General features: G+C 36.5%; 6 protein-coding genes across 10 annotated transcripts in view; 4 read left to right on the top strand and 2 right to left on the bottom strand.

Moving 5' to 3' along the window:
* Positions 1–16219, bottom strand: part of LOC121411642 — a 16675-nt gene extending 456 nt beyond the window's left edge. Inside the window, exons 1-5 of the mRNA XM_041604458.1 lie at positions 16146–16219; positions 8402–8504; positions 7073–7202; positions 5830–5904; positions 1–93 (exon numbers count right to left, since the gene is read on the bottom strand). The exon at positions 1–93 is cut by the window's left edge and continues 456 nt beyond it. Of these exons, the coding sequence (XP_041460392.1) occupies positions 1–93; positions 5830–5904; positions 7073–7202; positions 8402–8489 (386 nt within the window). The 5' untranslated portion in view covers positions 8490–8504; positions 16146–16219. The remainder of the gene's footprint in view (positions 94–5829; positions 5905–7072; positions 7203–8401; positions 8505–16145) is intronic.
* A 9219-nt stretch (positions 16220–25438) lies between these two features.
* Positions 25439–35939, top strand: LOC121411641 (transcription initiation factor IIA subunit 2-like). Its single transcript, XM_041604457.1, has 3 exons — positions 25439–25559; positions 33425–33529; positions 34751–35939. Exons 1-3 carry the CDS (start codon positions 25488–25490, stop codon positions 34898–34900), a joined length of 327 nt encoding a protein of 108 aa, XP_041460391.1. The 5' UTR covers positions 25439–25487; the 3' UTR covers positions 34901–35939.
* A 5812-nt stretch (positions 35940–41751) lies between these two features.
* On the bottom strand, positions 41752–54824 carry LOC121411640. The gene is made up of 3 exons (XM_041604456.1): positions 54684–54824; positions 42837–42917; positions 41752–42208 (listed from the first exon to the last, which is right to left on the bottom strand). The coding sequence occupies exons 1-3, from the start codon at positions 54771–54773 to the stop codon at positions 41933–41935; spliced, it is 447 nt and encodes a 148-aa protein (XP_041460390.1). The 5' UTR covers positions 54774–54824; the 3' UTR covers positions 41752–41932.
* Positions 54825–56879: 2055 nt separating this feature from the next.
* Positions 56880–76394, top strand: LOC121411639 (INO80 complex subunit D-like). Of its 2 annotated transcripts, none has more exons than XM_041604455.1 (10): positions 56880–57134; positions 63865–64102; positions 65960–66795; positions 67366–67456; positions 68577–68810; positions 69502–69605; positions 70851–70984; positions 72026–72152; positions 73062–73322; positions 73934–76394. In XM_041604455.1, the coding sequence occupies exons 2-10, from the start codon at positions 63885–63887 to the stop codon at positions 75004–75006; spliced, it is 3078 nt and encodes a 1025-aa protein (XP_041460389.1). In that variant the 5' UTR covers positions 56880–57134; positions 63865–63884; the 3' UTR covers positions 75007–76394. The 2 variants fall into 2 exon arrangements, with proteins under 2 accessions (XP_041460389.1, XP_041460388.1); XM_041604454.1 differs by lacking the exon at positions 56880–57134 and adding an exon at positions 57325–57546.
* A 6815-nt stretch (positions 76395–83209) lies between these two features.
* Positions 83210–88869, top strand: LOC121411638 (LDLR chaperone boca-like). The gene is made up of 3 exons (XM_041604453.1): positions 83210–83717; positions 86119–86351; positions 87927–88869. Exons 1-3 carry the CDS (start codon positions 83550–83552, stop codon positions 88183–88185), a joined length of 660 nt encoding a protein of 219 aa, XP_041460387.1. The 5' UTR covers positions 83210–83549; the 3' UTR covers positions 88186–88869.
* Positions 88870–95661: 6792 nt separating this feature from the next.
* On the top strand, positions 95662–140757 carry LOC121411637 (paired amphipathic helix protein Sin3a-like). 4 transcript variants are annotated; one of them, XM_041604449.1, is made up of 25 exons: positions 95662–95768; positions 109384–109628; positions 110560–110695; positions 112099–112301; positions 113063–113228; positions 114162–114341; positions 114679–114933; positions 115444–115689; positions 116446–116565; positions 117047–117133; positions 117718–117836; positions 120692–120810; positions 121149–121363; positions 121812–121969; positions 123042–123122; positions 123514–123646; positions 124115–124298; positions 125116–125226; positions 125920–126029; positions 126527–126713; positions 127633–127799; positions 128344–128526; positions 129170–129342; positions 131438–131912; positions 136857–140757. In XM_041604449.1, exons 2-25 carry the CDS (start codon positions 109438–109440, stop codon positions 137097–137099), a joined length of 4242 nt encoding a protein of 1413 aa, XP_041460383.1. In that variant the 5' UTR covers positions 95662–95768; positions 109384–109437; the 3' UTR covers positions 137100–140757. The 4 variants fall into 4 exon arrangements, with proteins under 4 accessions (XP_041460383.1, XP_041460386.1, XP_041460385.1 ...); XM_041604452.1 differs by lacking the exon at positions 95662–95768 and adding an exon at positions 95786–96002; XM_041604451.1 differs by lacking the exon at positions 95662–95768 and adding an exon at positions 95786–96078.
* The last annotated feature ends 3422 nt before the right edge of the window (positions 140758–144179 follow it).

Genomic DNA, 144179 nt, shown 5'->3' with positions numbered 1-144179 from the left:
CCTTCATTATCGTTGTCATTGGGTGACTCATATTTACTACAAATCTTACATGGAAAACAACTTAAGATTATCTCTCCACAGCAACTCAAGCTACTACAGATATAAATAAAAGACAAAAAAGAAAGAAAATACAGTAAATACCAGGGGGGGGGGATGATGGCATATCAACAAAGCATATTAGGTAATTATTAGCTCGATATTATTTAATTATCTAATGGATGAGTCATAGCTCTGTCTGTAGATTTTGTTCTTTTATTGTTGATATGATTTATGGAGACCTATACATGAAATACTTTGCATTTATTCTTAACATTTTTATAGAAGTTGAAAACCAAAACATATTACGCATCGACGGAAAGAGCAGATTTTCTATCACTTTCAAATTTAAGAAACAGAATTGGAGGAATGAAAAAATACTTTAAATCAATGATAATTGCACAAAATAAGTTGGAAAATATATTTTGATTGGGCACCCAATCATATAACTTTTTGTGTGAAATCACAATCCTGTATAACACATTTGAATGTCATATGATCCACATCGTTACTGTTATATGGCATAAATATTCATATAATCTCATAAGAAATTGGAATGGTGATAGATGCAATCGGGGGGGGGGGGGGTATCAAAGTTAAAGACAGGCTATGTGCAGGGTAATCATAATTATACACTCTAAAATGGGAAAAATCATTTTATTTGAAATTCGCAATCATGATACCAATATTGAATTTTTTCCAAATTATTTTTCCAGCATATAGGCCTACAACATGAACAAATAGCCACTATACACCTTCAAATACAATCAAAGACCCTTAGATAAAAAAGTTATGATATTTTAAAGTTTCACTTAATTTCACAAAACAATTATATACACATCCTCATCTGTATGCAAATGAGACTGAAGACATCATCCACTTTTTCTTTTGTATTTTATTATATGAAATATTCTAATTTTCTCCTCATTGTCAAGTGAAATGGTGATTACTTCCTCCCTGAACATTGTTTAACCCTAAGAAGACTGGGAGGGGGCTGATTCAGCCCTCCCTCAAAATTTTTCGCGATAAATCCGCTGCTCGAATTTTTTGACCGCGTCACTCGCTGACTTTTACTTTCAAGTCTCGCGCAACTTTTGAGACCAAAATTGTGACCCCGGGTATGCCGTATCGAAATTACGCAACATTTCGTAAGTGCATGCAGACACAAAATTACTCAACAAGTGGAATGCCTCTGGCCGTCTCACCTGCATCACGCGGTTCAATATAGCAGCAGTGCTGACTTTGAATACTACTCTAACTCACACAAGATGTTCAGTGATACATGGTTACTCTTATGTCCACTTTTTATGAACTAGACCAATAAACTTACAGAGATATGGTTATTCAACAAAAAACCCCAACATGGCCAAAGTTCATTGACCTTACATGACCTTTGACCTTGATCATGTGACCTGAAACTCGAACAGGATGTTCAGTGATACTTGATTACTCTTATGTACAAGTTTCACGAATCAGATCCATAAACTTTCAAAGTTATGATGGTAATTCAACAGATACACCCAATTTGGCCAAAGTTCATTGACCTTTGACCTTGGTCATGTGACCTGAAACGCGCACAGGATGTTCAGTGATACTTGATTACTCTAATGTCCAAGTTTAATGAACTAGACCAATAAACTTTCAAAGTTATGATGGTAATTCAACAGATACCCCCGCTTCGGCCAAAGTTCATTGACCCTAAATGACCTTTGACCTTAATCATGAGACCTGAAACTTGCACAAAATTTTCAGTGATGCTTGATTACTATTATGTCAAAGTTTCATGAATCAGATCCATAAACTTTCAAAGTTATGATGGGAATTCAACAGATATCCCAATTCGGCCAAAGTTCATTGACCCTAAATGACCTTTGACCTTGGTCATGTGACGTGAAACTCATGCAGGATGTTCAGTGATACTTGATTAACCTTATGTCCAAGTTTCATGAACTAGGTCCATATATTTTCTAAGTTATGATGACATTTCAAAAACTTAACCTCAGGTTAAGATTTCGATGTTGATTCCTCCAACATGGTCTAAGTTCATTGACCCTAAATGACCTTTGACCTTGGTCATGTGACATGAAACTCTAATAGGATGTTCAGTAATACTTGATTAACCTTATGTCCATGTTTCATGAACTAGGTCTATATATTTTCTAAGTTATGATGACATTTCAAAAACTTAACCTCAGGTTAAGATTTCGATGTTGATTCCTCCAACATGGTCTAAGTTCATTGACCCTAAATGACCTTTGACCTTGGTCATGTGACATGAAACTCTAATAGGATGTTCAGTAATACTTGATTAACCTTATGTCCAAGTTTCATGAACTAGGTCCATATATTTTCTAAGTTATGATGACATTTCAAAAACTTAACCTCAGGTTAAGATTTCGATGTTGATTCCTCCAACATGGTCTAAGTTCATTGACCCTAAAAGGCCTAAAGGACCTTTGACCTTGGTCATGTGACGTGAAACTCATGCAGGATGTTCAGTGATACTTGATTAACCTTATGTCCAAGTTTCATGAACTAGGTCCATATATTTTCTAAGTTATGATGACATTTCAAAAACTTAACCTCAGGTTAAGATTTCGATGTTGATTCCTCCAACATGGTCTAAGTTCATTGACCCTAAATGACCTTTGACCTTGGTCATGTGACATGAAACTCTAATAGGATGTTTAGTAATACTTGATTAACCTTATGTCCAAGTTTCATGAACTAGGTCCATATATTTTCTAAGTTATGATGACATTTCAAAAACTTAACCTCAGGTTAAGATTTTGATGTTGATTCCTCCAACATGGTCTAAGTTCATTGACCCTAAATGACCTTTGACCTTGGTCATGTGACATGAAACTCTAATAGGATGTTCAGTAATACTTGATTAACCTTATGGCCAAGTTTTATTAACTAAGGTCCATATACTTTCTAAGTTATGACGTCATTTCAAAAACTTAACCTCAGGCCCGGGGGGGCCACTTCCATTCACGAGTGGATACCATGCGCGACCATGGGGTCTCGAAAAGCACCTTAACACGTAATTTCCATATTCTGAAAATGCACCCCTTAACAAGTATTGGGTTGTCAAACCCTACCCTTAACAAGTATTGGAAACAAAACGATAATCTTGGAAAATATTCCCTGAAATGAACCCCTAAACAAGTACAGGAATGTTTTATTGTTACGGGTCCTTCGGTCGTGCGCTTTACCTTGTTTGGTTTAGTACGACCCCACCTTCTACACCTCTCGCAAATCGGACTCTAAACACGAAGTGTTGGGGAAAAATGGACATCCTTTATAAAACATTTTAATTTTGTTTCATCATCCCGAAAATTCGACCCTAAACACGTAATTGTCCTAGCGAAATAGATACCCTTTTTTCATTATTTTTGTGTTTTTGACACCCTTATCACGTTACGTACGTAACGTGCCCTATCGTGAAAAAGACATCCTTTTTACGTGTTTTTTTGGTCGCGCATGGTATCCACTCATCAATGTAAGTGGCCCCCCCCTGGGACCTCAGGTTAAGATTTGATGTTGACGCCGCCGCCGTCGGAAAAGCGGCGCCTATAGTCTCACTCTGCTTCGCAGGTGAGACAAAAACGTGAATTTGTGTACAAATCCAATGCAAATAGTGTTTTTAGCCAAAATCATAAATGTATCATTATTTTCCTTTTACTGCTTAAAATCAATTTATTTTATCTTGTTTAAGGTTAAAACAAATTCCCTGACAATTTCCATTGAAAAAACAATAGAAAAAAAAATCAAAAAAAGAAATACATAAGAAATTTAGAAAATAGAAAAATAAGAAAATAAATGTGATGTTGAAATTTTTGAAAAATAAATTTGATCAGATGCCTATGTAGAGTATGTGAAACAAAAATTAGCATTTTATATGCATTATCTTATTAATTAGAGCAAACAAATGATTTTACGCATAAATTAGCATAATTAATGAGCCATGAGATTTTTCGCAGAATTTGATATTACAGTTTTGTAGATAATGCCATGGGTAACGCGTGTGCCAATTTTCGTCGCGATCGACGGCTGAGATCATAAAGGGGGGCTGAATCAGCCCCACCCCCGTCTTCTTAGGCATCGAAATAGCCCAGTATATTTAGGGTTAATACATCTGTAAACAAGAATGTTGCTAGGAGAGCACATAATATGCCTGCCTGCTACACAGAAAATGGGAGTTACTGGTCAAGCAAGAAAAGTGGAAGTTGGCGACTTCACCTTTGACCTTCTGACCTCAAAATCAATAGAATTCCTTGTATCTATGCTACTATCATACACACCAAATTAAAGTTATCACGTTAACAAGGACTTCAGAAGGGCAAAATGAAAACACGTCACTGTGACCTTGACCTTTGACCTCAAATAAATAGGTTTAATGGGATCCATGCTAGTATCATACACACCAAATTATATGAGCCTAGGTTAAGTTAAACTGAAGTTATCGCGTTTACAAGAAAAAGTTATCGAACAGAAGGACAGACAGACACCGAGCGGTGATACCATAATACGTCCCATCGGACGGCGTATAAAATGAAATATGATATCATTCAAACAATAAAAAACAAAAGAAATAGTGAGTGAGAGACATCATTGACTGTCTCATTTTGCATTTCCTGAGATTTTAAGATGTCATGACTTTCTTATTTTACATCCGATAGCGATGATGAAATTTTCAGCATTATACTAGTTTGATTTTTCTCTATTTATTCAAATCAACAATTCCCTGGGGTGGACTTGACCTTTAATTTATCTAAACAGTTATCTGCACATCTTAGTCATTATGCAAATGAGGGGACTGATGACTCACCCTATCACTATATCTTTCGTATTTTATTATATGAAATATTCTAATTTTCCCCTCATTGTCCTGTGAAACAAAAGTTTTATTCCTCCCTGAACATGCGGTATTACCATTATTCTAACATTTGATGGTTCATTGAAGTTGCTCCTTACTGTCAAATCTGTAAAAACTGAAATATTGTATACCTTAAGCGATAGAAGTAGTCAGAGGGACATCATCAACTCTCTCATTTACATGTCACTGAGGCATGCAAGTATTTCATCTGATTTTTATGAAATTTAAATTCTTTATTTTTTTCAATTGCGTAGACTATTTCTTAATCTTACTCAAAGAAGACTTTCAATCTAGCATATTTTACATCAACAAGTAAAAAAAGTCGATGATAGATTTATTTGAACATTCATTGCTGCATTTCCTTCAACATCTTTTATCTTTCTTTTTTTCTTCATATTTTGCATGGTCTTTCAGCGCGTATTGAATTTGCATGCAGAGATGATGCGAAATATACCTTTGTATTTTCCATGATCCTGCATCCAGGCATCTGAGGGCGCACGGAAAGAGATGTGCGTCATATAGATTTGCGTAGTAACAATGAACATCACGAGGTTAACAGCGCTGGAGAAGTGTCCCTGGGGACCTTATAATTACGTCACAATAGTAATGCTCAGAGGTAAACTAAACATAAGCATAGCATAGGTTACATAAACATTGCGCATCTGAATCATATATATCCTTAAAAGGTAAAATATCTGTTTTCATGATTTTGCTGTAGATGTCTGATTTGGATTAATATAAAAATACCAAGTGGCTCTTCTTTCAGGGAACATCAAATTCATTGCCCTTATAAGTAATAAGAACCATATTACCCTCGTCTTAAAACTCCGGCCAATGTGATTCTGTTGCGGGCAATATATTTTAAATTCCCCTCAAGGCCAGCCAATATTATATAAATAGCCCCTACAAACCTTGAGATAGAATCCAAAAGCCATAAGATATTTTTGCCACAGGACGTTCTCTCCAACCAACTCCGAATAATATTCCTAAAGATGATAAAAATAAAGAAAATATTTGTAATACTCAGATGATGGATTATAAATAAAGCATTTTCATGCAGTCAGACGGCAGGTCCCAAGAAAGTGGCTTCTTTCATCCAAGTGATATTCATGACTTGAGATGTTTTGCATATTTAATGAGCTTGATGCGGACCAAAACACCTCTTTTCATTTGGCCATTGCTGCTCTAATTGTGCATCGAATTTCATGAATTTGGTACCATTGCAAAGAAGAAGAATCATTCTTTCATGTCATGTGTTTGGATTTATTCAAAGATTTTGTAATATAGGTTAAAATTTTGATCTAAAATATGCTACAAAAAAATATTTTCACCTGACAAAAGCTGCTATTTTCACACTTTATTTTTGATTGAGCCCAAATGATTTTTATATCATGATAAAGCTGAATATGTATTGTTTGAAATGATACATGTAGGTTTCAAAATAAGAATTGGTTTAATCGGATCAAGATCACACTTTTCATTTGCCAAGTACATAAAGCAGTTTGAAAACAAAAATACTGCCCTCTGATTGGTCAAAGAGACCACACAATGGCAAATTTCAACGGTTCCAGTGCCTGGGTTCGTGGGAAAGATTTACAGAGTTATACTTGCAGAATTATCTTTCAAATTCAAAATCCTAACCTTGGTTAGGCTATTCTAATATTAATACCCAAATATGGTCAAAGCTCATTGAACTAAAATGACCTCTAACTCATGTCAGATGATCAGTGATACTTGATTACCCTTTAGTATATGTCTAAGATTTAAGAAATAGGCCTTTATACTTTGAAATTTATGACATTTCAAAAACTAAACCTCAGTTATGAATATGATTTTAATCTTGACGCCACTGCCATCTCAACACCATCAACTTGCACTTAAATGTCAAGTCCACCCCAGAAATATGTTGATTTGAATCATTGAAGAAGAATCACACATGCATAATGCTGAAAATTTCATCTAAATCAGATATAAATCAAGAAAGTTATGACATTTCAAGTTTTGCTTAATTTTCACAAATTTTCAGTTTTATACTTGTTTGATTTTTCTTGTTCTTAAAACAATATTTTTGGGTGGACTTGTCCTTTGAAATTGTAACTTTTGTATCATTATTATTTACAAATGTTTATAATGTTTACAATACAAAGTACTTACCTATAGTACACAATAATAAAAGCAATCAGAGCTATACATCCACTCGCAAATATACTTCCAAAAAACCATCCAAAATTAAACCCTTCTGATATAGGTGGAGGTGGAGGAGTTGGTCCTACTTTCCAAGAGACTGATATACAGAATTTGAGAAATTTACGAATAAAAATGAAAAAGGATTATAGAATTTCATCATAATCTTGTTAAAAAGTTCGTTCAAGTTGTAATCAAATTAAATCTGATTCAATGCAATTCAATTCAATGAAATTAAATTTGATTTGATTCAATTCAGTTTAATTCAATTCATTTCATCCAATCATCAATGTAAATGTGAATGTGTTGGATCTGTGATGATGAGCAGTAGTATGTCATAATATACCTTCCAGATAGGAAGAAGTCAACATGGAACTTATCACAATTTAAGGTTTTCAACATATCGCAAGCCTAAACATAATTATTTTTTTATATTATAAGTTTGGACCTGGGAGCAACATGTAATTAAACCACTATAAACATACATGTATACACAACAAAAAAAAGTAAGTCCCCCCTAAATCAAATTGCTGTAACTTTTGAACCGAATTAGTTTGATATATGATATTTCATAGGTAGTTTTCTGCACTCATTAAGCAACTCCTGGAGAAAAATGAGATCGATCGGTTGAGTCATGCATGAATAATTAAAGATTGAATTAAAAATGACTATTTTTAAAAGTCACAAGAGTTGTTTTTCAGTTTGTTCAAATACAAAGTTGGGCAAAAGTTGTTTTCAGGTGAATTTTATGGTGTTATGCTGTTTTACTATCCATCATTCAACCACTTCAGACCAGATTTTGATATCGTATGTTCATGGTTGAGTGAGCACAATGTATTGCAGGGGCTGCGGAAGCGAGGGGGGGGGGTGGGCTTCAGCCCCCCAAAAATGACCAAACGATTTTGATTTTTTTGCATGATCAGCCCCCCCCCCCTCACTTTTGGCTCAGTCCCCCCCCCCACTTTGAAAACCGTTCCGCGGCCCCTGAATTGTGACGTATCATCATAGGGGTTTATGGTAGTATCCTCTACATCTTGTTAGATCATGTTAAAATTTGAAAATGTTGGTGGCTCCCCCGAATATAGGCCCCCCCCCCATTTTAAAATTCTGGATCCACCACTGATTTGTCCATACATTCAACTGATCCAGAGAAATTGTTAGGAAAAGAGTACATTTATGCAGTATAAAGAGTATTCATTCCTAAGTTTTCCATTGTGCTCAACTTTTGAGCATTTTGGGGGCAAAATCACCCGCAGCCCACAAGTAATTTTAGAGTTGAATTTGGAAGGCCATACTTACGTTTTGGGGGAAGAGTTGCAAAGTCACTGAGAGGTCTGCTGCATTCACAGTCAAAATGTTGATTTTGGTTGAAGCAAACTTCTCCCATACTTTCTGAATGGTACTAGTCATCAACACATTGAACAAAAACAAATTTTAGACATAAGGCTTGCAACATCAACAAAACAAAGGTACCTGTATGTAATATCAGAATGTCATCAACAGACAACAGTGATCAACCATTATCAAACTTAATCCATCTTTACTTGATTCACCTCCATCTTCATCTTGATTTAAAAGTCTAATTAATACAACAAGTTTTTTTTTATAACAGCTGCCAAACTGAAAAGGAACATTTCAGTATTTTTGAAGCTGAAAATCAGTATTTCGGTGAGGAACTCAGTATTTTCAAAAAATACCATAGGACCACACATACAACTGAAACTTTAGAAATCAGTATTTTACATGAAAGTGTCAGTATTCTTCTCACTTTTCAGCACTAAATACTGAAAATCAGTACTACTTGGCAGCTCTGTTACAATATTTAGCTTATGAACAGCCTGTAACTCCCTCCTCCATATGGTGCATGATATAGGCTTAATTTAATCCCCTAATTTCAATTTTCTCAAATTAAAAAGGACTTTATTTGAACTGTGGATATCACCATACACATCCACTCAGGGTTCATTTCATACCCCCGCAGACAGAAAAATCAAGCCGAAGTAGTGGTGTGTTGTGGACGCCAGAAGTGCGCGTGACACACTAGTTAGAAATCCACTGCTAAAACAGTTCTTGGTGCAAGGCTAGTATACCAATATACCTCGCACTCTAAAAAATATAAAAATTTTAAAAACTCCTCAAAACAGACAGCTGTCTAGGCCCGGCCCTGCATGGCAGTGATTGGTCTAGTGAATTGCGGAGCGGATACCCAGGGCCAGAGCCCAGTGGCCTGTTGCACGACAAGATGAGCGATATGTAGGAACGTCCTACATGTAGGACCATTCTTTCGAGATAGGAAGATTGGCGACAAATCAGCCGCTATCAGCGCTTTCTGTTTCGTGAAGGCAATTTTGACTTCCAAGTTCGGAACATTGTTTGATATCGATAGTATCGGAAAAATATTAAGTCTTCATCGCCACCTGAACCTTTCGGAATGACGACTTTTCATAAAATCATATATTTCAATAAATGGAGATCAACTAATGTTTTACTTATTACTGATTGAAGAATTGATGTATGGAGCTCACTTTGTAAAAAGAGAAAAAAAGAAGATTCACAAACATAACTGGATAAAATCAAAATTTTCATTATTTCCCTTATTTAGAACACAGTGTCCTTTTAGAGACACCTTTCATTGATATTTTAACTAAAGAGACCCTTGTCCGACATAAAAATAGAATTTAGTAATTTCGACGTTGTATTAGTTCAAAATTCTGATTTTTTATAGAATACTTATTAATGATAATTTTGCAAATTATGCGTTAAATGTTACTTGTCGAGGTAAAAATAGGGTTTGAATGGAGAAAACAAAATCGTGTCTGATTATACGAGACTAGCAAGCTAATTTATTTTATTTGTCAGACATAACGCAAGAAATACAAATGTGAGTGTTCAGAGTGAAAACATACCTTTGCATGACGAGTAACCAAAGACGAGCAAAATTGCTACAAACAAGTACAAGTGCTTTGCAATAGAAAAATGTGTAAATTCAATCCACAATGGAAAAAATATTATTTACAGAGACAATGCTAAACGAGTGCGTCGCGTAACGTTGGCGAAGAAAAATAGGAAACAAGATGGCGGTGTAAACATTGGGCAAGTCTCTTCCGTCTTGTCATGATATTTTTCTCTTTTTGGGGGGATGAATTCTTGTTTAAAAATAAAATCGATGGCGCAGAAATGTCGGAAATGAAATTGCATCCCATATACATGATTTAGGGCTAGAGCCTAGATCTAGAGGATATCTTTTAGAAGGAAAGTAGAAATCTCGGGGGCGAAAGTTTCAAGTTTTGGCAGCCTACAGGCACATGCATGGATAAGAATACCTGGCTCCATTGAGAGTAAGCCTACGTCAGTAAATGAATTTTTACTCTCAAAAAGCCGCCTGGCTACGTTGGGAGCACTCACACATTGTACGAGGTTAGTATGTACTAACCTCGTACAATAGACCGTGTTTGACCCTGGATTTCGAAGTAGTCGGCAAACATCGCTTCATTGCTGAAGTAATATTTGACGAAACTCGCTACGCATCGGGGCTCTTGCCGGTAAGTAGCAATGGGGGCAACAAATAGGAAATTATTTTGAAATCATAATTAAAAAAAAGCAAATTTCGCTTACCTCGGCCCCGAAAGTGACTTCGCTTGTCTCTTCCACGGAAATACAAGGAAGCCCGATGGTGGCGCTAATAATTTCACAACCTTGATTCAGCTCCTCGGTAATTTTATAACTGTATCTAAATTCTTTGAATGCGCAATCCTTATAATTAATTTACTAATTATGGGCATCAATGAATGAAATACCTTCAAAAACATAATTAAAGATTATTATTGGTGATGATAACACTTATTTGCAATGAATTTAAAAAGATGACTAATAAAAAAAATGAAAATAATCTCCTGGAAAGAACCAGCAGTACAAGCTTTAACGAACGTCAATAATACGTATACGGTATCCCAAAGTCTATACAATGAAAAGATTGGACACTTCACGGACTTCGCGTAATGCCTTGCGTCGATTTGCGTGTAGAAGTAGTGTAGGTGCCTAGTCTTTCCCTTGTCATGTCTTTGATATGAATATAAATCGCGCGCCCTCTTTAGGCGAAAATTGATATCCGCGCTGAGCAGATTTCATCTCTGTGAAATCTTCACTAAAGATCAAGAAAATATACATGTTTTTTAAAAGAAACTTCAAGGAGAAGTCACGGAAGGATCTAAATGATTCGGTAAGTGTCATAGCAGAATGTGATATATAAAATTTTAAGTAATATTTTATGTGGGCAAAAGCCCAGCAAACTTTAACTGTGTCGTGTGTGTCGCGTGCATACGACTGATATTCCTTCGCACGCGAGATGCTTTGATTTTGAATTGAACCCATGGGTGGGTTGGGAGACCAATTTTCTTTGTTTACATTTGCTTCAAAAGGATTACCTAGCTATATTACATGATTTTTTTTTTAAATACAGACAAATTATACATCACTTGAAAGGTTTTTTCAAGACAAATTCAATGGTGTAGACCAAATTACAATTGGAGCACCATAACTGAAGATATGGCCTCTTAAAGGGACGCTATACGCGGAACTTTTCTGCCACCCAAGACAAGTACCCATTGGGTGGCAGATCTACAGGTACTTGTAGATCTAAGAAACTTCCATACTTTTTTTTCATGTAGGTTACTAAGTTAATTTGACTAAAATGCAACACAAGAGGTGATCTTGTAGAGCATGGCTGTGTTACCTTTAGCAATTTAAGCAAAATATAGTTGTATGAATTCATATTTTTCTTATTCAAACAGCTTCTATTTGTGAAAATATAGTATACAAGAAGAAAGATAACAAATTAGAATAAGACAAGAGAAGTGCATGGGACGCTTTGCGTTGTTAAAAAAAAATTAATCAACTCTTGGGGGTCTCATTCCTCAACAGACTTTAATCAGAAAATAAAAATGAATGTCCCACTATACTTCCCGGTATCTGTAAGATTTATATCATTCAAAAGTAGAAAATTAAGTTTTGCAAGTAATTTTTTTTTTCTGTTTGTCCATGTTCACTCTGTATTCTGTATAATTACCATGATGTCTCAAACTTGTTTGCAGATCCGAGAATGCGAGATCAGACAGCTGGAGCTGCAACAGTAGCTAGAAATGTACTCCACTGCTTAGAATTATAGAATATATTAACATTAAATATATTGGAATATATAAAGTTAAAAAGCAAGTCTCTGACATTATCTGAATTTCTACTACATTTAAAATCACATTTACAAAATAATCTCCCTCCTAGTAAACATAATAAAACAGGGACCCATTATTGTGTACATCATGTGAATTGATGAGACAGCTTATTGATATGATGACACAAAACAACAGAATATAGATATAGTCACTGTATCTATTCATTTTAATACCAGTACCAGGCAGCAGCCAATGCATGGTCTGCGCCTGTACACCATGAAAAAAAATGAGACTGGAATTAAACATGCTTTAATTCCCGCCTGTTTTTTTTTTCTTGAAATATTAAGTTGAAATTATCATTAATTTATCATCAATACACATAATTCATGCAGAAATCAAATGCACAACTTATCACCTACAACTAATTTCAATGGGTTTAACAATAACATACATGCATCAAGTACCACACCCACGGCCACCACGCCTACTCACTCCTTTCGCTCAGCCATGCCCATGGCACCAAAATCACACTTTAGGCGGCACAACATGGGCTTGCATTCGCCTCTTGCGCAGCTATGTGACACATTCTTATATCAAAATTAGATTTTCTGATACAAATACACTTCAAAGAATTAATTTATATCTGATATTTGACTGTTCCCTGGGAAATTTTCTGTTTATACGGCTTTGAAGTAAGAAAATAGAAACATGATTTACCTTAAGTGTCCAAAAAACTCCTTTTTGTAACGAAAAACATTGCCGACATTGAACTGAAATCGTCACTAACTTGTAGAAGAAAGTCTGCCGATTTTAATGATACATAACACATGGTTATTTGATGTAATGTTGTAACCCGCAAGTGAAAACCCGAACCGTACCGTCCCGTATAATCCAATAATTTGCAAGCAGGACCCGCTGACCTGTCAGGTTTTAACCCGCAAGTGAATTTATCTTTGAAAAATGAAAAACATTATTTCTGCCTACTACCTAGCCTAGACTGAATTTACTTACAATTTGCAAATTCGCCTTTTATTCCGGAGAGAAAATGTTTTTGGGTGACTTTGTACCACGAAATGGGTCCGCTCTGATCTGGAAATTGAAAGCATTACGCAATTAACGCCTCGGATCGGAGCTAGCGAGCCACAGCTCAGCTCAGCGCGCTAGCTAGCCCAGGCTGCCCAGCAAGGATCGGCAGACGGCAATGTTGTTTTTCGGTCCAGGTCGGTCGACACGGCGACTCACAACAATCATAACTACAATATTCAATTCTATGGGACCTCGTCTATAAAGTAATACAAAATTGCAATAAATACCTGGATAATGATACAGTCAATTTTTTCTTCTCGACGTTTATCTCTGTATTATTTCCCCGGATTATTTCCTTCTGTTTTAGTATTTCATTCGATAATATGGCCGCTAAAACTCAATGTTCAGTTTCCCGTCGCCTGCCCGCATTATGAAATTTGGCCCGCGTTTGAAAATCAAATTCTGAAAATAAACTATTTGGATATCTAGATTCAAAACTGATTTAAAACATTAATATAAGCTTTTAAGTAACACAATTACTTGTATATCTTGTAAATACCTGTAAATCTTTTCTTTCTTTCTTTTTTTGTGAATGGAATGACGCTGCATGCTCAACCATACCTCGAGGGATGTTCGTGCAGGCTCCACTCAACAACCGTAGAAGTGGTGGAGCCTGCACGAACATCGCTCGAGCTCAAGGTATGGTTGAGCTACCTCAATAAATCCCAAAGCCTAGTAACCTCGCGTTGGTGAGTTATCATACAGCCTAGTAACATCCAAAATAACTTATCTTATTTGCTAATTATAACTTTTGAGAAATCATTTGTTTCATTTTTCCAGGGGATGAGGTAAATATCAGACAAAAAAAATCATCAAAGCTCAATCTGTTACAAGGCCGACGGGAGGCTCACCCACGTACGAATTGGCGCTTGTGCTAGCTAGTCTGAGCTCTGTCTCTGCCAGAGCTCTGGGGGACAATTCGCTCTGTAAAGGCCTCAATGATGGTGATTTTCTGCTTCAGACAGAGTTTATATTTCGGGTATATTTTTCAAAACTGCCAATGAAGTTTGATGATTTCTTCATTGTCATGTATATTTAAGTTATTAATGAGTTCATTCTCACCAAATTTAGACTCCCCCATAGAGAAATACAATTTTCGTGGAGATCTGCGTTTTCAAAGAACTTCAGGAAAAGTAAGGGTATGTGGGCCTTTATTACATGGCCAAGTACTGGAATTAGATGGAGTAAAAATTAGATATTAAATTAATTTATATCAAGTCCAACTCACAGTCTTACCCACACAAACACACCCACATCCAAGATTCTAAGCATGATAAAACTTTAAAAATCATACAATATTAAACAACAAGTAATAATTAATTTAATAAGTGAACAGGTATTCCTCAAAATACAAAAACGTAGCATTTGAAAAGAGCCCCTGAAATATTACCAAAAAAATGAAAATGGAGCCCCCGAAAAAAAATGATTAATTTTTCCCTGGCTTCAAGTTCCACAGAATAAAGTGCGTTAAAAGGTTACAAAAGGTCAAACTTTCATCTTCTGAAAAATAATGAATAATGAAATTGGTTCCTCATTATGAGCTGGAAAAAATGGGACGGGAAACTCAACATCGAGTTTCATTGGCCCATGCAGTTGCTTTTGACTGCGCTGCATGCACTGGCCTAGCCTTTGAAAGAGCAACTCGATGTATTTATCATGTTGAACTGTCTCAGACTCAGTCCTGTTCACTATTCACAAGACAAAAATACGCCGGCATTTTTTAAAAGGAAATATCTACGTCTCTAAAAGAATCTGCCGCGTAAGAAGCACATGATCTTAACTCAATTTTCACTGTGAATGTTTTATTATGCATCGTTTATTCTCTCTTTTTTTCGCATGACGGTCTGCGGGTTTGAGAATGATCTCGGCCCGGCCCGCAACCCGCGATGGGAGGCATACCGGCAGGTTAACCCGTACCGCAACGGGTGCGGGTTACAACATTAATTTGATGCCCCTAGAGGGCGTCAACAAGTAAAAGTAACTTGCAAGATTAACCCGGTTCTGGAGTCATATTTTCCAAAATGGCGACTTCCATCGTGTGACGACGGACAGGTGGTGCTCTTGAAAACGGCCTTAAAAACAACATTTTGGCGATGCAAATGTGAGTAAATTAACTAGAAATAAGAAGTTTAGATATAATAGAAAAAGATCGTAACATTTTATGGAAAAAGGATTTGAAATGTTGATACACTGGCTCAATGAATTTTGCCCATTTTGTGTGTTGGCAGAATAGGAAATGTGTTAAACGCGAACCCGTTGCGATCGCTAGATTACCTTGGCGGCAAATAAAAATGTGATAAGCAGATGAAAAATTACCCCTTTTCACTGTCTAACCAAGGACGTGACCCTCTCACGTCATCGGACCCTGGTCTAACAAGTTAGGGCCTAGAATCTAGGCCTACTTTTGTTTTTTTATAAGGATTTTTGTTGTCATCCACTCACAGAATTCTAACCTCAGTGGGACAAAAGTTTGGGTGAAAAAAAATCATGCTTTTGTTGGGTTTTTTTTTTTTGCACAGTAAGTCTACAACATGGGAGATTGTTTCCCTTATTGCCTACTGTAATGGCGGTGTTGAGAAACGGGCCCCAGGGAGCTCCGCCTCCGGTCCGGGAAGCTGGCCGTGGGCGTGGTCGTAGCTCCCTGGGGCCGGGGCTGAGCTGAATGAAGGCTCAGCGGAGCATACCCCTGTCAGAAGCAGACTTATTAATTGCCTATCGGTATGCCGTAAAGTATACCACTGATTAGCTATGACTTGAAAAATTAATGAAAGCTTTATTAATATACGTACAACGGCAGCCCGTACAACTTCGGTGTCAGGCGAGAACTTCGGTCGATTTCGAAATTTTTGTGTTCTTTCTTTGACTTCAAGTTCAACCTTTGGTCCGTGCCCCGTGCTGGACTTTCGTCGTCTGCGAGCTAGCTGCGCGTGCGGCGCGGCGGATCAAAGTTAGGATTACGCATGCGCGTGGCGGTCTTAAAGCAAGCTAGCTAGCTTGCTTGCTAGGCATGCAGGGAATTGAGGTAGTCTACAAATGTAGACCCACATCTGCAGTGTGTGTACTTTAGCTGATTCAACGAGTCTGCATAGCAGACTAGGTCTACTGAGGCTGCAGCTACGCTCGCCCTTTCTCATGAGCCATTCAGAGACTGCATCCCAGGACCAAAATCCAGTTGAAACCAATTAGAGCAAAACCAATTGAAACCAGTTGGCCAACTGGTTTCAATAGGGAAATTGGAACAACTGGTTCCAATTGAAAACCAGTTGCCAACTGGTTCCAGTTAAAACCAATTGGGCAACTGGAACCAGTTGGCTATATTGGTTTCAGTTGGTTTTCAATTGGTTCCAGTTGTTCCAATTTCCCTATTAAAACCAGTTGAATCCAATTGGAGGCAACTGGTTTCAATTGGTTCCAGTTGAAACCAATTGGAGTCAACTGGTTTTCAACTGGAACCAGTTGAAACCAATTGGTTTCCAACTGGATCCAATTGGAACTTCCAGTTGGAATGAACTTAATTAGTTACAAACTAATTAGCATTTGCACTAAGTATTGCTCATGCCAACACAGAAGCAATGTTATTTGTCTATTAATACCAATGTAAAGGGCATTGATAAAATACAGACTTTCATATGTATATATATTCATATTGGAGTTCTTCAAATATATGTATTTTTATTTGATGTACTTTGGTAACAGTTAGTGGTGTACTAATTATCTTTGAATCTGTTTTAATTATAATCTATAACATTTATAAACATGGTTTTCACTGCTAAGTATTGGAAACACTTATCTGAAAAAAGTGTGGAACTTCAAATTGAAAAAAATTAAATAGATACATTGTAAATTATGATGAATCTCATAAAACATTAATCTGTGCACACTGGCAGAAAATATGCAAATTAACTGGTTTCAATTGGATCCAGTTGGGTAACTGGAAAATTTCCAATTGGAAACCAATTGAAAATCATTTCCAGTTACCCAACTGGATCCAGTTAGGATTTCCAGTTACCCAACTGGTTCCAGTTTTATTTCCAGTTACCCAACTGGTTCCAATTAGAATTCAGTTACCCATCTTTCCAATTAGAAGTCATTTCCAGTTACCCAATTGGTTCCATTTAGGATTTCCAGTTACCCAACTGGTTCCAGTTAGAAATCATTTCCAGTTGGAAGTCATTTCCAGTTACCCAACTGGTTCCAGTTAGGATTTCCAGTTGCCCAACTGGTTCCAGTTAGGATTTCCAGTTACCCAACTGGTTCCAGTTAGAAATCATTTCCAGTTGGAAGTCGTATACATTTACCCAACTGGTTCCAGTTAGGATTTCCAGTTGCCCAACTGGTTTCAATTGGTTTCAACTGGAAATTGTTAAATTCCAGTTAAAACCAATTGAAACCAGTTGAAACCAATTGAAACCAGTTGGAAATCCAACTGGTTTCAATTGGATTTTGGTCCTGGGATAGCAGACTAGAATTGAGGCGGGGTAAGTCGTGACACTTTTCGCTTTAAAGAAAATGCATGTTAATTAGAATGATTAATAATCTTGTAGAAATAAGTACCTTGCCTTAAAATTGAATTCTTCTGACATACTTTTCACCTATATATAACTTCCTACCCAAACACTGAAAGTCACGTCGACCTTTGAAAAAAGAGATGTCAAATGGCTCAACTTGCTCCATCTGTCAATGAGCCATAAAAAATATGTACTGGATAAATCTATGAATCCTAACATCCTCTAAAAGGAAACGAACTGTCATATGTAAATTTGCTCCTTTCTGCCTGTCGATGTTTTCCTTTATATACATTACCATCAGAATTACTATATGTATGGCTCTATACTTACCCCTTGTTACTGGCTCAACTTACCCCAGTTCGTACCGGGGTCCGTATTTAATCAACACATTTCTTATGCATCCATTATGTAAAATACAATGACAATAATGAAGATCCATACCTATGGACGTTGCTCTAATATATTATATTTAAAGACGTGTGTGTATAAGCTCTTATCTATTTTAAAACTTTTTTCAAATGCTTTTTTGGCTGAAATTGTATATTCTCTCTAAAAAAGTACTTTTTGTTTCAAGTTAAAAACAATGTGGTGGGGTTACAATGGGTCATTAACACATTACATCACCACAACAACAACGTCTGACTTGGCCTGGGGTGGTGGCTCAACTTGCCCCTATATGCCCAACTATATACCCCGCCTGTTGCCTCAAATATTTCTGATATTATACATTACTGATAGATGTGATAAAAGTAGTCTATATATAATATAAAAGTAATGGCAAACAGGTAAAGTTGTTCACATTTGACATCACGCATATACGGAATCCGGGGGACCGGAAAATCTTCAAAAAATTCCAGTATATTCGGGGACTAATTACAATTATAAACTACAACTCAACGTATAGCAACTTTCAATAGTCAGATATTTTAGGAATTAATTGTTTATCAATGCCTCAATTTCATTTCTGCTCGCGCTCAGCGCCTACGCATTTAATAATTTTGTTGCTATTTTTAAAAAGTGCATTTAACAAAAAATGTTAAATTCTTTAATTTTGGTCACTTAATTGACCCAAGATTAGACTTGCTTTATTTTGTTCGATTTCTGTTAAAAAATTATAGAAATTATAGTTCCAGGAAATATGAATTTCAGGTAATATTAATAAAGTTTCGTACGTGACGTATATAGAAATATACGTTTGTACGCCGGCTTGTTTGCTGATGTAATTGTAACCCAAAATGTGCACAGTGCATACAAAGACCCTTTATAGAAAAAGAATTCCTCAATGCTGGGGCTGTTACACTCATTGATGTACATATAGTTTAGGACCGGGGGGCAGTTAAATGTATTGCTGTACACATGCGTGTCCAAATTATTTCCAAACACCCCCTAAATGAGTTTTTCTCTCGTGTGCAAAATAACCACCTATAATAAAAGAAGTTTTCGTGGGCTTCACCAAAATCGACCCCTGAACAAATTTTTGTCTATATAAATTATATACTTGCTGACAATAAGTCATGGGCATTGCATGCCACCCCCTCCCCCATAGTAAAAGGGTTAGCAGAATCGGGAATGACCCGAACACTTTTCAGAAACGAGGAAAAAGGCCCCTGGGATTTTTCCCACTAGGGCTTGGGGAAAAACATCTTCTAAACACTTTTGGCTAGTCCGTCTTAAAAAATAAAACTTTGGGAAAACATGACCTAAATACGTTTGACCCCATGATTGACCATAATTGACCAGGCACCATTTTTTTCAGTTGAAACCGTGTTTTGATCCCTATAGTGCACGCGCGGCCCACGTCCAAAAATGAAAAAAAAACATGCACCCCTTTCAACGCGATTTTTTTTTGGGGGGGGGTCTCACGTGTGTACAGCAATTTTGACTGCCCCAGGAGTTTAGGGGTGAAAGTAATTAGGGAATAGGCATACCGTTTTGTATACACAACAGAAAAGTAAAACCCCCCTAAATCAAATTACTGTAACTTTTGAACGGAATTATTTTGAGATATGATATTTCGTAGGTGGTTTTTTACACTCATTAAGCCACTCCTGGTGAAAAATGAGATTGATCGATTGAATCATGCATGAGTAATTAAAGATTAAATGAAAAATGACCATTTTGAAAGTCACAAAAGTCGTTTTTCAGATTGTGCCAATACAAAGTTGGGTAAAAGTTGTTTTTAGGTGAATTTTATGGTGTTATGCTGTTTTACTATCCATCATTTAGCCACTCCACACACAATTTTGATATCGTATGTTCATGGTTGAGTGAGCACAATGTATTGCAGGAGCCGCGGAAGTGGGGGGGGGGGGGGCTGGGGGTCTTCAGCCCCGACTTTTTTCCAAAAGCATGTACAAAAATGTAAAAATGACCATACGATTGGGATTTTTTGCATGGTCAGCCCCCCCCCCCCCCTCTTTGAAAACCGTTCCGTTGCCCCTGTATTGTGACGTATCATAGGGGTTTATGGTATATACAACTTGTTAGATCTTTGTTAGAATTTGAAAATATTGGTGTCTCCCCCGATTATAGGCCTCCCCCATTTTACAATTCTGGATCCACCACTGATTTTCTAATGTGCTCGCTCAACCATGAGAATGTTTAAAGTTCGGATATTGTGTGGTGATAGAAAATATGGATAAAACACAGCAATTAAAGTCAGATTTGCAACCAAATTTGCCCCCAACATTCACTTTATTACCTTTAAAATGAGTCTGTGACATTGAAAATACAAATTTTCCCATTTTGATGCATGCTCACTCATCAATAAATGAATTGATCGATTTCATTTTTATACAAAATTCTGCCCATGAGTTTAAAAACATCCTGCCAAATGACATTGCTAAAGGCAGCCTTGAAAAAAGTTCCATGCACCATATACGGCTGCCGTAATGCGAGTCGAAAACAACCGTTTTAACGTTTGTTTGTACCAGCTACATAATTATAGGTGGTTTTATAGTAAGAATGAATAAAACGGCTGTTTTCTTTCGACTCGCCGTACGACCGCCGTAGACCAAATGTGACCATAGTATTCTTAAACATACTATGCACCCATAATGTACACAAGTCTATGAGAGAGGAAGTCAAAATTTCAACAAATATGAAATGAGGGTTTGTTTCATGGACGGTTTTTGTTATTTCTGCCAACAGTTATTTCATGAAACTTCGCACATGGCTTCAGAGGTACTATCAAAAAGGCTCGCACACCAAACCAAAATAATCATTCGCTACGGCACGTGGGGCCAAGGCCTTGAACTTTCGTCTCAGTCATTTTCGAATATTGTGTGCTCCTTTATGCATTAAACATCGGGATTTTCATAGAAATCAAATGAACTATGCATGGAGGGTTGTGACAGATATCCATAGTTACAAATTGCATTTTTTCCAATAACGTATAAAAACCAGCTAGTCACATTCCACATGTTCATTCAAGCGTGAATGTTTAATTAAACGCCTTTGAATCATTGAAGCATATGTTAGTTGGTCATAGACAAAACGAAAAAAAAGTGAGAAAAGATCCTTTTCAGTTACCAAAATAAAACAATACATGCCTATGATGTTTGAAAATCGATGTTTTTTGTATTCAATAAATGTTTGTTCAACCGTGAAATGATGAATATTGCTGAAGATACTCTTCCCAAAAATAACCGTCATCATATCCTATCATTTTTATTTATAGAAATGTGTAAAATATCCAATTATAGCAAATTTGGACTTTTGTTTATTCAACCGTGAAATTTAGCCAAAAAAGTTGTATCGTCTTTTAGAAAGTATACCTTTTACAAGCCTCCTGAATATTTTTCATGAGAATGTGGAATTATAGTTCCAATGAAATGGAATCAAAGTAAAGATATTTGGCCTGTGACTTTTGAAAAGTGACATTTTTGCCTTCTGACGGTGCTCACTGAAGCATGACGTAAAATATTTCCATAACATTTACTCAGAGGATAGCTTATAAAATTTCCTAAACGCTCATGTAAATATATGTTAAAAACTCGCATTGGTTCGGAAATTATTGATGTTTGTTTTAGGGGGACTTAATTTTTTTGTGTGTGTATATAATGCTTGTAAGGAGTAGGAGGTTTCGCACGCCAATACTTGTTCATAAAGGGATGGTCCGGGATGAAAGTATTTACAGCTTAATAAATAAAGTAGAATTCACTGAGCTAAATGCCGAAAATTTCATCAAAATCGGATAACAAATAACAAAGTTATTGAATTTTAAAGTTTAGCAATATTTTGTGAAACCAGTCGTCATGAATATTTATTAGGTGGGCTGATGATGTCACATCCCCACTTGTTCTTTTGTGTTTTATTAATATGTAATTAGGTTTATTTAAATTTTTTCCTCAAAGAACTAGAAAAAATTGATTGACAACTGATTTCAGTGGCGTACCGTGGGTCACGGCATTGGGGGGGGGCACCAGCAAAAATTTTGAGTCACTTAGTGAGCGCGCTTCGCGCGCTCAGTTGTCAGGTATACTGACATAATAGAGACATTTTAAGGAAGCACTTGTAGTCATTGGATTCATGAATAAAAATATGCATCTCAGCAATCAAATAATGCGAGCGCGAAGCGCGAGCTGAAAATTTTTGATATTCAGACCTAAAAAGGGACATTACAATCGATTTTGAATTCATGATACGTGACTGTGTCGCTAAACAATGCGAGCGCGAAGCGCGAGCCGAAAATTTTGTACATTGACCCCAAACAGGGATATCTTAATTTTAGGAATCCCTTAATAGTGTACATATCTCACCATAGTCATCTAATGCGAATGCCAAGCGCTTGCTGATTTTGTTAGAATTACATCTGAACACATGAAGCACTTTTGTCATTTTAATCATACGCACCTCACTAATCAAATTTTGCGAGCGCGAAGCGCGAGCTGAAAATTTAGATAATTCTGACCTGAAGCGGGGCATTCTAAGGCTTACTTGTAGTTGTAGGAATTCACTGTTAAGACCATACGTATTTCACTAACCAACTGATGCGAGGGCGAAGCGCGAGCCGAAAGTTTCTGATATTCAGATCAGAAAATAGGACATTTTAAGGACTGATTTTAGGAATTCACGGAGAGCAGACTTATCTCACCACTCCACTGATGCGAACGTAATCACGGAAGGAAATGTTTTATATTAAAACCTTAACATGGGGCAATCATTTTATGTAGTCATGAAAAAAGGAGCATATGTCACTACATAAAACAATGATATATTTGGTGTATATTGACTTGAAACGGGAGTTTTTCGTACAACAAGTTTATATATCTCTTTAAACAGACAATGCACACACCAGGAGCAATGAAAATATAGGCCCTGAGCAAATTATGTTTCATAAAATTATTATAAAATTGTTTCCTGTGTAATATAACATAACGTGATTATAATGTAATATACCATTATAATGAATAATAACTTCTTCTTTCCCACTACGTACGTTCCTCTTCCTTTCTCCCTCTTTTTCGCCTTTTCCCCGTTTTCTTTTTTTTTTTGGTCAGCCGATTGGGGGGGGGGCACATGCCCCCCATGCCCCCCCCCCGTAGTTACGCCATTGACTGATTTAGTGCATTTGATATTTATTTCTGCAACTTATTTCATATAAGGGAGACATATTATTCACACAAGTATGAAATAATGAAAAAAAATATGATTTTATGTAATAACATAAGAAAACGGAAAGTGGGGATGTGACATCATCAGCCCATACTAATGAATATTCCTGACGACTGTTTTCACAAAATATTGCAAAACTTTAAACTTCAATAACTTTATCATTTGTTATCCGATTTTTATGAAATTTTCGGCATTTTGCTAAGTGAATTCTTCTCTAGGTATTAAGATACCAGTGGATTAGTCTTCGGACTTTGAAACAGAGGGTCGTGGGTTCGAATCCCAGCCATGGCGTAATTTCCTTCAGCAAGAAATTTATCCACATTGTGCTGCACTCGACCCAGGTGAGGTGAATGGGTACCCGGTAGGATTTTTCCTTGAACGCTTTAGCGCCTATTAATATGGCGGCTCAGCTACAGCCGGGGTAATGATACCAATTATCAAAGCGCAGTAGAGTTATATGCACATAGTAACTGCGCTATATAAATGGACCTATTATTATTATTATATAAATATTTTCAGCCCGGACCGTCTCTTTAAAGGTCAAGTCCACCCCAGCAAAATGTTGATTTGAATATACATGTATAGAGAAAAATCAAACTAGCATAACACTGAAAATTTCATCAAATTCGGATGTAAAATAAAAAAAAGTTATGGCATTTTAAAATTTCGCTTATTTTTCATTAAACAGTGATATGCTCAACTCAGTGACACGCAAATGAGTCAGTCGATGATGTCCATTACTCACTATTTCTTTTGTTTTTTATTGTTTGAATTATACAATATTTCATTTTTTACAGATTTGACCATATAGGGACCGAATTGACTGAATCATAGTATTATTAAAGCAATTAATGCTAATATCACATGTTCAGGGAGGAATTGATCACTGTTTCACTTGACAATGAGGAGAAAATTAGAATTTTTCATATTTCATACAATAAAATACAAAAGAAATAGTGAGTGGATGACGTCATCATGCAGTATCCTCATTTGCATACCAACCAGGATGTGCATTTAACTGTTTTGTGAAATTAAGCGAAACTTTCAAATGTCATAACTTTCTTATTGTACATCCAATTTTGATGAAATTTCAGTGTTATGCTTGTTAGATTTTTCTCCTTTTATCAAATCAATTATTGTTAGGAAGAACTTGTCCTTTAAGGGTACATTTTAAGTACATGGAAAATATTTGTTAAGGGTGCTTTCGAAACCCCATGGCCGGTCACGCGTGGTATATTCCACTTGTCAATGTAAGCTCAGTGCCCCCCCCCGTACGGGATGACGAGATTATTTTCTTGGGCATTATTCTAAAAACGTTCTTATCTCATCATCATCTGGTACGGGACGAAGGCGCAAGCCTGTAACTCCCAGTCGCTTCTTGTAGGATTGCTCACTGAAAACTACTACTTCATGAGCTTGCGTGAGGAGTCATGGAAGCTCAAAGTAAATATTTTGCCAAAATATATCAATATTTCTTTTAAATTTGTCTGTTGTTGGCATTTGTATTAGGTTTTCAGGAAGACTATTCCAGTCATTGATTACACTTCTACTGAAAACTTATTTCTCACGTCCTGTTTGCTATGGGATTTCAATAATTTCCTGGAGTGGCCTCTTGTAGAGTTACTATACCAGACTTGGAGAAGAAATGGTCTGGAGAAATGTTGACCTAACCATGCATAATCTGGTGGACCATTATCATATCTCCTCTCCTCCTTCTATAATATTTTCTTATCAAGAATCTACGTCACGATCTCAAATTTGTATTCTGAAAACGTTCTTATCTTCTATCTTTTATTTTATCTCAAGGAGATAAGATCCCTAAGATAAGAACAAAGATAAGAATACCACCCTGAATATCTCGGTGGCCGTGGCTGTAATATTATGTGCAAAATATTGACGCCCTCTATCGATACGATAGATCAAAATCGCGAGATTTCTTTGGCTGGATGTTGTTCTGCTGTTCTAATTAGGCTAAGACTAGTCTAACTCTAAGATTAGCCGGTAAAGATGAGTCATCAACTTTATAGAAACACTGCCCTTGGAAACAGCTTGCAAGAAAGCCTAGATGAATTAATTCAGGTTAGTACATGTTGTGATACGTCTTTGTCGGCAGAATACCCGGACAAAATAAGTTGAGCACGGGCATGTACATGCCTGGCATTGTCATGTTGAATTTGGTACTATGTCTATGATAGAAAAAAATATGTCTGTGTGCCTCTTGATCTTGACTGTGAGTGTGACACAGTGAGACGATTATTTCTGAAATATAACGTGAAGCTCTGGGGGGCGTTTCATGAAAGGACTTGTCGGACGTTTTATCCGACAGTTACCATAGGAACAGTGCCTCTCAGCCAATCAAAATCATGGAAAGATGTCAGATCTGACAACTTGTCAGATGAAAATATTGATGAAACACTCCCCTGGAATTCAATGTGAATCACTCATTCAATGAACAAGGTTATGAATATGATATATTAACCTTGTTAACAATTGTTGTCTCACCTGTAACAGTGCAAAGCAGAGTGAGACTATAGCCTATAGGCGCCGCTTTTCTGACGGCGGCGGCGGCGGCGTCAACATCAAATCTTAAGACTTAACCGAAGGTTAAGTTTTTTTAAATGACGAAGGTCAAATGTCATTTAGGGTCAATGAACTTAGACCACGGAAGAATCAATATCAAAATCTTTACCGAAGATTAAGTTTTTGAACTGTCATCAAAATAAAAATATATATTAGAACTAGTTCATGAAACTAGGACATATTAGTCAAATATTACTGAACAACCTGTATCTGTATAATTACCATCATAACTTTGAAAGGTTATGGATCTGATTCATGAAACTTGGACATATAAGAGTAATCAAGTATCACTGAACATCTTGTGAATTTCAGGTCACATGAGTGACATGACCAAGGCCAAAGGTCAATGAACTTTGGCCATATTGGGGTATTTGTTGAATAACCATCATAACCTTGAAAGTGTATGGATCTAGTTTATAAAACTTGGGCATAAGAGTAATCATTTAAGGTCATTGAACTTTGGCCAAAGTTTATAGATATAGTTTCTAAAATGTGGATATATGGGTTATCAAGTATCACTGACAGTCTTAAATCGCATGATCAAGGTAAAATGTCATTTAGTGTCAATGAATGTAGTATTATATCATTATATGAAGTCATACATTGTAGGTCATCTAAGGTCATTGAACTTTGGCCAAAGTTTATAGATATAGTTTCTAAAATGTGGATATATGGGTTATCAAGTATCACTGACAAGTCTTAGGTCGCATGATCAAGGTAAAATGTCATTTAGTGACAATGAACGTAGTATTATATCATTATATGAATGGTGTTTTTTGTGAATAATTATAGTAATTTTCAAAGTCAGCACTGCTGCTATATTGAAGCACGCGATGCAGGTGAGACTGCCAGAGGCGGTGCAATGGTTCTCTGTTACTACTCCCTGTAAATAATGGTGATATAAAGTTGGCAATGTTTGGCTTATTCTCTCTTGTTCTTAGGGACAAATGCTTGATTTTTTTTACACTGTCAGTTTCCATAGAGCCATTCATCATGTAACTTGGCTTTAAAGTAAATTAGATTCTTTGAAGTATTTTTTCTAAATTTAAAATAGAGATTGAAAATTTTCTTGACATTTTACTCAGCGTTCTCGCCAGAAAAAAAATTCACCCATGTCGGGGACTTGTACTGCCACTCCTGGGGGGTGGGTGCGGGAGGGGGTTCACCCCTCCCTCGCGGAGCGCGGAAGCAACGGCCTTTTCATCAAATAGAGACGCTAAGGAAGCCCCATTGTGGCGTATTTTTAAGCCCACATAAATGCTAGGCCTGGGAGTAAACATCGATTGATCGAATGTTTTGATTGGCATGCCGCCAATCACCAATCGATTAGCAAAATTTACACTAATCGAATGTTCGGCAGATCCCGATTATGACATTGGGAGAACTCGAATACCCAAGTAATAATAACAAAATGACAAGAAAACAATGATGACACTTTATACAGGTTTGAAAATTATGTTACCGAGATAATTTTTCAAAAATAATGATTGTTTTACATTCACAGTCACACACCAACATGAAAGCGCTCCTAATTTTTTTTAATCCCACCCACCTTGCCCTCGATACACAAAATGAGTTCATTGTCTGCGTACACAAAACAATAAGAAAACACACAACCAAGCTCACTTGAGCTGATTGGACCTTCGGATAGCCAATGAAACTTTTGGGGAAACAAAGAAGAAGGCACGTGGTTCCCTTATCAGGAGAGGTCATGACTTCAGAAATAAATTGACCCCTCCCCCATCTGTGTGTGTGTGTGAGGGAGAGAGAAAGATAAGGGTGGGAGCCGGAGAATTCCTTTCATGTTTCAAAACAATAATGCAACCTTTTTTCTATCCCCCTCACACAATGAAAACTACATTCCAACATGCACCCGTCTTCACCGGTACTTTCTCGACTAGTCTCCAAAAATAGACCCAGTGATACATGTAGGTTCAAATGATAAAAAATCGTAATTTTAAAAGGTATTTCAAATTAAATATTTTGCAAAATATTTTTTTGAAATACATGTGTAGAATCGTGGGCAGTGCCACAAGTGGGGGCGGGGACATGGTGTGGGCAAGGGATGAAATTGTTCAAGAAATGCTCCACCTGGGGTCAGTCTCAAAGAATAGTTCATGAATGAGTTGTTTACATCTTTGGGCTTTGGACTCGGCTGATCTGGGCTGATTCATTCATATGCAGGGGTGTGGCACTTGGAGGGATGCATGCATAATACCAGAGTACCAGCATGGATTTAGGAAGGATTTTCATTGGAACAATAAACTGAAAGTTTTAATCTCATTTCATGTAGTTTCTTTTGATATAAATATCATGGAGAAGGGGAAAAAGGTCCTACTTTCATTTATTCTAAACATGTGACTTTGATGGAGATTTCTTCATGGGGGGGTCACCATAAAGTAGGTCAACTATTGTGACTTAAAAGACCTGATTCCCGACGAACAATCAAATCATTCGATTATTTTTTCAGGAAATAATTGAATGGTAAAAATGACAATCGTCCCAGGCCTAACATCCATGCACCATAGCGGTCACGCACAGTTCTCAAACTCCTTTGCTATTCGTTCATTGTGTGCAGAGAGGGCGGGATAAAATGACAAACACAGTACAACTCCTTTGCTATTCGTTCATTGTGTGTATAGAGGGCGGGATAAATGACAAACACAGTACAAGTACATGTTCCTTGTATATACAATGCATTTATTCCAAGTTCCACTCCCATCATATCAGTAAGCGCAGCTACCGGTAGGTCATGGAGCATAGCCGGTGTGATGTGCGGGGCAGACGGGGGAATAGGCAACGGAACGACCGTACCGTGCCGTCATATGCCCGCAATAGCAGCCGCGAGCTAGCTGGGCGCCTTGCCACTTTCCTAGCCGTAGTAGGCCTGTAAGTGGTCTTAAGTTGGTGGGACTTCGGCGCAACCCGATAAATGAAGTTGATATCACTAAGATGAGTTCATGGAGTGTATTATTTTTTCTGAATATTTCCATTTAATTTTTCCACGCATGTCGCTGAAATTTTACGCATGGTTCCACTTGGTCTCCATTTCCGCACGCATGGTGTTTGAACCATGCGTATTATACACTGGCGAGAACGCTGATTTTAATTTCCACGAATAGAGGCGTAGACAAAAAAGCTCAAAATGTAAGTTTTCAGCGTTCTGGTTAATCTAAAAATCATCCCCAAGTTACTAATGAAAAATAAACTGCAACTGTAAGGAAATTAGTATTTTTGGTTACAAAAGTGATGTTTTAATGAACTATTTAAGTGTGTGCTGTGTACTGTATTTGGCATACCATAGATCTACATTAGATTCCCCACAGGCAGGGTGGTTGCAGTGAACTAGTGATGTGAATCTCTGTAAAAAAAATACTGAAGTCTGGATACTAATGCGGGGTTGAAAAATTATGTTTAGAATCAAAAATAAATGAAGTTCTAAATCAAACTCAATCATCAAACTGAAGAGGGAAATAAGTGAAACTGAGATGCAAAATGAATTGAACAGAACCTGAAGAACTTTTGTGGTACACTGCTATATTTGCTGGGCTTCCTTGCCTCAGTTAAACTCATACAAAATTAGCATATATTTAAATTAAATTACACAAAATCAACCAGTGGAAATAAAGAGAATGGAGAAGCCAACTGAAAGTGGAAAAGTCTAATTCATAAAAATAACCAGTAAAAGATAGAGGATGGAGATGAATAAGATGTTGGGATGATTACATAATAAGAATGTTGAACAAAAGAACCAGATGTGGGAATGTAATGAATGAACACATCTGAATAGGAAAGGAATGACAGTAGAATTTAAACAAAGCTGAACTAAATACCAAAGCTTGAACTATAAATAAATTAACTATAAAGGAAATCAAATGTAAAAATAACAGTCCTAAACTAAGACATCACCATGATCACAGATCTTCATCTTGGTCGCATTGCCAAGGCAATATGCAATAGATTTTGGAGGACATAGTTATCTGAATTATTCAAATACTCATATTCCCTCCACCCTCTCTCACCCGATGCGTTTATGCCCAGGAGGGCCCTGCATCGTATACATCCAGATCCAGAATACTGGTATTCATAATTGATTGATTTATTCATTCAATGTTCCTCAAACTTTCTTTGATCTGTTTTTTTTTCTCTTTTTTTTCTATGAATCCAACTTGTTTCAAGGTGTCATTCTCATTCTCTAAGAATTATGCTGCTGTCACAATAGGAGCAGTGTAGCTCAGTTGGCTAGGGTGACTGTTTCGGAGAAGGTCGTAGATCTCAAGTGGGAAGTATGTGTTTGAGACTTCTAGTTCATAGCTATCGATGTTAGCGCTGTCGCATTTATGGCAGTGCCATACAACATCCGATTTCTCAAGATGAGACATCTCTTGCGAGATGATACTCTCACATGACTTATGGTGCCAGACTGAACAGTTAGAGCAGCATACCGCGATCTGCGACCAAGTAACTGGCCTCTCACATACTCCACACGGAAACACATTGTACACTCTTGGGCCAGGGTTGGACTGGATGTCCCCACTCAGTATCAGCAACAGAGCCACTCACACAACATGCGAGGTTAGTAATACTAACCTCGCACAACGCATGTGGTTTCATAGTGGACTTTGACGTTTTCATTCATCACACGAATGTGAGGGAATAAAAAACGCCAAACGTTTCAGTATTTCTCCACTAATGATTTCTTTTTAATAGTTTTAGTTTAAAAAAAAAAAATGAATTGGAAATTATTTATAAAACTGTTTTTATCGCTTACCTCCAAGTCTCAACCAGGATACTCCGTTCGATCCGTCCTTAATACTGCGGTGGAAAGTACGCAAACAACAATCGAAAAGCAATTTTTCGTATCGAACATTCTCAATTCAAGTCGTCAGCGCGTAATAGGAAATTGTACCAAAAATCAACAGGTTGCATCTCATGTATATACTTATTGGTAAAGTACGCCATCTTTTGACAAGATGATGATGAAAGTGGATTGAACGAGCAAGAAAATAATGCTGATCGCCTAGAATGCAGCTAGCTTGCAACACCGTAAACAAAGGTACGGTAGGCAGTTAAGAACCAAGTTTGAAAGGACACTCGTAAAATTATGTCACTCTCGTGATGAATATTCATTAGATCCTGGTCGTGCATGTTCAATACAAACTCTCTGCATGCATGCACTCGGTGTGTATTGAACACGCACGACCACGATCTAATGAATATTCATCGGCGAGAGTGACATAATTTTACGAGTATCCTTTCAAACTTGGTTCTTAAGTGCCTACCGGCTTGGTGAATAATATCGCGCGCCCTCTTTAGGCAAAAGTTGATATCAACGCTGATCAAGAGGCATCTACGTGAAGATCACGAAAAATGCTCTTATTTTATTAAAACAAACAACAAAGAGAACCAAAGAACCATATGGTTCGGTAAGTGTTATAGAATAATTATAATTCATAGCTATGATGTAAAGTCATAGTTATTTTAGTAAAAATGGTGTGAAAGATTCGCGTGCACCAGGTGCATATGAATCCTTCACACACGAGACGATTTGAAACCATGAGTGCAACAGAGCTAGAAATCTCAGCTTTCTATGTGGATGGGTGACCTTCCATGTTCTTGACACTCTATCATACTGGTGGAACTGTAAGACACCAAATTTGTTCTTGATTTGCACCACATGATCATTCAAAATTGACAGGCAGATGCTTGACAAAGTAGGATGTTTCTCATACACACAACTACAAGTTACATAGATGCAGGCAACAAGGGCCAAAAGTGAAGAAGGATGTTTGAATGCCCGATGGTACTAGCTTGACATTTGCCTATCCTATTATCAGTCATGTACATACTGGTACTGTGTTACTCACTTACTGATGCAAGGGTAACTCATGCTAGCCGCCATCTTGGATTTCAGTGGTCAGGGGGAGGCAACAGCTCAACCCCCCAAAAAAGGACTTAAAATTCCATATTCATGCTCAACTTACGTTCCATGAGAAAATGCAAACATTCAAGTGACAAATGTGTGTTTGGTAGTGCATAGTGAGTTTATGTGCCTTTATTAGTGTATAGTGACTGACATACACAGTTTTTTTTTCAAAGTGTGGAATTGCGCAATACCTTTCCAATTGTTTGTTGTTGTTATTTTTGTGAAGGCTTGCATGCCTCTGGACAACATCATTGAATTTAACTTCTGTGAACCCTGGCTCATCCAGGACCAGTGTAAATTTCCTCTTTCCTTTTCTGTCATTTTAAGAATCTTATTTGTATTTGATTCGTCAAATCATAGTTTTGTACATTTCTTTTTACCCAGAAGTTAGAGTTTATTTTTGCACAATTAAGTGAACTTAATCCTATTATAATTAAAAATCACCAATTGTTAGGAATGTTCAAATGCGTTCAGTAAGGAAATATGATTATTTTGGTCTGATGGAGACTACAAAAATGATTGAAATGACGTACACGAGAATGAATAAAAAAATAAAATGTTTCCTATTCAAGGTTACCTTACACTTAATATATCTGGGTGCATGTTTGGATTCCTCATACATTCCCATTCAGAAAGTTGTAGGCCCTACTTTTATTGTCATAGGGATTTTTTTTGTGAGATTAGGACTTTTATTATTCAAAAGAGGATGCGAAACCAAAAATCACCATGTATAGCAAAAGAATGCAACCTCATATATGATGATTACTATGCATCATGATTATTTTACATGTAGACCAGGTTCATTACATACTGCTCTTTCTAAAGCCAGGCTGACACTTGCGCGACTTTTGGCCACGATTTTGTCGTGGCAAGTCGTGCCATTTTGGGTCACGAACTGGGAGGCTCCCGCACTGTTTATGACTTGTTCACGCATAGTTCACGACAAGTTCACGAATGCATGCCCGTCAGTGTCCACATTGACACGAACCGGCACAACGAGTTCACACATAGTTTACGCACTTCCCGCTTTGGCATGACGAGTTTGCGCAATTCGGACGGTGTCGTGCTGAAGCAGCTGAACTATTCATGAGCACGACGTGAGCTGTTCGTGAACTATTCGTGGCAGTTTGTTACAGTCGTGGCATGGCGCGCACTGCCACGCATCCTCCCGCATCGTCACGACGAGTTCACGAACAGTTTGCGCATAGTTCACAACCCGGTCACTAAATTTTGTCTTGACCAAAATTTTGAACATTTCAAAATTCTTGTCCCGACATGGCACGCAGTCACAACGTGTTTACGCACGCTTCATGCCAGTTCACGACTAGTTTGCGCACTGGCATGACTTGAGTCGTGCCAATGCGTGACACAAAATCGTGCAAGTGTCAGGCTGGCTTTACCGCTCTTCTCATATATCTCTTCTGTTCTTTCCATACAGGCAAGACTTATTACACCACAGCTTGCTCTGACAGTACTTCTCAAGTTTGACCGTGCCATCAATGATGCTCTGGCTAATAGGCTAAAAAACAAGATCAGTTTCAAGGTAATTCAGATCAATTTATTTTAATAGGATATTGTTACATAATGTAGCATATTCATATTTTATACTGAATTTTTTAAACAACTAGGTTATTCTTAAAATCCTGGAAGCGTGAAAGTGGAATATCTGACATAACAATAACAACAACAATCTTAATAATAATGATAATATTTAATAATAGAACAGTTCTTTTACTGGTATAGTGCATTATACCTTTCAAATGTCTCAATGCATGTTAAGAAAATGAAGGGAGGAAAGATGAGGGAAAACTGATGGTAATGCTACGATATTATAGGTTAAGTAAACATGTTTTCAATGCAGAAGAATTAGCACAATGGGTTCTAGGTACTGAAATTTTGTTTTTCTAACAAGGAATGCCTGGATATGTATCTTACTGGAGGTCGAGACTCGAGAGCCATGTATTTCATATGGAATCCCACATGCAACTCATTACTTATCCTCACATAAGACAATAGGTCAGATGCTTAAAAAGTAGCAATTGATTAGACCGCTAGTCTTTTGCTTGGCTTTTGCTTGATTTTTTATGCATAAAAATGAGCAAGCAAATGCTTTTGCTAGTAAGTTCAAGAAATCGCTTACTGATTGCTAGCATTTCCTTGACAATTGAGCTATTGCTAAAAAATGTATGCATAAAGCGAACATTTTGCTTGTGCGTTAAAGCGCTAAATAAGGTTTTTTCAAGCTCCGTCAGAGCAGCGTGAGCATTTGCTTGATCAGGAAGTTCGGATATTATATTCATGTTTATGCACCTGAGAGAGAATTGGAGGTGTACAGTAGCCTACATGTACATGTTTTCTTCCTAGTAAGTGCAATCCAAATGTCAAATATATAAGATTATCTAAAAGAAACAAGTTAGTTTGACCCCTTGTCTTAGGAAAAGATGTTATATGAAAGAAGCAGTAATTTGCGGTGCCACACCTTTGCACTCGAGTCCTGCCTTTTCAATGAGTCGTGTTCGCACCAGCGTGATGTCGCTATTGTTCAAACCGCTAGCAATTGCTTTTTGAAGGCAAGAAAAGGGTTCAAGCACTAGCAAAGGGTTATGCATATGAAATAAAGCAATTGATGAAGCATGATCTTTTGCTTGGCTAGCTGTTGCTTGTGCTTGAAGCAATTTCTTGCTAGCAATTGTTACTTTTTATGTATCTGACCCAATATCTACAATGTATGAATTTGCGTTGTATATTTGTTTCGTTACTGCAGGGTCATCTGAATACATACAGATTCTGTGACAATGTGTGGACATTTGTTCTCAACGACGTGGATTTCCGTAATGGTGATTTTGTGACAGTTGACAAAGTCAAGATTGTGGCTGTGGACGGCAAGATATCGGCGGCAGCGGGACAAGACTGACATCCAATGAAACTATGAATTATCTTAAAGAGACTATTAAGCAGGCATCTATTTCTTGGAAAAATTGATGGCTGGCTAGGCTGTTGGAGGACCTAATGACTGGCAAATCCTGGCAATACACGAAGCTTGAATCTGTCTATCCTGTTATGAACTTGAATCTTAAAAAGTGAGAGAATGTTAAGATTCTTCTAGATTTTAAAAGACTTTAATGTCTGACTCTTTTTTATTAATTCTTATGTTGAGTCAGTACAATGTAAGTCTAGAGCCTATGTTAAGAAGCTGCAACTATTACAAAACCCTCCACCTCTTTGAATACTATTAACCTTGTCAAAACTTGATTTCTCAAATCAACATTAATTTCTGTAAATATAGTGTATGCATCACTTTTCATATGATGTTTATTGAATTAGTTCAAATTAAATCAAGTTTGTGTTGTTTATGCTGGCTAAGCTTCTAATGTGGGGCGCGATAGTTCAGTCGGTAGAACAGGGGTTTCGGATTCTGGTTACCCGGGTTTAATTTCCACTTGGTGCGCTAGTGCCCTTTGGTTAGGCATTAATCCTCATTACCAGGTCCCTCGGAGAAGACCTTAAACTGTCGGTCCTCTGGTCACTTGCATAGCATTCATGCTTTCTTAACAATCAGGTAAAAAAAATCACCATTTAACATCTGCCATGTCAGTATGAGTAAAAGTCAAATGATATTTTGCAATCCATTCAGATCTGACTACCTGCCAAATTCTTTTCTTCTCTTAGCTGTCGTACCTAGTGACCCAAAAATAGGATGGAAGGTGTTTTACTGTGCAGTCTGACAAACAGCAAAATAATGAACATACAATGTTTACTCTGGCTTGTGTTCAGTGTAAAAACACACATAAAACATGAAAACTCTGCAAAGATGTGATATGCTTACAATTGATATACATCTGTTTTGGTGCATGTATATTGTTGGGTAGATGTGCCTGTTGCACTTTCCGCTTGTATGATTAATACATGTATATTGTTTGGAAATCCTGATATTTTTCTTGTACAAAATTGTATATCTGTTGAAAAAAAATTATGAACCGTGAAAATTAATGTAATTTTGAGTTAATTTATTTAAGTGACTGCGATCACACGACAGTCAGTAACATGTATCAGTGACAATTGCTATTTATCTCTTAAAAGAATAGGCTTCAATGAAAGTTGATGTGATTCAATGCGATCGCTTGTACGATCAGATGAAACCAATCCAACTGGTCGCACTTGCTGTACGATCTTATGCGAGTGAATCAATTGTTTTAATCGTGTTTGGATTTTGAACATGCTCAAAGTTCAGATGCAACCAGTCACAACCATAGGCGGCGGAGCAGAGGATTATCTTTTGTGTTTAGGGGGGACGCAACAATACCCGTCCCCCTCAAACACAAAAGATAATTCTCTGCTCCGCCACCAATGGTCACAACCACCTCGTGTTCATGCGATCACCTACGATGACTGCGAGTGCTTGCGAGACACCAAGCAATTGATCGTGCAATACCAAGAAAAAACTGATAGGGGATCAATTGTGAAAGGGCCATTAGTCATATCCTGTATCATGAAAGTTGTGCTACCAAAGGTGTCATCAATATGATGACTGGTACAAGACATGCGCATTGGTACTTATCACAGCATTAATTAATCCAAGGCCATGTCATTGTTGCGTCTTGATGTAGCGGTTCTGACTCTTGCCTTGTAATCAGAGGGTTGTGTGTTCGAATCCCACCATGGCCTAGTGTCCTTTGGCAAGGCGTTAATCCACACTTTGCCACTCTCCACCCAAGTGTTAAATGGGTACCCGCTAGGATGTTAAAGCCTATATGTAGTATGCCTAGCAATAGAGTCTTGGAACTTTTGTTGGAATGCTCCCCAGGGAGTGGAGAAGGTGCATACATTGTATGCGGGCATGCAAGGATCCGATGACCGGGGTAATATGTCTGTAAAGCGCTTAGAGACGTTTCGATGTTTTAAGCGCTATATAAATGCGAAATATTATTATTATTAATGCCTGATTGCTTGGCCCCACTCAATACTACGCTCTTAAAAATGTTGGGAAACATACTGTCAACACAACAATTGGTCAAAACTTTATCCAATTCTGGGTAGTTGCCAACCAATAATGTGTGCTTTGGTTGAAAACTACCCAGAGTTGGATTAATTTTTAACCAATTGTTGTGTAGACAGTATGTTGCCCAACATTTTTGATTTTTTATTTTCCAAATTTGTACTTAGGAATGTGCCCTGTGAATAATAGGCCTTGCTTGAAATTAAAAATGTTTATATTAAATATTATCTTTGTGAAAATCCTTGTCATCAGATAGGCTGAATATTTCACTGAGTACCCATCAGAACATAAAGTGGTGAAAGGCTCAAGCAATTGGTAAACAAGACTTATGACACCTTAATGCTTTCTTCGTGAAATTCCAAGATTGGGCACTAATGAGTAATTAATACTCTACAGCTCAGTGCACACTATATGATCCGATACAATGCAATTCTTTAATAAATCACATTTTCAATTAAAGTGATTGGTTAACATTGGTTTGACTTTTAAAAAATCTGAGCTAGAAGGTCACACTTGTCACCTGTGTCTGTGATATGTTACAAAAATGAAGTCCAGAAAAAATTGTGTTCGAAAATAATCATTTAGTGGTTCAAAAATTGAAATATAAAGTGACCAGAAACACCATCTTAATTTCATCCCATACATTTATGTGTACTATTTAGGTGTCTATAAGACGCCTATTTACAAAATTTGGGTTCGCCTTGCAGTGTTAGCTTTTCATGCTCAATAATGGTTGTTTTCAGGGTTTATTAGTTCTAATACATGCACTTGTACACATGTTTCATCTTGGTTTGAGAATTTTTTAAATCAGCTGCCCACAATGTTAAACAATACCTTTAATATAATGAAAGTTACATGAATTGAAATGATTTCATTTGAAGTCTGGCATGTTAGGAACAATAAAATCATGATTTCAATTTGCGGAAAGCCCTGTGGTCTGAGTAAATCCAAATCAGGCAGCTACAAGTCGCAGCCAATGATGAGGTCATTACGATTTGGAATTGAATTATCTTTTAATTCTACAGGGAACTGGACTCAAGTTTGATTTCAGTAGTCCTACCACTGTTCTGAACTCTGATTGCTAAAATTTTATTGTTCATATCAAATGTTATTACAATTTCTTTGAAATTAGGATTGCATATTGTGCGTTGGGCTTCAGGACTACATGTACATGTAACTCCACATTTCATTTTGCTTTTTATTTCTCTTCAATGGAGTGTAAATAAGAGCAGCATGATATTGTGTATTTAATCACAAGCTGTAAAAACCATGTAACAGTGATACATCATGCCCATGAATAAATGTCAAACTGTAAATCCAGCCTGCCTCTTCCTTTTTATTGTGTGTCTAAATTGAACATTGAAGGGTAAATCTACCCCAATATCATTTTTTTACCCCAATACAGTCGTAGGGTATTTTGATTCATGTCACTCCCAGACAGGAAGTGCAGTATCATGACAAAAATTTGTATGAAGGTACTAGAGTCATAATCTATGCAATTGCATAGGTAATTTCATCCATTTTACATATTGTATTTTATATAAATAAAAAATATCAGCAAAATTAATTTCTGATGTATTTTTAAGTTTTTCTTTTGTAATTTACATATTTTACTTTATATTTTCAACAATTTTTTTTGGGCATCAGCGACATCATTAGTGTTGCTAATAAAAGTAAAATACTGCAATCATTCATTTATTGATTTTTGCTGAAAACACATTTTGTATTGACTTTGGAACTGACTTGCATAATGTATAATTTCATAACCGCGTACCCACAGATTTTGGTCTCAGAACTTTAGAGAAGTAACAAAACTTGTCCAGCCTATTATTTACAAAAAAGTTGAGGGCCGTTATGCCCCCCCCCCCCATCCGAAGTAGTCTTTTCTGGAGTCATTTACTTAGCTAACAGGAAATCTTGGCAATGGCTTGTACTTATAGCAGTCTTCTCTCTCTTTACTATACTTCCCCTAACCTATCTCTCTCTGCACATTCTGACCTCCCCTCTCTCTGCTCTAGGCTACTCCTGTCCTGCGCTCTTTCTCTGTCCCTCACTCCCTTTCACTACTCTGCCTGTACCTCATCCCCTACCTCACTGTCTCTGTCAATATTCCCTCTCTTTGCCTCATCCCCTTCCCTCCCCCTCTCTTTCTCTGTGCCTCCCTCCCTTTCACTACTCTCTCCCTATACCTCACTTTCTCTGTCACTATACCCTCCCTGTGCCTCATCCCCTTCCCTCCCCCTCTCTTTCTCTGTGCCTCCCTCCCTTTCACTACTCTCTCCCTATACCTCACTTTCTTTGTCACTATTCCCTCCTTGTGCCTCATCCCCTTCCTATTCCCTCCCTGTGCCTCATCCCCTTCCCTCCCCCTCACTTTCTTTGTCCCTCACTCCTTTCCACTACTCTCTCCCTATACCTCATTTTCTCTGTCACTATACCCTCCTTGTGCCTCATCCCCTTCCCTCCCCCTCGCTTTCTCTGTCCCTCACTCCTTTCCACTACTTTCCCTATACCTCACTTTCTCCGTCACTATTCCCTCCCTGTGCCTCATCCCCTTCCCTCCTCGCTTTCTCTGTCCCTCCCTCCCTTTCACTACTATCTCCCTGTACGTCATCCCCTCACCCCTCTCCCTTGCTTTCTCTGTCCCTCACTTTCACATTAAATTACCAATTCGTCTACTGCAAACTCGTCCACTCACCACACGGTCTACTTTCCTTTAGTCTAATGCCATTCCACCTAACGTCCAATAACTATTTGGTCCAATCATCAATTCGTCTAATCACCATTTCATGACCAGTTGGTCTTATATCCATTTCATGTTCATTCATTTGCACAATTAATACTTAGACCAAATGGTAAATGGACTAAATGGCTATAGGACCAACTGGTTATTAGACGAAATGGTGAGTGGAAAAATTGGCAATAGGACAAATTGGCACTAGACGAATTGAAAATAAACCACTTTCACGACTCTGTCACTATACCTCATGCCTCCCCCTCTCTTTCTCTGCCCCCCCCCCTTCCCCACTCCTTTCAATACTCTCTTCCTTATCTCATCCCCACCCTCATCTCTTACTCATTCTTCTATCTTCATACAACAAAGACTATTATTAAACCCTTTTTACTTTATTTTACACAAATTTATTTTGTAGCATAACAAGCATGTTAAGAACCAGCTTGTTTGATTTTAACTGACAAATTTGCTCTCAGCCAGAGATAAAAACTCCTTGACAAGGACTCTAAGCACTCTTCTTTCTTAAACATAACTTGCTTTTTACTTCAGCAAAGACTAAGATTTCTGCCAGGAAGAGCTTTCTTTTCCAAATGAGACATTTCATTCCAAACTTGTTTATTCTTTCTCTACACTTTCCAAACCTCTGTAATTGTTTGAAGAATACCATGGCAGAAAAATAAACTTATCTCATACACAATCACTGATGTGGTCATTTAAGAAAAACTCAGAACATCAATTGGAATATTCGAAAGCCAACTGAGATACAGCATCTTAATCTCACATACTGGCCTCAGTTTCAAACTTGCTCAACATTAATTTCTTTTCCTGCAATGTACATAATCTTGAATGGGAATTTATTGTAATTATTGCTTCTAAATTTTGTTGGAAAAAATGAATAAATGAATGAATGAATGAATGATCAACACTAAAAAGGAAAAAAAAAATAACTGATGTTACTGAACATTTTTTTTGTAAGTCAAGCATTGTTTGGTAAATCAGAAACTGATAACAAATGGGCTGTAAGCAAATGAATGACCTATCATAATCTGGTCTCAAATTTCCTCAAGTCTCATTTCTCTCATTGAAATATATTCATGATATATTCTAATATCAAAATGAATTACACTACTGATGATCTTAAACGGAAGGGTAGCACTGGGAGGGATGGTGCTATAGTTCTTAAATGCTTTGTCAGCTAGAATGAAATTGAGTCCATCATACGATATTACCTTGAATTACTCAAGAATTTATCCAGTTATTGAGAGCAAGTTTGATCAAGAAGTGGCTGACAAATGTTAAACCTCATCTTTCTTAACAATAGCATCAAACATTTGAGTTCAATTACTTGCAGACACAAACACAGTAGGAATTTCATTTTCTACCCAAAAATAATGGACGAGTTGTGTCATTCAATGCGGAACTTGTTCACGTAAAAGCATCTATGTCAATCACAGAGTTTGGCATCTAGTGTATTTCTGTCACAAAATACAAACTCACCAAAATTTATGGAAGAAATATTGATAGCCTATTGTGACATAAACACAGTACGGGTTCATTTTTATCACTGTATCGACACTTGAATTTTTTATAACAGTATGGGAATTATAATTTGAAGTTTTGTAGATCATGCCATGATGGCCTAGCTTGGGCAACAGGAAGCAAGTGAAATTTGAGTTATTGTTGTTTCTGAAACACCCTTTGTATGTTGCACATTCAGGCAAAATTTGGGAATATATTGAAGAAAATATGCTGTTAAATTGCATTGATGCCTATGTAAAATACAAACATTGCTCATTTACACAAAAATTATACTTTTGTAACATGCTTCCTTTTGCCAAAGTTCGGCAGCATGTGTAACATGGTCAATGGACAAAGTCATAAAAGGGGCTGAATCAGGCCCTCAACACCAGTCTTTTTATGAATCATAGTAGCCCAATCTTTTTACGGTGAAGAGCAGGAATTCGGCTTCCCACCATTCCAGCAGAGAGTTAGACCATGGCCAAAGTTAAACTGAACTTCAATACAGACTATTTAAATGTCACAGAATTGACTTCACTCATCATGTCTCGTCAACTCTTTCCTGGTAACATTTTGCTTCCTCTCCCGCTTTCTGCTCTAAGAGCATGTTGATCCTCAACCCTCGACTTTGGCATTCGGCTTCCATTCCTCGACTTGCATGACAATGGTTTCACAAGTTATCCATACAAAACCTTCACTCAACAATCTTCAAACTCGTCTTCGTAGTCCACTTCAGCTCTCATCTCTTTAAAGAGCTTTTTATACTCTGCTCCAATTTCATCTTCCACTCCCCCATCCATATCACCTGCGTTCTCTTCTTCGATTTCATCCTCCTCCTCTTCTTCTTCCTCTGTATCTATCTTTTCTTCCATGTATTGGGCCTGACACATTTGTAGTATGGAGGTTGCTCTCTCATTGAGATCTTCCAATGGTTCTTGATTGATTATTTCATCATCCACGTGTGCCTCGGGTTCCTGTTCAAATCCATGAGAGAAAAAAAAATATTGGTTATTCTGGATTGACATATTGTCTGGATATACAATCTGTCTAAAAACAAGAACAAATAGGCAAACTAATTATAGTCAATTCAACTTGATTTTGACAATCAGAAATGGTTACTTTACCACTAGCTACACATGCAGATCCTGAAGGATCACATGTAGGTCCTGAAATGGTTATGGTCGGGATGATAGGAAACAAACAGATTTCATTTAACAATTTTAAAGGAATAAATAATTTCATTGTTGCCTAATCATACAAAAGTAACTAACTTTTGTATTTCTTTTGCATACAACCAATTGTCAAGAATAGTATTGGCTGAGAATTTCCTGATTTGATTTTTTTAATGTAATTTTCTAAATGTCCAATCTCTACACTTGTAGAATAGCAGTTTAAACGGTAACTTTTAATGACAGAAAAAAAATCCAGATACAGCCCTAAATGCAAGATCAGGATTTTAGTTGAAATTTGGTGTCGGCACTGTTGGGTATAATTCACAATATCAACCTTTTGCTGTACCAAAGCCTTACTTAAGACAAAAGTTGTGCTGTTAGACAGGATGGTCAATAACAAATGTGAGCAACTGAACAAATGAAGTAATACCTTTACACTTTCCTGATCATCCTCACTCAAGCTTCTTTCATGAGTTTTCCTCATTTGGCGTCTTAAGACGCGTTCCTCTTGCTGTATAAATACAATGGAAAAAATGAAGAAAAATTGATTTGACATCTACTAAATTTGTAAGATAATCACTGCTGAAACTTTTGTAAGGATTACGATGGAGACATGTTGACTATATACACACAAGTATGAATTATGAAGTCATGCAATAACATAAATGGAAAGTGAGCAGGGCCATGACTGACATCTTCAGCCCATCTATTACATAATATAGCGGTGCTGAGGCTCAGTGAATAAGTCACCGGACTTTGAAACACAAGGGGTGCAAAACTCGCATTCTTTTTCAAGGCCTTTATATCTGTATTTACCACTCTCCACCCAGGTGTAGTAAATGGATACCATACCACAGAAATCCTCTCATTTTTTGTGACCCCTAATCAAACATATTTACCAGAAATGACAGCATGCTTTTTTAAGATTCTATCGTTATTCCAAGTGGTTAAAAGATTTACATTCCATGGGACATATAATTCAACCATTCTTTTTAAAATAAGCTTCTGAGTACTCTGACTCTTAATTGTTAAAAAATCAATGTTTTTTCATTCTAGTATTGGAAAAAAGTCTCCCTTTGGCGAAAAACAAAGAAAAAAAGAAGGCGACATAAAATTTTCGCCCGTCTTTTCATATTTTTCTCGTTTTTTAATGAATTCTTGTTTAAAAATGAAATAAATATTGTAGAAATGTCTGTAATGAAGTTGTATCCCATTTACATGATTTAGGGCTAGATCTTTTAGAACATGTGAATGGAAAGTAGAAATCTCAGGGGACAAATTTTCAGTTTTTGTTGCGGTACACGCACATGAATGGGACGCAATCCCTGGCTCCATGGAGAGTAAGCACACATTAGTGAATGCTTTTTACTCTCTAGATGTAGGAGCCTCCTGGCATGTATCTAATGCCTCAGTAATAATGGGAAGTCTTGCCCCCTAAAAATAAATTTTCAGGGTTTACTCATAAACCCAAGGAAGTGTTCCCTGGGTTAGTGTTGTGCCTGAGATTTCCTATGCACGGCGAATCTCATGACTCATGGGCATGATGTAGTCTTGAGGACGCAATGATGATGATTTTTTTAGATATGTCTTACATTTCTTCATCATTGACGTCTTGACACTCTCTCCATAATGCCTTCAGCGAACGACCAAAACAAAGATGGATTTCCCCCCAAAATCCATCTTTTTAAACCGAAATGACTAGAATTTTGTTAATTTTATTAATTCTTACACCTTCCTACGCCTAATGCGTAGGAAGGTTTTAAATATTACTTTAAAAAATGTAAAAAAAATGAAGATTTCTTACCCAACTGATGCCGCGTAGACCTCTCGTTCCACATGTAAACAACGGAAATACAATAGCGTCGACCCTTGAACCGCTTATGTATGACGTACTTCCGGAAAGCAATGCCGTCTTAACGAACAATTTAGAGATAAAAAATCTTATTTAACAAATATCAAAATTATTTCGTGATCATAAATAATTTATATATATTGATATGAATTATTTATGATCACGAAATAAATTTTAATATTTGTTAAATAAGATTTTTTATCTCTAAATTGTTCGTTAAGACGGCATTGCTTTCCGGAAGTACGTCATACATAAGCGGTTCAATCAAGGGTCAACGCTATTGTATTTCCGTTGTTTACATGTGGAACGAGAGGTCTACGCGGCATCAGTTGGGTAAGAAATCTTCATTTTTTTACATTTTTTAAAGTAATATTTAAAACCTTCCTACGCATTAGGCGTAGGAAGGTGTAAGAATTAATAAAATTAACAAAATTCTAGTCATTTCGGTTTAAAAAGATGGATTTTGGGGGGAAATCCATCTTTGTTTTGGTCGTTCGCTGAAGGCATTATGGAGAGAGTGTCAAGACGTCAATGATGAAGAAATGTAAGACATATCTAAAAAAATCATCATCATTGCGTCCTCAAGACTAGGCATGATGCAAATTGGTGGATCTGGATGCTCAACAACAGCAGTCCACTTCAACTCGCTATCGTCTCATCTCATCATCAGTAAAACATCATGTCTGGAAGAGGATACAACAGCAGTCCACTTCACCAGCTATCCCAAAATATAATTTAAGCCCACTCATTCAATGAACAAGGTTATGATATAACCTGTTTTTAAGCCTTTATCTTGGCTTTAAGTTTAAAGAGGGTGGATAGTTTTGGTAAATTCCTCGAAATCGGCCTGTCACCATTCTAATTAATTTGTATGTAATATGAATGTGTATGCCCTAAAACAGTCATGATGTAGATGATATGAAATGAAATGGTGTTTTTCATGATAAATTATGCTCTTTTTTGTGTGAATTTAACTCTGCGGGGATACCCGATAAAGTTTCAAAGATACCATAGCCTAGGTCCTGCGGGCGGATCACCACTGCTGCCGTGCGTGTGCTACGCGAGAACGACAATGTAGTCCGCTACACAATTTAGTTGTCACTCAGCTCAGTTTACAATTACAAGGCTCGTTGATGTTGATACATTGCGTTTTCCTTTTTTTTTCTTGCATCAGATTAGACTTTAGATCTAAAATCCTCGATCCCATATCGATATTACTTTACGTTACATGCAACATCACTCTGTTTTCCTACCTTCCTTGCTCTTGCCTCGGCTGGGGCTTGCATTCGATAAACAAACCCGATCGTCCTCATTTAAAAAAAAAGAAGTGGAACCACGGTGTGATACGCTGTTAAATATGCTCTCTAACTGTCGATATAACACGGGAACAATTTGTAAAACTGAATATAGAATGAATACACAACTGGCACAGAACTGGAAAAAAAACACATCTTTTCGGTTCTTCTCTGACTTCCCGCGTGTTAGTCTCGGCTCATATGTTGTTTCAGATCGTTTAATAAAAAAAGTTTATTCTATGATTCTGATGAATAAAGAGAAAAAAGGGGAAATAAAACCAACAGAAAGAAACCCTTACAAACGAATTTCCAAGATTATGCATCCTGTTTTATTTTTTGGAAATGCGCCGATTTCTCAATAAAATTATATACAAACCGTCTTTGGGTTACCAGTGTTTGAATTTATAGACTAGCTTCACTATGCACGTTGGCTATGTGTGTATGTATCGGCCTGGCCTATGGGAATTTCATTCACTTGCATGATACGTGTGTGTGTGCGAGGCCGGGATGTGTGTTTTTGTGTTGAAGAATCACTGCAGGTTACGTAAGGAGGTTTGCCCTGCACGCTGAATTTATACTGTACTCGTAGTAATAAAAGGTCATGGACAGTTCAGTCCACTGGTTGTACACGTACATGTAGTTAGAATCCATGCAGGATATGCAAATCCCTGGTCAATGCATGTTCACTTTTCTCAGTCACTGATGTTCTGTCAGGAGAACATATGAATTCATCTCCTGCCCACAGATAATCGAGCTCTAACTAAAACTCAGTATGTCAGTGTCCAATTTTGGAAAACTGGCAATCCTATGGAAATAGTAATGAACTTGTACATAAAGTTATGGAATTTATTACAGAACGTCACCGGCAATTGCCAACATTTTGTTCAAAACAAGAATATATATATATAAACAGATAAACAAAAACAAAAGAGTATTTTTTGTCAAACAAAACATAAAATGACATTCAGTTTGAAAGTATATTTTTCCAAAATTTCACATGGTAAACCACTAACTAAATAGGCCTGCCAAAAAATGAAATGTTGGTCGATCGTCATACTTTTCTCCATACTTCTCCTTTGTCTTTATAACTGCCATGGGGGGGGGGTACACTGCATGACGCCATATTACTGTTATGAATATCTATCTCACTTTTCAGATCTCTATACATATATTCAGTGATCGATGTGCGCAGATTTTACCTTCTTATAACTTTAGACTGAATGAATATATTATTTTTATAACGTGTTTTTTTGTGGGGGCGGGGTCATCATGGAAAAAATGGCAACGGGCACTTAGCTGCAACTAACTGTCCTATATCCACATGAGAAGCATAGCGATCAATTGAACGGAGTCCATCGCAACAAAAAAGTTTATTTGAATAAAAAGAAAAATCCAAGCACTGAACATTTCATCAAAATGGGATGTAAACTTTTTTTATGATCATAATTTCACATAACAGTAATTTATATGCACATCCTGGTCTGACTGACGACGTGTATCAAATATGACTATCTAAGTCCTCCTCATTGAAATGTGTCAAAAAGTGTTATTTGTTCCTGAATATGTGGAATAACCGTTGTGGATTACATTTTGATGGTTGCATTCAAGTTGGTCCTTATTTTCAAATCTCTAAGACTATTCAAACAATTTCATTTCTTTCATTTTACATCCGGTTTTCGTGAAATTTTCAAAATTATGCAGTGTTTGATTTTTTTAATTAATTGATTCAAATCAATACTTTCTGGGGTGGACATTGAACCATGTGCGCAATGCAAAAATAGCAGGGACAATGATTTAATTATAAGCACATTGTTCCAGTCATTATAAGCACAAGAAGAAACTGAGAACGAGAAGGAAAAATTGCAAGAGAGAAATTATAAAGAAAGAAAGAACTGAAGAAGGGGGAGGGGCTAAAATCGCGTCGTTGGGAATTTGTTCTGACAACGATGGCTTCAAAACTTTATTGCAACTTTCCGTTTCTAACTTTACAAACAAGTCATGCACATACACATGTACGTCCCTCATTATAAAATGGATAAATATCAGGATATTGTCAATCGGACTGTATTTATGAGAGAAAAGCTAAAAAAAAATATGGTGCGTTATCGGCCTAAATTTTTAATTGCAACATAATTCATAGTGCATTGAAATAATCATGGACCTGGCCAGGGAGGATGATCTATATTGTTACTGGGGGTGCTGTGACAATGCTCAATGTTCATTTTACCCGTTCTAATAAATAAAAAAAAATCTTACTTGACATCTAACACGAAACGAGTGACCATTTCAAACTTTCTTCAAAACGTAGAATTTTATAAGAACCTTTTTACTGTAATTTTTGAGCTTGCCTGACACATTCATTCCAATTTGATATTGACTGAACATTATACTGATAAATCGTTCTTGTCCCAAGATTGCTAAGAAACAAACGTTGTTCATGCACCTATACCCTGGTCAAAATAATGGCAATGGGTACATGCTCAGTTTCAAGTTTCCAATTTGCACCTTCCTAATGAGTCTGAGCAGAAATACAATTTAGTAAAGAAGAACATAGCTCTTTTAGAGGCATCTTTACAACTAATATATCGGAGACAGACATGGTACCGGGGGCGTCGATCCATTTTTCAGATTGGGGGGCAAAATCATTAATGTTCCAAAGGCGCTCGATCGTACAAAACACTCACCCACACACCACACACACACACACACATAAATATATATGTATATATACATATATATATATGACTCATGAGACCCAGACACGTATCTCACAAATTAATGCGAGCGCGAAGCGCGAGCTGATTTTTTTTTAGTATACTGACAGGAAAAGCGTGCCTGTTTAGGACTGTTTGTAGTAACTCATGAGGAGGATACATATCTCACTACACAGATAGTACGAGTGCCGAGAGTGAGCTGAAATTTCCTTATATTCTGACCTGAAAACTTGATATTCTAAGCATTTTTGGTACCAATGATAAGATTTGTATCTAAAAGAACAATAGATGCGAGCTGAAAATTTTGATATTTCGATCTGAAAAACAGTTTAGTGGACATTTTTGATGAAGAACAAGATATATATCAAAGAAAGAATGATTGCAAATCGAAGGAGTTCTTTTGAGGCTTAGAACTGAAAGTGGGACATTGACATTCACCTATTTAATCATGAAAAGTATGGGTTTTTGCTACAGAAATGATGCGAGCGCGAAGCGCGAGCTGAAAATTTGTATATTCCAATCTGAAAAGCGGACATTTTGAGCACGATTTTAAATAAAGAACGAGTTGTGTATCACCATCTCGCTTGCTGAACATTACAATCTTGTTTTTTAATGCATATCCGGAATTATTGGGGGGGGGGGGGGTAAAATGATATGTTTGCCCCCCAATATTTTCATTGGTGGGGCGATCGCCCCCCCTGCCCCCCCAGGATCGACGCCTCTGCATGGTACCAGCCTTCGCTGATGGGGGTGGGGAGGCGGATTTGTTTCTGCCATATTTTTCCCGATTGGCAGCTAGAAGCTTGATTTGTGTACTATTTGAAGGGGAGCACCACTATACCTTTATTCTTAAAAATTGGCATGAATATATGATAATCTCATAAGCTTTATCTAAATAGTTCGAGCGCGAAGAGCCAGCTAATTTAGTTTTTTAAATTTTATGTGTTTTGTCCTAAAATTTGATCAATCTAGGCCCGGCAATTAATGTTTGTGGTCCTAAACAAATTGTGTATGCAACTAAATAATTATTGCGAAGAGTGAGTAGAAATCTGTAATATACGTTTTGATCTGATCGAAAGGGACCTTGTCAAGGACTTTTTGCATTTAACAATGAATGCGTTACATGTTTCACCAATCAAATAGCGCGAGCGCAATTTTTTTTTACCTAAAGAAGGGAACTCGAAGGCTTTTTTTTTTGTAAACGCGAACAGGATAGGTATATCACTGAACAATGATGCGAGAGCAAAGCGTAATAGGTAGGCGTATAGGTATAGAAAATAATATAGGTATATAGGCCTATTACCTATAAACCAATCAAATTTTACACAGCGCGAGTAGAAGATACTAATATTCAGACCATAAAAGTGACATTTTTACAGAACACTTTCTAAAAATCAATTTGTAACTTTTTGAATTAAAGTTCGATTACTGAGCTGAAGTATGTTCTGTATACAGACTTTAAAAATTTGATACTTCAAACTATATTGTGCATGATATGTAAATCACCTAGAATGCAGGCTATGCGAGCACGAACAGTGAGCAAAAATTTTATAAAGTGACATGAAAGATTTGTTTATTTTCCAAGTCTTCCCTCATTTTATTTCATTCATTCGTCTTCCTTCTCTAATTTATTTCACTTATTTCTCCCCCCTTTTTTTTTGGTTTTTGCTCCGCCAAAAAGGGGGACGATCCGTCGACCCCTGTGAAAGTTTAAAGTGAAAATATTCTGTAATGATGACAGGATCATGTATAGGCAAGGCTTACAAATCCATGGGGGCGAAGCGGCCACTTATAGCCCCTCCCCCTCTATTGGCGGCGAAAAGGGAAGCTATAAGAAAAAGAGGGAATGAAAAGATGAGTTAGGGAAGAAAATTATAAAAGAAGGAAGAAAGTATTATAAAACTTAATTGGGAAGGGATAGATAATAAAAAAAGAAATAGTTCATAATATAAACAGAAAATTTGCTCACGCTTCGTACTCGCATTGACTTGAGCGACATAACAATCTGTTCAACATGTTCAAGAGGATATCAACTGCCCTAAACTATTTTTCAAGTCTAGTCAATAAGTACAAATTATTCTGCTCACGATTCGAATATTAATTGTCTTTTTTTATTCAGCAATACACATACTCTTCATGAAATACAAGAAAAGTTCTAAATTCATATTCCAAAATATCAGTTCGCGCTTTGCGTTCACAAATTGCGTTCAATATCCGCTTCACAATTCTCCCATAGTGCTTGGAGGTAGCTGAAGTAACATTTCTCTATCATTTTTCATAATACCATATTCGTGAATTTTCATATACACCAAAAAAATTAAGATATACCCTAAAATTACATTATACTGTACAAAAAACACCGAGAACGAAACATAAATAACCCACTACCATCGATTGATATCGAGGACATGACCTCTTCCCCCTTTCAAATAAATTGAGATCCATTTACGCGCATGCACATCTAATACTCCCCTCTCCCCATTTCTCTCCAAAATAATACGAGTCCGATACCCTCCAGGAATTGCTCGGAGTTCGGGGAGGGGGGGGGAGGGGGATAGGAACTTCCCTTAATTCGACAGTCATAAGTTTTTATGAATTATAATGACAAGTATGTTCATGATAAGGAGGGAGTACATTATTATGATCATTATTCTGGTACCATCGAAACTCCCGCTAGCATTGCTGATATAGTCCTTTTAGCACTTATTAGACTTGGTCTTCCCCCATCATGGTGCATTTGACCCCCCCCCCATTGAAGAGAAAAGAATAGTAAAAGAGAAGGGTGAAACATGAGTATCACGTCAAAATATAACACAAAGTTATATTTTTGTATTGAATTCAAATGGTAAAAAAAGATTGCTCGCTCGTAGCTTTTCAATAGTAATAATTTTATCCTTTTATGCACTCGTGCCCCCCGTACAAATTTTGGACTGGTTATGGAACTGACCACCCCCCTCAAAAAATAATCATAATGTTAATAAAAAAATTATAGGCCTTAGACTGGTTATGGAACTAACCACCCCCCCCCCCCCCCCTTTAAAAAGTAATCATAATGATAATAATAAATTATAGGCCTAAATGTAAAAAAAATTAAATACTCCCATCAGGGACCAAACTTAATTGTGTCAGTTATCCAATCCCATGAAAACCGACACTGGACACCCATACATACATGGCGGTAAAAACGAAAATGGGGGGGGGGGTGCATGGGGTATGCCCCCAAATTCTTTGGCTAGGATTTAGCATTTAATAACTAGGATAAAATGCTGGGTTGGTACCTCCGAAACCTCGCCGAAATTCAGCAATAACAAATTAGCAAGCTATTCCAGACATTATGGCACATACGTCATCACATTTTTTTTCCTCCCGTTCTTTTTTTTTATACTCCTCGATCGTCAATCCGGAGGTGTTTTTCTGGGCCTAATTCCACTTTCCACTTTTCCTTATCCCTTTTCTTTATTTTTAAATTCATCTTCATCGTTATCACATAGGCCGATCCAGGGGCGAAGTACCCTGGTCCCCCTATATAGTGGCGGAGCAAAATATCACGATAAGTTTTTCGCTCGCGCTCGCACTTGCATGTTTGATGTCGAGATACAAATCTTCCTCAACAGGCCGATATGGTATGCTAGCTAGCATTATTTGTCAAGTACCCATTCTCTAGTACTCATAAATTCTCAAAATAATCCTATTCAGGTCTAATTGTCAAAACCTATGTATGTATATATATATATATATATATATATATATATATATATATATATATATATATATATATATATATATATATATATATATATATGATATACAAAACCTATTTTAGCTCGGACATCGAGCTGTTGTTATTTTGTTTGATTTACATTTTTTAATTGCAGCCGTAATCCGTTTTATGGTATCATTATCAATGCAGCTCACGCTACGCGCTACCTAGCATTTTTTGTCAAGTACCCATTCTCTAGTACTCATATATTCCATAAATTCTCGAAACATTCCTATTCAGGTCTAATTGTCAAAACCTATCAGCTAGCGCTGCACGCTCGCAATTTGATTGGTGAGAAATTTAACTCTAAAACAAACTATTCAAAAATTCTTTTATGACAATTTATCAAAATTTTCGGTTCGTGATTTGTGCTTTCTATTCATAAATACAAAAATGCTTAGAATATCCAATTTTCCGAACTTGATATCAACAAATTTCTCGCTCTCATCGAGCTTATGAGATAATTAACAATTTCATGAATTTCCAACAATTATATTGTCCTTTTTTCAGAATGTCGACAAGTTTCAGTCTCGCGATTAGGGAGACTAATAGGACGATAATTACCATTTTCATATGATGACAAAAAATAGAATATCAGCTCGCGCTTCGCGCTCGAATCTTAAGTGCGATCTAACTCCAATTTACAATTGTCATTGTCAGTGTTTGAATCTAGTGCTTATATATTGACGTTTTCCTATCTAATATCAAAAATATTCTGCTCGCACATCGCGCTCGCATTATAGATGCAGGAAGATACCTAGTTATACCCATCTTGTGTACCGTTTTAGCTCTAAATCTCAATTTTTCCCATCGCACTTAGCGCTCGTATTGTATATACCCATCCAGTTCAGGATTAAAGAAAATGCATAGAACTGTAGAATGCCAATTTTCTTAGTTTGAATGTCAAAATGATCGGCTCTCACTTCGCGCTCACATTACTCGATTTTTGAAAATAGGCCTACATGAATGTATCGTCATGGCTATATACTGCAATCAGAACAGGTCCCCTTCTATCAGGCTAGCGCTTCAGATTCATGTTCGCAGTAGTTATTAGTTAGATATACGAATCTTGCTCAGGATCAAAATCACTACTAAGAACGTTTTTTCAGGAAAAAATATGACATTTCCAAAAAAACTTATAGCTCTCGCTTTACGCTCGCACTATTGAATAGGGGATTATAGGATTAAACATTTATGCTGTTGAGAATAAAGTTGACTATTACAGGGGCCGCGGAATGGTTTTCAAGGGGGGTGGGCTGACCATTAAACAATCGCAATCATATGGTAATTTTTACGTTTTTGTACACGGTTTTGGAAAAAATTGGGGGGGGGGGGTAAATCCCCCAGCCCCCCTCCCCTCCCGCTTATAGCGATCGATCGTGGAAAATATGGGTGAACCCCCCCCCCCCCATATTGGCGAAAGCTGGATACGCCCCTGCTATCATAATAGCTCGTTCCATTCTAATTTCCCGTTTCCTTATTCCTCATTTCCTTCCCCTTCACGAGACAAATTCCCGTTCCATTTTCCAATTTCTTATATATATATATATATATATTTTTTTTTTTAATCCCCATCACTAGTATTTCGCGATTGTCTCACTTGCAGGGCCTACGGAGGCCTACATCTCTTCATTTTCCTCTTTCCTTCCCTTTCTTCTCGCCTTTCTTCTCTCCATGTTCTTTCTTTTCCTTTTCTTATCAATTTCATTGTTTTCTTCTCTTCTTCTTCCTTTTGTTTACCTTTCATTTTCATTTTCTTTTCTCCCTTTTTCCCATTTCCCTTTCCCAATGCATGCGTTGAAATATGACGTGAAAATCATGAACACAATCATCGTACACCATACGTTGTACACGCAAAAATGTGTATGTGACTGTTTTGCTCAGCGAGCGTGCCAATGTCGATCGCAGTGTAGTTCAATGCATGGAGAAGATGTATCCCGTGGTTCAACCAATCTTGCACCTTTTCGTACGAGAAAAATTGTAGCCAAAATTTTTCACAGAAACATCTCCAATACGTACGTTTTCATGAACATACGTTTACATGAACGTAACATGAAGGTAACATGTGAACTACAGGTTGGACGGACAGCATAAGGGTAAGAAGGTCCATACATTTTTTATTCTCTATGCTAACCAATCTATTTTCGATGTTACCGTTGCCTGTACTGTGCTCCTCGACGAACTCGCTGGGGGAGAAACTCGACGGATGCATTGCTGTAACAGCTGATTGACGAGCGTACACGGAATTAGCAGACGATACTCGCAGGGATATTTCGGGTTGGTAAAAGTGGAATGACCAGCGATCGACGAAATAATCAGTCGTGGACGGTAGTGGGCGCTATGTGAGTGCTCGTAAATTCAGCAAAATTCAGCGAGGAAAATGAAGTCATTTCTCAGCATTTATTTGAAATTTTGATATTTCCAAGAAGAAATATTGTCAATTTCTCATTGAACTATTATCAGCAATTGTTATTCAATGGAAAAGATCCATTCAAGCGCAATTTTTGTATCCTTTACCAACGCCGACACAATAACAGACACGTCGGACTGCACTGGGTGGAACTACGGCAAGGCGGTAGGTTTATGAATACTAAAGTACTTTTCGATATTAAAATACAATTTTAATATGGCTTATGAAATCATACACAGTATCTACCTTCAAACGATTAAGTTGAGCCCGGAGCTTCGTCTCAATCTCTTGTAAAGCTTTATCTTCTTGTCGAAGAAATTTGAGTTTGGCGAGCATTTTGCATTATTGACTGTTCACGTACAAACTGCAGATGGCGCAGGACCGGAATGCTCTGGGAATGCTCGCTCGCGCGGCAATCGCAGGGTGATGATGTTCTTGCCGCCGGCGAAATGATGATGCTGGTGATGACAATGGTGATGATAATGAGATAAAATAAGAACTGAATATGTCAAAAATGATGATAACGATGAAAATGTTGTTGATTATAACAATAATGAAGAAGATGATGATGAAGATGGTGATGATGATGATGATGATGATGATGATGATGATGATGATGGATGATGATGATGGATGATGATGATGATGATGATTACGAAGAGCAGGCCTAAGTCAGTTTGATATGAGTAAATATTATGTAACCTGTGTTAGATCTGTCCTTGATTATGCATGTCAGGTGCATCACGAAGGATGAACAAAAGAAAAGTCTGTTACGTTATAGTCAATAAAGAAGAGCGCACTGAAAATCATAACTCCAGGAATGTCTAGGCAATTTCACTTCTCAATCTTGAGTATCTATCCGATCGTCGAAGATGGCTCTGTCTTGATTTGTTCAAACATAATACAAAACCCCAACCACAAATTTAAAGGACAAGTCCATCCCAAGAAAAAGTTGATTCGAATAAAAAGAGAAAAATCAAACAAGTTGATAACACTGAAAATTTCATCAAAATCGGATGTAAAATAAGAAAGTTATGACATTTTAAGTTTTGCTTAATTTCACAAAACAGTTATATGCACATCCTGTTGGGTATGCAAATAGGAGACTGATGACGTCATCCACTCACTATTTCTTTCTTTTTTTATTTATTTTATAGGGAATATCCTATTTTTCTCCTCATTGTCAAGTGAAACAACGATTAATTCCTCCCTGAACAATTGGAATGAACATTGATTAATACTTAATATATGATTCAGTCCATTTGGTCCTTATTGTAAAAATAAAATGAAATATTGTATAATTCAAAAAATAAAAAACAAAAGAAATTATAGTGAGTGAGGGACATCATCGACTGTCTCATTTGAGTTGTGCATATCACTGTTTTGTGAAAAATAAGCAAAACTTTAAAATGTCATAACCTTCTTATTTTACATCCCAGAAATTTTCAGCATTTTGCTGGTTTGATTTTTCTCTTTTTATTCAAATCCAATTTTTTGTGAGGTGGACTTGACCTTTAACTGTCTCTTATCAGCAAAACGTGAAACCAAATACGCACTGATTAAAAAAAAGATGGTTCCCAAGTGAACATAATATTTTTTTTGGAGGGGTGGAGTTGAAAGAGGGCTGGGATCGACGTGTAAATATAGTTTGTGAAATCCAATTGTGAAAAAAAAAAACCAAATCACATACACAGGACTCACACACGACACAAGTTTTACTGGCGTCTAGCACCCCCATTCTCCTATTTCAAGAGCCCGGCACTCGATCTGCCCCTTGTCCTGCCTGCCTTTGGAGGTGGGGGGAGGACCTAGGTTCTGGAGTCGAGTGGAGCTATTCAAAATCCCCATATTTGATTTTACTACATCAACAGTGAGATATCATTCATTCATGCTTCAAATAACTAGTTTGCCCTTTATGATTGTTTTCCTAACATGTTTCATGACAACATTTCTTGTTGAGGATAATCATAAAGGAAATATAATAATTAAATTACCCGGATGGAAATGAGAGGAAAAAAATCTAATCTAAGTATCATTTTGGACTTTGAAAATTATTTTCCTAAGTGGGCGAGTTCATTATTAAAATTGGGGGTAAAAAATATATCATGGAATATTGAATCTTGAAATTGGTTTTATTTGGTATTCATTTATCCTTTCTTGTTTATTGAGTTATCAAAGAGAATTTTCCTAAAAAAATAAACATATGAAAGTATTGTGAATATGATCAATTTACTTTCATTAACCCACACTGTCCCTTTTTTTCTCTCACCATGCCCCTTGAAATTGCTTGAATTCGTCTGTTTTCTGATATTGTCCAACTGTAGGAAATATGTCTCAAATATGAGGAAATACACATTTACTTATTCATAATACAACAGTCCTTTAGCTTATTCTCTAATAGATGTATTTTAGTGCTTTAAAATTAATTTGACACTTTAATTTATTGATTTTAGAATGGAAATGCATGAGGTCTACCCGGGTGATCATACTACGTTAAGGCATGCAAGTAGCGTCAGATGCCTCATGTAGATATGATACACACAGATCGGGCTGTCGTTGTATTGTTAACAGCTGCTGCGCCCTATATTATGCACAGACGAGCACGCAAACACCGCCGCCATTTTGAAAATTACGTCTTCGTATAAAATCATTCAATTTCTAGCCATAAGTTTGCGGTATTTAACCACTTTTGCTTCGGTAAGTTATTGTGTATATATGCCCTTCGATTATCATTATTGACCAAATTTTAGTGAAAATGGGTTTTTATCATGTTGTTAGTTATTCGTTAAATTATTGCATTTTTTTCTCGTTTTTTGTGAGGTCTGAATTTATGGGATTTCCCCGAATTTTTGTGTAAATTTAATGGCGAAAACATAACATCAATATGTTGGTGTACTGATTTATAAGTACAATTTCTTTATTTGATAAGTATTTTGAGAAGAAAATTGTTATCTTGGGCGTGGTCCATTTGTGTATTGAGACTTAACTTGGGCTTAGCTTTGCAGCTCAAGGTGTGTGAATGTGTGTCGGGTGTGTGTGTTTATGTGCGAGGCTCATGCAGGAACTGCACCAGGCGGCTCAGCGCTTAGGCCCAGGGCGCGGTGCATGTGTGAGTTTGCGTAATCGGGTAGATCAGGCGTTGCACATAATTCTGGCAGGAACGAGTTTTTTTTCTTTAAAGTGTGATGTTTCTAATTTTATGTTTATAATTTTGCATGTTTTTAATAGTTTTAAAGTGAAAGAAAATATTCAAACTTCAAGTTCCTGGTGAAATTAGGCGTCTCTTTATTTCAAAATAATATTAATTTAGTGCATGATTTCGTGAACTGGTACTGGTGAAGCTGAACTTGAAGACAAGTTGATCAAAATGACACAAGAAACTAAAAATAAAAAGTGAAATAGCGATTATCTCTGAAAGTTTAACTTTTTAAAAAGAATTTCTGTGCTCGCGTTATTTGACCTACATGTAGAGTAATATGGTCATGACTGAATGTTGCCCCAACTGGCCCAAGTTTCTGCATTTCATTCAAACAAAACATTCTACAAATTAATCAGATTCACCTCTCCATCTCTCTGTATTGATCCTCCTCTCTTCACTCTCCATGATCACAAGATTTTTGTAAGCATATGACATATGTTTATTGAAAAGCTTAGCCGAGGTAAACAAGATCTGGGCTGTATTTTTTTTTCTTCCCATAGTGAATTGATCGATGCTGATTGCCTGATATTCATTTGAAAAATTACAATTGCAGAGCTACCAAGTCTCATGCATTATGCGTGAGACTCAAGCATTTTGGACTCTTGTTCATCCCCTCAAATCTCTGTCTCACGCAACTATCACAGCCTATCCCCATATACATTGTACACAATGTCTGTGATCTCAGATTCACAGAAAATCTCACGCATAGCTGGTCTTTGAACTTGGCATCACTGCAATTGGATCATCTTTTATCTGTATCTAAACGTTTGGTTTCTGTTGAAGGAATTCCTTGGCATTAGGAACTGGGCAAACAGCTTTCCGCGGCCTAAATGTCAAGGTGTTGGTGGTATAGTTAGCTACAGTATGAAGGGGGCCCCATTTCTGCGCACCTAACAATTCAACTTAAGATTAATCTTCTTTTTTCACAAAAAAGTCAGTTTATAATATTCCTTATATTTTTATTCTAAGAGTAAGTGTGCCAAAAATATAAAATTATAGAAAGAATACATGATTTTCTGGGAAAAAACCTCGGCCAGTCATTTTAGATTAATAAAAAAGATGATGGCCCATGTCTGCACACTCATTCACTTAACACAATATTTTTGGATTTTGAAGAAAAAGGTTGCATTTTGAGGTCGTCACATGACACATGACCCGAAATTCATAATTTTTTCCACCATTTTTAGTCATATTTTTAATTTAATGAATATTTTTCTATGTGTTGCATACATTTATGTGTAAAGTTTGTACGCATTGCATATCTTTTACGTTTTACTAGAATCGTGCAGATACTTGTGCAGACAAGGGGCACTGCGCAGACGTAGGGGACCTTACCATACTGCATGTTAGGAAACATTTTGTCAGTCGTAGAATTTTAGTCCATATGTACTAATGGCTTGTAGACAGCAGAAATTACTCTCTGGTTCTTTTGGTTAAGTATGAATTCAAAGTCGTAATCTCACAATCATGAATCTTGTACTCATACCACTAGACCACACTGCCCTGGTAATGGGTCAATAATTATATTATATTGGATGGCTCAGAATGGAATACATGTACCAGAAATATTCCAAGAGTTTGAGAAAATATTCCATGAATCGCAGATGAGTGGAATATTGGCCTTGACGAGTGTTCATGTTTCTGGTATTTCATGAAATAAAGCCATCCAATATAATCATTACCATCTAATCCACCCCCAAAAAGAAGGGAGAAATTTGATTTAACATACCACTTATCTCATCATGCTATTATCACTTCATAATGCATTGCTATAACAATCTACATGTACATGTCATGATAATGTGAATTATTACCCATATCAGACATTTGAGCAGCTAGCAGATTGCCCTATATTTCATGAATATCGGGAAGGGATAGTTTTATTATAATTTTCCTTGGTCTCTGTGCATTTACATAGCATGCAGAGACGACGCAAAACATACACTATGTACCTTTGTATTTTCCCGGTCTCACATCTGGGCATCTGATGCTGAGGACGCGTAGAAAGAGTTTTGAGTCATATTGATGCATGCAGCATATTATGACATAATAGAGACTTTTAGGAGCAGTGAACGAGAACCATGTAGCAGTTGTCTGATCGTTCGAGTCAACGTCGTCGTCTGCCCTTGTTCACTACAGATGCAAATACTTTACATTTCACTTGACTTGTATGTGTACGTACGACCACGTGAAACAGCGCAATAACCAGCGGGTCATGACACGCTGCCCGACCCGGAAGATCTGGCGTACCATCGCCTGGCGACCTGGTCGGGTGATGCGAAGGTGCAGCTTGTGCACACTTGCTTTGATTCCTTTTTACGCGAGTTAGGATATATATCGATATATATTTTGGATATCACAAAGCAATTTTAAATATGATAAACATAACGCATCGTACAACTTACATTAATTTTGTGAAAAGTCACTGAAAACTGTTTTAAAAGGGAAAGGTTGATCTTCATGCTGGGCTTGAATGGTTAAAATGACGTCACTCACGTGCACGTCCACTGTGATTTTGGAGAACCGCAAAATGGGTGTGGCTAGGTTCTCGGTTCTGATAGTGGACGTGTGTGAGGACCTGAGGCATATGGAATGCCAAAAAGTTACGTCATCTATAGATGTGGACGTGCAATTCTAAAAGTGCTCTATGTCAGTCAAGATTAGACCATGCTGGATAATTGTGTCCTCAGGCCAGGGATGCAACATTTCAATGACATCACAATGGTAAAATATAGAGGCACAGACACTGTGCTCAACTTAAAAAAAATAGAATCACTTCTCTTAAAGGATGAAATAACTTGATTTTATGATTTTGCTCTAGATGTCTGATTTTTAATTATTTAAAAAATATTGATTGGCTCTTCTTTCAGGGAACATCAAATATGTTGTGCTGAAAAGAACCTTATCGCCAACGTCTAAAGATGGCCCGACCACAGGGTCTTGAAAAACACACTAAACACGTATTTTCCATATTCTGAAAATGCACCCCTTAACAAGTATTGGCATGTGAAACCATACCCTTAACAAGTAATGGAAACATACTATTGGCAAGTATTCCCAGAACTGAGCCCCTAAACACGTACAACGATGTATTTTCCATATTCTCAAAATACACCCATTAACAAGACTTGGAAACAAGAAAATACTCTAGGCAAGTATTCCCTGAAATGAACTCTTGAACAAGTACAGCAATATTACGGGTTCGTTGGTCATCGGTTTTACCTTTACACACCGTTATTTTGGTTTAGTATGGCCCCACCTTCCACACCTCACACAAACATGGCAAATCGGACTCTAAACACGTAGTGTTGGGGCAAAAAGGACATCCTTTATAAAACATTTTTATTTTGTTTTATCATCCCCGCATATTTGACCCAAACACATATATTTTTCCGAGCGAAGTAGATACCCTTTTTTCAATATTTTTGTGTTTTTGACACCCTTATCACGTTACGTACGTAACGTGCTGTCTTGAAAAAGACATCCTTTTTACGTGTTTTTTTTTAGTCGGGCATGGTATCTACTCGTCAACATAAGTGGCCCCTGGGAAAGGTGGGCGAATATGATTCTCTTGCGGCAATGTAGTTTCCCTCAAAGCCAGTCATAAATATGTAGGCCTACATGTATTCCTACTTGATTGTCATCTAACATTCCAAGCATACAAAATGTAGTTGCCATTGATATTGTGGTTCATGTTAAGAACCTCATCAACCAGTCGTGAGTAAGGGAATTTCAGTCTAAGAGCAACCCATCACAAATGGTATTTGAGCAGATACATGTACATACTCATGTACCAAGCACACACAAAAAATATGCTTACATTCAAACTAATCCTATTGCTTCTTCTGGGAATTGATGAAGATTGAAAGAAGAAAAGTCCAGCCAGATCGACTCCTGAATCAACCCAGCTGACCAAGCTATGAAAGGAGCTGTCACATCTGCCATTGTATGCCAAAATATATTTATGGCAAGCTGTCTTCTTATTCCCATTTCTTGATATCAATCAACAATTAAATTTTTTGTTCTTCATATAAAGAATTTCAATTCTTAACCTCTGGGGTGGCCTACTTGTAACAAAGACACCATTCTCACGACAGTCCTAAAACTATTCTACTGAAAACTAATTTAGTGGAAACTAGTTTAACATGTAATGAAAGCATTCGAAGCAGTCTAGGAAGCGATTCCAAACTGGTTCAGAAAACCACCTCGCGATGTAGTTTTGAAGATCGCTTTGCCTTGTTAAACTGGTTTTAGCATAAGAGAGAACACATCGTTCTTCGGGAAGCGATCTCTGCACATTTCCAGCGCGCTACTCCACACAGTATGTGGTATGCCTACGCTGCAGTTTCGAATTTTGCACAAAACATGTCACCCCACTGAGGGTGTTCCCATAGCAACAAGACCGCTTTACGAGAAGTGGTTTTTAAAACCGCTTTCGGCTGATCAACTGGGAATGCTAGCAAAGCAATCTTCCAAACTAGTTTCCTGAACCGATTTCCAGTAAACTAGACTTAGAAAGAATGAGAACGGTGTCAAACTACAATTCTTGGTAACGCATGTAAAAAAAATTGGATTAAAAGGTCAAGTCCACCTCAGAAAAATATTGATTTGAATTAATACAGAAAAATCAGACAAGTACAATGCTAAAAATTTCATCAAAATCGGATGTAAAATAAGAATGTTATGACATTTCAAAGTTTCGCTTATTTTTTAACAAAATAGTGATATGAACGAGCCAGTTACATCCAAAAAATTAGAGAGTTGATGATGTCACTCACTTTTTCTTTTGTTTTTTAATGTTTGAATTATACAATGTTTCAATTTTCACGAATTTAATGATAAGGACCTCCTTGCCGGAAGCACAAAATGTTAAAATAATGGAATTCCATGTGTTCAGGGAGGAATGAAACTTCATTTCACATGACAATGATGAGAAAATCAAAATATTTCATATTTCTTATAATAAAATACAAAAGAAATAGTGAGTGAGTGATGTCATCAGTTCCCCCATTTACATACTGACCGAGATGTGCATATAACTGTTTTGTGAAATGAAGCAAAACTTTAAAATATCATAACTTTCTTATTTTACAACCGATTTTGCTGAAATTTTCAGTGTTATCCTTGTTGAATTTTTCTCTTTTTATTCAAATCAAGTTTTTGTTGGGGTGGACTTGTTCTTTAACGGAGAAAACCACTGGCCACATGGACCATATGTCAGCCTACTCTGGCTAAAATATTGGGGGGGGGGGGTGTTTCACAAAGATTTAAGTGTGACTTCAATGCCGATGCATGCATGATATGCAACACGTGATAGATACATTTATACAGTAGTGCGCGTCCTCATGACAAGATCTGACCAATGCGGTGAAGCCTTTTATACTGTACGCAACTCAGTATTCAAGTGCAACTCTAAGTCATACTTAAATCTCCCACAAGGGGGGGGGGCTTGTTTAGCCTTTTTATGCTTTTTCTAATTCAATTTTGGTTCAACATGTACCTCTGTTGAATGGAAAGATATTGATAAAATTTATGTCTTAAAGAAAATACATGTATGCTATTGTGTCTAAAATTGAGTGCATCATGTTAAAAATAAATTCTAGTTGTAAACAAAAATTTCAAAATGAGTTCAGAATACTCTAAAATCAACATGAAATCGTTTTTTTTTTTTTTTTTGCATACTAGTAAATAAAAAATATGTTCCAGAAGATTCTGGAAGAAATTGTGTTATTGCTGAGAAATAAGCAAAGTTTATGTATAAACTGTAACAGATCTCATTGAATGTATGTATGTATGTAAATGTGAAGGTTACAAAAAATAAGAAATGTCCAAGGTTATGTTTCTGCATTCGGAGGGACTTTTCAGGGGTAATGTGATTACCTGTGGTCATGCATGTGTTTTGCTTCTTGAAATTAAGCTCAAAGTGAATTGTTTGGAAGTGTGATGCATTGCACAGATAATAGTTAATATTTGCTGTTTGGTTGGATTTAACTTTTTAATTTACTATTTACAAACTATGAAAAAATTCAATAACTTCGTTATTTGTTGTCCGATTTTGATCAAGTTTTCAGCATTTCGTTTGTGAATTTTACTCTATTTATTGAGATATAAATCTTTCCAGCTTGGACCATCATTTTGATACTTCTGAATTAATCCTTTTGCCTTCTTCAACATTCAAAGTTCAAACATGTTAATATTTTGTATACTGTTATTCCTCTTTCTTTCCAGCCAATGTTGGCACTCACGTGATGTACGAAGGCAAGCATATTCACTTCTCAGAAGTTGACAACAAGCCACTATGTTCGTACAGTGCCAAGTTGTGCAAGCAGCGGCGCCTCAATGGCTATGCTTTCTGCATTCGCCACGTATTGGAAGATGTATCTGCCCCCTTCAAGCAGTGTGAGTTTGTAGCAAAGTACAATAGACTGCGCTGCACCAATCCCATTCCTGGAGAAGAGAATAGAAAGTAAGTAAAGGAAGGAGCCAATATATGTTGTATCATCTATGCGTTTGGATGACATGGGTTAACATTATTTATACCAAGAAAGTCCATGTTAAATATTCATAGTGTAGTAACATGGTTGAACAGTAATCTGATTATTTCTTTTCATAGTGGTTATTGGTAGCATGCTTGTACGTAACCTACGTATGATCTTTGAGTGAGATAAATTTTTTTGTGGGGGGGTTGAGGAGATGTATAAATGAACATATTACTTTCTTTAAAGGGAAGAGCAAACGTATCAGAATTTGCCTGCAGTATAATCATTGTCCAAGTTTTTTAATAAAACAGTAGTTTTTTAAAGGGGTACAATGTCCTCTGGGCTGAAAATTATGGTCTCAGAAATTAAAAAAAATGTAAAATTAAATGAGCTAAGTATGAAAATTTAATCAAAATTTGATCAAACCTGAAATTATTGATTTCTTATCTGTTCGCAATATGCATGATGTCATGTCCCACTTTCCATTTTCTTATGTTATTACACATAATTGTAGTTATTTTATATTTTCATACATGTGTGTGCATGATATGACTCCCTTGTGACAAAATAATAATGATTATACAGTGCGTCCCAGAAAAAACAAAACCGAGACTTATCAATGATTTTTCAGAACTTAATCACAAATATAATAATCTCCTCTTTCATCTGAAAGTACTTAAATTATTTCTCATTCATGCATGAGTGAGCAAAAACAATTTTGAGAAAGGATACCAAAAACTCATTTAGCAGGGGGTATCTGAATTTCAAAAAGAAAATTACATGCCTAAAAAGTTCAATATCTGTTTTTTATTTGATACCTTAATCACAGAAAATGATCAAGAGGTAAAAAAAATCTGTCCTCAAAACAATGCTTGTATTTCCTTATTTTCCATAAATAAACGTGTTTTCACCGGTTTCCGACAGAAGCTATTGCATGGTTAACAAAAAACTTTATGCATGGCTAATTGTCAACAAAACGGAGTGTCGAGTAAGCCTGTAAAACCTCTTCATTTTATGAAATGATTGAAATTCAAGGTTTATTTCAAATGACCAGAACTTTATTTTTTCTTGACCATATTCTGTAATTGAGGTATCAAATTAAAGAGCAGATATGGAACTTTCTAAAAATGTAATTTTCTTTTTGAAATTCAGATACCCCCCCCCACCAAATGAGTTTTTGGTATCCCCTCTTCAAATTGTTTTTGCACACTCATGCCTGAATGAGAAATAATTTAAGTAGTTTCAGATGAAAGAGGAGATTCTAAGTTTTACAATAGAAGGTCACTTGTCTAATGTATTTTTGATTAAGTTATGATAAATCATCAATAAATCTCGGTTTCGTTTTTTTCTGGGATGCATTGTATTTCACATTATATCAGTAGTCATTATTCCATTTTTTTTTATTCCCGGGGGACAATATTTGAATGAATATAATTTATTATATCATAAGTTGTATTATAATAAAATATTCAAAGAATAAGTGGGAATATTCCATCTACTATTCTTAAAAGACATGTATAAAACTGTTCAGATAAAAAAATGCCAAACTTCAAAATATTCTTTGTCCAATTTGGATGAAATTTTCAGTGTTATGTCTGTCTTACTTTACTTGATCTGTTCAAATCGTATTATTTGTCAGCCTTTAGTACCTATTTCAGAGCAACCTTTTCTGTGGTCTTTCATAGAGTCAGTCAATCAACCCAACTCATGAGTATATCATACCACCTGGTATCCTTGCATTAAAAAAAGTTGCATAGAATTGCCTCAAAAGTCATCACATTAGTAATCTCCCCATCCTGGAGGCATTTTATAGCAAATTTGCTCTTGTTGATTGCTCTTTACAGGTTTTGTAATAGCCACATGCAGGTCTTGGGGCTGGCACCAAAGAGAGGAAAGAAAAGGAAAGGGGACCAATCTCCAGACAGTCGGAATGACAGCAGAAATGACTCATCGAATGCAGGCAGCAAGGGAGGGAGCCAGGAGAGAGAAAAACATAAAAAGAAATCAAAGGACAAAAAGAAAAAGAAGAAGAAAAAGAAGAAAAAGGAGAAGCATAAGAAAAAGGGAAACCGATCAATTTTAGACGATGTGATGTTTAACTCCAAAGGAAATTTTGAATTGAACAACTTAAATTTACTGTGCAGAAGTAGGCCACCAGATTACCCCGGTGCAGTGGTCGGTGCTGACAATCGTACATTTCACTCCAATTCAGTGGAAAGGGCAATCAAGACGAAATCAAAGAGAAGGAAAGATGGCAGCACGCTACATGAGAGGCTCCAAGAAAAGTTGGAGAGGAACAAGCAAAGACTGCGCCAACAGCGGGAAAAAGAAATGCTTGCCAAATCTATGCAGCATACACCATTCAGCAATGCTGCTACGCTGGAACATACAAATAATCTACTTGATAGTGGAGTAGTACAGTACAAGAATTCTTCATACCTCGATTCCCAGAAATACCTTCCCCTGATGCCCCCGTTGGTTGAGGGTAAAGGACGCGTCCCCTCCCTTCCTTGGCCTCAGATCCCCCAGCACCTTTCCTCACCAAGGGAGGCATTTGTGAAACTACAACGGAAGCACCCTAAAGACCTCTTCGCTCGCAAACTAGACTCACCGGCAGTTGATCTGCTGAGAGAACGTCTTCAGCAGGATGAAGACGAGAGAACTGATATATTTCCCTTAGGTTTGTGCAATTTCATTTCTCTGAACAAGTCCGATCAAGTGTCTGACATGTCTTTTAATCTTTTAAATCTTCCACTTCACATCCATGTTTCATGAGTGGAAAAAAAGAAGAAAAGATACTGAAATCATTACTTCAACTGACATTTATCTTTAATATACTGGTACTCATCTTTTGTTAAAGGTGAAAACATCAAGTTAATGTTTGCAAATGTGCTTAAGCAGTATGATCTATTCAAGTCTACTCATATATAGTGAATCTTGTATATTTCAAATTCACTTTGACAAGTGAGATAACTTCAGCTTCCTTTTACAAAAAATCATTGAACAATATATGATGAGTTAGCTAATACTGATATACATGTAGAACTTCAATGCATTTTGTTTGTCTCGTGCAAGAATGACTGTTTTCTGTATTGAAGTTCAATATGCCTTGCACATTTAATCAGAAGAAACTTCAACAATATGTAATCTCCATTGCTCCAATAGCTGTCGTCTTTTGGATGCATTCCTGTTGTAAAAGAGTATTATTTTAGGATTCGACTCATGCATCTTTTGTGTTGTGTCTTTATAGGTTTAGATTTTTCAGACACAGATGATGAAGAGAGTGAGGAGGTCACAGACAGAAGATGTAGAAATACATGTAAAGAACAATATAGTTTAAGGTGAGTATCCTTTGTCCTATGTGTTCACAAGTAGTGCTTACCCGTGGTAAGCGAGTCAGTTGACACTACAGATCGTTTTATGTTGGTAAATCTTATGACATTTTTCTGAAAAGTAATGGGACTGGTATCACAACAATCGCATAGTAATAAAAAAAAACTCCAGCTATTCTTTTCATGCCATTAACAACCTTTTTCTGGCCAATGGATGCCTTTATGACAATAAAATTAATGATCGAACACTCTACGCGTGTGTCAACTCTGAAGTTTTCTTGGTCCTCCAAGTTCTTACAACTATTTTCTGGGTGAATCGGCATTGTGCTACAAAATGACATAATGACAGTAGAGATCTGTGCATGTGATACTTATTCATACATCAACATGAATAAGCTATGTCTGAAAAAAAATGTTATTCGCAGTACGGAAATGCAATAACACCTGACACCAAGGATATAGTTTGTAAATAAATTTTTTTTGTAAATTTTTTTCTAAACCTCCATGTGCTGAGAGCATAAAGCATTGTAAAAAGGTGCAATTAGCAACCACGCAGTCCTCTTACCACAACTCTCATCAGCAATGTAAAGTCAAGGTCATGATATCACTGTTATCGATGTAGCTGTTCATGGCAAATTCTTGTCATTTTCAGTTTTGTTACCAGGGCCATGTAACACAGAGGTTGGCTATTAATCTTTAATTTGAAAGAACAATTCTGATTGGTTTGTATCAAGTCAACTGAGAAAAATATGCATGCAGCGATCTTCAAAGGCCATTTCATTTCACGATGAATCGTTAACCTTTGTGTTACGGGGCACAGGTCTATTTTTGGGAAATTCCATAAGATAATAAACCTTTTTGTACATCCGACCCCTATTTTTTTTAAGTTTTACTTTAAACTGGCCAAGTCATGGTCATTTGACAGCATTACAGGCTGTCAAAAGAACAAAAAATCAGAGACGGAAAATTTCATAAAGGTCTCAAATATAGGAGGTCAGACGTTCATATTTTATTGAATTGCCCTTTTATTAAATATCTTTTTAAAAAAAATAAATTCACAGGGTAGCTTCGTCAGTGGTCTTGCATACTGTACATGATTTTACTTCCTATCTCTGTTGTCATATTTCAGTCACATATCCAGTACTGATGATACCAATAGCCCGCTAAGTCGGCAGAGCAGATTGAAGCAGCTGAAAAGTCACCTCCAGCGAGACAGGAGGAAGCTAGAACTGGGTATCCAGTGTGATAAGCACACCCAGAAAGACATCAGACGTTCTAGTAAACTCTTGGTGGATGCTGCCAGGGAGCATCCGTTTGGAACAGCTGTATCCGTACTCAGGGTTCAAGAAGAGACATTACAAAGGTACATTCTTCTTTTCAATCCAATTAAATTTTATTCAATTATTTTGCAAATTCCTGAAAACAACATATTCACAATTACAAAGAGATTATAGGGAAATGAGGCATGAATGTACATAAATACATTTAAAGCAACATCCGGGATATATTCAGTATGACCAAGCCAAAAATATAATGGTGTTTCCAGAACTTTTTGAGTTACAGTCAAACTTGTAAATAAAAACAGCCCATATTAATGGTATTAATGAGTAATGAGCAAGTGGTAATAATATCGACAGGTTATTTAAAGCCAAGTAGTAAAGTTGCAGCCGACAATGATTTTATCACAAAGGTTTATTTCTAAATAGATTAATTGGCACCATGTCATCATAGATCTGGGGGTGTTTCATGAAAGTTGTTAGTGCTGACAATTTCCCTAAAATCCTTGGTTTTGATTGGGTGATAGGCGCCAGTCTCTGACTGTTACTATAGTAACTGTCAGAGTCAATTTGTAAGTGCTGAGATGACAAAGTTCATGAAACAGTCCCCCAAGAAGGTAACTCTGTGAAATCACAAATTTATGGATATTTAATCAAAGAAATTCATACATAAAAATATAATGAAATGAATAAATACATCACTTTACTAATAATAAGAGAAATGAATGATTATTATATCATTGAGTGAAAGTATTAATATATCTTGTGTCATTTTAGGCCAAAACCTCAAGCTCCCCCGGAGAGAATTTGCTGCAGTAAAGAAGAAAATGAAGATCCTTGCCAAGAAGAGGCTATGCCCTACAGTAAACACTGCTTCAGACGTATCCTTTCATTCTAGTATTTCCATTTTAATTCATTTTTTCTATGAGTGTTATTCAACACACATATCCCACATTTCCTTAATATTTTAGCAGTTTTATTTTCTGTAGACTTCAACACACATATTACTTGTCCCATGACCCAACATTTGCTCTTTTGGGGCAGTTTTGATTGTTCAAGGGCTTTATTGCTTTGTTGAAACACTTAATGTATTCCCTTGTCGTAATTGTCTTAGAAATGTCAACAGACAATTTAAAGGACAAGTCCACCCCAACAAAAATTTGATTTGAAAAAAAGAGAAAAATTCAACAAGCATAACACTGAAAATTTTATCAAAATCGGATGTAAAATAAGAAAGTTTTAACATTTTAAAGTTTCGCTTCATTTCACCAAACAGTGATATGCACATCTCGGTCGGTATGCAAATGAGGGAACTTATTACATCACTCGCTCACTATTTCTTTTGTATTTTCTTATATGAAATATTTTGATTTTCTCGTCATTTTCATGTGAAATGAAGTTTCATTCCTCCCTGAACACGTGGAATTCCATTATTTTAACATTTTGTACTTCAGGCAAGGAGGTCCTAATCATCAAATTCGTAAAAATTGAAATATTTTATAATTCAAACAATAAAAAAACAAAAGAAATAGTGAGTGAGTGACGTCATCAACTCTCTCATTTGGATGTAACAGGCTCGTTCATATAACTATTTTGTTAAAAATAAGCGAAACTTTGAAATGTCATAACTTTCTTATTTTACATCCGATTTTGATGAAATTTTCAGCATTGTGCTTGTCTGATTTTTCTCTATTGATTCAAATCAACATTTTTCTGAGGTGGACTTGACCTTTAAGTGTCTCTTTCTAAATATGATATAGAAATTTGGAGAAAAGTGGGGGGGGGGGGGTTCACACTGATATGATATGATCCTTTCAGTTTGGAGTACTAATGGATATGATTGCTTCATTTTTGGTTTGTTGAAAATCATAAGTTTTTCTCATCTTGTTTTTCACCCAAAGGCTTATGTAAAATCAACAGCTCTCCATCTTTCATATGTGTACATTCCCCCACCCCCCCCCCAAAAAAAAAATGTACCTTTTGTAAATCAAAGCCTGAAATTTTAACTATTAGTATATTATTTTTAAAAATCCTGCTTTTAGAAACATTGTATTAAGTGCTATATAATTATTGCACATTATTACTACATTTATCATTAACATCCTTAATGAGAAATGAATGTCCAGACATACTTGAAGATGAAGAGCAGGTATTGTTCTACCAGTGTGGAGCTGAATTCCCTGGAGGATTCCGCTGTATTGAGCCCAGCTTTGACATGCTCAATGAACAGCCCCTGTGCCAGGAACATGCCAAGAGAGTGGTAAGAATGAATGCATTGCTTATGCATGGGTCACAAATACCTTTACGAACACTCTACAATTTTTTTACATGGCATTAAATGGTATGAAGTTGTTTTTAGTTACTGTGTTCGTAAAGTTATTTGTGACCGTAGCATTAGCAGCAGGGTTGGCCAGAGTGGGAAATACTAGTTATGTATACTGGTAAATACTGCCTTAGTAATTTTGAGTGAGATTGAAAATAATTGGAAATGCAAGGAAATACTACAAAATATACTTCTCAAATATTTTCAAGAATTGCCCGGGTGTTTCTCATGGATATTTAAGCATTTTAAGTAATTCCTAGCATTCACAAGTTTTTACAGTATTTTTTTAAAACAGTATTTCTTACTTGGGCAGGAAGTGCTTAAATTTCTCAGGAAATTGCAAACCCTGCTTAGCAATGGCATCTTGTAGGATAAAGAGGTTTTCGCAGCATGATACTTCATCACTGGATATGATATCGGCCAAAACGTAGTGGAGGGGGGGGGGGATGGGGATATGAAAGGAAAGAACAATCGAAACTGGGATTGATAAAACTGTTTGCAAAGTAATGCATGCCATTATAGTTGGGGGCATAAATGTAACTGCACAATTATGCATGACCTTATGAACATTAGGAATATAGGAAGTCAGAATAAGGTTTTTTTTATCATTATAGCTTAAGGAGAAAAGCAGATCTATTATTTTCACTGTAAGCATTCATTTTGGGGCCCTAGTATATCAAATGCCAGAATTTGAATATTATTTTGATCAAAACAAGAGTTTGGCACTTTGGATTATTATTCATAAAGTCATTTGTACAGTGCAATTTTGATAACATATTTCTGTAACACCACATGTATTTTTAAGTATGAATTTCCTTTTGGCCTGTTATTAAACTATTTCTTTGAGAGGAAAGAAAAGCAAATGCATTTGTTTAATATAGTTATATGAAAAGTTGGTTTTCATTTTGACCCTATTTTGTTACATGTTTATAGATGCATTTCTAATGATATGATATTGGTATCTTCTTGATTTTAAAGCGAATGGAGCCCAAGTCCAAGAGACCAAGAAAGAAGACGAAGCCTTCTGCTCTCACCAGACCTTTCAAGAAGAAAAAGAAGAGCCAACGTAGGAAGGTCAGACCACAGAAACCAATACCTCCTCTTGGTAAGTCATTACTTTCATTTCATGGCTAGGTGTCGCTCACCTGCCGATCTGTCCGCAATAAATCTGTGAAGGTATTTTCTCATGAACTTATGTAGGAATGGAGTGATACTTCATAGCAAGGACTGGTCAGATTTGGGCAGGCAAAACAAATATAATTTTTGGAGGTTGCTTTTCAGAATTACTGCCCAAATCTGCAACATTTGGTAAGCATTAATATTGCAAGAATAGCTCAGTCGGTAGAGCGGGGGTTTCAGATTCCCAAGTGGTGCGCTAGTGCCCTTTGGTAATGCATTTATCCTCATTACCAGGTCCATTGGAGAGGACCTTAAGCCGTCAGTCCCCTGGTTACTTGCTAACAGGCATTCATGATTTCTTAACATTCAGGTAAAAAACTTTTAACAAGAAATGGGGAATTTCCAGGGCTCTTATGAGCATTCCAAGGTCAAAATTGCCCCTAGCCCCCACGTATTTTCCCCCCGATTTGGGGTCAAAACATCTCTGAGGTCATTCAATGAATAATCCACTGGTTTTCATGGAGTTGCTTTATAATCATTTGACCGATCAAGTCAACTTACAATTGGCTTGAAAAATTAAGGGCCACAATATAGGTCAGAGACAACATACGAAGAAAAATAAATGTGAATAACTTCCTGTTTTACATGAGAGTATTCTTCAGAATTATTTCACTTCTACACTGTTACAAAAAAAAAAAAACATGTAAAAGATTTTGTTCAGTCTTTTATAGTGTATAAATGAGTTTTTAAAAATGTGGAAGGTTACTGTAACTCCAGACTAGTCTGATGCATGCATGGTGATGGGATAATGATCTTGTTAGATTTATGGAGTTCAAGGTCCTTAGGCACCATGTGTATGTGAAATGACATGCCTGTTCTCTTGGTTTTTCTACAGAACCTCTGCAAAACTACCAGCTACCCATCAGTACCCCTGTGATGCCCGTAGCTACCCCTCACCCTCCACCTCATACCCCTGCATTCAGAAGCCCCCCTCTGCTCGGTGCTCATGACCTGCCTGTTCATCTCATGGACATGTCCGCTCTGGAAGAAGTGATGAATGCAGAGGGCGTGGAGTCCCCTCCGGAAGATCTCAACTCAGATGCAGAGGAGGAAGCTCTCTCAAGCGTTCTTCAAAACCTCAATGACATCTTTGAAGGTAATCATCAACAACTTCCTTTGGCTTTTCATCTTTGTATTTAAATGTACAGCTGTTTCTGTACATGCAGGTTGTGCAAAGAAATATGAAAGCATGGATGACAATTAGATTTCAGTCATATTTGCTCAATTGATACAAATTTCTCTCCCTAATTCTTTATTCCTCAAACCACTGACCTTTAAGCAGACTGGCTCTGTGCTAAACAAGTTGTCAAATAAAGTCCCTTATTGCTGCTGCTACTACTGCTGCTGCAGCTATTAGTATGGTGAAAAATGATTCATTACATGTTTTGAAATATTTCATTTTAGAGGCATTTTGTGTGTGTGTTTTTTTTTGCATTGATGGTTATTGCAAATGGTATTTTAAAAGCCCATTGGTCAAGTTGTTGCCTGGCATTCTGTCTATTATTATCATATATTGGGGGAAAAAATAATTAACCTTATATATCTCCATGACTGAATACTGAGCAGCTAGTGTATACACAATTTTGTGTGCGTGTGAATGGATGAAGAACCAGATATAATTTTATCAAAATGTTTTTTCTGAATTTATAAAGGTATTGAGAATTTGCATGTATTTTGAGAAATGCTTTGCTTTTTTTACCATTTCAGGAAGGAATGGTGACTTCTTGCCTACAAGGGAGGAGGCAGAAGCCCTGGAGCGTGCTTTCTTTCAAGCATCAGAAGACGATGCTAAGCTTTCTCTGGATCAGCTCTTCAACGATGGAGAAGAAAACAGCAACTCATTACCCGGAGATGTGTCAGAGGCTAACATCAACCAGGATAGCTCAGATGGACTCCCAAGTGATCTTCAGTCTGCAGCAAATAGACTTATAGCCGACACCATGAGGCAGAATTCAAACGATGGGTCTAATCATAATGCAATCAAGCCACCGTCCTCAAATCTCACCAACCCTGTGCCTTTGAGTAATATGCCTGCTGCAGCACCATCTGGCCAGGCTTTCACCCTACCTAGCACCCTGTCAGGTATGGGAGTGTTTACAAACAGTGTTGCTCAATTCAATGGTCCTGTCATCCCTCAGACACAGTCTATGCTGACACAGAACGCCCTCAGCACCGCGGCTACGACGGAAGATAACCATCAGGATTCCTTGCGACATACTGTCCTCAATGGAGTCATCAGTGGAAATCGTGCAATGGTGCCCTCGTTTCCTATCTCTCAACCTATCATGTCTCCGCATGGAGGTCAGCAGGTGCCTCATCCTATGATGTCACCTCAGAGCCCTCAAATCATCACAACCACCTTGCCACAAGCTAGCCCCAATGCTTCGTCAGGAATGAGCCCAAGCGCTTCGGCTCCAACCCCTTCTCAGGCTGCTCATCAGGCGGCCCTTCCCAGTTTCCGGCAGACATGGAGCACTGTTCCCAACATTCAGAATGCCTTGCGCCGTACCAACACGAACAGTGTCCCGACTGTGAATGGCATCAACTCGAACGGTGGACTCCCGTACGGTGTGCACACGAGTCAGCCTATAGGTACCCAGAAATTGCCGAGCTTTAATTCCGTGGTAGCAGGGATCACCCAGAATCATATACCGCAGCAGCCAAGCGGATTTGCGCCTGGTCTCCCATCACCTCAACCTACCAGTGGAATTCCTACTCCACCCTACACGGCACCTAATATCAAGAACATACCTCCAATCATCAAACAGCAAGGAACGTGACGTATCAAGATGCTTGTGGCTCCTAAAATCCTAACGTCAAAGAGTATTCATTTTTTAGTTTGATGATGTTTTGTATATTTGTTTATGTTGAGATTCATATGTACATTTGGAATATTTTACGCCCTAAATTCTTTCTCTGAATCCATTTTTTGAATAGATTTGCAATGCTTTAATATTTCTTATTTTGTGAAGAATGGCAGGTATAGATGTGATGTATTTTGTCCATAGTGCTGGTGGGGAGTCAGATAGTAGAGCTGTTTAAATAATCCCAAATGAGGATCAAACAATAATGATAATCCATTTTGAAAAAAGAATAATAATATTAAAGAATTTTGGAAGTACAAAAATAGTACTTCTATTATTCAAGTGCTGAAATCCAGCTTAGAATCTGTTGTTGGCAAATCTCACAAGATCTTTTTGAGCTGTCATATTATGCAGTGATTTAATTTGCCACCAAGAAACAACCATGTACAATCAGCACAGAATACTTTGTCCTATCCAACTACGTACCAGCAATTTATCCTTATCCTCTCTTTTACAAAACAAATTTTGAAAAATGTAGAATAATCACCTGACCTCAACCAAAAATTTGGGATTAGCCACGAATGATATTTTATTCAAAATCTCACTTAATTGCTTATTTACCTGTGTACTCTGTCAGTTCCTGTGTCACCCTGTTTATCTGTTTTAATGTAGTGTAGTCTTGTTTTCTTATATGTGTGTGGACACCCCTTTTGCAAACCATTTCTATGTGTTTCTGGTACTTGTTGGAAAGATAAATTTGCCATGGTGAGGAGAGCTATTTCAACAAGAAAAAAGTTTGCTAGACTCCCAAGTGTTGCAAACAGTAGCATTACTTCAGACCATAATGCTCCTTGTGATAGGTAGCAAGTTGTACGCTCCTGATCGTCATCATTTTGATGTATGATGCATGAAAATGCACAATCCACATTGTCCATAGTGTCCTTTGCGATATTGCAAAGAATGGCACACTCTGCTTTATGAGGCATTGCTCATAATCTAAGCTTCTCTCACAGTTAAATAGTGATTAAGAGCACATCCATTCAAACGGAATTGCTTCATATCCATAGAACAAACGTTATTGGTAGCAGTGACAGACTGCTTATTGCAATTGATCACTACTCAAATAATAAAGACACATTCAGACATGCAGTCTATTACCACTGCCTGGTGATTGATGGTGCTGTCAACCTGAAGTGGGGTTAGCATCCAAAAGGGGGATTGATTGAAAACTTCCATACAATGCAAACTATACAAATTCAATTGAGGCGGTGTGAGGGCTCAGTCAGTAGAACAGCGGTTTGGTGAACCAGGTTCAATTTCCACTTGGTGCGCTAGTGTCCTTTGCCAAGGCATTTATCCTCTTTTACTTTTACTTTACCAAGTCCATCAGAAAGGACCTTAAAACCTTTGGTTCCCTGGTTGCATGCTAACAAACATTCTGGCTTTCTTAGCAATGGGGTGTATGAAAATTCCTACCATTACCAAACTACAAACTTGTGATTTTTATTGGGCTCTAATCGCTTGTGAAAAAAAGGTAGAATTAAATGCATGTAACAGGGGCCGCGTTTTTTCCTCCAAAAATGTGTTCGAAAATGTAAATACGACCATATGATTGTGATTTTTTGCTTAATCAGCCCCCACTTTCCGCTCTGCCCCTCTCCCCCCCAACTCTCAAAACTGTTCCATGGCCCCTGAGTTGTACTGGTAGGTAAGTTGAAGATGGCCCTTTACATGTGCTACTAATGTTTGCCCATTGAAATCAATCTGGCTATTTCAGTCCAAGATGTATGGAAATTAGATATTTTGTTTGTCATCTCTTGAGTGACTTATTGGGGTGATGTTGAATTCGATGTATTTGCCAATATCATATTATCATGTCGATCCTAGCACCAGCTTTGTTTCTGTTGTAGTGTTATGGCTGTAGTTAGTTTTAAACCAACACCATCTTTCTACACCTAATTTGATAACACCTTCCATCAAGTGCATTCAATTAAATGGTGTAAAGCTGTTAATAATCTGGAAGCAGTGCCCAAGTTACCTTAACTCAAATGAAAGGGATAATATAAAGTTAAGCAGAATATTTTTATGTCTTGGCTTTGGAATAGAATGATTTTCATGGTAAACATGTGTTGAATATTTCATGTTTTCTGACTCCAACACAGTAGATTCTTGTGAACTTCCCATATGAACCACTACAGACCTTCTCAGAACAAGTCAACTTCATTTTGTGTTTAACAGAACTCATATATCATCACACATGTGCATACAATGTATTTCACAATTGTTACCACTGTCATATATTCAACAATGTGTTGGACCAAATTTATGTAAATTATTTTTATACAAATATATTTTTATGTAGTCGCATTAGAGTGTGGTTGCTTCACATTACAAATGAATTTTACTTACCATGTATCAGAGCAGAGGTATGGCTTTCAGAGGATATACTTGAAATAGGGCTAGATTGGTAAATTATCTCATCGTATATATGTAAATGTTGGCACCTTTCTTGAGCAAAATGTAACTTTTGCATCTCATAAATTGTATTTTTTTCAATCACCTGATCATATGCACTGTGTGACCACTGTAGGATAGATATCCATGGGTGAGAATTGTGTTTTTTCACAAAGATCTCTTAACCAATTTTGACATAGGAATAGAATAACTGGTTTTATATGAAATATAAAAATAAAATCTTGTGAAATCCAAACTTAATGTATAAATTACCCCTCATTGCACAGAAATTGCCTGACAGGTGGGTCATAATAGATTTTAGGTGAAATTTCATATAATTTTGATTGAAATATTTTATTGGTGGGAAGGATGTACTCTGGTAATACATGTATTTGCACATTTCCAAACCTATTTTAATGATTGACTCCAAAGAATGAATTTATGATCATATGCTTTATGTTGGTAGGTAATTGTTTTATTAAATATCAAGAAAGCTACATTATGCATGCAGTAGTGTATATCATTCAGGCACCATTTCTATTTAAAAAAAACTTACATATCATTATGTGCTTAAGTTTTTCAAAATATTAATTTCCATTTAGTGAAGCATCTCAAAGTGCTTGTCTAGTAGGGATATCAGTTTCTTGGCTTTATCAGAAATGGGACAGCGAGAATTTGCAAATTAAAGATGTTTTCAAGGGGTCTTTGAGACTGACTATGGATCCCGACAAATTTGAGATTCTACACCTATGTTGCAGATACTGCGCATCAGTTCTCATGCACGATGACATTACAATGACCGACTTGAGCAATAGCATGTTTACCTTGGCTACCGTTAAAATATATTTGACATCGATCATCAGCCCAGTAAAATGAAATGCAATTTTTTTTACTAATCAGTAATTATTCTATGATATTGGAGAGGAGAAAGTAGGCTGGAAATTGGATTTCCCTTTATATGGTACAGCCTAAAGCACATTAAGAAGCTGTTATAATGGTCAAAGGGATTGTGATTGGATGATCTTAGAATATGCATGAAATACCAGCCATAGCAGGTAATAATATTTCTACTGTTTAATGATAAGCCACAGATGTACTGATGTCTTTAAAGTGATTCCATGACGTTCGCTCAGGCAACCATTGCTCCTCTATAAATTCCACACACTAGTTAAAGGGGAAGTTCACCCTGACAAAAAGTTTATTGTAAAAATAGCAGAAAAAATAATAAAAAATATTGCCGAAGATTTGAGAAAAATTCATCAAATAATTAAAAAGTTATTAGAATTTCAATTATTTGATTTGTGATGTCATATGCGAGCCGCATTCATACATAGCGAATGGTAAAAAATCAAATCAATGTCATTTTCTCAGAAAATTGAAAATGGTTTTCACTGTACCTTTTGTACATCAATAGACAAATCATTTCACACCCGATCATGAATAGAAAACAAAATTAAGTCATCAGGAACCATACAAAATTTGAAATTCATGCATTTTATATTACATAACACATGGGGCAGCTGCTCGTCTATGACGTCACAAATCCAAAACTTTGAACTCTAATAACTTTCTTACTTTTTAACGGATTTTCCTGAAACCTTCACCAATGTTTTTACTAATTTTTCTGCTATTTTTACAACAATGTTTTCTTCAGGGTGAACTTCCCCTTTAATAACTAACTTCAACCCTGTATTTGATACAGGGATGCCAGTTTTCAGGTAAAAGCCTGAATTCAGGCTCTGGCAATTTATTTTCAGGCCATAGTTACAGCATTTTTGTGTAACAAAATATTGTATACTAGGTGATTTTCAGGCCTTCTGATCAATTCCAACTGGCATCCCTATTGATACTATACCCTACCCTAAACCTAACCCTACATCTTAGATGGAAAAAAAAATGCCTGGAGTGGAGCAGTTGTTGCATTGTGAGCAAATGCCATGCCACCCTCCAAACTATGCTGCTATTGAAATTTGTTTACAGAAAGGTTTTATTCATATCTCATTCAGAATCCAACTATTTTGTGATGTCACAGTTTTAATTTGCCAATATTACAATTTTCACCGGTTTTTACAGTTCCATCTATATTTGAAAGTGCAAGAAAATAAACATGTGCATATCACTGCATTTATTCTTTGAAATCATATATTTTGCTATACAAAAGAAAGAAAACTCTATAGATTGCAGTCACATATATTTTCTTCTCCAGAGTGGTTTCAAACCAAGTTCTGTGCTGTGTATTACTGTATCACATTACTTCATATATATGAAATGTTACTGCACTGCACACTCTGTCTTAACTGTTATATGCTGTTTAGTGACCATTACAAAAGAATGTGGTTTGACAATGTTTCTGTCGTATTTCATCGTACTTAACATCAATTATTGTTTGTTTTGGGTTTTTAAATCGGTAAAGTATATAGAGGAGAGAAAGCATTACACCTTGTCACATTTGATTTAATGTGTTTCCAGATATTTTTTTTTTACAAAAACACTACAATAGGAAATGAAGGTTCTCACACTTCTCATATCTTCGACTGGGCAACCGGTGTTATTTACTTTACACTTAAAAAAAAAGCCCCTGTCAGACATTCAATTTATATTACTCGTAGAATTTTCTTCATTGAGGATGCCAATCATACTTCTTCTTTTTTTTTTACAAAATACACCATTATACCTTGGAGGAAAACCAATGGAGGTTCATAAAGATTTAAGTCTGACTAAATATACTTGTTGCGTGCAGTATATGACACATCACCTTATTGGTCAGACTGTGCTCCTGTGATGTGCTGCACTGCGCATTAAATTAACAAGACTTCAAGTTTGTGAAGCACCCCCAGCTGTATTGGGTTCACTTTCTCGTACTAACTAATCTTAATGTATTGATATATGAACTTGGAAATAATTGAGGTTGTTGAATTATTTCAGTATCCTCCATCAAAATACCGGTACAAGGTTTTCTTGTAGATTGACTTGCTTATCCTTTTAACATTAGGATAAATAATCAAGAATTCTTTTAATCAAGACTGATAAAAAGCAGGCCGTGCAACATTTGAGTAGTACCTCTCAATTCAAACAAATTTCTATTTTTTTTTCTTCAGAGCTTTTCAAGTATGATGTGTATTGTAAAGATAACATGCAGTCTGAATATAGGGGAATTTTAGTAGTAAGATTGAATAGTTTTGGAGGAAATGTGATACTTTTGAGACAATCAAAATGAGTAGTTATTATTCCTTATGTAAAGGAATAAAACTTAGTACTATGCAACCATATCAGTGTATAAATGTATACATCTTCAAATTATAGATTTATATTACACATTCAGAATTGGTCACATTTTTCACTGCAGACATTGATGTCAGATATTGAAGAGTTGTATTGTCCATCTTTCTTTCTTTACTCAAAAGCCAACTGTTTTCTATTTTGAGTGGCTTTTTTTTATTGTTAGGTTTATTTGTTTTTGTGTTGAAAGACTAAGCTTCTTTTTTGTTTAATCACAATATAAGTAAAAGATAATTGGGCAGATTTAGAATGAATCTTATGTGTATGGTGGAGAACAGATTGGATGGGTTTGCTTCAATATTACAATGTTCATTATGAATGCCTCTCTTAAATCATGGTGCGTTTTTGGGGCATCATTGGTATGGGGGATCCTCGATCCGCATGAGCAAAAAGCATCAATATTGTGCTAGACTTGCCCAGGAAATTTTGATTTGCAGACATGCATAAATACCCTAGAAATCTCCATGTTGAGAAATGTGTTAATTATTGTAATCATCAATATTTATCATCATCGCCATCATCGTAATCTTTATCCTCATCCTTTTCATTATGATATTTTATTATTATTATTGTTGTTATTATTATTGTTTTATTATGATTATTATTATTATTGTTATTAATATCAACAACAAATTGACAACATAGGATGAATTTGACTGAAGGTTGGTCAACCTCAAACACTGTAGATGTAATATTCACCAATGCACTCATTTTCATTGTAATGTAATTCGTTTGACCACAGTGTATTCAATGAAGTGACAAAAATCATGCAACTGGCAAGACATGACAGAACTCTTTTGGACAATCGAGTGCTTGAGTTTAGTAATATGATAAATAAAGGGAAAATATGTATCACAATAATAGCTTTCATATACTTTTAGGCAATTATGCAGTAGAAGGACTGATGTTCAATTGTCATATGACAGATTTTTAAAAGGTTAGAAATATATTGGGTAGCCGATGAATGCCGAGTCTAGTGCAGTCTGCTTATGTTCATGATGAATTCTTTAATGGCTATGAAAATGTACCTGTTTATTGAAATGGATATATTTGTCTGTAATCAATGTCTTGTTTACTTTTTGTAATATATGTAATTGAGAATTAGGAATTGCGGCTCAGTCTGCATCCTGTTGTATTGTGGTATATTTTCTACAAGAGAGAGAGAGAGAGTGTGTGTGTGTGTGTGTGTGTGTGTGAGAGAGAGAGAGAAACACTATTTTGCCACAAAGAAGATGGAAAATATTGTCAATATTAAATCTGTTTATGGCAGGTGTAAGAAATCACATGATTGTAGTTGTGTCTTTGTTTGTCACCAATGAGGTCCTAATGGGAAAGTTCACCCTGACAAAAAGTTTATTGTTAAAATAGCAGAAAATACAATATTGGTGAAGGTTTCAGGAAAATCTATCAAAGATAAAGAGTATTAGATTTTTTTTTAGTTTGTGACATCACATGTGAGCAGCTTCCCATATAAAAAAAAATAATGAAATTTAATTTTCTCAAAAAATTAAAAAGTTTTTTTTGTTCCTTCAGTTTATAAACAAATTATTTCACATCTGCCTATAGAAAGAAAAAATTAGTCAGCATGAACAATTAAAAAATATGAATTTATGCGTTTTATATTACATAACATGAGGCCGTTGTTTATAACTGTCAGAAATCCCTATTAAACCTAAAATTCCTCACAACTTTCTCAATTTTTAAACAATTCACCTCAAACCTTCACCAATATTTATTCTTTTTTTTCTATTATTTTTACAATAATTTTTTCGTCAGGGTGAACTTCCCCTTGAAATCGGTAACCAAACCATTTTTTTTTTAAATAATTGTTGGAGGGCAATATTAACAAATATACTTTTCATACATATGGGGTGTTCATCAGCTTGCTCAATCATATATTTATGGTGTACATGCATAAAAGTGTTTCACCAAAATGCAATTAAAATTTTCTTTTATAAATATTGTACTTTGGTATTACTTGTCTGCTGTTGATGACATCAATGTTTTGTATGTCTGATTTTACTTTTTCTGTTAAAATCACATTTTCAACCTTTTAAGAAGGAATGTTTAATGATTCTCCCAAATAAAATTCACATTCTGAACCTTCACCAAAATTACTCAACAAGCAGTGGGCAAAATTCTTTCACATTTCTAAATAATTTTCTGGAGACCAGAGGATGAGGAGATGTCTTGGTGATATTGAGATAATCTAGTTTCAAAATTCATTCTTATCTCTTTGTAGATGTGTTTTTAGTTATTATTTTGTATTCAAGTGTTCCACCAATTTATAGATTTGCATATCCCCGATCGATCTTGAAACCAACATTTGGGCTGACATGCTTCAACTAAATCAAAACCCTTTAAATTCATGACATTGCCATAGAAACATTGCAGCATAACAAATGAGTGAACGATCGAACGCAATCCCATTCCACAATCTGCTTTTCATTTCGACCAATAACACAGCGACACGCCTCATTCCTATAACACGCGGCATGAACACGAATTGCGAGGGTTGTAGACAACTCGTCCTCGTAGCATTCTATCGTTTGTACTGGTTGCACCGAAACTGATGGTTCAAACTGCAATTGCAACATTCAAGAAAGGCGAGATCGCATAGGACAAGATGTCTAAGAATATGGATATCTGAGCGACAAATGTTGCTTTCCCACCCGGGACGCCACGGCGGAGGTAGACGTCTCGCGCCGTTAGGTACTCCACAGGCAACTAGCTGAAATAATTAGCAGACGAGATTCGATGCATGCCGTTATATAAACAGAGCAAAAATGACGAACACTACATTCTTAACTTTGGTTCTTCTTGTCATCATCATTTCCACAACACATGGAGGTAATGCTGAAGATGAGGAGGATAAACCTTCAGAGAAGTGGAAGAAAAAAGACGTTAGAGATTACAATGATGCAGATGTGGAGAGATTGTTCGAGCAGTGGGAGGTAAGGGCTGTGTCCCGGCCGGGCCGTCGGCGTTGCGCGCCGCTCCATACCTGACCTGTCCTGGCCCCTGCGCCAGCGCCAGCGCGCACTTGGCCTGGCCTTGTCTTCATGAAGGCATGGCCAAGGATCTAGGGCAAGACTTCCATATGCCCCCTCCACTAAAATTGAAAAAAAAAATATGGTGAAGGTTTATCAAGAATTATCTAACGTATATCTAAGAGATTTAAGAAGGAAAAGTTGGATACATACCAAAATATGGCTTTATTCCGTCAAAAATTCGAGTGTGTGTAATTCCTAATGGTATCGGTTTATTTAGTCAGAAAAATAAATACCCAATACTCTTGGAGAGTAGACTAGTCGTAATATCGGTTGATATTACAACTGGGCGTTGTGGCGTGCGCCTGTAAATGTAATCCAAGCTGTGGGGAAGTTACAAATTGATGCAGAGGTTCGAGCCCCGGGGGCGTTTCATCAATATTTTCATCCGACAAGTTGTCAGATCTGACATCTTTCCTTGGTTCTGATTGGCTGAGAGGCACCGTTCCTATGGTAACTGTCTGATAAAGTGGTACTTGTCGGATAAAACGTCCGACAAGTCCTTTAATGAAACGCTCCCCTGGTCACGTCTTTCGGATGGTGACGTTTTAGGTCGGTCCCAGACGTAAATAATCATACCTGATTGCTACGCGTGTGCAAAATCTCAAATGCACACACACACGATATTATGACTGGGCGTTGTGGCATGTGCCTGTATAAATCCAAGCTGTGTGGGGAAGTTACAAATTGATGCAGAGGTTCGAGCCCTGGTCACGTCTTTAGGATGGTGACGTTAAAGGTCGGTCCCAGACGTAAATAATCATATCTGATTGATACACGTCTGACAAAGCTAAAATACACACACACACACACACACGATAACCGTTATGAAACCCATAGCTTTCAATAATTCCTGCTAGCTCATTGAGTAAGGCAACAGAATGGAGATGCTTCGTTCTGCAGCGAGAGGTTCGAATCCAAGTTCCCACCGGAAGTAAGAAGAAAAAAAGAAAGAAGAGAGAGAAAAAAGGCGGTTTTGGTGAATTATTTTTGAAAATTAGTGGAGGGGACATATGGAAGTCTTTCCGGATCTAGGACTGCTCGGCTGAGAAATTCACATCCTGCCAACATGGACATATTTACGAATACAGTACGTGTTCATTCATGCCAATAGTTAATTAAATTGATTTAGTAAGATCTACTGAAACTGAAAGTACTAAACTGGGTTCCAAGGCAAAATAAACTTATCAAACTACAGTTTACAAGAACAAGGACAATTCACTGCACAAATTCCACTTAGAAAACAGTCAACATAAATAATATTTTTATACATGCTAGCTTCAGTAATCCTTTTTTATAAGCCCTAGACGGGACGTATTATGGTATCACGCTCAGTGTCCGTCCGTTAACTTTTCCCTGTTGTGTAAATGCGATAACTTAGTAAGTTAGTTTTACTTAACCTATGCTCTTATAATTTGGTGTGTATGATACGTACTAGCATGGATCCCAGGGCTGGAAGCCTATTGATTTTGAGGTCCAAAGGTCAATGTCACAGTAACATATTTTCATCTTGCCCTTTTGCATTCCTTGTAAACGCTATAACTTCAGTTTAACTTAACCTAGGCTCATATAATTTGGTGTGTATGTAACTAGCATGTATCCTATGAAGCCTATTGATTTTGAGGTCAAAAAGTCAAGGTCACAGTGACATGTTTTCATCTTACCCTTCTGCAGTCCTTGTAAACACTATAACTTAAGTTTAACTTAACCTAGGCTCATGTAATTTGGCGTCGATGATACTAGCATAGATCCCAGCAATTCTATTGATTTTGAGGCCAGATGGTCAAAGGTGAAGTCGCCACCTTCCACTTTTCTTGCTTGACCGATAACTCCATTTCCCGCGTTACAGGTGGGCGTATTATGTGCTTGCCTTAGCGACACTCTGGTTTGTGATCAAGTCAATTGCCTAATCATTCATGTGAAGGACATGTGTGATAATAAACTGGAAGTGTGTTAAATCCAATCTCATTTTCATTGGTCTTTCTTTTGCCATTTTGTGACTTGGGATTTTGAAACCAAATTGATGTGAGGGGCTTTTGCCTCTCTGAACCAATCTAATTATTGACGTGCTTAGAAAAGATTATTGACTGAAGCTAGCATGTGTATATATAAATATTGTTCCATTTTTTGACCAAGTTGAATTTGTGCAGTGCCTTTGTAAAGTTTGTTGTTAAGTTTCTGTTGGAACCCATTTTATTTGATTTAATTATGACTTCTCACCATTTACTAATGGCAGCATCAGGCTCAAACACCCATTTGTAAAGTGCTGTAAATTACCATTTCCTTGTTTGTTATCATTTCTCAGGAAGATGAAGAGAAAGATCCCGATGACTTGATGGAACATGAACGACCAGCACCAAAAATCGACTTCTCCAAGATGGATCCCAAAAATCCTGAGGGCATTCTTCAGATGAGCAAGAAGGGCAAGACCTTGATGATGTTTGTGACTGTCTCCGGTGACCCTACTCAGGAGGAAGCAGAAACTATCACCCAACGATGGCAGGATCAACTTTTTAATGCAAATTATCAACTCCAGAGGTATGGTTCATATTTATTTCTAACATTTCAAACAGGTACTGCTAAGTTGCATTTGAACAGGTATTTTTTGTAATACGAGGGAAATTTTTCTGTTATTATAGAATCTTTGTCTTGTGATGTGTGTATTACTTGATCTTGAAACCTCCTTTTATACAGTCATTTAGTCAATTATTTCTATTGAATGCCTTCAGGATTCAATTCAGGGCAATTCCATAAAATATATACATGTACGTCCGACCCCCTAATCTTTATGAAATTTCCTGTCTCTGATTTTTGGCACTTTTGACAGTCTGTAATGCTGTCAAATGATGGCGATTTGGTCAGTTTATGAAGTGAAGTGAGACATGGGGGTCGGACTTACAAAAAGGTTGATGATTTTATGGAATTGCCCATCAATTATTTTTAGTGATAAAAAAGGAAAAAGTATTGGTTGGTCACATCACCTTTGAAAATATCCATAAGCTTTGGGTCTTACAAATTTCTGGCCTACTCCTGGTAAATACGATCGCATGCCTGATCTGAAAAAAAAAAAAAGAGTCTTGCAAAAAATTACATGAGTTCTCAGGGTGATTTTGCCCCTGAAATGCTCAAAAAAAGACCTCAAAAAAGAGCCCCGGAGATTCCCCATTTGCTGCAATATGTGTAGTAAAGCTTATCCAATTTCGTGGATTTAGGCAATCTGATGTGAAAAGAAGCCCTCAAAAATAAAGAAAATAAATAAGATACATATACAGTCTTTATTTATACCTAGCTTCAAAATCAAATGGGTTTACATACCGTACATATTGTTGATCAGTATCAGAGCACTTAAGTGACATCAGCCCCATAATTAGCTATGTTTCAGGTCGTTGTGGATGGGATACAAGCCCCATGACTGATTTAACTGAACTTAAAATGAAGTAAAACCAATTTTATTCCATTCCTTTTGATTTATAGAGCTCTGTTGAGTATTGTGTCTTTAAAAATATGTCAATTGAAACTTAAGTGCAATCATATTATCATGGTAGAATGCAGGTAAGATTGAGTAGCAGTTTGAAATTACAATTCCAATTTCTTTCTAGAAAAGTTATATCTGAAACCAATTTTTATCCTGCACAAGTTACCACCTCTTTCAACATAATTTTAGGTTACAGCTAAAGCCGGGTAATTAATGATAATAACATCGCTCCTCGGAATAATGTATTTGTAGATAGATGGCGCTATATAAATGCCTATTATTATTATTAGTATTGTTATTATTATTACTATTATTATTATTACATAGAAAATGAAAATGAAGGTTTAGGTTAAAGAGCACAGATTCTGCCTGTTACTCTCAGTCTCTATGAGGCTGAAGCAGTTGACATGAAAAATGTCATGAAATTAAATAATAAATTAAGTAAGTTTTGACAGTGATTGAAGTCAATCAATTTTTTTCAAGTACAATTACTTTCCCATTCAAAACTTCCATTTTAATTACCAAATAAAAAATTAATATGTAATTGAGCCCCACACTGATGCACTTGTTAAAACCGAATGAAGCTGTTGTATTTTAATTTTTTTTTTATTCCTTGACAATTTATTCCTGGCATGCAGGTATATGGTAGACAGCAACAGGGCCATCTTCCTCCTTAAGGATGGCGCCCTCGCTTGGGAGATGAAAAACTTCCTCATCGAGCAGGATCGTTGCTACGAGGTAACTATCGACAACAAGAGCTACTATGGCAAGGGCTCTGGAAGGATGGATGAAAACACACCTGCCGGTGCGAAGAAAGATTCCAAGAGTAAGACAAAAAAAGGGAAGGGAAAGAAGAAGAAAAAAGCTAAAGTTGAGGATAATAAGACAGAATTGTAAGTATTGTATTCATTCAAATGAATAAAGATACTTTCATGTACTTCGGTCTTGTTAATGTTAAGTACTGGAGCACAAGTGTACCGTGTTAGCTGTCTTTATTGTGAACATTGGTGTAATGATGGTTTGTTTGTATATGTTTGTTTGCTCTGAGCAATAACTTTATTGATATGGTGTATAATAGATTTCGTAATATATATTTTCATACGATGTTTTTTCTATTCATAAATTGCTCCTTCCATTTATGCACCCTTTTGTCTCATGATGTTGTTGGCTTTAGGAATATCCTAACATGAACATGACATTGATGTATATTCTAATGATCACTGTTTAGAGATGCACATGTGGTATATATTATTCTAAGTGTTAGATAATGTTGATTTTTGTATTACCTACAATAATGACATAGTTCAACCAACTTTTGGAGAAGTGTTGAGCTATTTCCGGTAGATTTTCAAGTCTCATTTGATTTTGATAAATTCATTCATGTGCATTTTGGACGATTTTATGCCTCCATTATTCACATTCTCAAATCATACATGTTTCCAAAGAGTGACTAAAAAAAGTGTATTCTTAACCCTACAACCATCAGGGGTGGGGCATGAATCAGTGAAACATAATTGTTTGGAATGCTACAAAGAATATTTAAATCTATACACAAAATAGCATTGTAGGAGCTTTACTCGCTGAATTATAGCAAAAAGTATGATTTATGCATAAAATTGCATAATTATTCCATATGACATAAAATCTTGTTATTTGTGAAAAGTTATCAATATAGTCTTGTAGATGACATCACACTACCATTATTTGTTTGGTGCTTGTGCACCATGTGTTTTTAAAATCTACCAAGATCCCCCCCCCCCCACATGACGTAGAACAGCCAAACACACCTGTCTAGTTTATAGGGTCAAGTCACTGAAGTGTTAATGCTCATACATGATTTTGTTGATGATTGTGTGGTTAGGCACATGTTAGATGATCTTACCAATATGATATGTAATACACCACACTTAATTGGGAATTAAAGTGCCATTTTAAGTAAATATATATTTCAAACACCTCACCTTTTTTTCTAAGCTGGTTCTGATGCTCTTGTAAAAATGTCAAAGATTTTCCTTGTTCAACTGCAGACCTTTAAACATGTAGTGAGTATGATTCTTTCAATATTTCTACTTACAAAGGCTACCACTAAAATGATAATAGTGATGTTGACAAATATAAGTCTTTCAAACTTCTGAAGTAAGAAGTTCTGATTATAATCAACATTGTTCTCGGAATTGGCTCATCTTGTGCTAAATAAAAAAGAATGAATAATAGTTAGCTTCACCTCTTACAGTGCTTAAATTATTGCATGTAGTATGTGGGTACAATTTGGACAATTTTGTGATTGTATTGATTCAATTGTCATATTAATGTGAGTTTGTGTGAAGAACTCAAGAGGCTGTCATGTTGATCTTCAAAATTAGTGCAACTACATTTTCTAAATTATGAATGTGCCATACTATTTGCACTGTGATACCTAACATCACAGCTCAATACAAACACAAAATCTCTACGTAAAATTATTAAAGAGTAGTCTCAATTTTTGACAAAATTCCACTGAAATGTTATTCCAAAGTTTTGGAGCAGGAAAAGTGCCTTTCACAATATAGATTTTGAATTAGTGTAGCTTTGCCAGTGTAGATGGATAGTATTATAATCATTTTATTAATTCACTGTTGTGATTTTATTTCATTGATGGATGTTTAAAGATGTTGTCAAACAGTATTTTTGCCATTACCTAGCTCTTTTAAATGTTCATCATCTGTCCTTTGTTGGATAATTTTACATTTTCTGTAATCTATATTCGCAAGAAATTCATGTGCATTTCTTTCTATTATCAAACCTGAACAAGGCAGGGGGGATATGATTCAGCCCCCCCCCCCCCCTCCAAGATTTGACTGTTGAATACACAATTATGATGAAAACTAGCACTCACATTGCCTTTGAAGTTTAACAATTTACAATGTGTTCACGTTAAGCAACTTGTGTTTTATACATATTGGGTATTTGGCTTTCAATTACTATAATACTCTGGGTCTTCCCACAAGGCCGCTTATTCTCATAATTAAAGGTATGGTCTGGGCTAAAAGTATGTATAGCTTAATAAATAGAGGAGAATTCACTGAGCAAAATGCCAAAAACTTCATCAAAATTGGATAACAACAAAGTTATTGAATTCTAAAGTTTAGCAATATTTTGTGAATAGTTGTCCTGAATATTCATTAGGTGGGCTGATGATGTCACATCTCCACAAGTTTTTTCTTGTGTATTATATGAAATTAGGTTTATTCAAATTTTTTCCTCCAAGAACTATAAAATTTGGATTGACAAATGATTTAGTGCATTAGATATTTATTGCTGCAACTTATTTCATTATAAGGGAGACATATTATTCGCACAAGTATGAAATAATGAAAAAATAATGATTTTATGTAATAACATAAGAAAATGGAAAGTGGAGATGTAACATCATCAGCCCGCCTAATGAATATTCATGACTGTTTTCACGAAAATATTGCTAACCTTTAGACTTCAATAACTTTATTATTTGTTATCCGATTTTGATGAAATTTTTGGCATTTTGCTCAGTGAATTCTACTCTGTGTATTAAGATATAAATATTTTCAGCCCAGACCATCCCTTTAATGTATTACAATGTATATCACAACTCAGGTATATTTTAGTGTACATTGAAAAAAAATGTCAAGGGGGCTGTATACATGCCCCGCCCCCTCCTTTAGGGTTTAAAATGTTGCATTATTGAAGTACTGAAGCATGTTATGCTCTTTTTTTGTTTACAATTGATTGATTATTGTGATTTAATATATTTTCTTTTTATGAACATGTGAATTGCAACAAGGAAATGAAGGAATTCACTCTTGGTTTAATCCAGCAAGATTTCATTTTTGCTATCTTAATCAACTCCTAAGCAGGTAAGCAGTAATATACATGCACACATTTTCTTGAATGTCATTTAAAATGGATTCCTATATCATTTTATGAATGCACGGTAATTTATGATTTGTTACTAATATGTATTCGGAATTTGCATTTCTACAGAATGGCTTTGTCCTACAGTAATTACTTGACAAGAAAACTTAGCCTACAAATAGGTTCCAGACTTGTGTGTTTTATTATATCTCTGTTTAAAACTTTAAAATGTAGATTTGTAATATGTGCTAGTGATTGCAGGTAGATAAAAATGCCCCATACCTATCACATTGTTAGTTTTTATATTTAAAAAATGTTTTTATACTGAGAAGTTTGTTTAATCAGATGAATATTAAAAAGAGATTATTGCCACATTTTTCAACCCGTACTATACCATGTATACCATAGTTTTAGACCATGATTTATGAAGCATGCATGTTTGTTTTTATTTTGTTAGGGTTCTATGAAATTAATAACATTTTAATTGAGGGATGTTTGATTTCATTTAGTTGTTCAAACTTAAATAATATATTTGTTGGACTGTCATTTTACATAAAATTCAGTTCAAAATATTAGTCATGACTCATGAGTATTAAGTTATTATTCATCCATAGTTTATTAGAGGAATGGTATTACACTAACACTACTTAAAATTGTATACTGCCATCTTCAATTCTGCTAGCAGTACTGCGATGCATTGATTTTTGCCATCATGCATCAGTGTCTGTATGGCATACATAAGAGAAGTTGACAGTCTGTGGTATATGCAATTGAGTTTGAAAACTGGGTGTGAGGATCTAAGGAGATTCATCAAAATGGGGTTAAAATGATATGATTGCTCAGGGAATAATTTTGCTTTACAAATTTGAATAGCATTTTTGGTCATGAAGAGAAAAGCTCTCAACTAATATAATGTACAGTCCTATGTAAACATATGCTATACAAAAGACTCTATGCATAGCAGTCTTTCAGAAATGTGGAGCAAATTGCGATGCGATTCCAGGAAAATTATTCCCTGTTGCTCGTTTGTAAGAGGTGCTTATTTGTCATTGATTTTTTTTTAATATGGTAATGTTTTCATGAAATTCATGGATCAAAGCATACATGTGTAATGCTTATATCATCATCTTGCATTAAATTTTCTTTTGGAACTGTCAGTTTTTGTATACCGTTCAGATATTGTTTTTGTCTTTTTTTACATACATTCTGTTACATGTAACTTATTATTTTGTGCAATAAAAGCCATAATTTACATGCATTTATTTAAAAACTTTATGCAGTTTTCCTTGTATAAGAATTTTTTTTTATCTTGATCCTAAAAGACTTCTGATTACTTCTTTGAATTCAAGAGATCATATACCATTGCACAATATCATGCCTTTAGATGTTCTGTAATGTCTCCAATCTAACACATTTTCTTTTACTTGGTTGCTTTTCTATATTCAGTGGGACTTTTTTCAAGATTTCATTATATGATACTAATTGTTCTGAATTCATTACCTCTTTCATGATTGTCATAATAATGTATTTTTGTTCAACGAATTATAATATGGATTCATGTACTCTTGGTGTCTTGTTACAAAAAGGAATAAACTTTCTTTCGATTTACATGCACATAAACAGTGTTTTTTCATTATCTGCTTTTGTGTAGCTTGTGATGGAAGTTTTCAAAATGTGAAGGTTTGGTTGTTCAGAAGTGGAAACTTTGTTACCTTTTCATTTGTGTCATCACATATGATGAAATGAAATATTGTTTTTATGAACCACATTTTGATTTGACAAAGGATAAATTATTAATAGATTACTAATAATTGACTAAAGTGAGAGTAAGTTAGTTGGGCTGAAGAGTAATTACTAGTAATCCAAATTGAGAGTAGATCAAGTGGTTTTTAGGCAAAGATGGAAATGGCAGAGGTAAAATTGTCAGAGGTGAGAATGGCAAAGGAAATGACGGAGGTAAAAATGACAGAGGTAAAATCGGCATGCTACATTGACAAGAAAAAAAGAGAGCCTTTCCCGTCGATATGAACGATCTATCTATTATTTTAAAGATTTAACCATTTGATATGAGTCCCACATAATTTAAATTCTCTTGTTAACCTTTCTTAGTTAACTAGCCATTTATATGCAGGAGATTAACTCTCTCATTTTTACAGCTTTACTTTTCCTTAATTGAATTATATATAGGGTCTTATAAAGAGTTACACTCCCAGAGCTCATTTTGATACTCATCCAGGCCCCCTCCCCTCTTTTTTATGGGGGATGGCACCATCCCTGGTATTTACTATATAAAAAAATTGTTAGTGTGTTACTTTAGCATTTAGGGAATTTTACTATTCTACTGATATAAGATTGGTTTACTATTCGCCTCAATAAATTCTTCATGCCGTTTTCATATCGAATATCACTGCACAGAGAGATAAAACATTTTTTTTTATAATACCCAATATTAATTGAAACGTGCTTTCCCAAATTGGCCCAAAGCGCTTACAATTTAATTTTTACCTAATTATTCATGCAAAAACAGAATGACTTGCATACAAAATGAAACAGGTGCCTATAGAACTAACAAGTTTTTATGGACTTCTTAAAATTGTTGGGGATCGTGAGAGGGGGTTTGTTCAATTGATAGAGAAAGTAACAGTGAAGCTTCTATCTTCTATTTGTTTTCTTCTATTTTTAGTTTCATATACAATACAGTTAATTTAAGTGAGTCTTCAGAGGAAGTTCTCCGAGACATAGTTATAAACAATCAAAATAAATATTTTGGGGCTCGTTTTGATATTGAGTTATTTTTTATATACCAAACGAAGTAGCTTAAAATTGATCCGTTGTCTAACAGGGTGCCAGTGTAAATTATGTAACAGGGGTTCAGGAGGTGTGTCACGGCGGACTTCGAAATTCAAGACGGGCGGCCCAATTCTGAAGGCGCCGGAGACGATTGATTCCCTTTCCCAGACCCCACCCCTCCCCCCACCCAAAAAAGGAAAGAAACATCAGATTCTGTCTAAAACCACCGTTTTGCTCAAGTGAAATTCTAAACAAAAATTTCATCTCGCGCTCCGCGCTCGCATCACTTGGTTAGTGAAATACGCATGGTCTTCGTGAATTCCTACAGGCAAGCTTAAAATGCCCCTCCTCAGGCCTGAATTTTCTAGATTTTCAGCTCGCGCTTCGCGCTCGCAATTTTTGCTAAGTGAGATGCGTATGTTAATCATAATTACAATGAATACAAGTGCTTCATGCGTTTAGATGTAAATCAAATCAAATCAGATGTAATTCTAACAAAATCAGCAATCACTTAATTGGCACTCGCATTAGATGACTATGGTGAGATATGAATTCTTTGTGGATTCCTAATATAGTCCTTAAAATGTATCTTTTTAGGGTCAATAAATACAAAAAAAATCAGCTCGAACTTTGCGCTCGCATTGTTTGTTTAGTGAGACAGATGCGTATCATGATTACAAAATTTGCTTATAATGTCCCTTTTTAGGTCTAAATATCAAACATTTCCAGCTCGCGCTTCGCCGCTCGCATTATTTAATCAGGAGATACACATTCGTTTAATGGCACTGTCCTTAAAATCTCTTTATTAGGTCAGTATACCTGGTTTCGCGCGTTCACTAAGTGACTAAAAAAAAAATCTGGTGCCCCCCCCCCTCCCCCGTGCCGTGACCCACGGTACGCCACTGCATAAAGCAGTAGAAAGAGCTATAGGCCTAAATCTGTTAATCTTGGCATTAAAAATGCTAAAAATACTAATATATTCAAAATTTTCACTTTTTGCACACTTTTGCCAGGCAAATTTATGTAACAGAAAATCTAATTTTGGACAATTCTAGAATAGGTCTAATATCACTTTTAAATGACAACAGCCTCCCATAGGATCAGTCATTTTTTACACATAATTTCGCATATTTCACACATTTTTTTTATATACGGACTTTCATGGCAATAAACAATCTTTTCGTCTTCTGATGGCGAAGAGAGAAATAATCAGGAGAAAGAAATAAAAGTACTAAAGTAGGGATATACAGCAGAACAAATGGAGTTATTAGCATCTTTCTTTTGATATACCAAAATTTTATATTGCTATAATATGCAACACACCGGGTACATGCGATCGAAGTTTCTGTTATTTCGGTAATTTTCAAAATTGTATAGTTCACAGCTAAAGACACCCAGTATTGTTCAAGCTTGTGCATTTCTGCCAGGATCAGTATACGTTCAGTAATGCGTTAGGCTAATCATTTTTGTAAAGTGGGAGTAGACTTTTCGAGCACCAATTCCATTACAACAAATTGATAAAAATTAGAACCTCGCGCCGCAAACTTCAAACACTTCTTACAATAAACTAATTTCTATTTTCATTGGCTGGTTAAGGATTGTGGGCGGAGGGCGCGCGTTTCACCTGTCAGGGTCCGCGTGTATGCAGCTCATCATTGGTCACTTAATGAATTAAGGTGTGACGTAGACAACTGCCCATAGCTCGTACGTATTATATGCAAATAAGCATAACAGTGTATCTTTCCCGAAAGGATGTGGATTTACCCGTAGATTTGGACGTAAAATCCGAGGAAATCTGGACCATCTGGTTATTTTAACTGGTAATTCTCTCTAGGTTTACTAGTTGAAATGTTCTTTTCTCTAGCATTGTATGGCATATCTTTTGATCGCAGATTGGATGATAATCTTTTATATTTTAGCAAGCTTTTCACAGCGGAGACCATAGGAAATTTCGACCCGAACTCTCCCTGTGTTTTGATCGTCGAGCGTCCCGCACTGCCCAGCTGGTGAGGTTGTTGTATTGGACTGCAATTTTCATGGTTGTTTCTTCACAGGTAGCCTCATGTTTACGTTATTTTAAAGGTGGATGGATAGGAGATGTTAATCACTCTGAATTGCGGCACCTTTATTGTAAGTTATATATGTTTTGTCAATGCGAGAATACATTTTCTTCGAGTTTTGGTGACCAAAGACGTGAATTACGTCCCGACGTCCGACTTGTTCTACGTTTGTTGTGCACTGTCTTCGCGCGATGTTTGACATGATATGTGTTGGAAAATTGTAAAATTTTGTGCGTTGGAATTCATCTTAGCATTTCAATTTCTGTAAGTAAAAGACCTTGTTTATTTTCCATCATTTTCATATTTGATTTATAGGTATTCGTTGAAAGATTGAATGATACTGAAGATTGTAATTCTGCTCCAAATGTCCGCCCCAAAACGGATTGGCCATTGCACGTTAAATTATGCTCCCAACATTGTGTGCATGTATCATGCGGCCAATGGTGTGTGTGTAGGTCGTGGTGAATTGCGGCGTCTGCCTTTGACTTCGACCGATGTGATTATTCAGAGAAAACCAAGGGATTATGCCAATTTAATTCTATATTTGCATTCCAAATCATTAAATTTACTAATTGTTTTTATCAACATGATCATTTTGCAAATCTACCACACTAAAATCTGCTATGGAATTGTCTAATTTATTGTTTATGTGAGCACTTCTGTGATTTTTGTGCGGTGGATTGACAACAACCAGCTTCCTGGTTATCTCAAAGATTTTGTTTATGGGCTGATACCATTTTTGTGTAGGGGTCTTTTGGGTTGTAGTTGTGGGATGTGTCTTTCTTTCCCCCTTTTTTCTTGGTCAAGACACTTTTATATATATAAGATAAAGAAAATTACATATTCTTTTTTTATATTTTAAAATATAGAATAAAATTGTATGTTCTTGCTTGATGATAAGTGAAGGCTTTGGCGTTGCGTGCTAGGTTCTAATAACCAGTCTTCCTATTTTGAATGGTTCATGCTGATCATCCAAGGAGAGTTTCAGTCAGCCATTTTTTGACACAGCAACAACTTGCTTCAGCGAGTCATTGGGTCTTTGCATTCATGGCAGATTTCCATGTGTTGTAGTCCCTCGTAGTATGCATACAATGTATTGACCTAGCCGAGGTGGACTATTATTAGCTTTGTTTGAGGTGGAACATGGCTGAAAGCACAGCTCAGTTGGATTTTTCAGTTCCAAAGCATGAAATATTGTATTGTCATGCCATTTACAATGTCATTTGAATTATACATGTTTATCCATGGACATTTTATGAATTCTCTCTAAAAGTAAACACACCAAAAAGGCTATGTTTATGCTATTTCTGATTACCTGTATTTGTCAATTGTCATGTCCAAACTCCTCAGTCTCATTCATGAGAACCGTTAATCCCATTAAGTTTACAAGACAAATGAATGGTATGGATATGAAATAAAGGACATAAATTGTAAGCACAGGAATTATTATTAAACTGGTTTTGCTAATTGGGAGGAACAAGAATGTACAGTAGATTATAAGTGAATATTCCTGAGAAAGAAATTATGAAATGTTTGCATCATGTACAGCATGTTGGAGTGCAATGGTGCAAATTATGATTATTTCATGTCTGTGATATGTTGCTGTAGGTGGAGGGTCAAACTTACACAAGAAATTTAATCATGATTTTTGAAGCAAATTGGAATTAGAATTTTCCCAATTTGCCTGTGTTAATGATGCCCCTTTCTTTATTTCTTGTTCTTTTTTTTGTTTTTGTTTAGAGTTGGCACCATTATTCCTTTTCTACATGTGGTAAATCTTTTGAATGCAACACTGAACACAATCAAATTTAACAGTAACACATTTAAGGATTTATTAGTGACAATGTTCATCATGTAAATTTTATATTCCCTTGCAGGGTCCATCTGTAATGATTAAATCAGTCAAGCTTTTTTTGTCTCGCCTGCATGGCAGAGTGAAAAACTATAGGTGCTGCTTTTCTGATCGTGGCGGCGTCAACATCAAATCTTAACCGAAGGTCAAGTTTTTGAAATGACAGCATAACTTAAGAAGTATATATGGACCTAGTTCATGAAACTTGGACATAAGCTTAATCAAGTATTACTGAACATCCTGCCTGAGTTTCAGGTCACATGACAAAGGTCATTTAGGGTCAATGAACTTTGACCAAGTTGGGGGTATTTGTTGAATTACATGTTCTGTACCATCATAACTTTGAAAGTTTATGGATCTGATTCACTGAACATCCTGTGCGAGTTTTACTATCATCGTGTCTCTGAAAGTACATGTATATGGATCTACATGTAGTTCATAAAACTTGGACATTAGAGTAATCAAGTACCTATCACTGAACATCTCTTGCGAGTTTCAGGTCACATGACCAAATTCAAAGGTCAATTAACTTTGGCCATGTTGAAAGTAATTATCAAATTGCTCCATAAATATGAGAGTTTATGGATATAGTTTATGAAATGTGGACATAAGGGTAATCAAGTATCACTGACAAGTCTTAGGTCACATGAGCAAGGTCAAATATCATTGAGGGTCAATGAACGTAGTATTGTATCGTTTATTATATGAATGGTGCTTTTTGTGAGTAATAATTTTATAGTAGTTTTCAAAGTCAGCACTGCTGCTATATTGAATCGCTTAATGCAGGTGAGACTGCCACGGACGCTCCATTTGTTAAGAGTAATTTGCCCCCCATTCCACAGGATTTTTAAAGTGGTCTTTGAAAGACCAAAAAATGGCAAGGTCTTACACAGTCTCCAAGATCACTGAATTTGTCATCTCTGTGGAATGGCTCAGAAAGACCACTCAAAGAACTCTGAAAGACTTATTGATACTTCTTGTCTTACTAGTCCTATAGACATCTATCAATTGTCTTTCAGAGATCTTTTATGCAACAAGTGATCTTTCAGTATTCTTTCCATGGACTTTTCCTGGTCTTAAGTTTCAAATTTCAATGATCTCTCATGAGTCTTACAGTGGTGCTACATAATTATGCATTTGCAGCAATGACTTCACTGTACAATTGCATTTAATTGCTTACAGTTTAATATTTTAGTGTTTTATTATAATGTAGAATAAAGAAAAAAATAAATTACTTCCAGTTAATTGTCTTGTTAGGAAGTCCACCCAAAAAAAAAATGATTTTTTAGAAGAAAACTCGAATAAGCATAATAAATTTCACTCAAAACAAATGTAAAATAGGAAAGTTATGACATTATTAAAGGTCAAGTCCACCTCAGAAAAATGTTGATTTGAATCAATAGAGAAAAATCAGACAAGCACAATGCTGAAAATTTCATCAAAATCGGATGTAAAATAAGAAAGTTATGACATTTCAAAATTTCACTTATTTTCAACAAAATAGTTATATGAACGAGCCAGTTACATCCAAATGAGAGAGTCGATGATGTCACTAATTCTTTTGTTTTTTATTGTTTGAATTATACAATATTTCAATTTTTTACGAATTTGACGATTAGGACCTCCTTGCCTGAAGCACAAAATGTTAAAATAATGGAATTCCACGTGTTCAGGGAGGAATGAAACTTCATTTCACATGACAATGACGAGAAAATCAAAATATTTCATATAATAAAATACAAAAGAAATAGTGAGTGAGTGATGTCATCAACTCTCTCATTTGGATGTAACTGGCTCGTTCATATAACTATTTTGTTGAAAATAAGCGAAACTTTAAAATGCCATAACTTTCTTATTTTACATCCGATTTTGATGAAATTTTCAGTGTTATGCTTGGTGAATTTTTCTCTTTTTATTCAAATCAACTTTTTGTTGGGGTGGACTTGTCCTATTATTAAATTTCACTTAATTTCCCAGTACAAAATTACAATGCACATATGGTCAGTATGTACATGTAAATGTTGGAACCAGCAATGTCACCGACTATTTATTTCTTTTCTATTTTATTGTATGAAATATGCGATGCATGTCTCATATTAATGTGAAACAGATTGATTCCTTCCTGAACATGAGGAATTTCAATTGTGTTGAATGAAGAGTTTCTGTTCAAATCAATGAAATATTCTAGTCTAAAACAATGAAATACAAACAAAATTGTAAGTGTGCCAAATCGACAATTATTTGTATGTCACTTTGATGTGCAGAACCAGTTTATGGAAAATAAGTGAAATTTCAAAATGCCATAACTTTCATATTTTCCATTCAGTTTTGATGGAATTTTCAGTATTATTCATTGGTCTTATTAAACCAGCTTTTTATTGGTTTAGATTTCCAATTTAAAGGAGAATTAATGTAGCTTGTGTGAAAGCATAAAAATCAAAGAATACGCTCAACAAAAGTTTGTGTAAAATTGGACAAGAAAGAAGAATGTTCAGACTTCAGAGCATTTGAATATCAAGATTCACCAATGTTGTGGAAATACTGCACTCCTCCCAAGATCAATTACAAATGTAGCTATGTGAGCAAGAACTGATTTTAAACATGCTCAGGCTTTTGGACATGGGTCAATCCATGTCAAATCAACCAATGCTTGTCACCCGACCCTCTTCGATTTTCTTTAAACTCGCACCAAATGTTGCCCCAAGTGTCTGACGGAAAAATCTGAAATATTTTGCCCCAAGGTCAAATGGTTGCTAAGATATGGCCTCCCATAGCAACCAATGCGCACACAACAAAATTATTTTAAATAAAATTGCCTATTTTTGATTGACTACTGCAGCAAAGTTTGATTGATTACAGTCTTCATTTTAAGTAAATTGGAAGAACTTTTTGGTCTAAACATGCAGAGTATACTGTAGCGCGGACCTGTCAACCGGATTTCGCACATGAGGTCACCGAAAATGGCGTTAAGCATCCGTGTCAATGATTTCAGAAGCATGTTTGGAGGCTCATAAATCCAAAACTAAATTAGCTTAGAACCAAATATTATGCACATTTATGGACTTTCAGATACTCAACAGAATTACAAAAAATTGACCCAAGAGTATGTGTCGTTTTCCTGTAGGGCGCCCTCAAAGTTGGATTTTTTCAAAAGATGCCAAGTTCAAGGTCACGGATCACCTCCCGTCCCATCGAGGAGGGGGACCAATTTCTGTGTTTTGATAGACATCTATCCATATTTTCAAGTGTTACTTGAGAAATTTTGCTACCGGAATGTTTAGGGGCTGATTTGCGCATTCCAAAATGGTCGTAAATACCCAAAAATTGAAGTTAATGACACATACATGCTTTTCAACACTTTTCAAATTGTGATAACTCAAAGATGAAGAGCCCAAAGACATTGATATCTTCTGTGATGATAGTCTGTAATTAGTATTAAAAGGATATATCTTCAGAAATAGTTTTTATTGTTGGTAATGACCTTGAAAACACACCTGAAATTCAATAAAAACAGGAAATTTGCTAATTTTCCAGAATCATATGGCATTCAAATGGTGTTTACATTGACTTTCAAATGGGTGTCATTTCAATACAAAGGGTGAGCTTAAGCCAAAACTTTAAAGACCTGTTCAACTTTTGGTCTACTTTAAGCAACATAAAATATTTGAACTCAAAACCATATCATTTGACCTTGAAATTATTCCAAATATAGCTATTTATTGCTTCATAAGTAGCATATTCAAATCGCGCGTGTACATTGTACTTTGCAACACATTTCAAAATGGATTTTCTCATAGAGAGAATACCTGATCAGGCTGATATTTGCAGTATAAGTAGTCTGTAATGGGTTCTTGGAGGATCTACAGATTAAGTACCTATTCTCTCATGACAATGACCTTGAAAATACAGCTGAAAATCATGAAAATCAATAAATCATACAATTTTCATTGATAATCAAGTGTTTTTATCCACTTTTAATTGTGTGTTATTCCATCTAAGATTGTGAGTTCATGCTGATAATTGCAAATCATGTTCCACTTTTGGTCTACTTTAAGCTACATAAAATATTTGAACTCAAAACCATATCATTTGACCTTGAAATTATTCCAAATATAGCTATTTGTTGCTTTATAAGTAGCATATTCAAATCGCGCGTGTACATTGTACTTTGCAACACATTTCAAAATGGATTTTCTCATAGAGAGAATACATGATCAGGCTGATATTTGCAGTATTAGTAGTCTGTAATGAGTACTTGGAAAATCTACAGTTTAGGTAACTATTCTATCAAGACATGAGTGGGTTAAAAACACTTGATTACTAATGAAAATTGTATGATTTTCATGATTATCAGCTGTATTTTCAAGGTCATTGTCAAGAGAGAATAGGTACTTAATCTGTAGATCCTCCAAGAACCCATTACAGACTACTTATACTGCAAATATCAGCCTGATCAGGTATTCTCTCTATGAGAAAATCCATTTTGAAATGTGTTGCAAAGTACAATGTACACGCGCGATTTGAATATGATACTTATGAAGCAACAAATAGCTATATTTGGAATAATTTCAAGGTCAAATGATATGGTTTTGAGTTCAAATATTTTATGTTGCTCAAAGTAGACCAAAAGTTGAACATGTCTTTCAAGTTTTGGCTTAAGCTCACCCTTTGTATTGAAATGACACCCATTTGAAAGTCAATGTAAACACCATTTGAATGCCATATGATTCTGGAAAATTAGCAAATTTCCTGTTTTTATTGAATTTTAGGTGTGTTTTCAAGGTCATTACCAACAATAAAAACTATTTCTGAAGATATATTCTTTTAATACTAATTACAGACTATCATCACAGAAGATATCAATGTCTTTGGGCTCTTCATCTTTGAGTTATCACAATTTGAAAAGTGTTGAAAAGCATGTATGTGTCATTAACGTCAATTTTAGGGTGTTTACGACCATTTTGGAATGCGCAAATCAGCCCCTAAACATTCCGGTAGCAAAATTTCTCAAGTAACACTTGAAAATATGGGTAAATGTCTATCAAAACACAGAAATTGGTCCCCCTCCTCGATGGGACGGGAGGTGATCCGTGACCTTGAACTTGGCATCTTTTGAAAAAAAATCCAACTTTGAGGGCGCCCTACAGGAAAACGACACATACTCTTGGGTCAATTTTTTGTAATTCTGTTGAGTATCTGAAAGTCCATAAATGTGCATAATATTTGGTTCTAAGCTAATTTAGTTTTGGATTTATGAGCCTCCAAACATGCTTCTGAAATCATTGACACGGATGCTTAACGCCATTTTCGGTGACCTCATGTGCGAAATCCGGTTGACAGGTCCGCGCTACAGTATACTCTGCATGTTTAGACCAAAAAGTTCTTCCAATTTACTTAAAATGAAGACTGTAATCAATCAAACTTTGCTGCAGTAGTCAATCAAAAATAGGCAATTTTATTTAAAATAATTTCTTTGAGTGCTCATTGGTTGCTATGGGAGGCCGTATCTTAGCAACCATTTGACCTTGGGGCAAAATATTTCAGATTTTTCCGTCAGACACTTGGGGCAACATTTGGTGCGAGTTTAAAGAAAATCGAAGAGGGTCGGGTGACAAATTGTCTGAAAATTGGTTGATTTGACGTGGATTGACCCACATAGGAAATACATGTATACACCAAAATCATCTCTTTAAGCCATAGAGGACAAGTCCACCCCAACAAAATACAGGTGTAAATTAACACTGAAAATTTTATCAAATCAAATGTAAAATAAGAAATTTATGACAGTTAAATTTTCGCTTAATTTCACAAAACAGTCGTATTCACATCTTGATCGATATGCAAATGAGGAGACCGATGATGTCATTCCCTCACTAGTAGTACATGTATTTCTTATTTTCTTTTGTATTTCATTTTATGACATGTAAATATGCTTATTTTCTCCTTATTACCATGCAAAAAATGTTTTATTCTTCCCTGAACAAGTGTAATTACCATTGTTTTCACATTTTGTGGGTCAAACCAGAGGGTGCTTATTGCCAAATCTGTAAAAATTGAAATATTCAATAATTAAAAAAAATAATAGTAATAATGAGTGACATCATTGATTTTAATTTGCATACAGTGTACATGTATAGTGAGTAATGCATATTGTTTTTTGAAAATAAGCAAAACCCTAATTGAAGTGACAAAAAAAATTTACATCCGATTTTAATGAAATTTCAGCATTATGCTTTGATTTTTTTTTCTATTGATTCGAATAATCTTTTTCCAGTGGACTTGATCTTAATTTGTGTATTTACATGTACATGTATTCCTCTCCCATGTTTTTAAAGGGATGGTCCGGGCTGAAAATATTTATATCTAAATAGAGTAAAATTCACAGAGCAAAATGCTGAAAATTTCATCAAAATCGGATAAAAAAGTTATTGAATTAAAAAATTTATCAATACATGTATTTTGTGAAAACAGTTATATGCACATTGTCATGAATATTCATTAGGTGGGCTGATGTCATATCCCCTACTTTCTTTTTGTCGCGCCCACCAGAGGTGAAGGCGAGACTTAGGGATCCAAATGTCGTCTGTCCGTCAGGACGGTCACAAATCTAATGACACATAACTCCGAAATCAGGCGCGCGGTGTGAACGGACGTGTTTTTCTTAGCTCTGCAATTCACAGGATTTTCTCCTGTTTTTTAACCTTAGAATTTTGCTTTTTCGCAACATTTTTAGCTTGAAAAGTGTTCTTAATGTTTTTAGTACCAGCTGAATCGTGCAGTTTGCGCTTTTATCGAATTTTTAAAGTAGGATTTTAAGAACTTTGAATTGCAAATTTACTGCATCACGAACACAATAATCGCCATCTTGCCTCCTATACATAGTGTGTGGAGCGGGAGTACAGCATGCACGGCACTATATAGTACACACACGCCGTTAACGGATCACTATTCACTTTCGACGCGTTTTCTTGGAATTGTATCAGCTTTTAAACAATTATTTTAATCATTTTCATCGTGTCGTCACCAGTTTACTTTGTATTTGGCTCAGTTTTGGTGTCTTCTTCGTAATTTGTGAATACTATTAGCATCACTAATAGTGGCAATTGCCTAGCGAGTTTGAATTTCCCGCCACTGGCCGCCATCTTGCCTTCTTGGATCTTTGTCGGCCTGAAACATGAGCAACAAAAAGGATTTTCTGATCACATTGCTAGCAGGAATTGGAATCTTGCTGGTGCATAATACTTTCATTTATGAGCAGCTGACACTAGTGACAGGGTCACTTCATCCCGGCTTCAGGGACCATTGGGCAGCACCTCTCCCCACTCCAGCTACCTGTAGCACGGCGAACCGGGTGAGCTCGTTCCATTTTTCTATTATGCATGATTTCCATAAGAAGAACATACCACTTACAGCCAGGTCAAGAACTTATATGTTTCTTATTCTAATCTTGGCAAATGACATTAATATGAACCCAGGGCCCTACAATTATAAGCCCAAATTTCCTTGTATAGTATGCAAAAGAGCAGCTAGATATGGGCAACAAGCCATAGAGTGTGAATCTTGTAACTCGTGGTTCCATCGTGCATGTATTGAAATGAATGAAGAGATATATAAAGTATTAGTTGAACATCCATCGTACTCGTGGACCTGCTGTAACTGCGGCCTGGTCAGCTTTGATTCCTCTTTTTTCACATTTGACATTGAAATGCAGAATAAATTTGAACCTCTAGCATCACAACCATTTGATACTGATCACAACATCTCACAGTCAAGTGGCAGTGATTCCTTTGGACCTCCCACCAGTGAATCCACACCAAACAAAGGAAGGCAAAATAAAACCAGCAATCCAAGGAAGAGGGTTCCACAGAAGACAAAATCCCTGAAAATTCTGAATATGAATTGTCAAAGTCTTAGATCAAAAAAAGCTAATTTCCTGACTGTAATTGATGATAAGAACCCTGATATCATTGTAGGAACTGAATCATGGTTAAATGGTGACATCGCCTCGGGGGAGATATTTCCACCCAACTTTCAAGTCTTCAGAAAAGACAAGCAAATAGGCTCGCATGGTGGTGTCTTTATAGCAGTCAAAAACACTCTTATAGCCACGGAAGAAAATAATCTGGATGCCAATTGTGAAATAAAATGGATCAGTATTCACATTACAGGTCATAAAACAGTGTATATAGGTGCATTCTATCGCCCTCCATCAACTGATGCTGAATACCTGAAAGAATTAGATTTGTCACTAACCAAAATCCCAAAATCTGCATCTATCTGGCTACTTGGAGATTTTAACATTCCTAGTGTAGATTGGAACACCAATTCGATACGTCTTGGGGGTAGTCATACGACAGTAAGTAAACTAATGCTTGATATTGCTGCTGATTTTAACTTGACTCAAATCGTCAACCAGCCTACGAGAGAACTAAACATTTTGGATCTTTGCTTTGTGTCACACCCTGATTTAGTACTAAACCAGCAGGTCATTGCTGGAATTAGCGACCATGATATAGTTGAAGTTGATATGAAACTTACTGCAAAGCTAATCAAACCTCCCAAGCGGAAAGTATTCCTATACAAGAAGGCAGAATTTGGTAAAATATCTGAAATCATAAGTGAATTTGATAGATCATTAACTGAGGAATATATCCGATCGTCAGATGTTAATAAACTATGGGTTGATTTCCAATCAACTCTCCGGGCAGCCATAGACAACTATGTCCCCTCCAAACTTAGCTCCACCAGGTACAGCTTACCATGGGTAGACCGTTCCATCCGTCGAGATATACGCCGAAAACAAAGACTCTACAATAAAGCCAGAACATCTGGCAGCAGCAAGGATTGGGAAAGCTTTAAGTCCCTACGCCGCCTTATAGATAGGAACATTAGTAAAGCCCATAATCACTATGTAAATAATGTCATAGGAGAAAGTCTCAAAAGTGATAACACTAAACCCTTCTGGAAATTTATCAAGAACACCAGACAAGAGGTATTTGGAATCTCTTCTCTCTGTACTGACGGTAGAATGGTATCAAGTGCAAGAGGCAAAGCACAAGCACTTAATCAACAGTTTTGTTCTGTTTTCACTGATGAAAACTTGGATGAATATCCTGATCTAGACCACCCTAAATTACCAGATCTGCCAAAACTTACCATAACAGTAGCAGGAGTTCAGAAACTTTTGGAGGATCTGCAACCAAGTAAAGCAACAGGACCAGATCAAATCCCAGCCAAAATACTGAAGAGTTGTTCTTCATCCCTGGCTCCGGTATTTCAAAAGATCTTCCAGAAATCTGTTGACACAGGGATTGTACCAGAAGACTGGCTTAAAGCAAATGTCGTCCCAATCTACAAAAAAGGAGAACGTACAAACCCCGAGAATTACAGACCTGTTTCACTCACTTCCATTCCATGTAAAATCTTGGAACATATTATCTTCCGTCATATCAAGGATCATTTGGATATCCATGATGCAATCACCCATCATCAGCATGGATTCCGACAAGGCAGATCATGCGAAACACAACTCGCAGGCCTGATAGACGACCTAGCAAAAATCCTGGACAACAGGAGCCAAGCTGATCTCATTATACTTGATTTCAGTAAGGCCTTCGACAAGGTCCCTCACAGAAGATTGTTACGCAAGCTTGAACATGATGGTATTAACAACATTAACAACAGCCTCCTTCACTGGCTAAGCATGTTTCTCACCAAGAGACATCAGCGAGTACTCCTGGAGGGAGCTGAGTCTCAGGAATCTCCAGTAACATCCGGAGTACCTCAAGGGACGGTTCTAGGGCCCTTGTTGTTTCTTATCTACATAAATGACCTACCGATGATGGTTAAGTCCAAGGTCCGGTTGTTTGCTGACGATTGCATAATCTACAAGGAAATAAGAAAAGAAGAAGATACACAAGCTCTTCAGGAAGACATCGACTCACTATGTCGATGGGAGTCTCAATGGCAGATGTCATTTAACCCGTCTAAGTGCTACACCATGCATATTAGCCACAAAGTCAAACCAATCATCACTCCATATACAATGAAGGGGAAAAGGCTAGAACAAGTGACTCACCACTCATATCTTGGCCTTGAAATACACAAGGATCTCACTTGGTCTCATCACATAAACAAGATTACAACTAAAGCAAACCAAATGCTGGGTATCATCAGAAGAAATCTCCATTCATGCAACCAATCAGTTAAAGCCACGGCCTACAAAACGCTTGTCCGCCCACGATTAGAGTATTGTGCTGCAATCTGGGACCCATACCAAGCTACCAGTAAGAGGAGCATCGAGGCTACTCAGCGTCGGGCTGCTCGATTTGTGGTGAACAATTATGACAGACGATCCAGTATTACAACCATCCTGTCCAACCTACAATGGGAAACCCTTGAAAATCGTCGTACAAAGCTCCGCTTGATTGCCATGTTCAAAGAGGTTCATAATATCACTCCGTCGAATATTAAGCTTCGTGAGTGGCCTGGTCCAACACGACGGCAAATTGGACCTAATATATTAGAAACCCCTTCATTTAATAAGAACTGTTACCAGCATTCATTCTACCCAAGAACAACCAGGGAGTGGAACCTATTGCCACCAGATCTGCGCAGCATTTCAAATATAAATACCTTCAAGAATAAGCTGGATGAAATCAATGTAGAGGAGCTAGTTAAAAAGGCCCATTTTAAAATATAATTGAGGAAACAGACCCGTTCACACCGACTGCGCGGTATAACAGCCATCAGGCAGTGTTTGCGCAGTATCCACCAGAACCAGCCGTAAGTCGCTTTTCAACCAAATTTGGATGGTAGATTGACTTGGGGGACCTGCATGTTATGCTGCAGTCGGAGGTCACATGATAAGGTCAAAGGTCATTTTCAGGTCAACAATAATATTTACGTGCAAGGCTCTTAAGGCAAGTGTTATTCCATCCCAGTCATATTACAATGAAGTTTCGATACAATTCTGTTGCATGCCCTCGCGAATCACGATATTTCTGTTTATTTTCATACGTGGGCGAGACACAAAATCGCTTTTGCCTTGTTTCTTATGTGATTACATAAAGATCATAATGGTTTCATTTTTTCATACATGTGTAAATGATGTGTAGATTATGATGAAATAAGTTGCGGCAATAAATAACTAATGCACTTAATCAGTTGTCAATCCAATTTTTTTATTCTTGGTAGAAAATTGTTGAATAAAACTAATTTCATATAATAAAATTTAAAAGAACAAGTGGGATATGACATCAGCCCACCTAATGAATATTCATGAAGACATGCCTAGAACTGTTTCACTGGAATAATGCAAATCTTTTAAATTCAATAGCTTCTTTATTTTTTTTTCTGATTTTGATCAAATTTTCAGCATTTTGCTCTGAATTTTACTCTATTTATTGAGATATAAATATTTCCAGCCTGGACCATCCCTTTTTAAAATGAAATATCATGAACTATCCATTCAATAGAAAGGAAACTAACAGTTGTTCATGTCTTAAATTGCTGTCCAATCAGATTCTTATCAGAGAGGACTCCTAATAATCTTCCTCTGGTTGTCCCTTCAACATAATGAAACGCTCTGGTGCGGAACCTCAGGAGAGTGCATTCCCGCAGCAGCGAGTCAATACAACGGTGCCTGTTGAGAGGGTGATTGGCAGCCAACGTATCCCATTGCCTTCATCTGTCCCGGTCTTCGAGCAGGCAGTACAACCCGAGAACATGGCTAGTGGTTTACATTATCAACCTATGCCTGGATATTCGTAAGTTTATTGCTTAAATTCCATAATGGTGAAGGTCATAAATCAATTTGAACAGAATCTAAGAAAACGACGACCCACACAGGGCTTATATACCGTAATGGAAAAGTCTAAAAATGATTCCATTGCCAATTAATAAGCATGGCTTTTTGTCACTTTTCAAGTGGTATTAGTTAAGGACCATATGTGCTTATCTGTGTTGACAAGTCTTTCATATTTAGAGTACTTGGCCCATATTCTGAAGTCAGGTTTAACTTAGACCACGGTCTAACTCTGTGCTAAAATTATGGGAAGCCAAGAAATCAAACATTAAGTTAATATTTTATATTTCTTATGTGTAATATTTTGTTTCCTTTTGCTTTCATAATGAAGAAAATACTTCAGTTATCATTCCCAGACAATTATGAACAATTTGGGTGTCATATGAGTTAATAAACTGAATGTTTACTGTTAGGGATTTATGCTCCAATTGGCTCTCCATACTTAAACCACAACTTTAAACCAGGGTTTAATTTAAACCCAACTTCAGAATACGGGCCCTTGGGTTTAAGTCCAGATGCCACTTTTTCACTGTGACTGTTTAATTAAGAAACCATGCCACAACTTCACTAGATCTCATACATGGGGTCCTTTATTAGGGCCCTATGGAAGAACAGTGTCATTTACAAAAAAACAATATTGGCTATCCTTCATTAGAAAATATTTCTTTATTTTCATGTATTTTTTTAGATATTTTGTTTGGAAATAAAAATATGACAGATAAATGATGGGATATCTTTGTGTCCAATCGCCCACCCACTTGATACCCAAATTTAAAGGGAGATTTGTAGCGAAAGTGAATATGCAAGCATCATGCCCTTAAAAAAGTTTCACTGATGTAGACGACACTGTTTCTGATTGACAATATTTAATGTTCATCTTTCTATGTACCCAGTGTGCCACCAGTAGGACAGCCTGTCAGCCACCATGGTGGGGTACACCATCCACCAAACCATCCCCATCCACACGCTGCATCCCAACAGGCTGCAACTCACCAACAAACCATCCATCAGGCTCAAGCACAGTCTCAGGTACTTTAAACTGCTTTCTTGTGTCTCCTGATTTGTTTTGACCATTTAATGTGTATGATTACATAGCTACTTTTTGAAGAGATTGTTCGTAAAATTCTACAATTGAAAGATGCTTTGAACTTCTTAAAGTTTTGATGGCATAGGAAGTAGAGTGTAGTGTTTTCATGGTACACCATGTATTTCTTGAGCATATGTTCTGAAAAGAAAGTGTGTTCTCGTCTTCAGAATTAGCAAAAGTTGTAAAAACAGGCTATATACATGTAGAGGAAGGCGGGGTAAGTTGTGACACTTTTTGCATTTTGCATGTTAGAATTGATATGACTAATAATATTGTAGAAATGAATACCTTGCCTTTAAATTTGATTCTTGGGAAATATTTTTCACCTATATATAACTTTGTACCCCCACACTGAAATTCATTGTGACCTTTGAAAAAAATGATGTCAAATGGCTCAACTTGCCCCATATGTGGGGTAAGTTGTGCCACCTTCTGGAGTAAGTTGAGCCACAAAAACTATGTACAAAATGTATGTGGGAAGAAGCAGTTTGTCAATTTTTTATTTCAAGTCTTTTCACTTGCAAATTCTCTATAAATACTAACATCATCTAAAAGTAAAAGAACTGTCATGTGAATTTACACCTTTCTGCCTGCATATCAATGGTTTTCAAGTTAAAAAAAAATTTCATTCTTATTACCATAAGAATTACCATGGCTCAACTTGCCCCATGTTGGCTGGCTCAAAGTACCCCAGTCCGAATTTGATGCGATATTTTCACATCCACACATTTCTTATGCATCCATCATTTAAAAGACTATGACAAGAATGAAGATCAATACCTGGACTAACAATATTGTTCTTGTTTCTTTATTATATATAAAGATGTGTATGGGTAAAAAGCACTCCTCTATTTTACACCCTTTTTTACTTTTTTGGCTTCTATGCTCAACTTACCCCGCCTTCCCCTATATACTCTGTCAGGATGCTGTTTGAAAGAAGCCTTTTTTCTCCACTCCTCAGGGAGTGGAGAAATTGCATATATTGTGTGCAGGCATGCCAGGATCTATTGACCGCGGTAATTATCTGTAATTGTAAAGTGCTTACAGATGCTGTTTCGATACTAAATGCTTTATGAAAGCGGAATATTATTATTCTAGTCATTGAGTGGAAAAAAGGGAAAGGAAGCAGTTATCTTGAATGGTCATTTGCATTGAGCCATCGTTGATACAGAGTTCTGGTTAAAGAAAGAAATATATATGTACATGTAGTCTGCTCGAATATTGAATGTACATTGTAAGGCACCATGTGTTTTGAAAAATAGTATATACACCCAGGAGCGTACCTAGTATAGTAGATTCTGCTTTGTACCAAATAAAAGTTGTATTTGTTTTTAAAATGATAAAGGCACAAGTTGCTCAGGTACAAGGCCAACAGCAGCAGCAACAACAACAGCAGCAGCAGCAACAACAGCAGCAGCAACAACAATATCAGAGGCTGAAAGTTGAGGATGCTTTGTCATATCTCGACCAGGTCAAGCTTCAGTTTGGAAGCCAACCTCAAGTCTATAATGACTTCCTTGACATCATGAAAGAATTCAAATCACAAAGGTAAATTTAGAATTAGAATAGCAGTATTGAATGTAAACATTTCTGCATCGCCTTTCTTGTGTTGAGAGTTATATCAGAAAATTTTGGATTGTTTGAATGTTTGATTTGATTATTATGGTTGATAGATGGACAGATGTACTATTGTATTAAAGGAAAACAGCGCTATTAAAGACAACTGAATTTTGAAGGGATGAATTAACTAGTGTATAATCAACAATCAAAGAATCAAACTATCTAAAAAGACAAATAATGACAAATTTCACTGTACACCTCGTCTGTAATGAAAAACTCCCTGCCATTTATGTCTGACCTAAAGAATTGCACTTTTTTCTCAGCTGAACAAGTTCTGCAGAGACCTAGTTACAAATGATCCTTAAGTGATACCACATGTTTGTTCATGGAGATGGTGGGGTCAAAAGGTCAAATGATATGAGGTCATGTCCATTCTTTTTTCGTGGTTATTGTTCACCCTGCTCTTATTTTTTTAATTTTTGCATCAATTGTGTTTACACATGGTACAATTGATCCTTGGGTAATACCACATGTTTATTCGCGAGGATAAGGTCGAAGGTCATCTAGGGGTAAAAAAAAACATATAGCATTTTTATTGATTACGAAATCAGGCGAGACCCGTTCTTGAACCAACTTGTATTATATCAGCAGCTGAATCAGTGGTTTTGGTTTTTAGTCCTAGGCAAAATTATAACTAATTTGAAATATGAAACATTGTTTTTTTTTCTTCTGATCTGTTTTATTTGCAGCATTGATACCCCTGGTGTTATCAATCGAGTTTCCAACCTCTTCAAAGGACATCCAGATCTCATTGTTGGTTTCAACACGTTCTTGCCTCCTGGATACAAGATAGAGGTTCAAGCGAATGACCCGTCACAGATTAATGTCAGCACACCTGGAAACCCAATACCAAAGGTAAATATTTTTAGTCGTCTCGGTATGAATCTGTCATTCATACCGTCAAGTACTAGTAACAGAAGAATGGCAGCTTTTTAGAGTACTCAAGTTGAACTTTTTTCCCTCACAGATTATTATATCTGTGATTGTGGATATGTGTTCCAAGTATACAGAATCTCTGTTTTCAGCAAAAAAACCCCTAAAAATCTGTTCCTGTACATGTGCACTTTATCTAATCTTTTTATAGTCTTTGTTGAGAATATTGTTTTAAAATATTTGGGACTGCTGTTACATTTTTTTTCTTTTTTTTTTGCGAATCTCATGGTACAAGTATTTCTTATCATTGTGAACATTGACAGAGATTGTTGCAGATTGTTATATAATGATATTATATAATGTCATGACTATTGTGCCGTGAATTTCATTATTATTTTTTTATTTATTCATATAATTTTTCTTAGAGGGCCAAGGTTTTTAACGGGCACCTTTCTATGTAATAACAAATACAATAAATTGAAATTATGGAGCGTTGTGGACCAGTGGATAAGTCCTCTGACTTTGAAACAGAGGGTCGTGGGTTCGAATCCCAGCCATGGCGTAATTTCCTTCAGCAAGAAATTTATCCACATTGTGCTGCACTCGACCCAGGTGAGGTGAATGGGTACCCGGCAGGATTAATTCCTTGAATGCATGAGCGCTGAGAGGCAGCTCGAGCTAAAGCCGGGGTAATAATAACAACGCGCCTCGGAATAGAATATTTCTAGATAGATGGCGCTATATAAATGCCTATTATTTCTATTATTATTATTATTCAAAAAGTTATATTTCTATGTCAAGTTTATGGATGCTTATTTTGTGTTCTTTATCTTGAATTGTATGGTTGCATGAATAGTTTTATTATTCAAAACATTTCATTTCAAAATTTTGATTATGATGCTTGTTTTCTTGTAGCTTCTGACTGTGACGGGCTTACACCCCAACAATACACCATCCTCTGGGCCAGCCAGCAGTCATGGGTCGGTGGTTCAAACCCAGACTCAAGGACCACCTACACAGAGCTCCCAACCGCAAGTGGTAACACAACCAGCTAAGCAAGCTTCAGGAACATATGGACAGGCCAGTATTTCAAAGGTAACAAAGAAAACAGTCATCAGTGCTATCTGTCGGTACATATTTCCTCTATTCAATACTTAAATGATAATAATATAGGATTTGTATAGCGTATGTATCCACCTTGTTAGGTGTTCCTTGCGCTCCTATATTGAGGGAAGTTGGAATCTTTGTTAGTTATATATATATACATTATGGTATGCATTTTCATAGCACAGTCCTAATATTCTTTTCCAAGGTGAACAAGAGAAGTAAAAAACTAAGAGAGTTTAGATGAGTATACATATGTTAATAGGCATTTAGAAAAGAAGTTAGACCTTTTCATCATGACAGGATTTTGTCTCTCTCTTCCGCACAGGCGAATCTCCATCAGATGGCGAGTGCCGTTCCCATTCAGAACCAAGCTGCAGCTGGAGGACATACCTACTCCCAACCCCCTCCCCCTGCTGCCCAGACGAGCCCACAACAGTCACAGATTGGACATGTTGCTACTGGAGGTGGTGGGGGAGGAGGAGGGGGCGGTGGAGGTGGTGGAGGAGGAGGTGGTGGGAGTGGTGGTGCGGGTCAGCCAGTAGAGTTTAATCATGCTATAACGTATGTCAACAAAATTAAGGTAAGTTAAATTTGAAATGTTTTCCTTTGTATATCGTACTTAAGTACTTTACATCATTGTTATTGACTGTAAATGAATATGATTAAATATTCATTTGTCAGTTTCTGCTTTATAGTGAAAATTTCTTGATAGTGACATCTGAAAAAAAAAGTGTTTGTAATTACCTAGTAAGAGGAAATATGTTTGTCCTTTGGAAATCATGTTGTCTTTGAATGAAAATGTATATAATTTAAAGTAATTAGTTCAGTCAGTCTTTAGGTGAAGGATATCAGAGTATAATAAAGTAAATCTTCATTGCATATAAAGCAGGCACTTGTGTAATTACCTATATAGTTATCAAATTGTGTATTGCATAATTGATGTTTTATGTGCATAAGAGGAGTCATCTTTTTCAAGCCATTTATTGACACCACAATGTAAACAATTGAATATTGTTAATTATCCGTTTTTGTGGGGAAATTTAATAGATAGATAAAGAATAAATGATCAAACTTGTCCCTTTCTCATCAGAACCGGTTTCAAAACCAGCCTGAAATCTACAAAGCTTTCCTGGGCATCTTGCATACCTACCAGAAGGAGCAACGGATCGTCAAGGAATCTGGTGGCACCTACCAACCTTCCCTATCAGAAACGCAAGTCTTCAGTCAGGTGTCCAAACTGTTTGAAAACCAAGAGGATCTCCTCAAGGAGTTTGGGCATTTCTTGCCCGATGCGAATGGTGCTGCTGGATTAGCGTCCTCCTTTGGACTAGGAAGGGTAGGTGTTGCAGAGGTTATAATTCATGGATGTGCAATTTGTCTGAAAATTCCAATTTCAACAAATATATAGCCCTGTGCAATTCCATTAATTGGGAGAATGCTATGAATAGGTCTTTGGCACATGACTTATAGAAGCTGTTTTTTAGTTAGTACAGTGATCAAAGACTGATGACACCCTTTGATAGAATAATATCATTTAGTACTTCATAAGACAGTCCCGTTTACAGCTCCAAGCAGTTCAACTGGAATGATGGTAATGCCATATAGCCGTGTTGTAACAAGGAATTCCATTAGACCAACATTATATTGGTAGAAAGTTTGTTTCATGTTTGGTGAGTTTACTATGCTTCCCAGTGAACTATGATTAGATTTCCAGGACATGAAAACAAGAAGCCAACATGAACTTGACAAGCCGATTGGTATACTAGAATTTACATGCTGATCGACAGCTGAAGTATGATCAATATATTGATCATACTTGACTTCGATGAGTGAATCTTTATGTAGACATGGCTCAAATCATTTCAAGACTGTCTTTAGATGCCCTGTTGATAGGACCTTATCAATAGATTCTGATATTTTTGTTGTGCCCTTATCTAATTTTCCCATTTGTGCTGAAATGTGGAAAGGTGCCCTTACTCAAAAATAACCATTATTGGATGTCTATGTATACTCATATTTTCATCATTAAACCATTTTTATACTAAGTGATTTTTTGCAACATTATTTTTTGTTTATCTTACTGCTATGACAGGACAATCTCTCCAGAATCCTTGTGCAAACTGAACACTCTGAAACGAAAAAACCACGCCAGACTCCTAAACACAGCAGTCAAGTAAAAAGACAAGGACAAGGAGCACATCATCCAAGCAAGGTATCATAATCAATATTGCTCATACAGATATTTTACAATTTGCCTCTCTTAAAATCTCCCCCCCCCCCCCCCCCCCCCTGGAAAAAAAAAAAATTTTGACCAAGCCCAATAATAATACATTGATATCATTAGGGCTAATTAGGTGTTTATGTGGTCATTACTTGGACCTCATTGAATGTATTCCCACCAAATGTCGGCTATGGATTTTTTTTTATCATGCTCCTGCGAAATATGTAAACACAATGAAATGTAATGTTTTAATCTTTTTTTTAAGTCACGCTTTGTCAATTTTCCAATAATGATTACCAAGAATCATTTAGTTCATTCTGTATTTGGAAAACCTTTACATTGAATCAGTTCAAAGCTGCTAAAAAGTGCACTTATCACCAAATTTTGATTTATTCTCAACTGCTAAATTATTTATTCTCATTGCCACTTGACAAGAAACTCATTTGTACATTCTCTATTATCTTTGAAACAGAAAATCAAGATTGGTCCAACGAAAGACATCTCTCTTGATGAAGCAGGCAAACATGGAAGCCTTAGTGAATTTGCTTTCTTTGATAAGGTAAGATTCCATTTCTTGCAACTACCTCTATATGTTTGTATGTATATACACATTGTTCAACCCATTTTCTGTACAGATCGAACATTGCTTTTAATTCTTGTTAAGTAAATTTGATGACACACGGGGGGGTTCATGAAAAATGTCAGCACTGACTAAATAGTCGGCTCTGGCAATTACAGTTAAATGCTTGGTTTTGATTGGCTGAGAAGCACTGGTTGGTGACTGTTGCTATGGTAACTTTCAGAGAGTGACTGACATGCTTCGTTTAATGTTGCCCGGTTATATATCTTTTTATAGTAGTGGGAAATAAAAGTGATTAATTTCATAGTAGATGGCTAATTTTGTAATAATCTTTTTGTAGGTGTAGTAACATCAGGAATTCAGCAATGGTTTTATTTAAACAGTGTCATGAATCATTTCTTCGCTTTTTGGGGGGTTAATGGTACATTTCATATCAGAATCCTTCTTTCCCCCACATTCACTAAAGTGTTCTTGGTCAAACGACAATCTCCTTTTTACTGTAATGGATTATATTTCATTACTTCGAAAACAATTCTCTTAAACATATCCTATCATCATTACAGGTGAGAAAAGCACTGAGTAGTCAGCAGGTCTATGACAACTTTCTTCGGTGTTTGGTTCTCTTCAACCAAGAAATCATTTCGAGAGCAGAATTGGTACAGCTTGTCAACCCATTCCTTGGGTAAGAGAGAAAAAGATTTTATGTTTTTCTTCATTTCCAACCCTTAGTTAGCTGGTGGGGGATGGGTTGATTGAAATAAGAATAGATAGACAGAAAAATACTTTTTTCTTCCTGCTCCCACCACCTCATTGATCTGAAGCTGAATACACAAATTCGAAAATTGAGAGTGAACTCCTCAAAATCTCTACTTTGGAATCCTGCAAGGGATGTAAGACTGCACAAATGCAAATTTTAGACAGATTTTTGCAGTATAATTCTTCAAGTGTTATTGAGATAAATGAAATTTAACTCATTTTGAGCAAGATTATCTCTTACTAGAAAAAAAAAATATAATGTGCCTGCTCTCAGAAGTATTCATTATTTGACACGGAGGATGAGAGGAACTGAATGTGTGTTTATCTCTTTGATATTTTCTGAATTTATCATCCTTTTGAGTCTGCAGTATACAGACCTGCCAACCAGTACGTTTTTGCAACAAAAATATGGCTGTACGTTTTTTCTTTAAAATATATGTTTTGCAGCGTCGGAATTACACGGGGGCGACGGGCGATTTCGCCCCCATGACAGCCCAAATCGCCCCTAAAAATTCTCAAAACCCAATGCTTTGGGGCGACTATTTATTTTAGAATCGCCCCAATAAAATACCATCGACAATGTTAAAAATACTTCACACAATTACGTTCTCCGGCGGCGGAGCAAGCGCATCTTTTATATCGCCCTTGCCAGCTTCAAGTTGAACGGTCGATGCATTATCCGAGCCTTCCGCAACACCGGAAGCTTCGCGATTGTAAATAAACGTGCAATGCAATATGGGATGCGGAGTACGCATAGTCTTTAGCACAGGCTTTTTAGAATTGTTGACGCACTTGCCGCATGGCTTATGTATATGTACGCGTGCACGATTAGACTGCACAGCTGGTAACGAGACCACATGCATCGTACGGTATGTGTACTAGGCGGTGTAAGCGATCAGCTGGTGATTGTGACAGCTCTGCTTATCGACATCGTCGAGTCGGAGTGCGAGATGGATAAGCAGCGAAGCCATTACGATAAGCACAGTTTCAAATTGCCAAGTGCGTCTCTTTTTCAATACCATGGTTTTTCCATACTTCACCATGTGCAATATCTAATGCACACATTTCCCATTTGGGATATCACAATTCTGTGATATAGTAATTCTAACTGCTCAGGAAATAAATCCGTTCACAGCACATACGATGTGCGAGTCTTTTATCCTCACAGTCGCTGTCTTTGCTTGTCAAAACGGAGCCTTAATAATCCAAAATCACTTCGCTTATAGTTGTGAATTATAACTTTTTAATTTCTTTCTTGAAGAGGGGTAAATATCAGACAATAAATCATCAAACAAGGCTCAATCTAAAAAAAATAGGACGCCGTGCGCTTGAGTGTGGTACTTGCATGCTGTTGTTAGCTAGCCAGTTAGAGCTCACGTTCTCTGCCAGAGCTCTGGGTGAGAATTCTATCAGTAATGGCCTAAGTGATGGTGATTTTCTGTTTCAGATAGAGTTTAGATTTCATGTTAATTTTTGAAAACTGTCAAAACACTTTATGATTTCTTCATTGTGATTAATATTTAAGTTATTAATGAATACATTTTCACCGAATTTAGACTCTCCCAGAATGAAAGGCATTTTCTGTGGAGATCTGCGTTTTCAAAATAACTTGCGAAAAACTTAAGGTACATGAACCTACAATACATGTACATATAGCCTGTGGCTATGTGTTGGAATTTGAATAGACTGAGTAAGATATTTATTTCATTTCTTTAACATAATTTATATGCAATCCAAGTGCACCTCATAGTCACAATCACACACAAACACTCACCCACACCCGTGATTCTAACCATGAAAAAAAAAACTTTATTTTTTTTTCTAAATTTATTATTTGATCTGAATTCTCTCCCTCTCTCCTTTATGTTTGTTTTATTCACTAATTTTATTTAGATTTTTTTTTTTTTTGGGGGGGGTTCATTGTTCATGGTTCTTAAAGATGAAAAATAAATAAGCCCATATGTGTGTGTGGTTGTAAAGGGGATGTGGAGTGAGGGTGTCAAAACACACTCAAACATTTAAATCTGATTTCTTAAATGTTTGAATAAGCCAATAAAGTCTTGGGGCCTCGATTGGCTCAAATCTGAAGTGTGTGAAGCTGAAGGTGACTGTGGGATCACTGTTGATTATTGTAAGGCCTGTAGGGCATTCCCCCACCACCGGGAGCAAAAAAAATGTTCTGAGCTGTTAGGCGTCACAGTGAGTCTCGTAATGTCAAAAGGTAATTGCTGATATGCGATAAAAAAGTAGCCCCATGAATTTGAAAATAGCCCCAAGATATTCAGTGGTAGCCCCAATGTAAAAAAAAAGTAGCCCCTAAAAAAAAAATTAATTCCTACCCTGATGTTTTGTAAAAACAATTTTTTTTTTTTATGAAATCGTAATTTATTGAGAAAAATTATCTTTATATGTCTCTTTTTCATAAAACTTACACAAATATGGTTATTACATCAATGTGATTTCAGGTAACTTTGTTTCTTTTTCAATCATTTTGTTTAAAACCAGGGTGAGTTATACACATGTTTCAATGGTTTTTTATTTTCATCTGCAATAGCAGTGCGCATTCTAGCTTGCATACAGCTTGAGCGCAACACATTTTATTATAAAATACACTTGTTTGGGGAAAAAACATTTTTTTTTATCACATAATACAATTTTTCATTCCCAGAGGTTGGCAGGTCTGAGTATAACAAGAAACTTACTTTTCTGTTGCAGTGGATGCTTTTCTTTCTTTAAATGGTCCAAAAGTAATACTTGTTCATCTCTCTTAATTCTCTACAGTAAATTTCCCGAGCTGTACCGCTGGTTCAAGGAGTTCCTGGGCTACAAAGAATCAGACAAAATCGAGCCTCCTCACCAGCCCAAAGAAAGATCCCAGGGAGAATTATATACTGAAATAGGTAAGGTTCACATTCTATGTGTGTATTTCTCTTCACTCAGTTAGTCCAAGTTTGTTTACTAGTTTTGTTATATGGAGATTTCTAAATCACAATGAACAGCAAGCAAAATATTGGGTGTGTCAATAAAAATGCTCATAGTTGAAGTTTCTTTCATATTTCACTGATTTATGCTAATTTGATTTATTTTTTTGGTAAATCATATTTGAAGCTTTCTTGTATCTAATTGATGTTTTACATGATCAATTGATTCAAACCACAAATCTTTACTCCAATTATTGTTATGGAGTCTTTTTTATTTCCAACATGAATAACAATATACCTTCATTGTTTATGTCTAGATTTCTCCAATTGCAAGCGTTGTGGAGCCAGCTACAGGGCACTTCCTAAGAGCTACCAACAGCCAAAGTGCGGCGGAAGAACTGGTTTGTGTAACCAGGTCATCAATGACACTTGGGTCTCCTTCCCTTCATGGTCAGAAGATTCTACATTCGTTGCTTCCAGGAAAACCCAGTATGAAGAACACATCTATAGGTGTGAGGATGAGAGATATGAGGTAAGATGTTATAATTATCGTCATAGTTATCATCGTCATTATCTCCAATACCATTGCCATCTTCATCTTTATCATAATCTCCATCATCATAATTATTACTAATGTTTTTGTTATTTTATTCATCCAGACAACTAAAAATCAAAATTTCAAGATGTAGTCTTTGCCATTTTTATTAAGGCTCACCCAAATCAGTTATCAGCTACCTCTTACATAGCAGTACATCAAAGCAGTGGCGAATATTATTCCACAACTTATTTTTCTGAATATAAAAATGCTTTCACTTTAGTTAATATGCGATCACATCAAAAAGAGCATGCTCACATGCTTTTTAAGAAAAAAAGGAGGACGGACATTCAAACATCTTTTGTGTAATTGAGCCATTGAATGAGTATGCTTGTTGGAACTAGAATTATTATTTTGAATTTGTATATATTATTATTTTTTGCAGTTGGATATAGTGATAGAAATCAACTCACATACCATCCGAGTGCTGGAACACGTGTCCAAGAAACTCTCCAGAATGTCTCCTGAGGAATCCTCCAAGTTCAGACTAGACAACTCCTTGGGTGGCACATCAGAAGTTATTCACAGGAAAGCCATTCAGAGGTAAGAGATTGGTTGTCATACCCTAAACTTGGTCTTTCAGTGTCTTCAAATCTTGCTAGAGTCTGGATCACAGTGTGTATCTCTGGGTTCCATTTCATGAAGACTTGTTATGATAACAAGTGCACAATTTCTATAACAAATTTACTATCAGCCAATCAGCTTGAAGGATTTCAGTAGCTTTTAACTGTTATCATAAATTTGTTTTTTTTTAACAAGTTTTATGAAACGGACCCCATTCAGGGACCTGTCTTATGTAGAGTTGCAAAAGATTTCAATCAAACTCAAAGGGTGCGTTTGATCTAAAATTCTGATCTCTTAATAATGCAAGTTTAGATCAATTGCAGTTTGGGTTGCCTGGGACATAATCTACAAGATTGTATAGTAATTTATTTCATGTGAATCGCTATTAAGTGATTATGCTAATTTATGCGTAATTAGTATGCGAAATCATACTTTTTCCTCTAACTCCCTAAATAAATCTCCAAATGTACTAATTTTTGGTATAAAAACTCTTTGTGGTGTCCTTAGCAAGTGTACATGAAAAAAATTGTGATATCAAATCATTTTCTTATGTATAATATTGTTTTTTGCAATTTCTTATTTCGTATGCGCAATTTCGGAACCACGTACCCGGGTGACGCGAAATTGGTCTCAAAAGTTGCGCAAGACTTGAAAGTAAAAAGTCAGCGAGCGGCGTGGTCAAAAAATTTCGCACGGTGAAAATATCGCGCGATTTGTTGAGGGGGGCCTCCGAGGCCCCCCCCCTCCCCCGGCCTAGATAAGGTTAAGCACATTTGTCAATCACTGTAAAAAAAAACAATAATATGATTGATGTCGAAACTTACTCCATTTTGCACGTCAATTTGACAGAATTTTTGGCCGTTGTTAGAGTATAACTTCCCCTGTCATAAGGATATATGATTTTGTTATAGAGCTTTACATTGATGTACAGTACTTGAATCTTTATTGAAAAAGTCATGATATTATCATTATACTTTGTTCTTATACTTTTGTTTTTTAGTGGTGTGACTTTAATAACTCCTCAATTTATCATTGAATTGTTGTATTTCAGGATATATGGAGACAAATCACCAGACATTATTGAAGGCTTGAAGAAAAATCCTGCTGTTGCTGTCCCCCTTGTTCTGAAAAGGTACATCTTAATTCAATATTATCTGGTTAGATGGATGACTTTACCAAAATATAATCTTTCATCCAAGGCATAATATACTTCCTGGTTGGGTTACATATAAAATATCCTTTTGTACTTTGAAATTTGTTCATGATTTTTTTGTTGTTGCATAAACCATATATTGTTAGTATTCTTCAGTTTAGTCAATTATGAATGTAATTTGAAGAAAAAAAAATGTCATTAAGTGTGCTCTGAGACGTATGTTTTCTAACAATTTTGTTGAAAATTTAAGTAATTTATCATGAACCACAAATTTGTGAATAAATTGCAATGTATGTATTATTTGTCATGTGCATTATTGAATTTATTACTGAAAACAGAGAATGAATAAATCATGACATGGTATTTTCAGGTTAAAACTGAAGGAGGATGAATGGAGGGAGGCACAGAGGAATTTCAATAAGATCTGGAGAGAACAGAATGAGAAGTACTACCTCAAGTCTCTGGACCACCAGGGACTCAACTTCAAACAAAATGATGTCAAGGTAATTATTTTACTAGTACAGTGACACCTGCCTTCAAAGACCGCCCAAGGGAGAATGGAGTGTTTAAGCGAAGAGTTACTTCACCAAAATATAATATTTCATCCAAGGCATAATATGCTTCTTGGTTGAGTTACATATGCAATTTCCTTTTTGCACTTAAATTTTTTTTCATCAGTTAGTTAAGTTTTAATTAGAATCATGCTTTAATGCTGATGGGCTCATGATGTGCAATCTTATTAATGATTTCACATGCTTACTTTGGCGATGATCGCCAAAATCTAAAAAAAAAAACAGTATATTAATTGTATTCTCTGAAATTAATTGCACATATTGTAAATTCATTTTTTATGCATTATTGAAACGCTCCAGAAGGATTTGTTTTTTTCAAACAAAATAGCGATTTGACTGATCTTGAAAATGTTGTAACACCAACTAAGCCTTATGATATTTTCTATCCCATGTACACAGGCACTCAGGTCAAAGAGTTTGTTGAACGAGATCGAGGCAATATTCTACGAGAGACAAGAAGGTTTAGGTACTGGAGAGAATGGAGCAGGGTTATGTGGACCTCATCTATCTCTCCCCTTCATGAATAGGCAGTTCATGGAGGATGCCTCCTCACTCATCATACATCATACCAAGAGACAAACAGGTATTGTTTCAAGTCCCTTTTAATCAGGATCTGGACCCCATTGCATAAAAGTTACTATTATGGTAAAATTGCCATCCAGTGGTAACTTGCTTGGAATCCTTGACTCTGATTGGCTGTTGATCATTGTTACCATGGTAGTTACCATTAGATGGCAAAGTTACCATAATGGTAACTTTTATGCAACAGGGCCTGGTGTTTGTTTCACAAAGATTTAAGTATGACTTAGAGTCGCACTTAAATGTCTACTTGCGCGCAGTATAAAAGGCATGACAGCATTGGTCAGATCATGCCAAGAGGACGCACACTACTGCGTATTGATCAATAAGATTGCGCGTTGGATATCATGTACGCGTCGACATTTAAGTGCGACCTAAGTCATACTTAAATCTTTGTGAAACACCCCCCAGGTGTGAAAAAAGTCAAGCTTGCTGTTTGTAAGACTGCTAATGTAGCTAAATTGTTGATAGTCTTTGTTCTCCTAGATAGGGCAAAAATGTATCTTTTGATTTGGCACCCCATTGAAATAGATTCGATCACAAAATTTATCCAATCAAACACATTTTCATTTCATGTCCTTGATAACATAAGTGTTTTAGGGCATACTTGTTGAGAAATTCCATTTGTTGTTGTTTTTAGAAATTCATCTTCTTTTGCTACCTACTGCCATTATGATTCTTATCTTCTATTGCTAGAAGTTGGCAGCTCCAACATTCATATATTCTAGTCATAAATTTGTATAGTCACATACCTTTATGATGGAATGTGCTGTAAGATGGACATGGTTGTAATTGCTGTATATAAATATTTCCTTTGTCAGGAATCCACAAGACTGAGAAGCAGAAGATCAAGCAGCTCTTACTCCATTTCTTGCCAGACCTTACCTTTGAGGAACGAGGAGAGCTATCAGATGATGAGGATGAAGATGAAGGTACTTATTCCGTCATTATAAAGAATCGTCAGCTTTTCTAATTGCTCTTGTGCGCTTAATTTACCTGATTTCTGGCCATGATACTTCCCATTTCCTGCTTTATCTGGCACATATGGTGCTTAACTTCCTGGCAATCCTGCTTGCAATATTTCCTGTTTACATGGTTACCAACCGAAGGGGTAAGTGGTAAAAAACTTACATTGATTTTAAACTGAGATAAAATCGATTATCTGAGAGACTTGATTGGTTTACTGCTTCTAAACTTGATACTAATTGTCAATTAAATGAACCAGCAATGTCACAAGACTTCAAAACACTGACGAGGGTTCTGTAAAACAAAGGTTAGCGATTGATCGTACGCTTTATTTTCACGATTGATTGTACACTGTAGTCTATGGAATCAATCATAGAAAAATGTTCTTTGATCATTGCTAAGTTTTGTGTTACGGGACCCAGGTGCCTGTAACAAAGCTTAGCAATGATCGTAGAATATATTTCTAAAATTGATTGCATAGACTACAATCAATCGTGAAAATCATGCTTGCACAACTTTTGTGTTCTGGGGGCCCAGGATATTGGAAGTACCAGCTCAAGATTGTCTGAAAACCTTTGACTCAAAAAATGCAGATCAAAGTTGCATAAATCTGTAGAAACCTAATAAATGTTGTGATGTACATTTGTTGTTTTCTTCAGATATGGATACAGATGAAGGGGACCAGTGTTCAAGAAAGGATGCTGCTGCTGCTGACACTAAAAAATCAAAATTTGTCAATGGGCCTCTTGAGAGGGTAATTTGGGAAGCAGTAAGTATAAATCTCTTTAGCAGTGCTATAAATACACAATGAGTGCTTGATTTGAAATTGGAACATACTTTATAGCATGAAAATATTGCAGTTATTACTTTCAATTTTGTGTTCTAAGTGGAAATGTTTTCAGTAAAGAAATCCTTATGATAGACATTTGCATGAATGGAATCTAGCTTTGTTTAACTACTTACTTAGTCTAGGAATCCAACTTTGAGGCTGTTTTGTCAGGATATTGTTTCTTTGTAGAAGTGGTGGCATTTGACTACATGTACTTAGTCCCCGTGAATGAAAATGACTTAGTATATTGATTTTAGATCATGAATTTCAAACTCGTGTAAATTTCTGGTCAGAAATATCTTTCAAAAAAATAGATATACACAGGTCTTTGTACATTTGTTTCATATAAGGCCACATATGTCATTTGGAAATCAGTGAAAAGTGATTGGAAATATGATAATTTACTCATCTCTTCTTTTCTCCTTGCCATCTTGTAGCCCGACTCGTATCGTATGTTCTTTGTGAACAACAACTGGTATCTGTTCTTGAGGCTGTATCACATCCTGTGTGAAAGACTTGAGAAGATGAAGAAGAGATGTGAGGTAATCATGGAAACAGAAGGAGGCCTGAACAGGAGAGCTGCCAAGGAATCGACGGCTTTAGCACTGGGATTGAAACAACCACGTAAGATAATCTTTTGCTCTAACATGAGGGGGGTGTAGCGGCGGATTTGGTTCCACCGGTGGACACAGTATCTGCCGGCAGATATCGTTCTTAACAGCAGTTATCGTTCATACTTGGAACCATATCCGCCGGTTGTGACGCGGTTTGATGTTTGCAGATTAGGTTCAGATTGACTACGTGTATGCATTATGACTTCACCCTCGGCAGCGCATGCTCTTCTCTGGCAATATCGCGGGGAGGGGGGCAGGTTTTAGATATTGTGTGCGGCTACGTACCACTTAGTTTAAGATATCTGCCGAAGAGAAAATTGGTACTGAATCCGGCAGGAGATTGTGTGCCTAGTATCGTTTCTGCCAGGCACTAGTTACGCCGCTACTCTGGCACTCAACCCCAAAATTGGTAGGTATGTGCTTTGGGCAAAAAGAAGAATGTGGGCTTAGGCATTGATTCATGAAAAGGATAGTTACTACTCTGGTCTTCGTAAAGGTGCCTGCTTGCGTGGTAAATTGCGCATTCAAATGCAACTCGTACAACAAAGAGTGATGCTCTTTGAAACTTCATTCTTATTTCACTGGAGAGTAAAATGCCATACTTGTGATATTAGTGTGAAAATGATGTTTTTCTCTGGGGAGCCATGCCCGCCACACATACTGTTATGCTGGATTTGAAGTTGGGGTCAAATCAGTTACAGTAAAGTCTTATCTGCAGTCTCATTTTATTTCAATACATTTTATGTATTCATGTGCTCTTTACTCTGGAGATTTACATTAAAATCCACTCTTCGTTGAAAGTGAAAATATTAACACTGGTTCGATTAGATTTATTCATGTTTACTAAGGAAAATGTTCATATGTTATGGGGCATTTCTCATGTACTCACACCTGTACCTTCCCTTTATTTGCAACACTGTGCCATACAGAAATGGATCCAAGCGAGTACTATAACACGTTGTTGGATCTGATCCGAAGTCTCTTAGATAACAACATTGAGAGTGGTACCTATGAAGACCAGCTGAGAGAGATGTTTGGTATCCATGCCTACATGGCTTTCACTCTTGATAAGGTTGTCAGCAATACAGTGAGACAGGTGAGTTAATGATTGAGGAGAGATGAACTACAATGAGCTCCAGCACACACTGGATCCCTTGCCATAGGTTCATTTGCCTAATGATAGTCTTGATACATAAGGCTCTTTCACAAAGCAATCTGAATATATTGTGAATTTCCGTTACAATTTTAAATACCATGATGTTAATTCAATCTTAAATAATAACCAAGGCATATTGTCATTTTGATTCTTTGCAAATATAATGTAAAGAATGTTGTAAAGAATGACAGATATTTTTTTCATCTTTCACAAAGTATATATTAAAGCCTATTTTGTTGCATGGCAAGTGCAGCTGTGCATTATATACCACGCAAAATTAAGATTTTGGGTCAAACTGAGAGTTGTACATTCATGAACGAAAAAATAGCAAATTGCAAGATTGTAATGTCGACGCTACATGTGTGTTCTTTTAAAATCCAATTGTCTTATGTTACTATCCTTTGATTATTACATTGTCATGCTAAGACTTTGGAGATGATATTTAATTAATTGATTTCCTACATTGCATTCACTTTCCCTGCAGCTTCAGCACATAGTGACAGAAGATACGTGTATGCAGGTCACAGATCTGTTTGTGAATGAGATCAAGTCTGGTGGAACAGGGGGCAGTCTTGCTTCAATGCCAGTCAGAGCAAACGCTGAAGCATTGTACCAGCGGAAAGCAGAGCAGCTTCTATCGGAAGAAAACTGCTTCAAGATCACATATGTATGTATTGCTCTCTTCTTTTTAATGTTATATCCTTATTGAAATGTCAGTGTGCTATGTAAATGTGCATTTGTATCACCTTTCTGTGTTAATTATGTGCAGTTAGTACAACAGTACTGCCATATTTTGGTTTAAACCAACATGGGGATGATATCTCAATTTCTTTTGAATTGATAATCCATATTCAATGAATTAATCGGCCATTATGGGATTAAATTAATCGGCCATTATGGGATTAAATTGTGCAGGCTTTATGCTTTCTTTGACCCCTCATCATGTACAATGTCTATTCTCATGTCATTTATTTTGTATGTATATTTTTATAGAAGAAATTGAGTTGAGTTGAATGGAATAGAATTGAAATGAATTTAACTTGAGTTGAATTGAATTGAAATGAAATGAAAAAGATTTAATTTGAATTTGATTAAATTGCATTGAACTTAGTTGAATTGAACCTAATTGCATTGAATTAAATTGAATTTAAAAGAGATGAAATGGATTGAATTAGATTTAATTTGAATTGATTTGAATTCAAATCAATTAAAGTGCATTGATTTGAGTTGAATTGAATTGAACTGAATTGAATTAAACTGAATTGCACTTAAATGAATTGCATTGCATTAAATTGAATTGATTTGAACAGGCCAAGTCTGATCGTAAGCTGTGCATCGAGCTGTTAGACACAGAAGAAGATCCCAGTGATGATCCTATGGAGGTCGATAAGTGGGTGGACTATGTGGAGAAGTTTGTCCTTTCTGAAAGCATCTCACCAGAACTCAGGGAACAGCTCACCAAGAAACCAGTCTTTCTACCAAGGTTAGTTTTCAGGTTTCATGAAATTTGCTCCAGCGACAATCGCTCTGATGGAAAATCTGCATGTGAAGCCTAACATAAAACCTAACCTTCAAAACTAAATAAACCCTAATCCTAAACTTTACATTATTCTGAACCAAAAACTACATTACAGCCCTAACTCTAACCTATGCCCTCTGTGGTATTTGTACCAGAGCCAATGTTGTGGGAGCATATGTTTGTCACTAGTTTTTGTCTCACCTGCGAAGCAGAGTGAGACTATAGGCGCCGCTTTTCCGATGGCGGCGTCAACATCAAATCTTAACCTGAGGTTAAGTTTTTGAAATGACGTCATAACTTAGAAAGTATATGGACCTAGTTAATGAAACTTGGCCATAAGGTTAATCAAGTATTACTGAACATCCTATTAGAGTTTCATGTCACATGACCAAGGTCAAAGGTCATTTAGGGTCAATGAACTTAGACCATGTTGGAGGAATCAACATTGAAATCTTAACCCGAGGTTAAGTTTTTGAAATGTCATCATAACTTAGAAAATATATGGACCTAGTTCATGAAACTTGGACATAAGGTTAATCAAGTATCACTGAACATCCTGCATGAGTTTCACGTCACATGACCAAGGTCAAAGTTCATTTAGGGTCAATGAACTTTGGCCGAATTGGGGATATCTGTTGAATTCCCATCATAACTTCGAAAGTTTATGGATCTGATTCATGAAAATTGGATATAATTGCATTCAAGCATCACTGAACATTTTGTGCAAGTTTCGGGTGTCATGATTAAGGTCAAAGGTCATTTAGGGTCAATGAACTTTGGCCGAATCGGGGGTATCTGTTGAATTACCATCATAACTTTGAAAGTTTATTGGTCTAGTTCATTAAACTTGGACATTAGAGTAATCAAGTATCACTGACCATCCTGTGCTCGTTTCAGGTCACATGACCAAGGTCAAAGGTCAATGAACTTTGGCCGAATTGGGTGTATCTGTTGAATTACCATCATAACTTTGAAAGTTTATGGATTTGATTCATGAAACTTGTACATGGGAGTAATCAAGTATCACTGAACATCCTGTTTGAGTTTCAGGTAATGTGATCAAGGTCAAAGGTCATGTAAGGTCAATGAACTTTGGCCATGTTGGGGCTTTTTGTTGAATAATCATCATATCTCTGTAAGTTTATTGGTCTAGTTCATAAAAAGTGGACATAAGAGTAACCATGTATCACTGAACATCTTATGCGAGTTAGAGTAGTATTCAAAGTCAGCACTGCTGCTATATTGAACCGCGTGATGCAGGTGAGACAGCCAGAGGTATTCCACTTGTTATACATCATAGATTACTTAACCATAAATGCCAGTTGTAGTAACAATTTCAAACTTCGATCAGAATCAAATGATCATCCATGTGTTTATATTAAAGTATGATTACAATTAATTCTTATATATAATGTATAATTGCTGAGATGTAGACAAGATCATTCAAGCTATATGTTGTCTTTTTTCCATGCAATAAACACACAACATCCAAAATGGTTTTACCTGTTCTAGTGATCTTCAGTATGATCATATTTCAGCTTAGATTTCACAGAGTGAAAGTGATGTAAATGCTCTCGATCGATGATGATGTAGTGACAATCTTGTTATTAAAGACCTCTTGAAATAATTGTTCACTGTAACCCAGTTAGTTAGCTCTAAGCTGAATATTTCACTGGAGTTCATTATAGCTACCCTTTGATGTTTACGTCCTTACTCCTTACAATCATTTACAAAGTGTATGAAAGGGGATTAAAATGTTGAGATATACATCCCTAAATTTCTGTCTTTGAGCAAAGTCATTCAATATTATTGTAAAATATCTGGCATGAAATAATATTTACCTTAAAAATGCTATTTACAAAGATATTTTAGCCCGTCACTCCATCCTTGTAGAAAATCTTGATCTGGTAATGGCTAGCTATAATGTTGTTTTAGCGCTTGTATTTTGACCTATCTAGGCATATTGGTTGATTCAAGGGAATGTGTTTTCTACTTACTGAGTTTTACACACATGTGGCCTTTGGTATCAAAATCACATTAATATCTTTTCTTGCAACAGGAGCTTACGGAAGACTCGCCAGCAGTCACCCGAAGAGGACAAAGGTACCTGCCCAACGGACTTCATCTCTCACATCCTGGCATCGGCCTCGGCGCAAGAATCCGCCACGCCCCCTTCCCAAGAGGAAACGGACACCCATAATCAGGAAATGCTGAAACAGAATGACAATTCACAGGACACAGACTCTAGCACGGAGACCAAGTCGACCGGTGATCCCAACGGGAAACCCATGGACAGTATCCTTGGCGGTGCCACCCTCAAGGATGGCAGGAAGATACTGTCGAAGGTGGTGACCAAGGGTGATAAGAAGACTGAAGGCAGGGTTGTGGTGGGTGGTGTGATGAATCCATTGGAAGGTGTTGACATGGTTAATAACATGGAATGCAAGTTCAACCTCAACTCCTACAAGATGGTTTATGTTGTGAACTCGGAGGATTACATGTACAGGAGAACCTCAATCACCAAGGCAAAACAGGTGAGTCTCAAAGAAACTCTGGCTAAAGTAACTGCAGGCGCGTACGCAAGGGGGGGGTTTCGGGGGTTCAAACCCCCCCCTTTTCGTTTCCTTTTTTTTTTTTTTTTTTTTTTTTTTGCTCGTCTCCCCAGAGGTCGGTCTGATCAAGCAATAATGAACAGAATCTCATGTTTCCGACGAAAAACACAGAAAAAATTTCCGCTCGCTTCGCTCGCTCGCTCCATTTTATTATATCTTTTATTTCTGCATGTCGCCGACATGATCACGGTATCGCCATTAACGAGGCCATACATGATTATCATGATGTATACTTATGAATACAAGTGAACCAAGACAAAGACATACGTTTTCTTACAAAATATGTTTTACCAATATGAAAACCAAAATGACGGAAAACGCTAAAATGTCGGTTAGCTCGCTCCGCTCGCTCGTAATAATTTATGAAATTCCATAAGTATCTAGTCTCCTGTTCAAGGCCGTATTATGAGTGTTACGAATAGAAGGACATGTAGCATCGACTAATACTTGATTTACTAACAAACTATTGACAAGAAATGTATGTTTTGACGGGAAAACGCGAAAATTTCGGCTCGCTCACTCCGCTCGCTCGTAATCATTTATGAAATTTCTTAAGTTTCTAGTCTCTTGATCAAGGCCATATCATGAGACTTACGAGCAGAAGGACATGTATCATCAACTAATATGTAATCATTACCAACAAGCTATTGAGAAGAATTGTATGTTTTGACGGAAAAACACAAACATTTCGGCTCGCTTGCTCCGCTCGCTCGTAATTATTCATGACATTTCTCAAGTTTCTAGTGTTCTGATCAAGGCCATATCCAGGCGCGTAGCCAGGGGGGGCGGTCGCCCCCCAAAAAAAACGTCCCCAAAAAGAAAAAAAAAGAAGGGAAAAAAGGAGAGGAGAAAAGGAAAAGGGAAGGAAGGAAAGGGAAGAAAGGTAGCTTTGTGTTTTTTCTATTTATTCTTTATTTTTTTCTCAAAAGAGAAACTCCTTCACTCTTCTTGCTTTAAATTCATATATGAATTTTGCTTCCGCGCTGCGCGCGGTTAAATGACAATATTGAAGTTCTCCATTGTTCCCCCACCTTTTCTCTAACCCTGTTTTTCCACCTCAGCTATGTGCTTCTTGCCAGTTAAAGTTAAAATTGTATACATTAGGGCATGAATTTGAGTAAGGTTAGGCCGAAGTAAATGTATGAAGTTATCTTTTTTTTTCAATTGATCGCGCAACTTCTGGTCTGGTCGGCTCCGAGCGGGTAAAATCTTTATATCAGTTTCTGCCGTCACCTCCATAAAGTCAGCTTCTCCCGCTTTTCAGCTCATTACTATAAACAACCATAATTTGGGGGCAAACAGGTTCCTAATTTAAAAAGAAGAAGGTATGGAATTCGTATCGTATTAAATAAAAAAAGTACAATATTTTTTTATCAAATTGTATTAAACTTCATGTCATTTCCCTGTATACATTCATCTCCTGTCCTGTTTTGCGCCCTCAGTTTGAAATTTTGAATGACACTTAAGTTTCTTTATATTCAAAATGAAGCGCTTCAGGATAAGTCAAAAAAATTAATCATCCTTTATTATATAGATAGATAATTTCAATAAATCACAGAAGTTTCAACTTTATGCGCACTATTTTCCTTGTAATGAAGTTCAATAATCTTAGAAAATCAATTGAATTAGAGACGATTGGGTATTAGAGATATCTACATTTGATGAAACGTCCGCCCTTTGAAATTTCAGAGTTTCATTGCTCATCGCGGGGAGGAATATCTTCCTCTACCAATCTTCTCCTCTGTTTTGCGAGTTAAAAATATGCACTGATGCTAAATTGTTTGTAATCAAATCTGATCTTTCCAAAGAAAGTTTCAATATATCTTTGAGAATACCCTTTTCTCGGGACCCTTTTTATGGCAAGAAAAATTGATAAATCACTTAATTTAGCTTCCGCGCTTCGCGCGGAGTTATTATCATTTTAATTTCCTCCATTGTATACCTCTTTTGTGCGTTTACAATCACTTTTGAAAACAAGGTTCAAAATCGCAATATAGTCAACCGAATTGGAGGTAATAGAGACAAGAGAAACGGCTCCTTTTCATTTTAATTTATGAAACACTAAAAGCTTCGCGCGGGAGGGGGAAACTCCCCCTCCCTGCACCCACCCCCTAGCGTAAGTGTTGGCACGCTTTGCGTGCATTTACCGCCCCCTCCAAAATGAAATCCTGGCTACGCGGTTGGCCATATCATGAGTGCTACGATCCGAAGGACATGTAGCATCGACTATGATACCAACAAACTATTGACAAAAAGGTTATGTTTTCAACGCAAAAACGAGAATATTTCTGCTCGCTCGCGGGTCATGACCGCACTGTTACATACCCATCCCCACTTAAATGTTATTGTCTTATTTGCAGCGCTGAAAAAAAATCATCACCTCCCCCTCCCCCCCCCCCCCCCCCGCTCATCACTTTTTAGAGACTGGGCGGGAGATTAAAAAAAAAAAATCAGCTCGAAAACCCCCCCCTTTCAAAAATCCTGCGTACGCGCCTGGTGACGGCACATGCTTTTTTTCTGCATTGTTTCTTCTGTAGTTCTACTTGAGCAATTACTGTAAAAGCTGTTATTTTCGCGTACAGAATTTTTCGCGAATCGCGGGGGTCCCGACATTTTCGCGGGTTGTTAAATTCGCGATCGGAAGATGTACAAAACATTTCCACAGCATTTCAAAGAAGCAAAACTAGTGCAATTCATGTGCAAATCTACACTCCTCACAGTTACCATGCTGATACGTCTTTTGTACATAAATATGTCCCTGTAAAAACAGTTACAAATTGTGGAAAAAGGTGGCTTAAATTTCACTTTTTAACCTTTAAATCTAAAAATTCATCATGCCACAGGATCTATAGGGTTAAGCAATCTTTGGAATTAGTGTTTTGTTTGATTCATTTTTCAAAAAGTTGGTAAAAAGTGCAAAATTGTGGAATTTAGTGAACAGAATGTTCACCTCCAAAATTCTGGTCATGTGACTTATGAATATTAATGAGTATGCAAATAGCTACCAATACGTGTGTATAGAGTCAATCAGATGACAATAAAATCAAATTGTTTCATGGAAAATACATTTTAATATTACACTGAGTGTATAAATATTGATAAAATAATGTTAGAAAATAGTTTAGGCCCTGATTTTGTTTGAGAAATTAAAAAAAGTGAAATTCTAGCTAACTTTTTGAATCACTAACTATACTTTCTAAGCCTTATTTTTGTACATATAGAGGTGCATATCTCCGTTTTCTCATTACGCAGGATGTTTTCAATAGCAAAACTTTGCTGTTGGGGGTATTGGCACTGACTACGAAATATGTCAATGTTTTCGCGTGTTGTTAAATTCGCGGCCGATCGGCTATTCGCGAAATCCGCGAAAATAAAACCCCCGCGAAAATTACAGCTTATACAGTATAGTTGTCTGCAACGAATAAAGTATCTGGCCAATTCCATAAAATATGTATATTCAACCCCCAGTATGTGAGATCTTCCAAAAAATTAGTTAACTATGTTATCATCAGTTGTACTGCTCTCAAATAATCATGGCTTGGGCAGTTCACAAAGGTTGATTTATTTTACGGAATTGCCCATCTTTGACAAAATTTAAATGTCTAACTGAAACAAATAGTGTCTTGGGAATAGCTACAGCTATTCACAAGAATGTTAAAGATGATTTTGGAGTAGATTTCTGCATGAATGACTTTAATACTGATAAAGTCTATTGCATGGAAATCCCAAGATGTCTTAAAACTTAACGAGTGTGCAGGCATTAGTACCTCTTACACTAATAGGGTGTTGCAAGAAACTTGCGATCAATTGCAAGTCTATTTTTGTCCCTAAATTAACCACATGTCTTGCAGTTGATTGCAAATTAGTAATTGATTATTAATCTGCTCCTTGAAATGAGAAGTTTAATCTGATTTGCTACAGCTAATGTTGACTTATCGGTTGTAAAATTGCCACACAATATTTGCAATTGATCACAAATATTTTCTTGCAACACCCCCTATGGGTGTCAGGGGAAAAAAATACACAGGGGCTTGGGGTGATTTTGCCCCCGAAATTGTCAATAGAGCCGTGGCAAATCCTGATTCATTGCAATGTGAAAGCTTATTCACTGTTGCAGATTTGCAGCAGTAGGTTGTGTAAAGTAGCTCCCCCCCCCCAAATATTTTTTTTTGCCAGGTATGGATTTCTTGGGGCCACTTCAAATTGGCATCCTCTCATTCTTACGAAAGTGACAAGATTCTTACGTTTTATGTGTATTTGTTTTTCCATTACACATACAATTTGAAGTTGCAGTATGGATTGAATGAATATTGAAATCAAGTGCTTACTGATTACCAATTTGGTACTATATATGCCTCCTATCACACTAAAATTGAATATATTCAAAAGATTGTCAGGTTTGATGAATATTTGGTTGAAGATGGGTGATGATTCATATTCTATCAGTTTTCTCTTTTTTCATATAGTAAAATGCATGAATAGGATTTGAGTAACTTCCATTGTATTTTCACATGCCACTTTGGCTAGCATATATAGACAATATCCATTGGGGATGGGGGAGGGGCTATTGATAGGGTTGACACTAAATTTGATTTTGCGTAGGGTCTCAATGAGTTGGAATAGAGGAAGAAACAATTTCTTGGTTGAACGAACTTTCCTCATTGTTACGAGCAGCTGGGTATCACTGGTTAGTTGCAGGTAGATGTCATATCTAGAACATATCAAAAATCCATAATGGGTACTCATCAGTCATTCAAGTTTTCATTGATATGTGTTAATGTTTAAATATTTTTGTTATTGTTCCATCGTACAGGCTTGATTGAAATATTTTGTCATTAACACAATTTGATTGCATTTGTCTTGCAGGCCCATCCAAAGGTCACTGCCAGGTTATCAGGTCGCTTCCATGAATGGGTTGACAAGTGGAGAGAGGCGAACGTCGGTGATTCCGAGGCCGAGGCAGTCGAGAAGTGGTTCATGGGTGAAGGCGAGAACCTGGTGCCGTGTCAGACTGCGAGCTACGAGATCAAAAGCCCCAACGGAGTACACAGAAAATTCAAGGTAACATACCCAAAGAAATCGCCAGAAGAACCCAGCAAGGAGTCGTGACTGCCGCCGAATCCCTGCTTTGGAACTATGAACAATGATAAAAGCAGGCTGTATTGAGTTACTTTGAACATGCATCAACCGCTGAATCAGGTGTTTAGAAGGATCACCTCTCCATGATACTTCAAGTGTATTCCCTTATGAGGTCATCTTATATATTGATATTGTGGAACAGTACATCACTCTATGTTTGGAATTCATACAAAGAGATCAACTTATTATTTATAGTAGCCCAATGAGATACTTGCAGTAGTTCATGCTTCTCTGTCGAGTGCTAGAATTTTCTTTTTTTTTTCATATTTGTGCAGAGTGCAGTTACAGATTTGAGTATTTATCAGTATGGAAAACTGGAATGGAGACCCTAACAGCAGAGCCTCATGGAAAGGTGGCTTGTGGATTTTCCTCTCTGCAAATTTATTTATGTGTCATGTAGACTTGGAATTTTCCGGTGACTGTTGAAGCCTGACCAAAACATTGTGATAAGGTCGTAAGCCTACACGAAAGTGAATTTATGGTCTGTCATGCAAGCTCCTGACATATAATATGCCTTGTACCTACAAGGATCCGTTTTCCTCACATAAATGCAGATTGTCTTCTTTTCAGATTGGTCGGTTTGATATCAAGAAAGAGATGTATTCTTGTGGGAAACAAAGTGACCGATGGCTTCAAGTCCTCTCTATAGGACATGGTAATGAAGATCATTTGGTGACTTTGAAGTTTAGGCATTTGCATCGAGAGCAGATTCTCATGCCAACACCAAATGTTGGTTAACAGAATAATACCAGTCCCGTTATTGCGAGCTCAGGACGTCAATCCTAACACCAGCATCATTACAGGTTTGGTGTTGTGGTTAGTGCTAATTTTGCAACAACAGCCAGCTTTCAAAACCAAGCTTGGAAAAATTCAATGCCTTCCCCAAAGGCAGGAATGCCACTCTTTTAGGAGAAACCTGATGAATCAAGACAGCTCATCAGGTCCCTCCTTCTGCTGACATCATTGCATAGGTTACAAGCCACTGATTTGGGTTTTTAACCCGAGTTGCTTGTTGAAGAAACCTCTGCTCTATCCCTGAGCAGTCATCCTATCATATTATATTGCTAATCACCATTCTATTTATATACACTTATGGCCAGATTTGTTGAATACTTTGCTGCATATTTTCTAAAAATGTGTGTACAAAAGGCAATATACATTCCAGGTCAGTATACAAATTCCCCAACATTGATATAGTGTGCTTTTTCTTTCCCTCACATCGCTTCAGTTTATTCCACCCACCCATCCCCTTTATCACTTTGCCTTTCTTCACTATCATGTATAAATATAGCTGATACCTGTTCAATTGTATTTATTATACCTTTGCATTGTTAGATTGAATGAATTATGCCATATTCTTCATTTTTGCATTTAAAATCTGTGTGCAGGGCCTGGGTAGACTGAATCATTTCATTTAAATGCAGATCTCAAATCTGAATATGAATTCACTGATATAGCGAGATTTTTGGTGAGGCAGACATTCTGTTGTTTGGTGTTGGGAGGTAGGATTTCAAGTCTTATTATTGGAATATAATGTACTATGTTGGAATTCAATCTGGTATTCATGCAGCTCACAAAGATCAATATGGATTTGAGCATGAAAATACATTATTTCTCTATATTTTCTTCAAATGGGCTTTGTGTTAGTTTTGCAAATAAACACATAGAATCATGAAAAATAGTGGTTTGTTTGGTATTTGAGGTTGGTTTAGTTCACAACCAAAACTATTTAGAGATGATAATGTAAGGCTTTTTTTACTGGTAGGATCTAGTCTTCACCTCATTCTGAATATTAAAGAGATTTACTATTCTCTTAATATCCAAGGTCGAATGTGTGTTGAAACAGAATGAAGTTTGAACTGGTACTTACACATCTGAAAGCATTTAAATTCAAGACTTTCTACACCAAATCTATGTCCCCCCCCCCCCTTCTCTTCTCCCTATTTTGCACAATGTAAGGCTGGCTGGCTGTTCTTGGAGCTATATAGGTGATTCAATCCCGATTAATTTCTCATCTTTCCAATAGAAAAAGGGATAAGTTTGACATAGTATTGTGTCCCTGGTCATGTAGCACAAAGATTTGAGATAGATCACAAGTAGAAAAGACAGTTGCTGATTGGTTCCCGGTAAGGGTTTTGAACAAAAGATACATGGATCAATGATCTTGATTGGCCATTGCCGTGAAGCGATATTGCAAACCTACTGTGCCAAAGCATTCTGGGCCCACTAACATAAAGCTTAGCAATTGATCATGAGGCTGATTTCTAAGATTGATTGCATTGATTATAGTGTATGATCAATCACAGAAATTGGCCTTATGATCAATCACTAACCTTTATCTGACAGAACCCTGGCCTGGAATGTATTATGCTTGCTTCTTTCTATCATTGTGATATGGATTGTAACTTGGGTATAGGTGCTGTGTTTCTGTTTAAATTTCCCAATCATGAAATCATTGCTATTTGCATATTATTGATCTCAGGATTAAAATGCTGAAGATCTGTTTAAATATCGCAACCTTTGACACACTTGAGCACACCCATTTTTCTATTGCATATTCTAATTACCACAACTTACAATTATCAGTAACATTAAACCAATTTCTGTTGTAAATAACATGGCCCATTTATCACAAAGCTTAGCATTTGATCATAGGGCCAATTTTTATGCCTGATTACATTAACCATTGTGTGTAATTATGTGTACAAAGTAACTGTGTGATCAATCGCTAAGCTTTTTGCTTCCGGGGGCCCTATACTTGCCTTTCTTCATATGGTCAGCTCTACCATTATTGTGCAATGGGGACTGGGAGAAAGTATATCTAGGGAAAGTGTTCAATGAATTGTGACATTAATTTATTTTTTCTCCAATTTGCATTCACTTGACCCATGCATTTAGAACCAACAGATTCTTATCTATTTCAATAACACATCAAACCCATACTGTTTCTTTAAAGGGGAAATTCATCATGATGTTCATTTTGTTGTGTGAATACCAGAAAATGATTAAAAGATAAGGGTGAAGGTTTGAGAAAAATCCATTGAAAATTGAGAAAGTTAATTTTGATTTTTGAGCCGCAGCCCCATTTTGTATGTAATATAAGATGCATAAATTTCAATGTTGTAATGTTTTATTATGACTTTGAATATTCTCCTTCCAGGAGCAAGATTGAAATTATTTGTCTGTTGATATACTTGGGCACAATAAAAGCCACTTTCACTTTTGCAAGAAAATGACATTTCATTGAATGTTAAAGTTCACAATACATGGTTGCATATAACATCACATATAAAAAATAAAATTCTAAAAACTTTTTAATCTGGTGGATGAAACTCAAAGTGTAGCCTGATATTTGTTATTATTTTTCTGCTTTGTTTACAAGAAAGTTTTGTCAGAGTGAACTTCCCCTTTAAGACAGTAAAGGTAATTGTGTTGGTCCCGTCCCACCTGTCATTAACAGTCTTCTTGAGAACCAAGCATGGTGTGTACATGTATGAGATGTTTATTATCTATGGGTAAAACCGTGTAAAAATGTAAATTAAACAAATCATGTCTATATTTACACTTTGAAACTTGGGTGTTGTGTAGAGACATGTGTGTATATGTATATATATGTAAATATATTTTTTTGTAAAAATATTTGAAAAGAAATGATTATTCCTGTAGATACATTGTTGATATAAGTATATGGTATTGCTCTCTTTTATCAACTGCTACTACTTATGGAATAAGACCATTTACATATAGCCCTTGTCTTTCTGTACAAACATTGTTTGTACAGGTACATGGTATATTTTAAAGATAAGTGGAGAATAGATTATGATATTGGTCGAATGTGGCAGGGAATGGGCCTAATAGGCTCATTAGTAGGATAAAGGAAACACCTGACATGCCTTGCACGAGTTATGGGCTTTGCAAGCTTCTTTAACTGCAACAAAATACAGCTTGAATAGGACAATTTATAAACGAGGGGGTCTTGATTATCTGAAATCCTGTTCTGACTGGAGTTCAATTGGCGAGTGCAAGGTTGTCTATAAATGAATGTTCATGAACTTGAAACTAGAGAGTTACGTTAATTGTAAATTGGCCATCATGGATTTCGTTTTGCAGCTTATTTTATTTGCATAGAAAATCAAAATGAAATTGCAAGCCGTACAGGTGAACAAAGAGACAAAAGAGTGCAAGATTCGGATGTCAATTTCGTCATCCAGTTTCGTGTTGGCCTTGTCCATTTGTATTTCAAAAAATTTCAATGAGAATTTCTTTACCTTTGTTATTTCCCATGCTCCAATTTCAGATTACCTGTATTATTGTCAATTACCTAAGTTATTATGTACTTCCATCTTGGAAGAATCTTGGATGGATTACTTGAAGCAATGCTTCGGTTCTTTCAAATTCAGGCTGTTAACCAGTCTCAATGTTAATATCTCTCATGCCAACATGCAACAATGTATCGATGTGCAGGTCACAAACGTTGGCGCTCAAATTGTACATGTATTTCTCCTCTGTCTGTTCTTTCATTATTTTCTTCTCATTTTTCTTTCTTTTGATATTGGAAGTAGGGTCAGCCTTACAAAAGATAAACCGTAATATATTCATGCAATAGCTACGATAGCTTCCACTTGGTAAGAGTTGATTACATTGGTTGATAATTGGATGTTGCGATTACATCCTCTTATGCAATATATTTACTGGTACTCGTCTCTAACGAGACCATTTTCTTGACTTCACTTTACGTGTTTTGTCGAACTTCCTATATATGCCAAGTAAAGTTGCCTGGACTTGATTTTGTGAGGTAAATCATTGTACATTGCATGGTCATTGTTTATTTGTCCTAGCCATTATTTTTCCAGGGCTTGCTGACACTTGTATGCACGACTATGCCTCACACACTCCATTCATTGTGCAGATTGTACACAGTATATTGTACACACGCTTGCATTCACCAAGCGGCAGATGGCTACTCACATGAGCTATTGAGCCTCATTCATCACATCCAGGCAACTCTGTTTTTTCAAAGAACCCATCCAGAAACTGATCATTCACTTACTGCCATGACATAACTGTATTCTGCGACATCACACACATTAGCCAGGACATGCAACCCTCACCTAATAACTTACAGAATAATAACAAATGTTCCTTCCCAGCTTTATCTGAAATGATTGTGTTGTATTTTTCTATGCTCTTCTTTGTTCACCCTGTTACTGCAATGCAAGGTATTATCTGTAAGCTTTTAAAAAAGTCTATTTGTGTATTTGTAAAATCAATACCATTTTGATTTGTGTGAGGATTATTATTACAGTTGTACAGATGTGTTATCTGGTCATTGATGAAGCCAGGATACTTGTAATAAAATGATTTGGGGAAAACCAACTTGATACTGTTGTTACTTTTGATTTTTCTGTTAACTTTGAGGGGGGTGGGTTAACACTGCACAATGTTCTGCTCCATTACTCTATTCTATTGATGATAAACAGTCATCATGCCTACCCTATTATTTTTTCCTCATCAGAGGTACTTATTACATTAAAATCAAACAAACACAATCAATATCATATACAATTAGTTTCATATTTCACAAACTTGATTTTATTGTACTGTTTTTTTTTAATCTTATTACTTTATTCAAGAAATATCAAATTAGTGACTAATTCTCTTTTGAAATCTGACATCGAAGAAAACTTAAATTTTTTTAAAGTTAAATGAACCAGCATGTACACTCTATAAATATATTGTGCTATGCAACATAGCATGATCTAGAGTTTCAATTTGTTTACAATGGGTACAAGCCATGTCTGATGTGACCTTTTATCAAACTAAATTCTCTTTATATGGCAAAATCTGATGCAGCAATTTTGAAATTGGGCCTAATTGTTTAACTCTGTTATTTAATAATTCTCCAAACTTAAATTTCAGCAATAATGACCATTACCATTATTCATATGTCTGTAATTATACCACAAATATTGACAATTTTACCTTCTCACTAGTTATGCAAAATAAGTAGAGGCAGGACTAGGTAAGGAATATGGGGTGGGGTGAATTTGAAATTAAATAATAAAGCCATAGTATAGTTGGCAAATTATGGAGTGGGACTACTAAAGTGGCAAAACACTAACTGCTCTACCAGTCTGTTAAGTGCTTTACAATTACTGCCAAGTTGGCAAAATTCAGGTCTGAAAAGAACAGAACACAAGACTTAAAGACTCATGTTCAGCCATCTCCAATTGGCAAATTCATGATGCCAAGTCAACAAGTTTGCAGTGGGCAAGAAGCACGAAAATGTCCTAAATTAGTAGGCCTGCATATTATGTATATTATATTACATAATATTTTTTTCATAGCTTTATGAAACAAATTTTGCTTAGGGCCTATGTGTTCATATCTCTCCTGGTGCTCGCATATTGTCTGTTTAATTAGATAAATATGTTCAAAGAGATTAAATAGCACTAAAAAAAATCCCGTTTTCAAGTGAATATACACCAAATATATTTTCCCGCACTTCGAGCTTTTATTATTTTATGATGATTGTCCCTTTTAAGGTCTGAGTATAAAACATTTCCAGTCCGTGTTTATGTTCGCATTAGTTGATTGGTGAGATTAAAGGACAAGTCCACCCCCCCCCCCCTGTGCGCGCACTTTGGCGATGTCGCCCAAATTTAGTTGGCAAAGTTAGCTGGTACCCCCCCCCCCAACAAAATGCTTCTGGCTACGGCCCTGCCTTGATCCTCTCCCGTCGGATGCATGGTATATGGAGATGACAGAATATTACTGATGCTGCAACATCACCATTCATGTGTCTCTTTTATATAATTTATTATGAAACATTTAATGATCCAAGTTTACTCTGGTAATTTCCGGGGGCACTTACATTGACGAGTGGATACCATGCGCGACCTTGGGGTCTCGAAAAGCACCCTAAACACGTATTTTCCATATTCTGAAAATGCACCCCTTAACAAGTATTGGCGTGTGAAGCCCTACCCTTAACAAGTGTTGGAAACGAAACGATACTCTTGACAAGTATTCCCTAAAATGAACCCCTAA

Source organism: Lytechinus variegatus, chromosome 3, assembly GCF_018143015.1.
Source record: "Lytechinus variegatus isolate NC3 chromosome 3, Lvar_3.0, whole genome shotgun sequence".
NCBI classification, from domain to species: Eukaryota; Metazoa; Echinodermata; class Echinoidea; order Temnopleuroida; family Toxopneustidae; genus Lytechinus; species Lytechinus variegatus.
The sequence above is the reverse complement of the archived record's forward strand: the minus strand, read 5'-3'. Positions and strand labels throughout refer to the sequence as shown.

Bases quoted from the DNA above. Each gene is read 5' to 3' on its own strand.
- LOC121411641 (XM_041604457.1), top strand. From the start codon at position 25,488: ATGAGTCATCAACTTTATAGAAACACTGCCCTTGGAAACAGCTTGCAA. The intron at 25,560-33,424 runs GTTAGTACATGT...CTTTCCATACAG, and splicing joins GCCTAGATGAATTAATTCAG to GCAAGACTTATTACACCACA. The intron at 33,530-34,750 runs GTAATTCAGATC...TCGTTACTGCAG, and splicing joins AAAACAAGATCAGTTTCAAG to GGTCATCTGAATACATACAG.
- LOC121411640 (XM_041604456.1), bottom strand. From the start codon at position 54,773: ATGCTCGCCAAACTCAAATTTCTTCGACAAGAAGATAAAGCTTTACAA. The intron at 42,918-54,683 runs GTAGATACTGTG...GTATTTATACAG, and splicing joins CTCAACTTAATCGTTTGAAG to CAAGAGGAACGCGTCTTAAG. The intron at 42,209-42,836 runs GTATTACTTCAT...GGATTTGAACAG, and splicing joins ATGATCAGGAAAGTGTAAAG to GAACCCGAGGCACACGTGGA.
- LOC121411639 (XM_041604454.1), top strand. From the start codon at position 57,480: ATGTGCGAGGCTCATGCAGGAACTGCACCAGGCGGCTCAGCGCTTAGG. The intron at 64,103-65,959 runs GTAAGTAAAGGA...TGCTCTTTACAG, and splicing joins CCTGGAGAAGAGAATAGAAA to GTTTTGTAATAGCCACATGC. The intron at 67,457-68,576 runs GTGAGTATCCTT...GTCATATTTCAG, and splicing joins AAAGAACAATATAGTTTAAG to TCACATATCCAGTACTGATG.
- LOC121411638 (XM_041604453.1), top strand. From the start codon at position 83,550: ATGACGAACACTACATTCTTAACTTTGGTTCTTCTTGTCATCATCATT. The intron at 83,718-86,118 runs GTAAGGGCTGTG...ATCATTTCTCAG, and splicing joins GATTGTTCGAGCAGTGGGAG to GAAGATGAAGAGAAAGATCC. The intron at 86,352-87,926 runs GTATGGTTCATA...CCTGGCATGCAG, and splicing joins GCAAATTATCAACTCCAGAG to GTATATGGTAGACAGCAACA.
- LOC121411637 (XM_041604449.1), top strand. From the start codon at position 109,438: ATGAAACGCTCTGGTGCGGAACCTCAGGAGAGTGCATTCCCGCAGCAG. The intron at 112,302-113,062 runs GTAAATTTAGAA...TTTTATTTGCAG, and splicing joins AAAGAATTCAAATCACAAAG to CATTGATACCCCTGGTGTTA. The intron at 115,690-116,445 runs GTAGGTGTTGCA...CTGCTATGACAG, and splicing joins CCTCCTTTGGACTAGGAAGG to GACAATCTCTCCAGAATCCT.